The 121,216-nt window shown below is 44.3% G+C and overlaps 2 protein-coding genes across 3 annotated transcripts; both read right to left on the bottom strand.

Annotated features, from left to right (window-relative positions):
- Positions 1 to 16,456: 16,456 nt before the first annotated feature.
- On the bottom strand, positions 16,457 to 24,732 carry RPL14 (ribosomal protein L14). The gene is made up of 6 exons (XM_075921958.2): positions 24,599 to 24,732; positions 23,391 to 23,492; positions 20,455 to 20,549; positions 18,519 to 18,618; positions 17,669 to 17,722; positions 16,457 to 16,554 (listed from the first exon to the last, which is right to left on the bottom strand). Exons 1-6 carry the CDS (start codon positions 24,599 to 24,601, stop codon positions 16,492 to 16,494), a joined length of 417 nt encoding a protein of 138 aa, XP_075778073.1. The 5' UTR covers positions 24,602 to 24,732; the 3' UTR covers positions 16,457 to 16,491.
- Positions 24,733 to 30,153: 5,421 nt separating this feature from the next.
- Positions 30,154 to 102,168, bottom strand: ENTPD3 (ectonucleoside triphosphate diphosphohydrolase 3). 2 transcript variants are annotated; one of them, XM_089776607.1, is made up of 12 exons: positions 102,033 to 102,168; positions 79,531 to 79,664; positions 67,163 to 67,214; positions 62,034 to 62,161; positions 51,292 to 51,409; positions 47,823 to 47,973; positions 46,434 to 46,593; positions 43,232 to 43,462; positions 41,173 to 41,448; positions 40,959 to 41,069; positions 35,598 to 35,735; positions 30,154 to 31,079 (listed from the first exon to the last, which is right to left on the bottom strand). In XM_089776607.1, the coding sequence occupies exons 3-12, from the start codon at positions 67,200 to 67,202 to the stop codon at positions 30,846 to 30,848; spliced, it is 1,587 nt and encodes a 528-aa protein (XP_089632733.1). In that variant the 5' UTR covers positions 67,203 to 67,214; positions 79,531 to 79,664; positions 102,033 to 102,168; the 3' UTR covers positions 30,154 to 30,845. The 2 variants fall into 2 exon arrangements, with proteins under 2 accessions (XP_089632733.1, XP_006125635.2); XM_006125573.5 differs by lacking the exons at positions 79,531 to 79,664; positions 102,033 to 102,168 and adding an exon at positions 68,202 to 68,741.
- Positions 102,169 to 121,216: the final 19,048 nt, after the last annotated feature.

The raw sequence follows: 121,216 nt of genomic DNA, 5'->3' as shown, positions 1-121,216 counted from the left end.
TTTGGCTGAAAAATTTTGCCCAGCTCTACTCCTGAGTTCCAGCCCCAGCTTTTCCCAGGCTTTGTTTCTAGGCCATTTCAGCTACCTGGGCCTCGATGGCCTTCTCTGTGAAATACAGATTTCTCACCTTCACGTCACAGGTGTAATGTCACAAAAACACTGTCACAGCCTTGCCACAAGGCACTGCGCAAGTGCTGTGTTATTATTAGTGCTGTACTTGTCAGCAGCCCCTAACAAGCTGCTATTGCAGGGATGGTGAAATCGAGCAAACTCCGGTGCCGAGACCCCTTGTGATCACTCTGTCATTCCTATATTTGGATCTGGGTTCCCAAGGAATTGAGTTACAAACCATTAGTCCTCTGACAGGAAGCTGTAAAGAGCATGATTAGAAGGTAGCATTATCACCCAAGGCAGATGGGCTGACGGAGAAAGCTAACTGATGCTTTGTCAGAGTCTCCTGACAGTCAGGAGTTTCACAAGTTCTTTCATTAACATTTCACACAACTCACTCCCAACCTGATGTGTGGCCCAAATGCTTTCAGTTTGCTGGCTGCTTTCTCCAAGATGACATCTTCCTTGAGCTTTTGCTGAATAACTCCCACCTATGCTGGAGCTCTGAGAAGAGTGAGAGCGCTATCAGGGGGAAACTGAGGCAGTCCATAGTATCTTACTGAGAACTCAAATCCTAAATCATTAAGGCCAGGCCTGGGAAGCACACAGACAGTAGCTACCATGACCCTGGTCATCCTGGCATCCACATTCCAAAAGGGCCTCATTTTGATAAGGCCCTAGCTGTGCAGGGGTTGTTTTCACTGTCTGCTTTATTCCTAGAAAATAAGCTTGGATCCCAAAGACCATGCCAACCCAAGGCAATATCACCCTCACAGTAGTCGCATTATATTTCCGGCTGACAGAGTTACCATCAACACGTCCATTTTGTTTATGTTGGATCATTTTGCTTGTTAGGAATAGTTGTCTGTATTATTGATAATATGTTTAATTGGCAATGGGCTGAGATATTGTGTAACCTTGTAGCCCATTGGCTTATGTGCTCATAACGTTTCTGTCGCTAGATCTATCAAGTCACTTCCCCCCCTCTCCCCCGCCCATCTGCTGCCTATATAATCTGCTGCCTATATAATCACAGACATTTACCTCTCCCACCCATCCCCCTTCTGTTCTGAAATTTGATTTGTCCTTTTCATATGTGTTCATCTTTTTAATTGTATCCTTTGGTATATATGGTTGTGACAATTTTCTTCCACTATTTGATCTGAGGAAGTGGGTCTGGCCCACGAAAGCTCATCACCTATTAAACCATCTTGTTAGTCTTTAAAGTGCTACATAGTCCTGTTTTTTGTTTCAGCTACCCCAGACTAACACAGCTACATTTCTATCACTATTCTATATAATCTAAGGTATGTTTTGATTTAACTAGTGCTAACCAGGTTAACCCCTGGGTGGTACTCCACCAGCTGTGTGAACCAATAAATCTTCTGCTTGTTTTCACCTGCATCCAGTGTGTCCGGAATTATTCCCTACAGTCCAATCACCCAGTATTGTAACCACCATGTTGCCTAAATCTGGGCACCTTTAGATAACACAGATCAGTGTCAATGCCTGATCTACACAAGCACTCTCACCAATACAGGCGCCAGGGGAGAGTCCCCAGGTTGCAGTAATGGTGGGAGATTTCCATAAAAAAGCTCAGTTCAGAGAAGGTCCTGGGTCCAGAGCCTCAAAGATTTTTAGGCACCTAATTCCCTAGATGTTATTTAACAACACTGCTGATGTGGAATGGCTACTGCAGCTCCATCATGGAAGGGCTGTGGTGAGTGATTGCAGTACAGGCTGAACCTCTCTAGTTCATCACCCTCGGGACCTGACTGGTACCGAACCAGAGAATTTGCTGAATCACAGGAAATCAATACTGTCTAGCAGCATCACCAACACTTCCACTGCTTATTGGGCTCTTAGAAGACATTCAGGTTACGTCTAGACTGCAAGCTTCTTTCGAAACAGCTTCTTTCGAAAGAGCGCATCCACACCTCAAAACTCCATGGACGCTCTCTCGAAAGAAAGCCCTGATTGCTATTCACAGAATGGCCACCAGGGCACCTGCGCTTTTTTGATTGCCTCTTCTTTCAAAAAATTTCCCTGTTCTGCGTCCACACGTGCCTTTTTTCGAAAGAGCTCTTTTGAAAAAGGCGTTCTTTCTCATAATTTGAGGTTTACCAATGTAAAAAAGAAAAACTATGTTCTTTCGATTTAATTTAGAAAGAACGTGATTGAAGTGTGGACGCAGGTGAAGTTTTTCGAAAAAAGGGCAGTTTAAAAAAAAAAAAAAAAACAATGTAGTCTAGACATACCTTTAGGGGTAAATGACAGCACAGAACACTGAGAACCAGGACTGGTGGCTGCAAGCAAACTTTATGGGACCGTGAGAAACTTGACCACAACCATGATATGTGGACATCCAGATAACTTAAAATCATGCTGGACCAGAGAGTGCTGGACCAGAGAGGTTTAACATATGGTTCCCATAATCAAAGCATCTGTGAACCATGCTGTGGTCCCATACGAGAAACAGTGATTCCAGTCAATGTAACCTCCTTTAAGGCACATACATAGGAGAACAAATAAACACTAATAGTGATGGGGAATACAAGGCCTTGGGCCACATCTCCTTACCTCGGTGTTCCACACTTACAAGGTTGAGATGCACATTGCCCTGAAGGTATAGACCAGCAATGCACCAACACTACCAGATTGGCTAAATGAATTGGTGAGCGCCTAATTTGGCAATGACGGGGCTTAGCAGATACCATCGCAGGCTGCTTTGGGCTGGAAACTCTGTCAGCAACACTTATGTCATAGCCCAGCAGGCAGAGGACAGAGACTGTATAGAATCCAGGTTGGCAGATACAGTAATATCCAATGCCCGTGGAGGCCTAGACACCAGCCAAGCTAACTGATTAATCCTAAATAGTTTGAAGGATTTGTCCAGCTCTGTGTCCACTTCATTAGATATAACCAGATATTTGGACCAGAGATTAATTGGATTGCTATTTAACGGGACTAAATTAAAGGAATTAGAAGACCAGGGTTGGAGAATAGGGCAAGCTTTAGCCACTACCACCCAGAAAATCGTAACAATCCTTCTGGATGGTCAAGTCCATCCAGCCCTTATGGAGGTGATGAGTCCCCATGTGCTTCATGCCAAGAATCCATGAGAATCCAGAGACCTACCTGGACAGGCCATAGTATAACCGTTCAACTTCTAGCCCCTCTGGGCATTCTTCACAAGCCAGAATGGTAACTTCCCTGCCTGTATCGAAGCAGGGGCATATAGTTAAATGTTATGTACCTGCCCATTTAACATCATGACGAATCTGTCTAGATTTGAAGTGGTCGTCTCAGAGAAATAAATAAAAACCAAGCTGGTCCAAATAAACGGTACTCCCAAAGTAAATTAAAACCCCCTGAAATTGTTGTATTTAACCTGGCGGGTTAAAGAACCCTTAGGTCAAGAGGAGGGAACTGTAGGGGTAAACTGAGGCAGTCCATGGTATCTTGCTGAGAACTGAGAACTCAAATCCTAAATCATTAAGGCCAGGCCTGGGAAGCACACAGACAGTAGCTACCGTGACCCTGATCATCCTGGCAACCACATTCCAAAAGGGCCTCACTTCGAAAAGGCCCTTGCTGGTGCCTAAACAAGCCGCACAGGGGTTGTTTTCACTGTCTGCTTTATTCCTAGAAAATAAGCTTGGATCCCATAGTCAAAGTTAGAATGCCGTGTGGAGCCCAGGGCCAGCAGGAAGTCCCGGTGACTCCAGGCTCTTCTGCTTTGAAATGCACAAGAGCCCCAGCAGGGACTCTTGTGCATTTCAAAGCAGAAGCACCTGCATGAAGCCTGGGGTCTGCGGGGAACTCAGAGTCCTGCACTGGCCCCAGGCTCCAGGCTGCACTTCCTCTTTGAAACACACAAGATCCCCCACTGGAGCTCTTGTACATTTCAAAGCGGAAGTGCCCGTATGGAGCCTGGAGTCAGCTGGGGACTCCCCAGCTGATCCTGGGCTCCAAGCTGCTTTGAAATGCCGAGTGGAGCTCAAGATCAGCTGGGGTCTCAGGGCTCTGCATGGCATTTCAAAGTGGCTTGGAGCCCGGGATCAGTTGGAGAATCCCCAGCTGACCCCGGGCTCCACATGGTGCTGCCGATTAGAAATGCCACAGCGGCATTTCAAAGGGGCAGCATTGCATGAAGCCCAGGGCCAACTCCATGCGGCCCTGCTGCTTTGAAACACTGTGGCGGCGTTTCTAAGGAGTGACGCTGCACTGAGCCCGGGATCAGCTGTGCGGCGCTGCCCCTTTGAAACACCGCCACAGCGTTTCAAAACAGCAGCACCATCCCAGGCTCTGTGTGGTGCTGCTTTGAAATAACCCCTCTTCTCACCCTCTTTCTACCTCTATCTGATAGAGGCAGCAATGTGGGGGTGGGGAGAGGGAGAGACTCGTCAACTATCCAGTCGACTATCCAATAAGCATCTACTTATCGGATAGTCAACTAGTAGTCTAATCCTTAACATCCCATTGCAAACTAAGTTGCGTATTTTAGTAACTATGCAATCCTTTGACTGGAGTGCTCTGTAAATTGTTTGCTGTGAGAGAAGAATGTGTGTGAAAGTCATCAGGAAGGTCCAGATGGTCAAAAAGACTTGAGACACTTGGAGATGATGAAAAAACATCCATGGTGCCTGAGGCTGGATGAAGACTGATGAAATTAGCAGACTAGCCAAGCCCTGGAGACAGACAGACACTCCCAAAGGTGAGACCACAAACAAGAGATAACACAACCTGACCATAAACATCAAATGATAACTGTGGAGAAAACACCCCAAGATTAACATATCAAGGACTGCAGCATGACACTGCAAAACCCATAGACTCAAATGGGAACTTAAATGTATAAAAAGGGGTGCCTTTCCTCTGACTCTGGGTTGGGTCCTGCAAGCCTCAAATAGCAATTGATGAACCCCAACTCCTCACTCAGACAATCTCGCCTGGCCAGTAAGGCGGACTTGAGCCACAACAGACTATACACCCCATCTGCAGGACCTCTGTGTGTGTGTGTGTGTGTGTGTGTATGCGTATGAATACATATGCTGCTTTTCATGTTGTACTTTCCATAAACATGGTGTATTGCCTTTCCCCTTGAAAAAGACCTTGTGTCCTTCTTATAAGTATAATATGCTTGCTTCTTATTATGAATAAAGGAGGTCTACAAGAAGATATTGAGTTTTTCTTGGGTTGTTGCTGTTGTTATTTTAACCTTATAAATATAAGAAACATCAAATCTGGTCTGCCCTGATTTTTCCAGAGAATTTCTTAGAGGTCTCAGACAAGAACTATGAGCTTTTTCAGCCCTTAATTCATATTGACTCCCAACAGCTTCTCAGACATTTGAGTTACATTTTAAAGTGTTTTAAACATTGTTCTAGAAAGGATTTCCTCTTTTAACCCATCTAATTTTACTTACTTCATTTTGCTGATGTAACAAACCCACCAATTCTCCAGCCATTCACAGAGTTTTCCAACATAAGCTAATACTCTACCTGAATATGTAATGTATAAGAAAAGCAGGAAAAATACATAAAAACCTAAAAAATAATTTGACAGCTCCTTTATCTCCTCCCTCCCTCAGAAAAACATCCAGAATCTAGTTTTCCTTCCTTCCGAGATTTACCTTTGTTCACCACCTCATTGCAAAATGACCGGTTCCAACCTGTTCTATTATTCACTGTGCCTTATCAAACACTTCTTTAAAATGTCTTGGCTGACAATGTGCTATGAGAAGTAGTTTGTATTCAGATGTTGCAGTATCCCACTGGATGCCTTCAGGTAAGCCTCCTTCTGCAATCTCCGAGCTAATATCCTTTTATATTATTTAAAAATAAACAATATTGCTTTTCAAAGCATCTAACATTTTCATCAAAGATGAATTTCCCATTGAGACCCCCATCACCCATAGCTTTATCAGTACCATGGACCAGCGGAACTGCTCCTGGCTCTATCCAGCTCTCAGAGAGCACAGCCTGAAGCACATGTCTAGACAATCGCTTATCTCTGCTAGCTGTGATGGCAACAATCAATAGCTGAGCTCCTGCAGCTCCAGTAGTAAGCAATTAAAGCACAAAAATAGTAGCTAGATAAAAACACACACACACACACACACACACACACACAAACCTTTCATACCATGAGGCCACTGGGGAACTGTCTAATAGAATCCTCTCTATGAAAACTAGGTCAGTGCGTCCTATGAAGATGGAATTTACTCCATGTTGGGTTTAAAAGCATAACTCTGAAGTTGGTAATTAGCACAAAGAGCTAATTTCAGATAAAAGAGCTTTACAGAGCCACTCCCGCCTGCAAGCAGTGCTTTGAAAGCTTTGCTGGTTTTTTTTAAAAGAACAGTTACAAAGACTTGGCCAGGGGGACTGTGGCTTTTATTTGCATAACCAGACTCACACATGAATCCTGAAATTGACATGAAGCAAGTGACTTAATACAGGATAAGGTACTTAATACAGGGTAAGGTTTTTTTTTCATGTATTTACTAGGGCCTCTCCCTATCAATAGTTGAATTTTAGGGCTCAACCATGGGAAGGGCTTAGCTGGGCAAAGCACCCACTGATATCAATATGAAATTAGCATGCTCAAAGCCACAGCTTCCAAGGATTAACCTTTTGACATGTGCATAGGAGAGATAAGTGGTCTTACAGAAGGACTGCCCAATAATCAATGCACTTAGAATCTATCTACCCATATATTTGTTCTGGGATAAAATGCTGCAGTAAATGAAACTTGTCTGGGGTAGCCAGGAATGCAATACAGAATCAAGTAAAATCAATAGTTAAAGTTCAGAGGAATGGAGAACTCAAGACAAGCCCCAAATATCTGAGCACAAGATGTAGTGAATATAACTCTACCCACTGCCCAGAGCAGAAGAGCTGGTTGCGAATTTTTCAGCAAAATAGCTTTTAATCAAAATGAAACTTTTTGTAGGAAAGGATGGATTGCAATGAAACAGTCAGTGGGGCGGTTTCTTATGTTCAGGACAGAGGTTTTTATCCTTGACAGACAGCCTGACTCACCATAGACTATCCACTACCCCAGTGCTGAGGGCTCAGATGGGAGATCCAGATTATCAGTATCATAAGCACCATGATCCCATCACCACAAATGACCATGCACCTCTCAACGTGACCAGGAAATGCTGCTACCTGCGTAGCATACATTCCAGCAATGCTATGTTGGATGATGAGATTATTCAGAGCATGGCAAAGGTCAGTTTGGCACTTTGGCAGGCTCACCCACCAGCGCTGGAGGGAGCGTGGAGTCTGCCTCAGAACCAAGATTATTTCCCACACTGTGGCATTCACCTCATTTCTCTACAGATGTAAGACCTGGATGCTCTACCGATGTCACATCAAACAGCTGGAGAGCTTCCACTTGTATGTTGTGGAATCGCTAATGGCAGGATGGGATCGCTAATACTGAAGTCCCTGCGAGGTGCCAAATTTCTTGCATGAAGAGTATGCTCATCTGGGCCCAACTTGGCTGGGTCAACCCATGCGCTCTGCATGGAGGTTTCCTGCATGGCGAAAACAGTGCTCTACTGCTAACTGAGCATGAGCACATGCAGAGGCAAGATTAGAAAGACAAAGGCACAGAATGAGCTCAAACTAGCTACCGGAATAAAGGGAAACAAGAAGACTTTTTATAAATACATTAGAAGCAAGAGGAAGTCTGTAGGAATGCCTAACTTAGTGAATGCTAGTGGGAAGGGGGTAGTTTTAGAAGGTAAAAAAAAAAAGAACAAGTTAAAAATCACCTAGAAAAGTTAGATGCCTGCAAGTCACCAGGGCCTGATGAAATGTATCCTAAAATACTCAAGGAGCTGATAGAGGAGGTATCTGAGCCTCTAGCTATTATCTTTGGAAAATCATGGGAGACAGGAGAGATTCCAGAGGACTGAAAAAGGGCAAATATAGAGCCCATCTATAAAAAGGGAAATAAGAACAATCCAGGAAACTACAGACCAGTTAGTTTAACTTCTGTGCCAGGGAAGATAATGGAGCAAGTAATTAAGGAAATCGTCTGTAAACACTTGCAAAGTGGCAAGGTGATAGGGAACAGCCAGCATGGATTTGTAAAGAACAAATCATGTCAAACTAATCTGATAGCTTTCTTTAATAGGATAACGAGACTTGTGGATAAGGGAGAAGCGGTGATTGTGGTATACCTAGACTTTAGTAAGGCATTTGATACGGTCTCGTATGATATTCTTATCAATAAACTAGGCAAATACAACTGAGATGGGGCTACTATAAGGTGGATGCATGACTGGCTGGATAACCATACTCAGAGAGTAGTTATTAATGGTTCACAATCCTGCTGGAAAGGCATAATAAGCGGGGTTTCGCAGGGGTCTGTTTTGGAACCGGCTCTCTTCAATATCTTCATCAACGATTTAGATATTGGCATAGAAAGTACGCTTATTAAGTTTGCAGATGATACCAAGCTGGGAGGGGTTGCGACTAATCTGGAGGATAGGGTCATAATTCAAAATGACCTGGACAAATTGGAGAAATGGTCTGAGGTAAATAGGATGAAGTTTAATAAAGACAAATGCAAAGTGCTCCACTTAGGAAGGAACAATCAGTTTCAAACATACAGAATGGGAAGCGACTGTCTAGGAAGGAGTATGGCAGAAAGGGATCTAGGGGCTATAGTGGACCACAAGCTGAATATAAGTCAGCAGTGTGATGCTGTTGCAAAGAAAGCAAACATGATTCTGGGATGCATTAACAGGTGTGTTGTGAGCAAGACATGAGAAGTCATTCTGCCGCTCTACTCTGCGCTGATTAGGCCTCAACTGGAGTACTGTGTTCAGTTCTGGGCACCGCATTTCAAGAAAGATGTGGAGAAATTGGAGAGGCTCCAGAGAAGAGCAACAAGAATGATCTAGAGAACATTACCTATGAGTGAAGGCTGACGGAATTAGGTTTGTTTAGTTTAGAAAACAGAAGATTGAGGGAGGACATGATAGCCGTTTTCAGGTACCTAAAAGGGTGTCATAAGGAGGAGGGAGAAAACGTGTTCATCTTGGCCTCTGAGGATAGAACAAGAAGCAATGGGCTTAAACTGCAGCAAGGGAGGTTTAGGTTGGACATTAGGATAAAGTTCCTAACTGTCAGGGTAGTCAAACACTGGAATAAATTGCCCAGGGAGGTTGTGGAATCTCCATCTCTGGAGATATTTAAGAGTAGGTTAGATAAATGTCTATCAGGGATGGTATAGTCAGTATTTGGTCCTGCTATGAGGGCAGGGGACTGGACTCAATGACCTCTCGAGGTCCCTTCCAGTCCTAGTATTCTATGATTCTAAGGACTAAGCCCAAGTGGTGTTGGTGCTTTGAAGTACCCCCTCCTGTTCCGCACCCCTCTGGCTGCCTCTTTCTGATACAGACAGCAAGGGGGGGGGGGGAGAGCGACTAGTCAACTAGCCTGTCAACTATCCGATAAGCATTTGCTTATCGGATAGTTGATGAGTCCTTCACATCCCTAGGCCAGAGCTCCCCTTCTTATACATATAAGTTCCCATTTGAGTCTATGGGTATTGCAGTGTCATGCTGCAATTATCCATCCTTAAATGGTGTTAATTTCAGTTTTCCAGTTATCATCAATGTCTGTGGTCAGGCTTCCTTATCTTTTGTTTGTGTCTCACTCTTGGGGGAGTCTCCAGGGCTCGGCTATTCTGCCAATTTCTTCAGTCTTAATCCAGCCCTCAGGCACCATGGATGTTCTCTCATCATTTCCAAGTGTCTTAAGTCTTTCTGACCATCTGGACTAATGATGTTAAATATGGAGTAATTTACTAGTCGAGTAGTTGATGGAATTTGCATCAACGACTCAATTAGTTGATTAGGCACTTCTCCCCCAGCAGGGGCTCTTATGCATTTCAAAGCAGAAGCGCCCACATGGAGCCTGGGGTCAGTGAGGGAATCAGAGTACCCCACTGATCCTAGGCTCCATGCGGTGCTGCCACTTTGAAATGCCACACAGAACTGGGGTCAGCTGATTTCACATACATTCTTCACTCATAGCAAACAATTAGCAGAGCACTCCAGACAAAGGATTGCATAGCTACTAGAAGACACAACTTAGTTTATGAGGCAGACATTGTCTAATCACGAGAAACAAGGTGAAATAGAAGCATATAGCTCTCATAAGCAAATCCTTATACATCACACACACACACACACACACACACACACGATACTAAAATATTACATTTTTGCTACAACTAACGTGGGCCCGGACTGAGAAAGACACTCCCCATGTTCCCTTCACACAGCAGAGAGTGGTCCAGGCTAGTAGATTTTGTGTGCTCCAGCCCTGTGGGGGGATGTGGGTTGAGGGGTGGAGCACCAGCAAGGGCTCTCCAATGTTGAGGGAAAAGCCCCAAGTCTCAGGGGCTGGATCCAGGCAAGCCGGGGGTCATGTGTGGCCTCCAGGCCTTAGGTTCCCCACCCCCGCACCAGAGCAAGCTTTTAGTTCACCAGGTGACTGGATTTTTCAAACCCTGAACACACCACCAGTCTTTTCATACACAGAAAAGGGTTGTTAAATACATGGGTAATCATGGAACTAAAGGATTCTTTTTTACAACATTTTGGCAACCATGGGAGTGAAGCTGGACTCCGTTGTGATGTTATTAGACCCTGAGATGTATGTGTATGCTTTTAGTGTGCACACATTGTATTTTATGTATTTTAGAAACAAGATTTTAACGAGGAAAATGTTATCAGTCCCCCCTCCTCTCTAAGCAAAGACCGCCTGCCGGTTTGTGTCATTTTAAAGGAAAATCCATTTTTTCCTGTGTAAATGTATTTTTGTTAAGTTTCATTTAAATACAGTAGTCTGACAGCCTTACAAGATAATTTCAAGTCATCGGCTTCTGAGTTTATTTCAACCCATTGCTCTGTACTAGACAAGAAAGTGCTTCCACATTTGCTTAAGCAAACTATCTTCTATTCCAGATCAGTACAATATACATCATTTGCGAGTATGCTTGCAAATTAGTTTTTTTCATGGAAACAAAAGATTGTTTTTCAGACATTTTTGCAAATTGCAAATTGAATTCAACATATTTGCTTACATCAGATGTTGAAGAAAGACTAGATGTGATCAGACGGCAATAGTTAAACAGAGCCATCTTGTGGCAGCTTTGGAGAACTAAATTCTCTTTATATTTCAAGATTACTGCTTATATGTTGAATTTTTGTAGCTGCATCTATCACACAGTAGAAATAAGCAGATTAAAAGAAAAGTTCAGAACAGCTTTAGCTGTCATATTCATGCATGAGCAGTGCTTTGAAATCGAAAGCATTTAGCATTTATACATAGTTTTTATATCCTGTCATTTTGCTTTAAACGCACAGTAGAAATTTAACAAGCTACAAAGCATTACTTTCAATCCCTCCAAATATTCAATAGTGCAGCTGACACATCAGCATGGCAGAATTTGCATTTTACAGAAAAGCAGTGTATTGGTACAAAAGAGGCAGTAACTACTGAAAGCTTCAAAACGGGCAAAACATTAGTATTTCTAAGTGACAAACTCTTGCTCCAAGTGCAAATGCTAGTTCTCGGCACTGAAAAAAGGCAGGTACAACTACTGCACAAAAACGGATATGGTAAGAGCAAAGTGTCTGACTTCTGCTTATTTTCTTTTAGCTATGAATGAAAATGAAAGCTGGATTCTTCATTCCAACACTGACAGCTCTGGCTATGTCTAGACTATGTGGTTTTTACGGGATAAACTCCACCATGTCCAAGGAATACATCTGCTCTTCTGCTTCCCTCCCACACACAAAAGAGCAGATGCGCTGTTTCGGAAGCCCTGTCTTCCTCCCCCCATGAGGAAGAAGGGCTCTTCCGAAAGAGGTTTTTTTTCCAAAATTTGGCCCAGTGTAAACAGGCCAAATTTTGGAAAAGCCTCTTCCAAAAGTGTGCATACCTTTTTCCAATAAAGCCCCATAGTCTAGACATTGCCTCAATGAAGACACTGTCAACAACAAAAGTATTACATGATCAATCTCCCGGGGGTTCAATTTAGCAGATCTAGTAAGGGTCCACTAAATCAATCGCTGATTGTGCCATCAATTCTGGTATTCCACCAGGTCATGAGGAGTAAGGGAAGTTGGCAGGAGAGTTTCTCCCATCAATTGCCCACAGTGGGAACGCCATGAACATCTGAACTAAGGTATGTTGACTCAAGCTACACTATTCATGTAGCTGGAGTTGTGTGTCTTAGTCTGACTTTGTCGCCTACTGTAGATCTAGGTTGAGTGACCTAACAAATTTTTTAAGTGAAGACCATGACTGAGTTTCCAAGCCTGTTCTCTGTAAAACAGTAATACTGCATTTTTCCTACCTTTCAGGAATGTGGTGAGGGTAGATATATTAAAGATTGAGAGGCACTATGGTAATGGGGGTCATAAAGTACCTTAGATAAGGTACTTAGGGTACACCTAAAAAACCAACTCCCTTTCCTTCCTCCCTCTTCCCCCCCTCCCAAAAAGAAAAGAAACCTGCAGCATTGAGTTTCAGTGCCCTGGTGAATTGACCTAAGACTGGGCTATGGGGTTATAAATAGCATATGGGCTCATGCTGGAGTCCCAAGTTCTGAGACCCTCCCCACAGGCCAGGTTTCAGAACCCAGGCTGCAGCCTGAGCCCAAATAGCTATGCTATAACTTTTAGCTCTATACTGCAATTCTCACAAGCCTGGGCTCTGAAGCTCTCTGCCATGGGGCTTTTGGCCATTTGGACATTCTCTTAGGCTAGGTCTACAGACTATGGGGCTTTATCGGAAAAAGCTACGCAAATTGAGCTCTGCAATTTGCGTAGCTTTTTCCGATCACTTTTGCAGATGATGCTTTTCTGCCATTTGGCCTGGTCTAGATGGGGCCAAGTGGTGGAAAAGCCTCCTCTTTTGGCGGAGGCCTTATGCCTCGTGAAATGAGGCGTACAGGGCTCCCTGAAAGAGCACATTTGCTCTTTCGTGAAAAAAAGCGGAAGAGGAAATGCATTCCTTGGATGCGGCATGATTTTTGCGGGATACCTTCCATACCCTGCAAAAACCCCATAGTCTAGATGTAGCCTCAGAGATGTGAAAAATTTCACATCCTATGCAACGTAGTTAGGTTGACCCAACATCTAACGTTGAGGAGAGTAGCTAACCAAAGAATTATTCTGTCCATCTAGCTACTGCCTCTCCAAGTGGATGAAACTACACAGACAGGAATAAACCCTCCTATGGAAATAGAAAGAATTGACATTATGCCACTACAGTGCCATAGCTTTGCTGCCATAGGGGACCTTCTTGAAGATCACACAGGAAGTCCGATGGAACAAGAAATTGAACCTGTTCCAAGCTAGTACCCTGCCCACTGGACCATTCTTCCTCCCACTGTCACAACATCTTTGCCACAGTAGAGTAACAGCAGCCATTTCTAGCAGGTCCCCGACTTACCGACCAAACACTTGGTCGTAATTCGAAGTGTTCGTAAGTCAGATCCCATTCATTTACATGCAACCGTGCTGTTCGTAAGCGCGGATCGCGTTCGTAACTTGGGGACCGCCTTTCTGAACGCTTAATGGGAGGTTTGGTCGTTAAGTACGAACGGTTGTAAATTGACCATTCGTAACTTGGGGACCGGCTGTACCAGTGAATAGGTAATGGGAAAAAGTTAAGCCAATGTTGTGAACTGAAGACATGCAAATCACAGCCCTATCTTCCAGGATAACTACTAGCAATGTTACACATCATATAATTGAATAGTTGTGTAACCGCATAAATTATTATCAGTTACATGATTATTGGATAGTCCCTGAAGGCAGGCCAGCAGGCAGTGTGCTCCAGCCCCACTCCTGGGGAACCCCCTGCCACCTTGTGCTGCTGCCTCTCTATCAAAAGCAACAGAGCAGGGTGGCAGGCGGGAGCTGGTCCGCAAGGGGAGGATTTAAAAACAAGCTCCCATTACGGACCAACTGCCTGCCGCCCTGCGCTGCTGCCTCTAATATAGAGGCAGCAGGCCCAGACTCACTGCAGAGAGGCTGCTCCGTGGGATGCGATGCAGCCTGTCCACGGGGAGCTTGGCTTCACTGCAGCCTCTCCACACCGCTGCCTCTGCAGGAGGCAACAAGGCGGGGGGCAGGCAGGTCTGAGAGAGCCAATAAGTGTGGGAAGTGTAGTTAGGAAGATTTACTGCTGTAGTGTCCTCACAGGTCGCTGGCTCCGACAATAATAACCAGAAGGCTGCTTGCTTGCATGTGTACTCAATGATATGGACCCAATGACCACAGCAGACCCCGAAAAGGCCTCCAAAGACCACAAACCAGATAAGGCTCCAAGGTGCCAGGCCAGGTTTATTAAGTACAGTAACAGTTGTCAGTAAACTCTACTGAACTACTACACATATGTACTTGCCACAATGGAATTACTCAGTGTGAAATTTCCACTGCCCCCTAAGACACCACTTTATATACCAGTACAAACAAATCACACCTCACGGCTGACGTATCAGGTTGCCACCCTCTGACGCTACTTAGATACCACCCATAACCCTGTACCTCATGGTTTGATTACATTATCTCTATCCATCATGCTGTCATTTCAGACCCTGTCCTGAACTTGGGTCTGTATCTGTAAGGAGTGGGTACCAAGGTCTTTAATGAACTGGTGGTACCATGTGATTTCAACTTAAGACCAGTACCAATTATTGTTCTGTACCTGGGCCTACTACCAATTAGTGATTTGCACTCTCAGCCCTGTTTGTGCAAAGTTCTGTTTGCAGAGGTCTGCCTCTTGCTCACAGCTTAGTTTTATTAAGCCATGTTTTGTCCATTGTTAGCTAGGCTTCAAACCAGGCCTGTGTTATATTGGCTTATGTTTTAGGCCTTCATCTTACTACTGGAAGTTGGTTTGAAAGCTGGCTCCCTGCACTTATTTGATCCCGCTTATTCCCCTATCCCTTCCACTGCTGCCTTTCAGTGGGGTGGTGGAGATGGGAGTTCAGGTGCTTGTGGGGAATCTGCTTAAAGCCAGCTCCTCACAAGCACTGGCTGCTGCTCCCTCTCACTTAAGGTGCAGGGGGAGTGTGTGTGTAGTCAACAGGATTAACCGATAGGCCTAGGCTTATCAGTTAAACGTTTATTCGACTATGTGCTGATATCCCTAATAACCACTGAACAAATTCCAAAAGTTGTGACTTGGGTACATGCTAATTGTTACATACATCCTGGATGGTTATAGAATAGCTAATAAACTGGAAGAAATATTTCTTTCAATTGTGTCTTACCACCTGTCAATCTTTCCCACTGATGACCTAGTAGAGCACTAATTATACAAACTGCTACTGTTGCTGTAAACCAGATAACTAAAATGCGTCCTGAAGGTATCATTAAACAGGACCAAAAACATTTACTTTTTAACAATTAAAACATTCCAGGGAAAAAAGTCAATTCTTCAATATAGGCAATTTCACCCTCCCCCACCCCCGCAGTTTTTCTTGTTTGCACATGCTTTGTCGACATCAATAGGAGAGAAAAATTAAGAAAATGGTCCAGTTACAAAAATGGTCCAGTTACAAAAATGGTCTAATAGACAATTGCAGTAACAGAAAATATACTCAAGTGACTAGATTTTTCAGTTAGTCTCCCTTTAAAGTTTCTAGAAGTGTAACAATTTTATTCAGTAAAACACTTGTCCTATGTGGGCAGAATTTTAATCTTGCCACCAGATATTCCTAGAATTCTGAAATATTTGAGGCCAGAGCTACACCTCTTTGGAGCAGTGGAAGTAAATTTTGAAGTTTGATGTGTTTTAGAATAGAATTTAATTATGAGCAGTCATTTGTGTTAGCATTTAAAAAGAATGCAAAATATTAACACGTACACAGTTTTTAAATTCCACTGTCCCTGAGACAATTATTCACACTTTAGCATTCTGGATAATATACAGGAAAAAAAATAGTTCTCTTTCAGTAATCTTGTGTTTCAGACATGATTTTGTGTAAAATAGCTTCATGAATTCCACATTATTTTCCATCACAAGTTAGTATAAAATGTATTTGAGGATTTTAACAGCTATTTATTATTAACTGGGGCATTCAACATTATAGGTACTGAAATTGAGAAGCACATAAAAAGCGAGCAGTAACTAACTCACTTCTCATTACTGGTTTAGGGCCTGCTTTTACCATGTGTGGAGTACCACCAACTCACAAGGACATAAATTGCTCAGGCAGTTACTAACTGCTGTATAAGATAGTAAGTGATCTATTACCTTAATATTACAACACAGAAAAAACAGACACCAACTACATATTAAACTTGAACTTTATTTGATTACTGACAGTTTATGCTTTTTTGGAAGTTTGCTTCTGGAGCTTCTTCACTTCATGCTTGATGATCCTGTTCCTCTGTAAATTAAAGAAATAATTTTATATCATTAAGTATAAGAAGAACAGCAAATAAATACAATACAATCTATATATCAGTGCTACTCACAACTTTCTGAGTTTTCAAATTCTCCCCATTTTTTGTATAATTATCCTTTGTTAGGCAGATGTAACTGCAGAAAGTTCCCTTGCACTATATATTGGACATATTTCAGGGTACGTCTAGACTACATGCCTCTGTCGCCAGAGGCATGTAGATTAGGCTACCAGACATAGGAAAATGAAGCGGCAATTTAAATAATCGCCGCTTCATTTAAATGTACATGGCTGCCGCGCTGAGCCGACCAACAGCTTATCAGCTGTTGGTCGGCTCAGCGCGGTAGTCTGGACGCATGGGTGTCGACATCAAAGGTATTTGTCGACCACCCAGGTATGCCTCCTGGGATGAGGTATACCTGGGTGGTCGACAAATACCTTTGATGTCGACACCCGCGTGTCCAGACTATCGCGCTGAGCCGACAAACAGCTGATCAGCTGTTTGTCGGCTCAGCGTGGCAGCCATGTAAATTTAAATGAAGCGGCAATTATTTAAATTGCCGCTTCATTTTCCTATGTCTGGTAGCCTAATCTACATGCCTCTGGAGACAGAGGCATGTAGTCTAGACGTACCCCCAGACACTGATGGTTTACCAAGTGGCAATGGACTCCTGTAAGTCTGGTAGCCTAGTCATTGTGCCCTGCTACAAGTCTGGGTGAGATTCCTAGTCAGTTTTTTGTTTCACAGATTGGCAGCATTGCTATTAAAGCAATGTGTGGCTCTGAAAAGAGGAGGGAAACTAGTGCTTCATATTGTCAACAGCAATCCCTCACAAAGAATCGATGAACTCTGGGACAACTTCAGTTCTCAGAGATGTCTGGTGCACAACTTTGAAGACTAACATGAAGTTAAACAAGAGAAATATAGATTGAATTGTTTAAAAAGAAAAACAGTGATGTACAAGCATCAGCAAACTCAAAGAACAAAATATGAGTATAAGGAATTATATATTTTAATCTGATTCAAAATAAAGTTAGATTTGTTTTAAAAACACTTCAACTCAACCATCTAAAGACAGCTGCACATTTAACCACTCACCATTTTCTTTGCCTTCATGACCTTGTAGCGATCAAAGTCTGACATCTTGGCTTTCTGTTGAAAAAAATTTGCACTTTAGTTAAGTTAAATCTCCAGTTTGATTCTTTGAACATTAGAATGTAACTTTGCAAAATATGTTGTGCTTTTCAATCAGACAACTCAAAGAACTTTACAAACTACCACTAAAATGAATTTAAAAGCAATTTATCTTCCTAGCTGGAAGTTGATGCAGAGGACAGACAAAACAGTTTGTAGAGATGGCAAAGTAGAAAAATAAATGATTAAATTCAGTGGTAAAACCTTTTGGTTTTCAATAGGGACATTAGTGTGTAGTCATTTACACAATTAACCAATAAGCCTGGTCTTATCAGTTAATGCCAACAACTACATGCACTGCCCCCTGCTGCCTCTGATAGAGAGGCAGCAGCAGTGAAAAGCAGGGGAGGGTCAGCCAGTACACGTAGGAAGCAGCTTCCAAACCAGCTCCCCGCGCATATAGGTTCCAGTGAAACTGCCTGCCCCACATGCTGCTGCCTCTACCCCAGGTGGGGGGAGGGGCACAGGCAGGAGCCAGTGCTTGCAGGGTTGTCTGCCCCCTCCCCCCCATGTAAACATGTAACCGCTAAAAATTCCAGCGGTTACACATTTATACAAATACTTGTTAGTTAACATCCCTAGTTTTTAATAAAAGAACTTGCATTACAATGTGACAAACCATGTTTTTTCTGCCTTTAATCTTACTTTGCAATATTAATGTCGAGAAACTTTTCCATTGGATTGTATCTGACACTTTAGTAACATGCTAGGTGCAGCGATTAGTATTTTATATCACACTGCAGATCAAACATACCTTTTCTCTAGCTTCAATCTTCTTTGCCCACCTCGTAGCTGTCCACTTTTCATTAATATTTTCTTTCTCCCAGGCAACTCGCACATGCTTCTGACGAGCACTGCATTTAAACAATCAACATCTGCATTATTATAATACACAAATGAACTTCAGCACTCTTTCAATTTTAAATAAGTGAAGTCAAACAACAGACAGGTTACAATGTGAGTATACATCTTTAGTCCTTGTTAAAGGTGTTAAACACAGCAAATTTAATTGAAGTCCTGAAAAAAAATTGTACTGTGACCTTCACTTTATCCTAAAAACTTCTTTCTTGTGTTAGCAGTTAGGATTGAAGGGATGGGCAATCTAAAAAGATACAATGGAATACTACTCTCCTGGCATTAATCTAAAAAGGTTAGAAAAAGGCAGAAGTTAAGCTTTATCTGCACAGTACATCTCATAATAGTACTCAGTAGAGATTGTGGCTTAGTTATTTTATATATCACACAAATAAGGTATGGATTTCTTTCAATAAAGAAGATCTTGAATACAGGCAGTCCCCGAGTTACGCGGATCCGACTTATGTCGGATCCGTAGTTACGAACGGGGATTTCTCGCCCCGGAGAACTAGAGCAGCGGGACGCCTGGTCCTGCCGCCCACCTTCTCCGGGGCAAGAAAAGCTGCTCCCCGTCTCCCTGGTCTGCTGGCTGAGCCAGCAGACCAGGGAGACGGGAGCAAAGCGGCGGGGCACCGGGGGCCGGACCCGCGGCCGCTTCCAGATCAGCTGGAAGCGGCGCAGGTCCAGCCGGGTGCTCCGCCGCTCTGTTCAGCGTCTCCCTGGTCTGCAGACCAGGGAGACACTGAGCAGAGCGGCGGAGGACCCGGGCTGATCTGGAAGCGCCACGGTTCGGCCCGGGTCCTCCGCAGCTTTGCTCCACGTCTCCCTGGTCTGCTGGGGGGGCACTAGCTGCGTCCCCCCCCCAGCAGACCAGGGAGACGTGGAGCAAAGCCGGTTGGTCCCGCAGCACCGCTTCTTGGCGCTACTGGACCAACCCGGCAGCACCCCAGCTGCTCTGCCCCAGGCGTCCTGATTCAGCTGCTGATCAGTTTCAGCAGTGGCTGAATCAGGATGCCTGGGGCAGAGCAGCTGGGGTGCTGCTGGGTTGGTCCAGTAGCTCCGAGGAGCAGCCGCGCTACTGGACCAAGCCAGCAGCACCCGAGCTGCTCTGCCCCAGGCGTCCCAAAGTCAGCCGCTGCTGAAACTGACCAGCGGCTGACTACAGGAAGCCCGAGGCAGAGTTGCTCTGCCCTGGGCTTCCTGGAATCAGCTGCTGATCAGTTTCAGCAGCAGCTGACTTGGGGACGCCTGATGTTCTTATCTTGAATCTGTATGTAAGTGGAACTGGTGTCCAGATTCAGCGGCTGTTGAAACTGATCAGTTTCAGCAGCGGCTGATGCCAGTTCTGACTTACATACAGATTCAACTTAAGAACAAACCTACAGTCCCTATCTAGTACGTAACCCGGGGACTGCCTGTAGTTCACTTTGAATATGCAGCCATAGACTACTGGGTAGGAGCCAACTCATGAAGTTATGCATTACTGTGATTCATTTATCACTGTTCCTTCTAAGTAATATAGGACAGCAGCTGCCTCAGTCAAATCTGCTATGTATCAAAATACTCATAGGAAAGAAACCAGTACTTTTAATCATTATCATATGGTTTGCCAGGTCTTAACGGCATACACATCATTAAATTACTAGTACATTAGAGTTGATTAATCTTGGATTTAAATTATCCAAAGGTTTTAAAAAAAACCATATCCATACGATCTTTTCAAAGTTTTAGACACAAAATTCCATTAGATCACAAACAATGTGAAGCTAGTTTATATTAAGTCAGATTTAAACAGTCAGTACCTTTTGCACAGCCCAGAGGGAAAGACAACTTACCTGTGTGGAAATTTAAGTACAAAATCAGTCAGCTGCATGCATTTGAAGGGCATAGCCTGCCTTCTTACACCACTGCAAGGACCATCAACTAGTGCCTGGAACAAGAGTTTAAGTGAATTCACTAACATTTTTCCAATATACCATGATAGACTAGAGAAAGTTACTTCTAAACAAATTATGGCCCATCAACATGAAGAAAGTGTTACAAACTTGGGAGAGCACTATGCATTTAGAAAACTGGAAAGCAGAAAAAGAGTGGAGTACACTACCCAAATTCCATGGCAGGATCAACTAGTGTTTATTTAATACGCAGTTTCCACAACGCCAAAGGCCAAGGGAGACAAAAGAGAGGAGCTGAGACTGGGAAACTTTCATGATCTCACATGCATTGCTTTTCCCTCATTCACACATGTTCTATCACAGCTGTAACTAAAGGAGCAGAAAACATCTGTGCATCTTTCCCCTCCCTAATGCAAGTAGTAATAGAAACAGTTCACATATATCGAACTACAGGCTCAATCATGTGAGCAAGAAGACTGAAGAAGCAAAAAGTTAAACTTTTAAAAGTGCAGAAATTGTGGTGAGTTTGGAGATAGTGTTCCTCTTTCCCAGTTTACAAGTTACAAGTATTGGATTCTTGTAACTACAAGTTACAGTATTCAACTCCTTTTAGCAAGATATTAACATAAGAATACCCATACTAGGCCAGACCAATAGTCCATCTAGCTCAGTATCCTGTCTGCTAACAATGGCAGTTGCTTCAGAAGGAGACACAAGAACAGGGCAATTTATCAAATAATAAATCCAGTTTCTGACAGTCAGAAGCTAGGGATACCCAGAACATGAAGTTGCATCCCTGAATATCTTGGTTAAAAGGAATTGTCTAGAGTTCTTTTTATAACCTAATTATACTTTTGACGGCTAAATGTAGTGCCTTGCATGTAGAATCTCTATACTTTTGACCTGTATTAACCTGTGGGAATGAGTCCCACAGGCTGACTGAAGCAGGTGCTAAGTACTTTGTTTTGTTTTAAACCTGCTGTCTATTAATTTCATTATGACAGTGTTTCCCAATTGGTGCTCCGTGGAACCCCAGGGTTCCGCAAAGTGAAAGTAAGGGTTCCGCGAGAATGCGGCATTCCTCCGCCCCCTCTTAAAGAGACAGAGTATTTTGCAGAGTTTTTTTGCTCAAACAATTCTGGCGGGGCTTTTTTTTTTTTTTTTTAAACCAAATTTTACTCTGGGAACCCTAGGGGTTCCTTGAAATTATTTTAAGCTGAAAAGGGTTCCGTGGCCAAATAAAATCAGGAAACACTGCATTAGGAGATCCCTGGTTCTCATGTGATGTGAAGGGGTAAATAACATTTTCCTATTCCCATTCTCCATTGCAGTCATGATTTTATCAGCTTCCATCACAACTCCTTTTAGTCAACTCTTTTCCAAGCTGAATATCCCCAGTTTTAACCTCCTCAGATGGAAATTGTTCCATAACATTAATCATTTTTGTTGACCTCCTCTTTCCTTTTCCAATTCTAATGTATCTATTTTTGATGCGCAAAAACCAGAACTGCATAATGTATTCAAGGTGTGGATGTATCATGGATTTATATAATGACATATTTACTGTCGTCTTATCTATCTTTTTCCTTATGGTTTCTAACAGTATTCACTTGACTATGACTTCACACTGAGTAGATGTTTTCAGAGAGCTATCGACAATGACTCCAATATCTCTTTTATGATATTTACAGCTAATTAGACCCCATTATTTTATATGTACAGTAAGGATGTTAAGAGACGGGTAACTAATCATGTAGTCCATACAATTTATATCAACTACACAATTAGTCAATAAGGGATGGCACTCTGTCCTGGATCGCACTGGTCCAGGAGGTCTCTCAGCTGCAACTGCAGTTTAACTATAGTAGGAGCTGGCACACGGGTACTCAGCTCCTACTACACTTACACTGCAGAGCACCAGCAGGTGTAGGCTCCAGACTGGCGTGAGCTGGAACCGCTGCAGATCTGCAATTTAAAATTTAGTGAGAGCTGGGCAGCTGGGCTTGGCTGCAACCAGGGGCTGCTGCCAGAGCAGCCTGGGCCCACTGCAAATAGGGGCTGCTTTGTAGCAGCCTCTCTTCCAACCCGTTGCTGCCTCAGATAAGCAGCAGCCGGAGGGGGGGGGGGCACAGTGGAGACAGTGATGGGGTGGGGAACCTGCATATAAGCTCCTGGCCATCCCCCCCACTGCCTCAGATACAAGGGGGGTGGGGGGAAATGAATAGCCAAGTTGACTACTTGCTTACTGCCCTAATGTATAATTGGGAGCATGTTTTCTAATGTGCATTACTTTGTATTTATCAACAATGAATTTCATCTGCTATTTTGTTGCCCACTCACCATATTTTTTGTGAGACCTCTTTGTAACTCCCCGCAGTCTGCTTTGAATTTAAATATCGTTAATAATTTTACATCATCTGCAAATTTTGGCACCTCGCTCTTTACCTCTTTCTCCCAATCATTTATGGATAGGTTGAACACCACTGGTCCCACTACAGGATCTTGGAGGGGACACCGCTATTTACCCCTCTCCAGTCTGAAAACTGTCCATTTGTTCCCTACCCTTGGTTTCCTGTCTCACTGATTCATAAAAGGACCTTCCCTCTTACCCTTATTATTGATCCTGAGAGGGAAAACATAACTGTTTGAAAAATCACCTTATTTGGAATCTCTTAAGTCTCCATACAAAGATTAATTTTTGAAGTCTGCCATGCACATTTGTATTGCATTTTCCTTAACACTGTTAGCCCCGGGAGGGGGGGGGGGGGGAATGATGTACAGAAAACTGTTTTAAAATCAGTATTGTATGAAAAAGTATCTTTAAAATAGAGAACGAAAGAACAGGGGAGAAGAGGGCTACAGGTCTTTGAGCTTACCCTGTTCTGGTCAATAACATCCACTATTGCCACCAGCTTGCCAGCATGTGGCCCAAAGGAGATATAGGCAACTCGGCCAATCTCAACGTAACGTTTGAACACCTGGAAAAAGATTTACTTAAATTCAGAGCACGTCTACAAGTAGTATGACTAAACCCAGGAATTGCTATCTACAAAAGTCTCAGAGAGGTAACTGTGTTAGTCTGTAACTTTAAGAACAAGTAGTCCTGTGGCACCTTACAGAGCAACAAAAATATATAAATAGTACGAGCTTTAGTGGGCAAAACCCATTTCTCTGATCTGACGTGGGTTTTGCCCCCAAAAGCACATGATGCTATTGGGGATATTAGATATAACTGAATAGGCATGTAACCACATGAAATCTTAGCAGTTAAACAACTATTCGATAGTCCCCAGAGGTGGAGCTGGCAGCCAATGCACTGATATAGAGGTTGGGAGGGAGAGCAGGAGGGAAATGCATGTAGTTGATCGTGTAGTGGTCTACAGTACAAGATGACATCCCTATATACTGTATATGTGTGTGTTTGTCTCTACGGTGCCACAGGGCTACTCGTATCTACAAATGCATCAATTGCCTGGGACACAGAGCAAACTGCACCCCGCCTTTCCTTCCTAGCAGGGGGCGATATACAGGTTCCCCGCAGGGATGAGCAGCGGGCATGGTTGGCATCGGGCGCGGGAGGGGGTGCCTAGGTGGCAGACACCACGCGAGAAGTTGGGGGGGCTGGGAGGTACCACGCGAGAAGCGGGGGGGGGGGGGGGGCGGAGGGGGGGGGGAGATGGCAGGCACCACGCGAGAAGCGGGGGGGGGGGCTGGGAGGTACCACGCGAGAAGCGGGGGGGGGGACTGGGAGGTACCACGCGAGAAGCGGGGGGGGGGGTTAACAACATGGGCGCAGCTTATGGCCGGGCGGGGGAGGGGGCTGGCCACACGCTCGGTGCCGGTCCCAGGTGGCGCGCGCTGCCCAAAGCGTTACCGCTGAGGGGCCATTTCAGCCACTTGGGGCTTGTGCGCGGCCCGGCGCCCTCACCCGCCCAGCGGCCCCGCCAGCCCGGCCACGGGAGCCGCACGCGGCCCCGCTCCGGTCGCTGGGAGGAGGCGGCTCAGCGCCTTCCCGGGCCCCGCGCCGGGCGGGCAGGGGGGGATGCCGGGGCAGGTGGCGGAGGCCGCAGCCGCACACACTCACCATGATGGCCGCCCGCGAGCAGAAAAGAGCGAGCGGCTTCCGCTGCGCTCAGACGCCGCTTCCGATCCTCTAGTGCGCATGCGCCCCGCTGTGGGGAGACAAAAAGGAGGCGGGGAGGGAGCGCTGCTTTACTAAATGCGCGTGCGCGCTAGGCCCTCCTGGTGGGTGTCGAAGGCGAGCGTTTCCGCTCCTCCTCCAATACGCATGCGCGCCAAACGTTCGTGGTGGGAGGGGCGAGATGTTTAACGCATGCGTGACAAGCCTGCAGGGCATGGAAGGGGGCGTGTGGGTTCCCGAGACGCATGCGCAGTCAACTGCTTTCTTTTGCGGTTGGGAGAGTCTCGCTCCCGCCCCCTACTGTAGTGCGCATGCGTGCGCCCTGTGGCGCTCGCGTGGCAGGTGTATGTCGCAAGGGGAGCAGCCGGCGCGCGGGGCTCGCAGAGGGGATGCGCTGGGGTAGCGCACCGTGCCCGCCCTGCGCCCGTCGTTCCTTGCACGGGGACAGTGCGCCTTCCTCATGCCGTCTGCTTCTGGGGGGCCTTCCCCCTTCTCAGGGCCAGAGGCGAACAGAGCTTATTAGCCCTCCGCTAAACCAGCGTCTGTGTGAACTCTTGTCCGGTGCGCAAACGAGAAAAACAAATCCCAGCCAGGTCCAGAAGAAAAAGAGAGTCTGCCCAAAACCACACCCGCTTTTCTAAGCCAGTCAATGAGCACGTTTCATTTGGTTTGGGAGGTGGAGGTGCCAACAAAAACTCCTGTGGGTCTTGGCAACATCTAAGCTAGGGCAGTCTGCGGGCACAGCTATGTCAACATCGGCTCTGGAGTGCAGACACACCCTCAGCTTTCACGTAGAAAGTGTTTGAAGTCCCCAAGTTTGCAGAAAAAAAGGCTAAAAACACCGGTGTGTGTCCTCAAGGTTCAGAAGGCAGACACATAATGACCCGAAATGGATTGTTTATTTCTCTTTACTCTCATTATTTTAAGCCAGTCTCATGATTTTTTTTAATGTGGCTCCTGATGTTGATCTGCTAGAGGTTGGCCATGGTCCCTGAACGAATTTTGCATTGATGCTATATTTAATTTCTGCTATTCCAAGGAATTAAGGAGGAGGCATCATGTGACATGAGACTACAGAATTAGTAGAAGGTTGTATACATTCTGGCTGATAAAAGTGGCATGTGGACACAATTGTTTTGTCCCTGGATATGTTTGTACAAAAAATGTATATCTCTGTTTAATGCTGATGTTTGACAGGCATAACATACCTGGATTTTCCTGGAAATGACCTCCTTTTTGGTCCTCCAGTCTCCATCCAGACAGATATTTGAACTATGAAAAACTTCCCTAAGAATCTACAACCACTTCCATGAATGTTGTGGGAAATGGTCTGCCAAGAACCACTGGCTGTGTTGGACCTCAGGATTGTAGATGAATCCCCTAGTGAACTGTTTTTCATACTGGGGAACCCACCTTAAAAGGGGGTGACAAAGTGAGTACAGGATCGCTAGTAGGATCACCATACATTTAGGTTTTCCAACTATGGCCTCTTTAGTCCTCTATTCTTTGGGCAGGTGGACTTTGGAAATATGAAAAAATGTCCATGACTCTACCTTGCCTTCAGAGTTGGGTGGCTGCAGTGGCTGCTGTTCCCCGTCGCCTAGCCTGGAAAACACTGTCACTGGCAGTGACAGCAGCTCAGAAAGAAGAATGGCACACTACCATTGGTTTTGTGCTGCAGGGTAGCAGCAGTGATGCCATCTGAACTGGGCACTCCATCAGAGGCCATTGCTCTGCTGCCATCCAGCTCAGAAGACATCCCTACCATGAGCAGCAGTGCAGAGGGAAGAGAGGCAGTACCATATTCCAACTTTTCTTCTGTGCTCTTGCAAGTGGTGACACTTACTGCTGACCTGCTAGCGGACACTTGCTCTGCTGCTGCACAGATCCAAAGATAGTGCCACCAGCAGCAGAGAAAGAAGAGTGGCAATACTATACCATGCCACTCTGCATGGCAATGGTGCCACAAGCAGCAACACAGAAGGAAAACTAGGTGCCCAGACAGTGGCCACTGCTTTCCAGCCACACAGTTTGAAAGGCCAGGAAAAATCAGACTTTTTTAATGTTTCCAAAATCTGCTCTGAGGAAAATTTCAGGACCAAAAAAGAGGTTATGTCTGGGAAAACCTAGACAGCTAGTGACCATACTAACAACCCCCCAACAGTAGCCTTGAAACTTCTTTTTTTGGTTGGAAGCCCCAGTTAGAGAAAAGCTGTACATGGGGATTCCCCAATGACTCTGAGGTCCAATATGGCCAAAAGTTTCTGGCAGACTGTTTCTCACAACTTCCTCTGAATAGGTCATAATTAGGGCCCTACCAGAATCACTGGCTGTGTCTAGACTGGCCAGTTTTTCCGGAAAATCAGCCGCTTTTCCGGAAAAACTTGCCAGCTGTCTACACTGGCCTCTTGAATTTCCGCAAAAGCACTGACGATCTCATGTAAGATTGTCAGTGTTCTTGCGGAAATAGTATGCTGCTCCCGTTCAGGCAAAAGTCCTTTTGCGCAAAAGGGCCAGTGTAGACAGCTCAGATTTGTTTTCCGCAAAAAAGCCCTGATCGTGAAAATGGCGATCGGGGCTTTTTTGCGGAAAAGCGTGTCTACATTGGCACGGATGCTTTTCCGCAAAAAGTGCTTTTGCGGAAAAGCGTCCGTGCCAATCTAGACGCTCTGTTCCGAAAATGCTTTTAACGGAAAACTTTTCTGTTAAAAGCATTTCTGGAAAATCATGCCAGTCTAGACGTAGCCTAACTGTAAACATGCCTGAACCTTAAGGGGCTTGGGATCTGATTGAAAATATAACCACTCTATCCTTCTTAAAAATGAAAGTTGTATCCAAACCACTCCTCTGAATCCCTTTAGAATACATGAATTCAAAGTGGGTCTCTAATGCTGAATGTTGTGATGTGGGAGATGATTTTCAGACACTAACGGCAAGCCCCTCAATTGCACAGAAAGTCAATAGGAGTTAGGTGCTTAACAACCATTTGTGCCTTTGAAACTCACTGGGCTTGGTGAGTTTTTAACCACTGGAGAGATATATCCTGAAGACCTGGGCAGTGGGCACTGAGGAATCAATCTTTTGGGGGTACTGAGCCCCAACAATTCTTACTACTGCACAAGATAAGTTCTTCATCTTGCCCGTTTCCTTCTCTTTGGAAGAATAATTTCAAACCTCTTGCTGTTTGGCTACGTCTACACTGGCCCCTTTTCCGGAAGGGGTATGTAAATTTCATGAGTCGTCGTAGGGAAATCCGCGGGGGATTTAAATATCCCCCGCGGCATTTCAATAAAAATGTCCGCCGCTTTTTTCCGGCTTTTAAAAAAGCCGGAAAAGAGCGTCTAGACTGGCCCCGATCCTCCGGAAAAAGCGCTCTTTTCCGGAGGCTCTTATTCCTACTTCAAAGTAGGAATAAGAGCCTCCGGAAAAGGGCGCTTTTTCCGGAGGATCGGGGCCAGTCTAGACGCTCTTTTCCGGCTTTTTTAAAAGCCGGAAAAAAGCGGCGGACATTTTTATTTAAATGCCACGGGGGATATTTAAATCCCCCGCGGATTTCCCTACGACGACTCATGAAATTTACATACCCCTTCCGGAAAAGGGGCCAGTGTAGACGTAGCCTTTGTGTTCTGCTAACATTAGCTACCATGACCAAGAAATAGGCATTGGTCAAGGAACTAGAGAAAATGTGTTCTTAGTTTGTCTTTTTTAAATTAGGAAACTATTCTGACCCTTTTCTTTCAATGAAAAGATGGGAAGATCATTTTTAACTGATCAGACAGATATTAATAGGATTTAATTTGAAGTGTGTAAATACAAACTTAGAATTGGAGAAAATTGAAAATATGAGCAAAGAATAAGAAAGTTACCCACAGAGCGCCTCCTGTAGCACTCCCTGAAGTACTCATCACAGCTGGGAATATGGGCAGCAAACTGCAGGGAGGATGTGGTATCCTTTGGGGAGCAAGACCCAGGAAGGCACGGGACTACCGTGATTCATGTATGCATGGGAGGAGTTGCACCTTTCTCTTCTACAGCTCCCACTCAGTACAAACATGATTTCAATTGCATGCTCTGGCTGCTCACCACCCTTGCCTCTCTCTTTCCCCCTTCCTCCATGACTCCACGTGGTGGTAGTATATGGTGAGCACAGGGAACAGAAACAGAAAGGGAGTTAATTACGCTGATTATTTTCAGGAAGAAAGGCATTGCGCAAGAGGGTTTTTCTTGCGCAAGAAGGGGCAGTGTAGACAGCTCCTTCTTGCGCAAGAGCCTCTTCTGCAAAATAGCGGCTCATTACATATGCAAATGAGGCTCGGCGATATTCCACGCTTAGCCTCATTTGCATAGCTCTGGCCCAAGATCGCGCCAATGTAGACATAGCCTCTGTGTTGAGACACTAGCACTACTGCCTCAAGGTATGTCTACACTACCCCGCTAGTTCGAACTAGCGGGGTAATGTAGGCATACTGCACTTGCAAATGAAGCCCGAGATTTGAATTTCCCGGGCTTCATTTGCATAAGCGGGGCGCCACCATTTTTAAATCCCCGCTCGTTCGAACCTCGTGCTGCACGGCTACATGGGGCACGAACTGGGTAGTTCGAACTAGGCTTCCTAGTCCGAACTACCGTTACTCCTTGTGGAATGAGGAGTAACGGTAGTTTGAACTAGGAAGCCTAGTCTGAACTACCTAGCTCGTGCCACATGTAGCCGCGCGGCACAGGGTTCGAACGAGCGGGGATTTAAAAATGGCGGCGCCCCGCTTATGCAAATGAAGCCCGGGAAATTCAAATCCCGGGCTTCATTTGCAAGTGCGGTATGCCTACATTACCCCGCTAGTTCGAACTAGCGGGGTAGTGTAGACATACCCTCAGACAGTGAGCTCTATTCCAGTTGCCCCCCTTCCCCACCAGTCACACATTCCTGGTTCCTGTATTCACAAGCCTCTTCTCTTCCAGGCCTGTGCACCCCTGCAACTCCCTTGCCCCATTTCCCCAAGACTTGGTCAACCTGCTAGTCCCCAACATCTCTACCCATGCCCCTTCTCTTCCATAGAGTTTAACCTCATATGCAGGGGCAACAGGATAAGGGAAAACTTCTTGGTGTGTCAGTATTTCAGAAGAGTCCTATAGCTGAGATATTATTTGAATATGAAATCTGGACAAAGGTGTGGTTGTCTAGAACCCAAAGAAATGTGTGGACAACAGGTCAACATTTTGTTAAGGGAACCCTTTGATATGTTTCTTTTGTAAATGTTTATTAAAAAAGACTAAATTCAATTGCCCACCGAAGCACTGTTATTGTACATGTGGAGACTCCATTTAATATTAAAGTACAAAACAGGTGGATTTCAGGCTTACTTTCAGACTAAATCTTGATGCAACCTTTACTAGAGTTGCTGATAATGTCTCTGCATATAAATATAGCTATACATTTTGACATTTAGTATATCAATCATGGGTTTGGGTTTCTTAAATAAATGCGAAAAGCTGCTTAATAATTGAGTGATCCACTTTTACTTGGTGGCCTAAATCTTCTGTCACGGTCTACATGGTAATGAACAAAGTTTTTTTCCTGAGCACACCTTGCAGTTCCCTGTAAGCTGGGCACTTGTGGAGTCGCTCAGGACAGATTCAAATGCCACCCAACTAGACTTTTTGTTTCTACCAGTGGTACGCATTTATTCCACACATGGATGGAATAAATTAGTGAGAACACTGAGTACTCAATGTATGGGATGTAACTAATGTCCTTACCAGTTTCAGGAATGAGTTTTTCATTTAGCTTCAATATGACAGATGAGTATTACCACTATTTTCCTCTGTCCTATGGTTTTGTCCTTTTGCTTGTATCTTGAAACTACTGACCAATTATGTCTCTAGGAGACTATTATGCAAAAATAACGTATAGTGCATAGTACTTATTCTTCTTCCACAACTACTTAATAACAAAACAGAGTTTACAGAGTTCACTATAAACGCCATAAGTCTATAGCACTGAGTGCTGAGACCTCTCATGAGAGAGCCAATGCATTATAATACCATTTCCTTGATTTCTGTTCTCCACTTTGGTTTCTGATCTTTTCCCTTTCTTTCAGGATACATTTATTTCTTTCTCACTTGATTTTTCTAAAATGCAGGTCTCCAAAGAACATTTCAAGTTTATGTCTTTTGTTGTCACTGAGCCCTCTGTTCATTCTGTAGCAAGTACATGGTCCATGTGATTGATATTCTTTCGCATACGCGATACAACACACAAATAAACAACAAAGATGAGACATAGCAATGCCACAGCTGTGAAGAAAAAGAGGAGGCCAGCAAACAAAGAAGGGTTCACAGGTCGCTGGATCAGCTGGCTTTCTGCTGGGATCATATTGGTGAGGCTCATCATATAACCAAGAGACCATGCTATACTGCTGTTACCAACCTGAAAGGTGAAAAAGACAATTCATATAAACTTTTTTGCTAAAGGCCAGAGAATCCAAAAGCTGCAGCACAGCTGACACTGGTGACTTTTCTAAAAATATCAGAGGCAAAGCTTTAGCAAAGGCTCGCATTTGCAAGGATTTTTAGAGGCTATACACTTCCCTAATGCTTTTAGCATTACAAAGAAGGACCAAAGTGGAAACCTGTAAAGTAACACATAATGTTTTGCTTTCTAGATCACCTGGCTTAAACAAGTCAGATAAAGACATCAGATTGGTGCCAACACAGAGAATGACTAGGTATGGCTCCATCTACCTCATCTAAAATGTGTGTATGTGTGCGCACACGCATGTGTAAACAAATAACTATTAAATATCTTAGTGTGAAGTACAATTTAAGATATCAATAAGCAGTGCTCTCTGTAAACTGAGCAGTCGGACAGCCACTCAGATGATATCCAAATGCTGCCCAGCTGATCAGCAGAGTGCCCACAAGCTGGCAGCATGTGTTTCTACTTTCTATGCTTTGGTGCATATAACAAAATTTATTTCGCACATAGATGTTGAAAGTTACTGGGAATACTGCCTGTAAGCATAAACAAACATTGAATTGGACTCTCCTTTCACCATCCTAGTGTTTGGCTACTTACACTTGAATTAAAAAAAACCACATCCGCCCAAACGCACACTCACACACAATCCATTTTAGTCCTGAATGTTCAAGACCAAAATGGCACCTGCAAAAAGAAGTTAAGAGAAAGCCTGAAATCAGTCACTCTGCTTATTAATAAACTTGCATTCTAATGCAATATTTTTGTAGCTCATTGGTACTTAAAGCCATTGGCTCTCTTCTTTTTGCCCAACAGGAGAAAGAGGGATTGTTTGCAGGCAACTGATGAAATTAGGCAGATTGGTTGGAAACTGTTAAGAGCGAGCTGTCTGTCATACCTTTGCCTGTCAGGTTTCAGCCTTGGTGGCACTTCTAGAAATAACTGTTCTTTCCACTCAGAAACATGTCCACTTAAATAAGTACGTTCACTTTGATCAGTACTCTATGCTGCTGTTTGCAGGGAAACAATCATAAGTAAAATTTACTCTTGTGCTGAGGACCAATTCAAGGCTTATGCAACAAGTAGTTTTGGCTGAAGACCTCAAAATAACCTGTGTGCTGGCCTTTTGCCTAGGCGTTAACTTACCATCTGCTAACACTTCTCCAGATCTTCTGGTAGCTGGCCATTAGATGGTAAAGCAAGGCAGTGTAATTATTTCCTACCTTAAACTATAGATTTGTCCAAATGATGGAGCTCCATTATTTAGAAGAATCTTGCTCATAATTTCTTGATGCCATACTCTCAAGTGCAGTGAGTGGATTATTTTTATGTACAATACTCAGGGCTGGCCTTACCATGAGGCGAACTGAGGCGGCTGCCTCAGACTGTGGGGGGAGGAGTGGGCGCCATTAGGACCGAGAGTGCAGAAAATTGTGTGTGCTGCTGGTGTATATGAATTCTCTCTGCTCTAGATGCACAGAGATGGTGGAGTGCTGTGCTAGAGGAAGGAGGGCACAAGAGACATAACAGGCAGGCAGGAGAAAAGGTGAGAGGGAATAAGAAAGCAGCAGGAGCTGCAGGGAGAGAGAGGAGGAGCCTCTTATGTACCTCTGTAGCACCCCGAGGAGCCCGGACTGATTAATACCAGCACGGAAAGCACCACTTTGATTATTCAAACAGATAAAAATGCCAGTGTTTACTATGCATACAAGAAAAGTTACATTTGCTGTTCAAGGCGTTTGAAAGTTAAGTGTTACTTAAAATTTTTGAACAAGGCGTTTTAAGTTGTTAGTTCTCCTTTATTGGGGTAGGTAGCAGAGCAGTATCATGAGAGGAGTAGAACAGGAAGAAGGCAGAATTGAGACCTTTCAAAGTTTTGGCCCAAGTGAGGGGGTATGAGGGCGTCATTTGAGCTCCCTGCCTCAGGTGCCAAAATGTTGTGGGCCAGCCCTGACGATACTTACACCTACACTTTGTATTACCTCATGTTGTAACAGGCCAGGGCTAGCCTCCATGAAGAGTTAAAAAATCTGATTGGAACAAGCTGCAGAAATAAGACTTGAGGGTGGAGAGGAAGGAAGTGATCACAGTATAGCAGAGTCTGATTACTCTGAAGAAACAGCTGTATAACTGTCTCAGAATCTAAATGGCACTCAGAATAGTGACAGAAATGTAGCCGTGTTAGTCTGGCGTAGCTAAAACAAAATACAGGACTATGTAGCACTTTAAAGACTAACAAGATGGTTTATTAGATGATGAGCTTTCGTGGGCCAGACCCACTTCCTCAGATCAAATAGTGGAAGAAAATAGTCACAGCCATATATACCAAAGGATACAATTAAAAAAAAGTGAACACATATGAAAAGGACAAATCACATTTCAGAACAGAAGGGGGATGCAGGGGGGGAGGGGAGGACCTTCCCCCCCCCCCCCCCGCATCCCCCTTCTGTTCTGAAATGTGATTTGTCCTTTTCATATGTGTTCACTTTTTTTAAAATTGTATCCTTTGGTATATATGGCTGTGACTATTTTCTTCCACTATTTGATCTGAGGAAGTGGGTCTGGCCCACGAAAGCTCATCATCTAATAAACCATCTTGTTAGTCCTGTATTTTGTAAATGGCACTCATCACAGTAAGTTTGTTTATAGTCTTTCGCTCTGTACTTTGGCTAGTGGGTTTTATTACTTCTGCTAATCATTTCATCAACTCTAAGAAGCAAGACTACTTAAAGGTCTTTTTTTCCCCGGGGTCCTCATCCAATCCTGCCATTTGATTTTTATGGCCAGACCCTGGTGCCTGTACAGAGCCCTGTTGACTTTAGTGGGATCCCATATGGGTAGATCATAACACCATACTACAGGAGTGGGCAAGATCTCCCTCGTGGGCTGGATGGGACCCACCAAGCCACAGGATCCAGCCTGCAGACACCCTGCTGGGACCCTCAAGAATGCAGCAGCAGCTGTTTTAAGTGCAGGGCTGTTCCACGTGGCCCTCTGCTCTAAATGGAGGGGGAAGCTTCCGTGTGATCTCCCCAGCCCAATCCTCAGCTCCTATTGGCAGGAAACAACCAAAAAGTATTGCCCACCTGTGCCACACTAGCAGACGTCTTTCCCTAACTGCTGTATAGACACAGTATCTGAACTCTAAACTCTTGCCCATCACCCTAGAGCAGGATGGGCAATAATTTTTGGTGGGGGGCCACTCCAAGATGTTGGTAAGTGGTCAAAGTCAGCACTTTTATGTGGAGAGGGTGCAGGGTCTAGGATGGAGGTTGGGTGCAGAAGGGTGCACAGGGTAAGGGACTGGGGTGCAGGAGATGCTGTGAAGTCTAAGAGGGAGTTTGGGAGAAGAAGGGGGTTGTGACCTGGGTCAGGGGATTGGGGTGTAGGATCAGGGAGGGAGTGTAGGTGCAGTAGAGGATTCTGGCCTGGGGGAGGGGCTTTAAGAGGGAGTGCAAAGTGCTGGGAGGGAGTTGTGACCTGGGGCAAGGGGGTGCAGAGGGTTTGGATGGTGACCTGGGGGAAGGGGGCAGGAGGGGCTGAGGTGCCAGAGGCAGGCTGTGGCTGGGAGGCGCTTACCTAAGTGTCTCCTGGCCAGCAGCTATGCAGCACCACCAACGCAGGATGGACTCCCTGCCCGCTGCAGCCCCAGACCACTTTAAACTGCAGGCTGTTCCTGCCAGGTGGCGCTCAGTTCCAGGAAGGGGAGAGGCTTGCACTGCCCCCATGCTCCAGGCCAATCTATCAGCTCCTATTGGCTGGTTGTTTCCAGGGTGATTACACAAAGCCTCACCCTCCCTGTAGAGCAGAGAGCCCCACGGATTGCATTTTAAAACCAAGGCAACTCTGTGCCTGAGGGTCCTAGCAGGGTGGTCCGTGTGCCAGATCTGGTGGCTTGGTGGGCCACATCTGGCCCCCAGGCCATATTTTGCCCAGCTCTGCCCTAGAGTTTGGCTGTTAATGAAGAAGAGTAATAAGATTAAACAAAAAAATTGGCTGAAACCATCTCTCCAGCAGGCTTAGCTATTTAGGTGGTCCCTCCTTTCAGATCTGCTGCTGTCATGCCAGGTAGCAAGTCCCACCTTGCTTATATCCAGGTGGTAACAAATTAATCACTAACAAAGTGAGTCAACAGAACTCACTTAGTCATGGCAAGGTGTTTCAGGCAAATATGGTCATCCCATTCCACACCACTAGATAGCCCAAGTGACGTCAGTGGATTTGCAGAGGCATAATGGAGAGTAGCATTTCTCACACTCTTTAAAACTCTAAAGAATCTAAGATCACTGAATCATATTGTCACCACTAGAATCATTAGGAGTTAGCATTGGAGCAAAAGTCACAGCTCTTACTTAGCTCTTAATATCTAAAAATCTTCTGCAGAAGCTGTCCACAATCAGTATGAATTTGCAAGGTAAAATGTCCTTCTGCTGCCCTTCTCCAAATACTTCTTCATGTTTTAATACTCACTTCTTTTCGGAAATGTATCTGGGGCCAAGTCTCAGCGTTAAATTTATATCCATATACGAGCAGGTAATAGAGGTAGTTTGCTGAAAAGCAGTAGGATCTAGCATATATTTCTTCAAATTTAGGCAGTATAGATGGAAGCTGAAAAATAAAAATAAGATCAACACAATTAAGAAGGATGTGCATAAAGTACACTTCCCATCTAATTAGCACCTTCCAGAAGTTTTCACAAACATCCTAAGAAAATTATAGGCATGTAGACAGTGATTTACAGGGGAAGTGACTGTGCAGGTGATATATTTTGTACTGTTAATTATATAGTAATTAAAAATAAAAGTTGCATGAAAGATAGAAATTGTGGTGACTAACCATTTCAATCTGACTCTTTAGATATGCTACAAGTGTTGGTAGTAAATTTCAGAGGCAAACCTCTTCAAGGAGATGGCACAGTCATTCTAAGTGTGTCAACAAGCATTCAGATCAAAAGGGCATACAATCATAGACTGGAGAGAGAACTGGGAACACAGGGTGAATTTGTGGCCTCAGCTATCTCAATGTATATCTGAAATTATTCCAGTGAGGTCACTTAGGATTTACTGGTGTAACTAAGATCGGAATGTGGTCTGCAGCTGATATTGCTGTAATACAGAGTTGACAAGAGGATCTGAGAAAGTATGGCAACTGGACACAAAAAATCCTTAGGTCAGATACTATCTGTGCATATTTCTGGGGTATTTTTTGGAGATAATTTTGGAGGATAATGCAGTGTTTGGGTATCCAGTCTGGTAGGAGCTTGAGTACAAAATGATGCATGAAGAATTATGATCCCCCATTCCACTTAATACTGAAAGGGGTGCTGGTGAGGGACAGATTGTTAGTGATGACAGCGAGATGACATGAAGGGTACAAGCACAGCAATCCATAAACAACTTAAAATAAGCAGAGCATCAAGCACTGCTGTCTGAAAGAGCAATATGACAGGTGTCAGCATGCCCCTTTGGGGCCCAGCATGGCTTCACTGCAGCTTTTAATTTTAAGGACTGCTCTAAACTATACTCATTCTCTTGGTGACCTTGACGAAGAATAAATCTGCCTCCAGGCCCAATCTTGCTCCTATCTAAGTTAATGGAAATGTTGCCATTGATTTGATCTGGAGTAGGATGAAGTACAAAGAGTACATAGTACACTTAGTACAAAAGACAAGTCTAGTTGTTTCTGGATTTATTGTACTGAACCCTTACATCGTAACTTAAGACAATGGCTCTTATTATCCTAACTCTCTTCTCTCCTCAAAACAAACAAAAAACCTTGGAATCCTGAGTCTCTCCCTTGATATTACGTACCTCTTGCAATGGAATCATTAGAAATGACTTATGTCCTTCAGGGTAGGTACAGCACAGTATAATTTTTCCTTCCCTGCAACTACCAGCAACACAGAGCAGACACCTACATGACATTTTGGGGGCCACTCAGACCAGCAAAAGGAATCTGTCATTGCCTTCCCTGTAACTTTTGGTACCCTCATGCAGCTTTGAGTCACACCCCTGACACCAGTAGCTTACCCACAAACTTCCACCAATCTAGTTACCCCTCGCAGGGTGATAGCAAGAGCCCTGCCAATCTCAAGTCTCCCCACATCCATCCTTCCCAGCGTCTTAATTACCATGCACTCAGGACTTTTGCCCTCTGGTTCATCTCCCAAAAAGTGTGAAGCCAGTCTCTCCTCCCCCTCTCCCTGCCCTAAGCACCAGCTTACTTTGGCACAAATACTCTGCGCACCAGAGACCAGCCTGTGGTAAAAATTAATGAAAGGAGTATTTACTAGAAAAGCCACAAATTCAAAGGTGGAATAGCAAGGGAGAGCAAATATACACAAGTTACACAAAGACAGAACCCGATAAAATCCCATTTCTAATACAAGTTACTATTGCGTTTGTGGGATACCCCAACACGACTTCTACCCATAGGGCAGATCCCAGCATTTCACACAGAACCTGAACCAAGTGACTATCCCTCTGTTTCTGGATGTTTTTCACTTCAACTCCCTTCCATTTTAGCAGGGTTTTTTTTGTTTCATCCTTTAGTTACTACAGACATTTGTGCTAATCTGAAGAAGCGGTTTTTGTCCACGAAAGCTCACAATACCATCTATAGTTTTTGTTAGTCTCTAAGGTGCTGCAAGACTATTTGTTGTTTTAAAAGTTATTTTGAAATAGTTATTTTCAAATAGCGTTAGGATGGAGGCTCCACTGCTGCTATTTCAAAATAACTACTTCGCAATCATTCAAAGTAATTACTCCCCAGTGCTTCCTGGGGCTCTAAGTCGAGGTGGCACATCCACATTAAGGAAGCCTGCCTCAGACTAATTTCGAGGCTTCCCTGTAGTGTTGAGATACTATTTTGAAATGAGTTATTTTAAAATAACTCCCAAAATAACTATTTTGAAATAATTTCCTAGGATAGACAAGGGTATGTCTACACTACCCCGCTAGTTCGAACTAGCGGGGTAATGTAGGCATACCGCAATTGCAAATGAAGCCCGGGATTTGAATTTCCCGGGCTTCATTTGCATAAGCGGGGCGCCGCCATTTTTAAATCCCCGCTCGTTCGAACCCCGTGCCGCGCGGCTACACGCGGCACGAACTAGGTAGTTCGAACTAGGCTTCCTAGTTCGAACTACCGTTACTCCTCGTGGAATGAGGAGTAACGATAGTTCGAACTAGGAAGCCTAGTTCGAACTACCTAGTTCGTGCCGCATGTAGCCGCGCGGCACGGGGTTCGAACGAGTGGGGATTTAAAATGGCGGCGCCCCGCTTATTCAAATGAAGCCCGGGAAATTCAAATCCCGGGCTTCATTTGCAATTGTGGTATGCCTACATTACCCCGCTAGTTCGAACTAGCGGGGTAGTGTAGACATACCCCATGGCCTAAGGTGCCACGGGACTACTTGCTTTTAAAGTTACAGACTAACACGGCCACCCCTCTGAGACTATAGATATTTGGTTTCCCCACTTTAACTTTCCATTAACTCCAAAGGCATGTCCACAACAGGAAACAATAACTCCTGAAATAACTATTTCAAAATAAGTTTATTCCCCAAGGAAAGCAGGAGTTGTTATTTTGAAATAACCAGCCCCTTATTTGAAATAACAGGCTTGGTAGTGTGGCTACTCTGCTTGTTATTTCAGAATAAGGGAGGTTATTTCAAAATAACTCCCTAGTGCAGACCAGAGCTAAGAGTGAGGTAAGGCTGCAGTTGTACCACAGTTACAGTGATAACTGTCTACATGTACATGTGCATATATTTATAATAATCACAGTTGCCATGCATAGCTCACAGTAGTCATCAACTGCAGAGCACTACAAGTCTTCATAGAAGACCTTACTCAAAATATTTGTGTAGTACAACATTATTGATTTAACTGCTTATTTTTTGTGGTTTAAATCTTCTGTTTGTTGTTCCCTTGGGATGAATGATTGTGATTATTGCAACCAAATTAAAGAGCAAATACTGAAACATAGTCTAGTTAGTGTATAAGTGATACTGCATTTTTTTTAAATCCCTTCTGCTTGCCAGTAAATACTGTTCAAGAGATAGTACTGATTTTAGACAGTGCCAGGGAGGGAGGCTTCAATTAGGCTACATCTGCACTTAGAACTGGGAGGTGGAATTCCTAGTTATGTCCAGCCTAATTTTTTGAGGTTTACAGGATCTTTCAAAAAAGCGCCCCGTTTTTTAAAGAACCGTGTCTAGACTGCGGTTTTAATTTCAAAATAGCGCTTTCGAAAGAGCGCCATTACGTGATTACGCAAATGAAGCATGGGATATTTAAATCCTGGCTTCATTTGCACTTTTGAAGTGTTTCATTTACAACCCTCTGCCGACAGAGGGATGTAGTCTAGACATAGCCTAAGGGTCCTATATCAGGGATCAGGAAACTTTCCAAAGTGGTGTGGCAAGATTTAACCCCCCTACCCTGGGCTATGATGCTCTCTCAGGGTGGGAGGGGCTCTCTTCACTGTGTGCCTGTGGAACACCTGGGTCAATGCAAACCATCCCATGGACCACCAGTTGCTAATGGAAACTCATCGTTAATCACATAATTATGCCCAAGCCATTTTGCTAGTGCAGCAGCTGGGGAGAATGGTTTAATTTAAATTATTAAACAGGTTAAGCATTTTAACTTTCTCGTGTTAGTTTATCAAACTTCATTTTAAATAAAGTAAAATATGATGTCCAACTCAAAAGCTTTCAATGTTTTCTTTATTTATGGCAGGTGTGGGGAACCTTTTTTGGGTACAGGGTCACTGACCCATAGAAAAATCAGTTGGGGGCCACACAAGTGAGAAGCAAAAAAACTCCTCCCAAAACCCCCAACCCTCACTGATATGGCCCTGACTGAGTCACCTCAGTCTTCTGGCGCTGCAGCCCCCATGGGGTGAGGGGAAGGGACAGGGAGGAATGAGGTTCAGGGCTTCCCATAGGCCAGATTTACTTCTCTGGGGTTCCAGAGTTAGTGGATTTTGTGGACCCCTTAGGCTCTGGAGTGTGAACAAAAATGAGGGGCTCACTCTGCGGTACAGCACTGCCATCAAGTGGGATAGAGATGCAGGATTTGGGTGGGAGGTAGGGTGCAGGATGGGGTGAGGAGGGCGGAGTCTGTCAGGGTATGTCTACACTACCCCGCTAGTTCGAACTAGCGGGGTAATGTAGGCATACCGCACTTGCAAATAAAGCCTGGGATTTGAATTTCCCAGGCTTCATTTGTATAAGCAGGGAGCCACCATTTTTAAAACCCCGCTGGTTCGAACCCCATGCAGCGCCCATGAAAGCTCATGATACCATCTACATGTTTGTTAGTCTATAAAGTGCTACCAGACCATTTGCTTGCTGTTTTTTTCCTGCAGAATCTGGCAACCCTGAATGTGGGAAACAGCAAACAAAATGTCTCATGAGCTACACATAGAACCCTGATGGAAAAGAGGTTGCCTACCACTGGTAGAAAGGATCCTGAGTACAGATGGCTGTCAAGCCCTTTGGGGTTTTTTTCTGGCAAAAAATATGATCCATTTGCTATGGTGTGACATGACAGGTGCACAAGACTCACAGAATGAAACAGAAAACATATGCATTTTGTCTTGTTCCTTGTTTCATGAACTTGGGCCACAGTTTAAGCACTCTATAATATTTTAGAGTTTGAAGTGCATTTGAAACTCATAGAAAAGGAAGGCAAGAATTCACATGAACCTTTCAAAAAATTATTCATATGAATCCCTGTGAATTGATGTGACCCAATTACCCATAGTTCTGCGTGACTGCTCCTTGATCTCTCCCCTTTCCAAATGCAGAAAATTCATACTGACCTGATTCCAGCTCCGTGAGCAGAAAAACCACATGCTTGAATTAAAATCAGCTAGGGGAAAGTGTCCAGTTAAATTCAAAGCATTGGCTGTATAGTAGAATCCTGAAAATGCCTATAAATAAAACCAGATGAAAGGCACTTTATTCTCAGGATCTATGTAAATCAGAGATAGGTAAGAAATGCTGCAAAAAGGAACATTGTGCTTTTAGACTTACCACAAAGTTCCCTTTAAGTTTTGGCTGTTGGACTCCATTGAATGAACAATCTTCCCCCTTGTCGTTGCAAGCAGTGAAGTTAAACAATAAGGACACCTGCTCCCGGCACAGAGCTGGATTTCCAGTTCCCCTGAAATTTATGAGCTGTCCTGGGTTGTAATTTGTGGGTCTTACAGGTTCTGTGCAAAAGCTTCCATACAAGTGTTTCATTGTTATGACAGTTTCATAATCCTGAGGATAGCATGGATTATCAACTTTGGCCTTGTCTCTTGAATTCTGAGGGAGACAGTAAAGTTTGTCTTAACAGGAAAGCTTTTAATTTCACATTAATAGTATTTTAACCTTGTAAGTTTATATTCTCCCTATTTGCTTCACTGTCATAACATGTATAGTATGATTTAATGACCATTATTAAACAAATCCTAGCTCACAGAATGCACTTGTGCAGTAAAGCAAAGATTCATAAATCTAGTTTAATCTCTTAGCCGAATATATTTTGTGAAACTCTACAAAAAACACAAGACATTCATCATTAATACTCCATCATATATTAAAATGAGGCCATAGGTTTGTAACAAGGATTTCTCTCTTCCCTCACCATTTTTCCCTCCATTTTCACCAATCTCTTTCATCTCCTTTGGAGAATGTCCAAGTGGCTTGATTTATATATTCTTCACAGTGTTGCTCCTAAGATGGAATGGTCTGGATTCCCAAGTGAATGGGCTCCAGAAAAGCTGACAAGCAAAATAAAATATCCATTTTCCTACTGGTGCTGCCTTGCGGGGTTCACCTCACCCTGCTCAAACAGAGTAATAGGGATTGCAGGGCATCCTCACCAGGAAAAAGGCTGTGGTGAATTGACATACTCTGACCTAACCTCAACCCATTTTTCTTAGTGTAGACATAACCCAGGAGGGTCTTGTTGGGTTTCTGACATGCTCTTCTATCCGGAAGTTTGTTCCCCAAAGTTAGCAGAATCCTCAAGATCTCTAGGTCATGTACCCAGGATCTTTGCAGGTCAGGGCCATTTCAGCAGAGGAACTAGTTTCTTGATCACTCCTTTTCCATCCTGTATGCTGAACAGTACAGCTTTCCACTACGCCTAGGAGGACCCATGATGGGGCTAGCACAGGAGGGGAGAAAGGTGGAGTGATGAAAGTGTGTATCCTCCTTTGAGCGGTGCCTCCTGCCCATGTATTACCAATTTAGATGTTAAATTTAGATGAATTAACTAATCAAGTATCGACTATTTGATTTGTCTATAAGGGGCACTTCTGCTTTTGAGCCCTAACGGGCTCTTGCTACAGTTCAAAAGCAGAAGCCCCACAGGGAGCATGGGGCCAGCGGGGGACTGGCTCTGTGCTTCCTGCAGCGCCTCAGCCTTTGAAATGTACAAGAGTCCCTCTGGGAGCACGGGTCCAATGGGGGAGTGCCACGATCCCTGCGGAGTTTCTGCTTTAGAAGCTCCACAGGGGCTCTTGTACATTTCAAAAGCAGAATTGCAGCAGAAGCAGCACAAGCGGAGATTGCTTTGGTCCCCGCTCATGCCTTTTCTCACTGTGCCTCAACCTCCTCTGTCCCCCACAGGGATAGTGCTTGGAGAACCGGCTTTCAAGCCAGCTCCCCGCGGCACTGGCTCATGCTCCCCACCCTTGCTGCCTCTCTCTGATAGAGGCAGCAAGGGTGGGAGTGGGGGAGGAAGCTTATGCTTATCGGATAGTCGACTAATCGCTTACATCCCTATTGCCAACCACAAAGAGGAGCTTCTGCATGCTCCAGGGTAAAGGAACTAGGAGCCTGGAGAGGCAGTGCTCCATTTTCCCTAAACCTCAGACAGAGATCTTTGATGGGGAGGACAAGAAATAAAAAGGGGGTGGGGAACAATATTCAATTTAGGTACATGTATAAAATGAGTCCAATGTGTTTTGCATCACATTTAACATAATGGGGCCCAAACTCAGGTCTCTAGGCTCTACTGCAAGAAGAACTTAAGGCAGAAGAGAGAACACGTTCAGAGAGTTACTGAATACAATCCAAACAACAGAGTCCCTGAATGTACCTGCACTAGTGAGGCTAAGAACCTTTTCTCTGCTTCGTCTCTTCCATAACACGGGAAGCTGTGAGTGTACACATTGTATTCATAGCCATACAGCTGCACTTGTAACGTGCTGCTGGAGTTCTGCGAACACTCCTCTGGGACAAAGGATATTTGAGTGGAGGCTCCTCCTAGATCAAGTGCACCCGTGGTCTCTGCTCCATGAGGACGGACCCATGTCCTCCAAAGGGTTTTCTAAAAATTAAACAGGTAGGTATGAAATACCATCTACTTCTCTATGTTCTTTCAAGCTTTTTCATTCATTTGCTTTTAAGCCAACAATAGTGTAAAACAAACCACTCAAGAAAAGCTCTCTTGTGTGTAAGCATTGTCTGCTTAGGTTTTGTAGATTAGGGTGATTTTTTTTACAAAGGGAAATGAAGAGGAAGAATGAAGGAAAGGGTCAACACTACTAAAACTCAGAGGTATGATTTAGCATTCATAGCTCCGGCCTGGCAGCCTTTAATCCTAGTTCTGATACTGCCTTTGTACATGAGCTTGGGCAGATCACTTAGTCCTTCTGCATATGTAAAAGAGATAATATTCACTTATCTTCCTAACAAAGGTATATAAAGGTAGTAAGTGTTATAAAGATAACACTTTAATAAAGGATAAATTAAACATTAAAAGGTCTGAAATGGTTAAGAACAAAGTTGGTTAAGCTGTCAGGAAATTTTCCATCAAAACACTTTTTTTCAAAATGAAAAATGACATTTTCCTCAAAATTAGAACATTTTTGAGAAAAAAAAATCTTTTCACCAAATTTAGTTTAGAAAAAACCCCAAAATGTATCAATATTGTCAAAATCTATCCAGTTTTGATGTTTCAGAATGAACTGTTTTGCTTTTTTTATTTTGAAAAAAAACCTTTCAAAATAAAATTCATGATTTTTTACATGAAAAAACACTAAAAGTTGAAAAGGGTAGAAAATGGAAACTCATGTTTAAATTTTATCAAAGGGTTCTTATAAACCCAAACACATTTATTACATTGCCATTATTTTTTAAAAATATTTTTTTGTTCAGTTTCTGAATAGAAATTTTGAAACCATGCAATTCCCTGGGACACAGAAAATCAGATTTCTGCCCAGTAGCTAGAGAGAGCCAGCTCCTCAGTTAAATGCTTGGCTGAAGTCAATGGAGCGATTGCAATTTACACCAGCTGAGGATCTGTCCAAGAGCTTCTCTGAAGGTTTTTATATTTTAAAAACCATTCCTATTATCTTAGGCCTATAAGCAAGGTCCATTTATCTAGAGGTTTTCAGTTTGAAAAGTTATCCGGATTTTTCTAGATACCTATCTGCCAGTCGTTTTATACAAACAAAGGAAAACGGCTGTAGGATTTGCATGTCATCAAAAGCAAAGTATGCACCATCCAATGATTTCTTTTAATACTGTCATTTATTGAAGGAGTTTTCATTCTGTGCAGGTATGTGTTGTGATGTGATGGGAGATGTGAGAGAGGACTGAATGCTCTAGCAAACATCTGTAGACAATCCCTATGCAGAAGTGGGCAATAAATGTTTTTGGAGGGCAGGGGGACACTGCAAGATTTTGGAAAGTGGTCAAGGGCCTCACTTTTCTATGGAGGTGGTGCAGGCTCTGGGATGGAGATTGGGTGCGGAAGGGAGTTCACGGTATGAATTGGGCTACAAGCTTTACTAGGATAATTTCAAATATTTTGGAGAGTAAACATCTGTAATTAATACAACTGTGCACTGAAGATCACTGTGGTAAAGCTAATTCCACGCACACAATTGAGTTAGGCCTGATCTATACACAAATTTCATACCAGTATAACTATGTCAGTTAAGGATGGGATTTTTTACCAAGATAGTTATACTGATATAACCCCTAGTATGAATGCAACTATGCTGTTACAAAGAAGCCAGATATTAGTTTAATTTTATCTCCTTTCCTACACAGGAGTAGCTCTACTGCTATAATAATCTATTAGGAATGTAAAGGGTAACCAGTTACACGGTAAGTATCACTCAGTAAGCTCCAGCACAGCCGTGCCATGGGAAGGGTCTGTACCATGGTTAACCAGTTAAACATAATGGCTGTGTCTACACTGGGCCACTTATTCCGGAAAATCAGCTGCTTTTCCGGAATAAGCTGCAAGCTGTCTACACTGGCCCTTGAATATCCGGAAAAGCAACGATGCTCTACTGTACAAAATCAGCTGCTATTCCGGAAAAACTATTCTGCTTCCGCTCGGGCATAAGTCCTTATTCTGGAACACTGTTCCAGAAAAGGGCCAGTGTAGACAGCCCAGTAGTCTTTTCTGGAAAAAAGCCCCGATCGCGAAAATGGCGATCGGGGCTCTTTTCCGGAAAAGCACATCTACATTGGCCACAGACGCTTTTCCGGGAAAAGGGCTTTTCCGGAAAAGCAGCCTGCCAATGTAGACGCTCCTTTTCCGGAACTGAAAATGGAATAGTATTCCGTTCCAAGCATTTCTGGAAATTTATGTCAGTGTAGACACAGCCATAGTATTTAACTGGTTAACTTTTTTAAAGACCATTTACATCCCTATCATACACAGTGGCATAGCTGCAATCACATACTACCATAGCTGTACCGACATAGATAAAATGGTTCAAATAAAAGCATTAGGATGAAAGATAAAGTCCGAGATGTGACTGACAAAATCCAGGAAGCATGACTTTTCTAGTTCAGACACACAGAGAGGATGAAAAAGGAGGACCCAGTGAAGAGCACATGGCAGGAAAGAGATCGTGAGGAAAGCTGAGGATGTGATTAATTGAACTTAAGAAGACGATAAACAGGTGGACCTTAGGGCTGCCTGAAACTGACGAAGCTGGAGAATGTTTGCACAATGATCCAGACCCTGATGATGGGATATGGGGAAGAAGAAGCAGCAATACACATTGTGCTTAGGACTAAGCATTAGATTTGCCATTTAGACAAGAATCTTATTTTTGTTTCTTGTTAAGAGTTCTACCTCGGCCATTAATATGCCTTTTAAATATTTCCAGTGTTCCTAGTTAAGATAAACACTCTATTCATTTTATTCTCTATGGACCAAAAGCTTGTCTGTGATCTACTTTTGGCTCCACATTTCTTAACATGCATCTCCTCCAAAACTTGGGATTCATAAGCAACAGTATAAAATAAAAAAACATGCAGTTTTTTCCACACACCTCCAAGAAATTGCCCATTAAATAGTTGGCTGTAATCCATCCATACACCCCTTCCTCTTGCCCAGTTATGATTTGAGCACCCCTAAAATCAAAGGGCTGGGAGCTGAAGTAGTTTTGAATGCTCTCAAGGACTTCATTGGCTGTCGTTTCATTTTGTGACCTAAGCAATTCACAAAACACAAAATGCTGAGCATCTGGAAAAACAAGTTTACCTTTATTATTTTATCAACCTAGTGACTTAAAGGAATGCCCATGATTTCCTACTGACAATCTGAGTCCGTTTTGATTGGAGGGACAGCCTTTAATAAGGAACATCCAAATTAAATGTACAGCCAGTTTTAGCAAGCACAACTGGCTTAAAACAACTCTGACGGTGGTAGAACATCAAACTGTGGGCATGTCTACTCTGCAGCTGGAAGGTATAATTTTCAGCTCAAGCAGACACAACTTCAGTAGCTCCAGTCAAGCTAGTGTGCTAAAAATAGGAGTGCAGACTTGTACAATCCCATCTGAGACCCTGAGGTACTTACTGGGATGGTTAACTTTTCTCACCCCTGTGGCCACACTTCTATTTTTAGCACGTTAGCTCAGTCAGAGCTGGTGCAGGTTGTGTCTACTTAAGCAGGAAATTACATTTTCCGGCTGCAGGGTAGACGGGCCTATGTCCAATGCTTGCCATGTTTACACAATGAGCACCTGAGTATTTTGTTCCTTATATAAGATTGTACTTAGTGAACTGAGTGTCTATGTGAAAGATGCTGGTTTAACTGTTAGAGACTTGAGCCTTTTCTTTAGCCATAGAGCCAGATACAGCACAGGAAACAGCAATGCAAATTTCCCCACATTAATGTGCCCCAAACCTGTTCTGGACGAATCATCTCCAATGATGACACGGTAGAGTTTTCAGGCCCATTCAAGCTATAACTAAAATGGAGAACAAAAAATCCAGCTGGTGCCAGTCTCAAAAGCGCCATGAATGGATATAGTGCATTTAGTACCCTCTCACCTCGTACAACTTTGGTTTCCAGATGAATTACACCATCTATGAATTTGGGTTTCCTAACCTCAAATATTTTTTATTTACTCGGCAGCAGTTGACCCCACATGCTGAGGACAGAAATTTAGACCTCACACTGCTGTAGTGCAAACAAAGCAAATATTTCTTTTATAATACAGTAAAACAATACGGTAAAAGAAAAGCAGAGCTGCTTAAAAATTAGACCAAAAGTTCCAAACCTTTAATTTTACTTGCTGGATTGGATTTTCTTTTGAGACAGATCAAAATTCCTGGCAAACACAGAACTGTCTAATACATTTTTCCAGATTAGTTTCATATGCTGCTGTTCTATTTACATATATTACATGTACTGAGGAGTTTTTGGTTCATACCTCAGTAATCGCATTCCAGCTGTAGCTCCCAGATATGTTGGGGTATTTTTATGCAAGTGAGATGGAATTTTCTCCTTTACTTTATTCATGCAGTTGTCAATGGGTTTGACCATTTCTTGAGGGTTATTCCCATAGCTGGATATACCCGGGCCTTAAAAGGGAAAAAAAAAAAAAAAAAAAAGTGGCTGATTTCATTTGCCTTGTCACCTAGTGACAGAAATCAGAAGAAACAGTTCCCCTTTTTTAATATTCCATTTAAAAAAGATGTTTTACCTTTAAACCAGAACTTAATTTACAAATCTTAATTATTAAAAGAATATTCATGAACATGCTTTGGAGTCTTATACAGGGCATTTGATGACTCTCTTCCCCCCCTCCTTCCACTGCCATCCTTCCAAATGTACATAAGCACAAATTGACAGAAGTGCCACATTAATGGGAAAAATATATTATATGTGGCAGGAACTGCAGAAAAATCCACATACTGGATGGAAAATAACTCTTGAATTACAAAAATTATAGAAAACTCCATCCCTGTGTGACCTACATCATGTGGACTACATCTAACAAACTGGCATATGTCAGTCCAAATCTGGAAGTAGCATCCTATTGATAGCTAACTAGTGACTTGTGAGCTTCAATTTGACCTTTATTTGGACTTAGTGGCAGTATGGTCCACTGGACAGAGACCTAGACTAGGAATCAAGCAACCAGGCAGACACAGGAATAGACCCCCAACAACCTCCTAAATTACTTTTGCCAAGTCATTTCCCTTTTTTTTCGTCTCGGTCTCCCTCTCTGTATAATAGGGATGTTAAATTTTGATTAATCAGCTAATTGAGTAGTTGATGGAATTTCCATTGACTACTCGATTAGTTGGTAAGGGGGGTGCTCGCTATCCCACTGTGTCTCTCCCTTTGGAATGTACAAGAGTCGCCCACAGCTCTTATATATTTCCAAGGGAGAGAGGCAGAGGGAACCCGTGTCAGCAGGGAGCAAAGCAGTCCCCACTAGTAGGGGTTCCCCTCTGTGCCTCTTCCTTTGAAATGTACAAGAGGCACAGGCTGCTCTTGTACATTCCAAAGGGAGAGGAGTAGCAGTGGGACCGGCACAAGCAGGACTGTTTCAAGCCCCACTCCTGCCATTTCCCCGCTGCCCCCTGCTTTCCCTGCCCCCCGCGGAGATATTGCTGGGGGAGGAAGGCTTTTAAGCCAGCTCCCCCCAGCACCAGCTCATGCTCCCCCCACGCCTTGCTGCCTCTCTCTGATAGAGACAGAAAGGCAGGGGGAAGCGACTAATCAAGTTCCTACCCAGCTACCTGATACGTATTTGCTTATCAGGTAGTCGACTAGTTGCTTACATCCCTACTCTTTACCTAAGAGGCTCGTGATCAAATCCAGACTCCAAAGTAGGCATGCTAGCTCAGAAACCATCTGGAATAAGGATGTAACCCTACAGCTGTGGTCCTTAGAAGCAATGGAACTGTCAATTACAAATATGAGACTAGTGGAAGCAAATGACAGCCTTCTAAGCGCTGGCCCCCAGCTAAAAACACACAAGAATAAAGACAGACCACAGACCAGACTGCATCTAGAATGAAATGCAAGCTTCTTCACTGTAGCTTTCCAATAGCACCACTACATTAATCAGAATAATAAAAAGGAAAACAAAAATGCCCATAAAGCAAATAACCAATCTCAACCACAAGGTTGCGGGTAGGACAAGGGAGGAGATGAACAGGGGAATGAGAAGAGAGATGATCTACTATTAAAGGATAGCCCTGAGTCTCCAACACCTTGTTGTTATCTGAACCTCTGCATTATCCAAGTTTCATCCTTGTCATTGCAGGGGCACAAGAGCAAAGAGACCCTCTGCTGCGGGGTGGGCCATCTTGCTGCTGAATAGCTCCTGTGGCAGTGCAGGAAGACCTGTGCCACTCCACTGTTTGGGTCAGATTGTGACTGTGAAGCTCCAGAGGGTCAGCCAATTCCTGCGGGTGTTAGGTGCAGGGGAGGCTGCAGTCTTGTTGGGGCAGATCCCAGTCCTGGCGTGGGGTCTCTGCCTTTCTCCACAGCTTTGCACCTGCAACATTTGAAAGGGCAGGTATATTGGCACAGCTCCCTTGGGCTGGAAACGCCAAACTGGAGCCAATGGGAGCTGTGAGGTTCCGTGGCTATGGACCCTTTAGGTAAACAAAGTGATGCAGGCCCACTAATGGCTTTCCCAAAGTGGGCCTGTGGCTCACTTTGAGAAACACTGGACTAGATGGTCATAAAAGTCTCTCTTGCCTTCTAATTTAGGGCTCTCCCCCATGTATCTCTGCAAACACACTAACGCGCTAAACTGCAACAGCTGTTATTCCACTCCTTGTCCTCTCCTGAACACATTGTGCTAGGTGCATGCCTAACCTGATGGCTCTGTGAGATACAGACATGTCCATTAGGTGAAACACTTAGCCAAATTTGAACTTAGAAAAATGTAAAGGGAATGTGTGACTGGTGAAGAAGAATAGAGCTTTTTCCTTCAAGATCACATGTCAAACTGACCCAGATTAGCAATGTTCAAAAGTTACTATCTGCTGGCTGTTCAATGCCCTATGTGAAATTAATCCAATCCTGTTCTTAGAGGATCAATATTCTCCGTCTCCAAACCATAATCCCAACTAGAACCCTTCCTGGCAGTTTCAGAAGCAAGACCCAGGAATCAATGACCATAAAAAATAAATTCTCCTCTCACCACTAGTGGCTTTCTCTTCAGTTAAGAGATTGATAGGGAAAGGGGAGGGGGAGAAAGCTTGTACTAATGCTTCCCATGCGCTTGTATCTGTTCTTTAGCTAGAGAACTTGGGTCTTCAGGATCCTCAGTCTAGCATCACTCACAAAGCACTAGAGTTACTTATAACAAAAATGTAAAAAAACCATTAAAGTACTCGAGATTTCCAGAAAGGCAAAGCAAATAACATGCCAACCTGCTAGCACAACTATTTTGCTTCCACTGAAATCAACTACAAAACTCCAACAGAAGTTGAGCCCCTAGTACTTTCGAAGAGTTTTTATTTTAAATTATTTTTACATGAAACAGCCTTTTCAAAGATACTAGAAGCACTAGATGTTGAAGGGTCAGATTGACCGGTACAATCTGGCCCCTTTGTGTCATTCAGGCAGTAGAGAGAGACTAGATTCTGCCCATAAATGGTCTCCAGAGCATTTCTTTCACAAGAACTCTGCGGATGTCAGCCCAGTGGAAGTTCCCACTCCAGTTGTCCCACTCCACTAGAGTGGAAGAGTCATGCTGGGGAAATAGGAAGCATGCGAGGGGAAAATCCCTGAAGAAGCATTGCTCCACTAGCATAAGTAAAAGTATCCCACAGATAACACAAACTACCACTAGCACTGGCTGGCCCAGAATAAGGGATTAATAACTTTTTTGGCATTGTACTACTGTTTCCAAATCCTCATTTGATTCTTACCTTTCACACTGCACTTGAAGGTCTGGCTTACTATTCCCGTATCATTTTCTTTTTCTGCTGGCCATTCATACACATAGACTGTAGTCCGAGATGATCCGGCATCAAGCACTATCCCATACTGGAAAAGAAGAGTTGCAATTGAAAAATCTAAAATTGGTCATCTTTTTGTTTTTTTAAAAAAGAAACACAAAGTTTTCAGTACCTGTCATTATGCTGCACATGTACTTAAACGCCAAAGGAATGCTTTGACGTATACTGGAGTCATTAACTAAAGACATCAGGTACTTGGACAATCTGCATGAATCAGGTCACAAGTCTAGGAAGGATTGCTAATGAAAGGATTCCTAATGAAAAACTGGTTCGTAGTCTATCTTAGCATCTCTGCATCTGGCGCTGTGGAAATTGAGAGTGATCAACACTTTCAGACATATTTAACATGGGCTATGTCTAGACTGTAGGCTTATTTCGGAAGAAGCTTTTCCAGAAGAGATCTTCCGGAAAAGCTTATTTTGAAAGAGAGTGTCCATATTGCCAAAGCACATAAAAAAAGCGATCTACTTTTTCAAAAGATAGCGTCCACATTGATTGGATGATAGCTCGCATTTAAGTTGTGATTACTATGGATGGAGTGGCCACCAGTGCACCTGTGCTTTTTCCTGGAGGCCTCTTCTTTCAAAAGAAATCCCCTCTTCCCTGTCCAGACATGCCTTTTTTTTTTTGAAAGAGCTCTTTTGGAAAAAGGCTTCTTCCTCATAGAAAGAGGTTTACTACTGTAAGAAAAACTCTGCGTTCTCTCAACTTTCTGTCAAAAGAATGCAATTGCAGTGTGAACGTCAGTAGTTTTTCCGGAAAAATGGTCGTTTTTCTGGAAAAACCCTGCAGTGTAGACATACCCATGCTTAGTAAAAGGCCTGAGCTTGCGAAGTGTTGATTACCTTCAGCTCTTTCTGAAGTCAATGGACACTGGAGGCATTCAGCATCTTCCAAGGGCAGGTTTTTGTGTTCCCTGTTGTGTTCTCCATAGGAAACAAACACACTACAACTTGGAAATTGTAGTTCAGATCAAAATAGCTAGGTGAATCAGAATGCTACAGAGGCTGAAAAGCGAAATGCCATATCAGGAAGGCTTCTGCTTTTTCCCGCAGCCCTCATAGCTGCAAATCACTTCTTTTGATTAACCAAATATTGTCAACTTCAAACTTACTAGCAAACAAAGTCATTCTTGCTGGTTTTGAAGCATTTATAGGAAATGAGTAGTTAACTTTAATGTAGCACAGTACCCTGGCATTTCTTTAGCTCTATTGTTTAGCACAGCATTATTTTAATGTGGAGCACTGTCTGACTGCTCCAGTTTATCCAAAGGTTGTATAAGGAACGTGCTTCCTCTGTGCTCATATAAGCAGATAACAGAATTGGGGAAATATATATTTATATATATTTGTGCTCAATCTAAATTGCTCTAAAAATGGGAGGTAATGCAATAGTGCACTTTGGTGTGTGGGTCACTTTAAGGAGACTTAGATGCTTCAGGTAAAATGTATGTTACTGCCTTAGCCATCAGCACTAGCATTGTCTGACTTGAAGTGTTAATGTATAAAATTTTGCAATGTAACTAGAAGCCTGAAGAAGCCTTGTCTGCCATCATCGTGACCATTTATTGTTGCTGTTTTTTTCAAAATACAATCCAAATATACACAGGATAACAATTAACTCCTTTTGGATACAGATTCATACCTGCTGCAAAGCCACTAACATCAACAGCATCACACTGAGGATGAATGCATCATTGCATATTTAAATAGTTACACAACATGTACATTTTAATATCTCTCTCATCACAATGATATCTAAGTAAACAGGATTTCCCTCCCCTTGGGCTTACTCTTTGCCATATATATACACATATAAAGTCTAACTATACAAGACAGATGGGAGAGAGAATGTCACTGAGCTACAGAGAAATTAAGTAGCTTGCCCAAGGTCAAACATGAAATCTATGGCAGATCTGGGAATTAAATCCAGATTTCACCTGTCCTAGTCTGCTGCCTTAACTACCAGATCATTTTTTGCCTCCATTTCTGCTGTTTTGTGTCAAGTGAATGTTTAAGCAGCTGAAAAGATTATTTGTCTGAAGAAAAGAGGATCAGAATTCATGTATCCTCTTTGTGTTAATTCAAAGAAATTTAATTAAAAAACCGCTCTATTCCCTTGCACACCAAAAAACTCTTCTTTTGTTGATATGAAACTCACAATTCACCTGCTCTACTTTTCCCATCTTTGAAAAAGCAAATTAATGCATGGGAAAGGTACCAGCCTGAGAGGTATGGAGAAACAAAGCCTCCATCAGGCCATTTCAGTGCTGAAATCAGAACTTTGAGGACACGAAGGATGTAAAATTTAGATCAATCAACTAATTGAATAGTCAATGTAATTTGCATAGACTATTCAATTAGTTGATAAGGAAGCCTCCACCTTCGAAATGTAGCAAAAATGTGCCGTCTCTTTCTACATTTCAAAGGCAGAAGCACCGCAGGAAGCATGGCCAATGGGGGACAAAAAGTTCCCTGCTAGCCCTGCGCTTTGCTTCTGAAATGTACAAGAGCCTTCCCGGGACTTTTGTACATTTCAAAAGCAGAGAGTTTGAGTCCCGCACTGGCCCTGTGGTCCCAGCGGTGTTTTCGCCTTTGAAATGTACCAAGAACCCTGCTCTTGCTACATTTACCAAGAACTCTGCTCTTGCTACATTTCAAAGGTGGAAGCACTGCCAGTTCCCCACTGCACCCTGCCCCTTACAGAGATGGTGCTGGGGGGAACTGGCTTTTAAGTAGGCTCCCCTCAGCACCAGATCCTGCTCCCCCACTTGCTGCCTCATTCTGATAGAGGCAAAAAGGGGTGGGGAAGCGACTAGTCAAGTCACTAGTGGACTATCCGATAAGCATTTGCTTATCGGATAGTCAACTAGTTGCTTTCATCCCTAGAGGACTTCTCCTCCTCCCTCCCCTTCCCACCACATCTCTTGCCTCTGAGAACTGGAGAGTACTACACAGCTCAGAAGACAGAACAGGGCTTCCTGAAGCTCAGATGCATTATAGGAATGCAGAAAAAATAAGTAAGGAAGTGTTGCTTACTCCTTCCCATAACACAAGAATTAGGGGTCTCCCAATGAAATTAATAGGCAGCAGGTTTGGAACAAACAAGAGGAAGTATTTCTTCACAAAACACAGTAAACCAGTGGAACTCTTTGCTGGAGGATGTTGGAGGCCAAGACTACAAAAGAGTTTTAAAAAATCCAAAACTTTGGCTAGGTCCATCAAAGTCTATCAGCCAGAATGAGTAGGAATGGTGTCCCTAGCCTCTGTTTGCCAGAGCCTGGGACTGGGCAACAGGGAATGCATCACCTATTCTGTTCATTCCTTCTGTCGCACCTGGCATAGACCACTATCAGAAGACAGGATACTGGGATGGGTATGGCTGTTCTTGTAGAAAAAAATTGCCTAGAGCTAGAATGTAATTTGAGTCAAAGGTTAAAAAAAAAAAAAAAAACAGAGCAGCCTCCCAAAAAAATAACCCCCACAAGGCTTTCTCCCTCTTTTTATTGGGATTTTAACCTATCATTTTCCATCAATATTCAACAATATTCAGTAGACTACAGTATATTGTAAGATTAATAAGAGTATCTCTACACTTGCACTCTCTTTCGAAAGAGGGATGCAAATGAAGACATTCGAAATTGCAAATGAAGCTGGGATTTAAATATCGTGCACTTCATTTGCATAATCACGGACCAGTGCTATTTCGAAATAGAACTATTTCAAAATAACAAACGCGGTGTAGATGTGTTATTTCAAGAGAAAACCCTTCTCTCGAAATAACCCTTATTCCTTATAAAATGAGGTTTAACAATTATTTCTATAGAAGGGTTTTCTCTCGAAATAACGCGTCTCCACAGTGTGTTTTATTTCAAAATAGCGCTATAACACAATTATTCAAATGAAGCACGGGATATTTAAATCCCGGCTTCATTTGCAATTTCGAATGTCTTCATTTGCATCCCTCTATTGAAAGAGGGTGCAAGTGTAGACATACCCTAAGAGAGGATAGACAGGCAAAAAAAAAAAATCAGTTCTGCTGCTGTCTCGTGGAAATGTGAAAGAAGAAAGTGATGGTTTGAAGGGGAAAAAAATAGAGTCACAGAAGTGTAGAACTGGAATAGGCCTTGAGAGTTCATCTACTCCAGCCCCCTGTATTCAAGGCAAAAATATGTGATAAATAGACCATTCCTGAAAAGTGTTTGTCTAATCTGTTCTTTAAAATGAGAGATTCCCCAGCCTCCATAGGCGATTTGTTCCAGTGCTTAACGACCCTAACAATTAGAAAGTTTCTCCTAATGTCCAACCTAATCCAGCCATGATGCAATTTAAGTCCATTGTTTCTTGTCCTAGCCTCAGTAGTTAATAAGAATATTTTCCCCTCTTCTTTGTAACATGCTTTTATGTACTTGAAAACTGTTACGTCCCTTCCCCCCAGTCTTCTCCAGACTAAACCCCTTTTTTTTAACCAATCTTTTCTTGTAAGTTATATTTTCTAGACCTAGTTATTAAATAATTTTTGTTTCTCTTCTGGACTTTCTCCAATTTTTTTTTAATCTTCCCTGAAATGTGGCCCACCAAAGTGTACACAATACTCCAGTTGAGGCCTAATCAGTAAAGAGTAGACTGGAATAATTATTTGTCAGTGTTTTACAACACTCCAGCTGACACATCACAGAATGTTTGCCTTTTTTGCAACAGTGTTAGCAACGCTGATTCCTATTTAGTTTGTGATCCATTGTGACCCACATTTCCCATTTTGTATGTGGGAAATTCATTGTTCTTTCCCTAAGTGGAATACTTTGCATTTGTCCTTATTAAATTTCATTTGATTTACTACTGACCATTTCTCCAGTTCATTTTGAATTTTAATCCTATCCTCCAAAGCGCTTGCAATCTCTCCCAACATGGTATCATCCACAAACTTTATTTCCCTAGTTTGTTTATGAAAAGGTCATGCAAGTCAATATCAAAAGCCTTAGTAAAGTCAAAATATATCACATCTACCACTTCCCCCATGGATAAACCTTTTTACCCTGTCAAAGTTAGTTATCTGGCTGGTTGGACATGATTTGTTCTTAACAATCTATGCTGACTAATGTATCACCTTGTCTTCTAGATGTTTGCAAACTGATTGCTTGATTATTTGCTCCATTATCTTTCCAGGCACTGAAGTTAAACTGAGGTTGTCTCCCTGTTGCTACATTTGTAATTCCTCCATCATGCACCTTTTACTATTAGTAGGGGCACCCTCTCATTCATCACTCTGGTTTTACTTTACTAATGCTTGTAACTGATTCTATGGAACTGACCTCACTGTCTGATCTCTTGGGTAATTATTTACTCCTGTGCAAAGTGTGTGTAAAACTACCATTTGGATCTGGTGCCATTTTATACCCACTGTCTGTGAATACAAAAAAAATAACCAAAGTTCAAGGAAATAGTGAACCAGGTCCTCTGTCCCTAACACAGCTGAATGACCTGTTTATTTAGGCCCGTGGTCACCAACCAGTAGATCGTGAGCTACCGGTAGATCTCAGGGGCTCTAAGAGTAGCTCTTGAGCCCTCTCTGAACTGCGCACCTGCGCAGTACATTTACATTAGATTTCCTCATTTGAGGAGCAGCTACTCACTGAGCAACAACACAGGTGAGTAGCTGTGAGGAATGGTGGGAGCTGGGAGGTCGGGAGGGCTGAAACACCCCAGCCAGCTGACTGTGGCTTTCACAGCTGGAGCTAGGCGCAACCTCCCTGGGCTGAGCATAGGGCAGCCGGGCTGGAGGGAAGAGAAGCAGCTGCCTGGCCAGCTGGCCATGGCGCTCAGCCAGGGTGCACCACACTCTACGTGGGCTGGCTCAGAGGAGAAGCTGCCTGGCCAGTTGGCTGTGGCGTTCAGCCCAGAGGAGGCTGAACTGTGCTCCAGCTGATTGGGCGGCTTCTCCTCTGCGCCTGCCCACGTGGAGCTTGGTGGCACCCTGGCTGAGCACCATGGCCAGCTGGCCGGGCAGCTGCTTTTCTTTGCTCTAGCCCGGCTGCCCTGCGGTCAGTCCGGAGGGAGCGCGGGTCGGAGGCTTCCCTCCGTGGCTGGTGTAGGGAACTCCCTGCCCCCAACCTTGTTCCCTCTCCTCTGCCCCAAACTTGTCCCCAGCCCTCCTGGCCCCCCGTTCCCTCTCCCTTGCCCCCCCGACCCCGCTGCAGAAACCTGCCCCCCCCCTACAGAAACTTGTCCCCTGGCACCCTGCCGCCCCTGCAGAAACCAGTTCCTTCTGGCACCCTGTCTCCTACTACAGAAACCTGTCCCCCTGCTCCCCTCTGCAGAAACCTGTCCCCCCCAGCACCCTGTCCCCTGCTGCAGAAACCTGTCCTGGCACCCTGCCCCCTCTCGCCTGCCCCCACTGGCACCCTCTTCCCTGCTCCAGAACCCACTAGCACTCCTCCCCAGTACTGTGTTCCCTGCGCCCAAATGACTTTTCTATGGGTCAGTGACCCCTGACTCAAGGCAGGTTCCCTGCCATGCTCATAAATAAAGACAATGAAGACACTTTTTGTGTTTGACATAGTATTCTATTTAAAAATGAAGCCTGGCCAACAAACCCCCAATTGGGGCCAAGCCCCCATCTGGCCACAACCACTCCTGCACTCCCCCTTCCCCAGACCCTAGATCTGAGCCTATCAAACACTGGAACCTCCTGCCCTCAGCCCCTCACATATCCCAACCCAAATTCCTGCACCCTCACATCTGCAAGCCTGTGGCTTGCTTAGTATCCCAGCACTGCCCAGCCTGGAGCCCCCTCCCCAAGCCAGTGTCCCCTTCTCCACCTCCTCCTGCATCCAGATTTCCTCCCAGAGCTTGCACCTCTCACCCCTTCCCACACCCAAATCCCTCATTCCCACCCCCATCCTGTCTCAACACAGCAAGGGTCCAGCTAGACTGCAGGAGTTTTTCAGGATTCTGGAGATATCCCAGAAAAACTCTTCTGCATCCAGGGTTGCGTTTGTTCTTCCGCTTTTTTAGTGGAAGAGCAAACAGGCTCTTTTGGTCACCCCTATATTCCTCTTTCCACAAGGAATAAGGTGGTTTCCAAAAGAAGGGTTTTTTTCTGACATTTGGTCCAGTGTCGATAGGCCAAATGTTGGAAAAACCTCTTCCTACAGAATAATAATAATAATAAAAAAGCAGCAGTATAAGGATTGGGGATAGCAAGTGATGGAGAGGAGGAGAATAGAGAGGGCGGGGCTTCAAGGAAGGGGCGGGGCGGTAGATCTTGGCTTGTTCTGTCATTTAAAAAGTGATCTTGGGTGTAAAAAGGTTGGAGACCACTGATTTAGGCTATGTCTAGACTACAACTCTTACAATGGCACAGCTGTGCTACAGTAAGGTTGCTTGTGTATCCACTCTTTGCCAGCAGGAGAGAGCTCTCCTGCCCACAAAATTAAGCCAACCCCGCAATAAGCGGTGTTAGCTATCTTGGCAGGAGAACCTTTCTTGCCAATGTAGTACTGTCCACACCAGCACTTTTGCTAGTGAAACTTATGTTCATTGGGGTTGTTTTTTCACATCCCTGGCTGAGTAAATCTTTACCAACAAAAGTAGTTGGGTAGACAAAGTCAAAGACCTGGTCAAATTGGAAAAAGTTGCACTAGTTTAACTCAATTTGAAGTCCATCTAGTTAAACAGATGCAAATCCCTGCAGAAAACATACTTAAGATGGTCAACCCTTGCTTAAATTGGATTAGTTTAAGTTTGGTAATTTTCCAACAAAAGCTAAACTGGTAACAGTTTTAAATACATCCACATTAGGGCCCAGCTCCACTTTAACTGTATGGATTTAGTTAAATCACAGGAACTATAGACAAGGTTTTCTGGAACTAATCAGTCTGAATCCATACAAATATACTCTGCTTACATTTATATATATGCCATTTTCAAAATACATTAAGGACACAAAGAAAATCATGTGCTAAATGGAAAAAAAAAAGATAGTGTGATACCAGAGACAGAACAATAGAAAACATTAGCGTGGAGCAAAATACTTCCTATAGGTACATAGAAACTTTTCCATAAGTACCAAAGTTCGCTATGTGTCAAACATAAGAACAGCCATACTGGGTCAGACCAAAGGTCCATCTAGCCCAGTATCCTGTCTGCCGACAGTGGTCAATACCAGATGCCACAGAGGGAATGAACAGAACAGGTAATCATCAAATGATCCCTCTCCTGTCATCCATTTCCAGCCTCTGACAAACAGGCGAGGCATACCATTCCTACCCATCCTGGCTAATAAGTATTGATGTACCTAACCTCCATGAATGTATCTATTTCTTTTTTGAACACTGTTAAAGCCCTGGTCTTCACAACATCCTCTGGCAAGGAGTTCCACAGGTTGACTGTGCGCTGCATGAAGAAAAACTTCTTTTTGTTTGTTTTAAACCTGCTACCTATTAAAAGCTAGGGTTGTTTACAACACTGAACTTATTTCCATGTAATTTAACTGCAGGATAAATTACTTGATCACTACTCTCATTTCACAATGTTTGAATGAGTCACAAGCCCTTTCAGTGCCTCAATCTATGTGAATAGACTAGTTCGTCCTTCATGAACTACTGAGATGGAAAGAGGATCTGAGGCATCAGTTGACAGGCATGAAATAAGTACTTAATTGGGCAAAAAAATTCACAACAGGACACAGATTGCATAAGACAACAACTTGTGTCTATGTATTATAAAAGTAGGTCTCTGAAGGCGGAGTGCTGTCAATGCTCTATGGAAGAACTACTGTGTAATCACACTGGCTTTAGAGGGTCACATTCTGATGCTTGTTTTAGTTTAATGGACAGTAGTTTAAGATAAAGATGCTTCTGAGGAGGAAACACTTTCTCTAACAATTTCCGTATTTAGTTAAACTAAGTCTAAACTTTAGGATACTCTATGTCCATACTTTCCAATTGTGAATACTACCGGCTTCTCTGTTCACACTGCACCTTCTCCACCACAGAGCCCAATTCTGCAAGGTCGAGTACCTCTCAAGAGACACTGAATCTCCTCCAAACTAAATACAAAGCCCATACCTGTCCTGATTAGGGTGCCCAACTTTCTGATTGCAGAATACTGAACATGCAGCCAATGGGAGCTGCGGCTCCAGCATTTGGGGCGGGGGGCAGAATGCAGAACTTCCCTGGCTATCCCTGTGTTAGTGGCTGCAGGGACATGCCAGCCATTTACAGAAGCCATGTAGAGCTAGCACAGGTAGGGAGTTTGCCTTAGTCCTTCTGTGCTGACAATTGCACTTTTAAAGGCCTAGTCAGCGTCCCTTTTCGACTGGGTGTTCTGGTTGAAAACCAGATGCCGGCAACCCTAGTACTGATGTGCAGACTTGTGGCTGGAACTCCTGAACTCCTAGTATTCAGGCCCTACAAGAAATCCAAGGCCATAGCAGTTGTCTTAGAAACAGCCACTGCTACTCCAATGACACACCCAGCAGGTTCACGGAGGCTGTTAGAACTCAGGAAGCAAATTGGTCATTTCAAAAATGACTTGTGAGGGTCATCACTGAATTCTGAAGTGGTGCAAAGAGAGGAGGGCGGGACAGGGCATCTGCCCCTCCAAGTCGGTTCAGCAAGTTCCCCGAGGACATTATTTCCATGAGGCCAACTGCTTTCAGAGAAGTAGCCGTGTTGTCTATTTGTTTGGCCTTATAGCAGTCACCCTGGGCAAAGCCCTCAGAAAAGGAATCATGATGGGCAACCATGGAAATAGCACTGTAGCCTTAAAGGCACTTTTTAAGCAATAAAGTGGATTGCAACATTTGCTTGAACTAGCACCCTGTAGTACCCATTATCAAAGGGAGCAGCTGGGCAGGACTCTAAAGCACCTCAGGGGCCGTTTCCCATAAACCAGGTAGTAGCTTTAGGAGAGGAAACAGAACACCCCTGGGACCTGATTTCAGGACTTGTCTGGGAGGTAGATTTCCATTGTTTTAGAGATGTATGAATCTGACTGAAGTCTGCACATACCTTCTTTTAATGATCTGGAACCTGCAAACACTGAGCTGATTTTGCAGAGCGTTGCCATTCCCCATTTCAGATTTTCCCCACTCTTTCGTGGAAGGATAATAGAGCTAACAAGTTCTAACCAGTGCGATGGGTATGCCATTATACAGTTATGACCCAAACATGGGCGCCTCACAGGGATTGTATCATGGAGGGCAGAATTCAACCCCTAGGTATGTGATTCACACGCAGATCATTTCTTGAATGAAAGCCATTTTATAATTATTGCCAATAAAACCTCAATCTGGACTGACAAAGAGAAATTTCTCTTATTGCAATTCGGGCTTAAAAGAAGCATTGTCTAGAGCACAAGCTTGGGCATGAAGATTTTTTATGGCAGCTTTGTCACTGGTTTGTTGTGTAACCTTGAGCCATTTACTTATTCTTTCAGCTTCAGTTTTCCCCCCTCTCGTCTATAAAATAAAGACTCTAATGCTTATCTCAAAGGGGCACTGCGAGACTTGAATTAGCTAGCACTTCCCTGTAAAGCATTTTGAGATTGCCATGGGGATGCATAGAAACACACAGCATTATTTTTTCAAAGAACATTTTAGTTTATTTTTTCTGTTTCCCTTAAAAACACACACACACACACACCCCTTACCTTCAGTCCTGGAGAAAGGACCTCTTTGTGCTTGATCTGAACAAGGGTAACAGCAATCACAACAACTATGCTTAAAAGCAGAAATACCAAAGCAATTATGGTTGGAGTTTTGGAGAGCACCTTGAAACCTAAATAGAAAAGAGAAAATTCATGTAAAGGAGTGCAGGGATCATCACTAAGTCAAAGGGTTACACCCTGCAGCCCCTTCTTCGGCAAAAATTCCAGTAATATCAGTTTTGCCTAAGTATGAGCTGCAGGATTTGCCACTAGAAGAGTCTCTATTCCTCTCAGGGCCTTGCTGAAAGATGAATTTTGCCACCATTAATCTAGCCCTGTAACAAACTCTAACTGCAGTTGGTGAGTATCACATACTGCACTATCTAAAACAATTCAGAGACAAGTTAAGCATTGTATAGCAGACATTTTCTAACTAGGTGCTGATGTGTCAGCGAAACACAAGGTAGGTTATATACATGTAATACAGAAAGTATTATTGTGTGGTGCCCAAAGTATGCTGGATACTAACACATGAGTAAGACAAGGTCTCTGCCCTGAACAGTTTATGAACCAAACCTAAGTGTATATGTACAAACTAAGCTTAAAGTTAAGTGTAGCTGTTTTGTGCATGAAAGGCAATGCTCTCTCCAGGCTCCACTGGAAATGTTCACTAGGGAGTTCAAGGAGAAGGATTTGTACTGGTTTTTCATTTTAATTTCTACTAACCCTTTAACTCTGCATGCAGAGGTGGCCCTTGCTGGGCAGATCTCACCTCACTGCCCTCACGCATTTCAGTGCCATGAGACAGCAACCTCACCCTTCCCCTGTGAAAGACTATAGGATGAGGTGTGGAGAAAGTAGGCTGGAATGGAGTGGGCAGGCTGTGAACAGGGCTAAGGGTGGTAAGAAAGCTGCGCTGTGATCTAGGGAGGAAAGCTGGAAGGGTTAACTTCTCCCAGGATCCCACAGTGCAAGCTTCCCACACTGCCTAAGCTTCACACTGACCCCCCAAAATCAATCATTCCCGAGACTATATCCTCCCACTGCATTCATTACAAAATAAATACACACTTGTCTTAACAATGAAGACCAAGAATTAAAACTTTGGGAAATGTGTGTGATAGTTTTCTTTTTCCCCCTTGAAAACACTTTGACATAAGCAGCAGGTGCAGCCCATCATGTATGTTACATCATGCAAGCCGAAAGGGGCTCTGCTCAAAAGAAAGAGCTTAGAAGTTTATTATAGTACAAATGTCAGAAGCACTGTGCACCGATACCATCCAGGCCCTGCTCTTTGAATTAAGTGGGACCGCTCACACGAGTAAAACAACCAGGATTTTGGCTGCAAAGGCTACACAAGGACATCGGCCTGGCTACAGAAGTGTTAGCAGGGCCAGACTGGTGATTCTGAAGGTGCAGTAGCTCTAAAATCTTCTGGTGTGACATGATAAATGGGGAAATGGCAGAGATAGAGCCCTACAACTGTGTGGATATCCACTTTATATTCACAAGTATCTGCATACTAATTTTGCATCTGTGCACGGCTCTAGGCAGAGGGTTAAAGGATACTTAGAGGTCAAAGGGGTCCATGGAAGACAAGAATGTAGGGGAATATTGCAGCTGTGGGAAATTGAAATGGAATGTGAGAAGGGCATATTATAACTCTGAATTTCCAATATTTGTACGTTTTCCTATGTCCATGTTCTGACTGCCAGTGATTTCGCAATAGAAACTTCTTTAGGACTCTGTTGTGCCCTGTAGGCCCAGCCAGGCACTGGGAGCAGCACCATCCCAGGGAGGGCACACCTGTCATTTCAAGTCTTCAGAAAATACAGTCAACTCCTGTATTATGCAGGGTTAACTGCCACACCACAGTGTGGAGCGTGGCCAAGAGCACAGTACTGTCTCTTCACACCCCCTTGGGGACAATATGCACAGTGGCGGTACCTACGTGGTAGCCTCATCTCAAAAAAGATATAGTGGCATTGGAGTAGGCTCAGAAAAGGGCAAAAAAATTATTAGGGGTTTAGGTCCCATATGAAGGAGAAATTAAGAAGACTTGGACTTTTCAGCTTAGATAAAAGGAGACTAAGGGGGGATATAATAGAGGTCTATAAAATCATGACTGGCGTGGAAAATGTAAATAAAGAAAAGTTATTTACTTATTCCCACAATATAAAAACTAGGGGTCACCAAATTAAATTAATAGGCGGCAGGTTTAAACCAAACAAAGGGAAGTTTTTCTTCACTCAGTGCACAGTCAACCCGTGGAACTCCTTGCCAGAGGATGTGATGAAGACTAGGACTTCAACAGGGTTCAAAAAAGAGCTAGATAGATTCATGGAGGTTAGGTCCATCAATGGCTATTAGCCAGGATGGGTAGGAATGGTGTTCCTGGCCTCTGTCTGGAAATGGGTGACAGGAGTGGAATCATATGATGATTACCTGTTGTGTTTCCCTCTGGGGCATCTCGTATTGGCCACTATTGGCAGACAGGGTTCTGGGTTAGATGGACGTATGGTCTGACCCAGTCTGGCTGTTCTTATGTTCTATGGGGAACAGTCCCTGTAAGCCCCCTGAGTGCAGGGACAGCATTGTTACAAGCCCCACACAGTACATGCAAATGATGGAAAAGTTTCCTTACTCACTATACCCAAACCAAGCACTCACTCAGAGGCATGTCAATGAATTGAGACTAACATTTTCAATATCTTGTGCACTCATAAGTTCTCAAGTTTCTTTATACTGAAACTCTTAACGACCTTAATATGTTAAAGGTCAGCCTCTCACTTCAGTTAATTTTCATTACCACTAATCATAATGAGATTTCTGCATGAAAATCATTAAGCTACTACTAATCACAATAATAGTGGATTTCCTGACTGTACCATATGTTGCTTTATTGTCTTGAGGGAAATTGTGAAATTCAGGAAAATGAGTATTGTATGGGAAACGTGAGCGTGATAGGACAAAACTCTAGTTTTATATCAGAAATATCTGTAGTTACCTAGAGGTCAGTCCCTTTTTAGAACCTATGCTTAATGGTCATTAACGTTATGGAAATTATTCACATACATTGGTTTGAAAACAGACTTCATGCAAGATTGAAAAGCCAGTTCTAACAATCCATCTGGGAACAATAGCTATTGGGGGATAAGACATAACACATTCTTCTCCATGCAGAATTTATAATTTTGTAGCTTTCTGTGATCATAGGATAGCGTACAACTGACAGTTATACAGAGCTAGATTTCTAATACATATCTTTTCCACGAGGAGTAACAGTAGTTCAGAATAGGAAGCCTAATCCGAACTACCTAGTTCGTGCCACGTGTAGCCGCGGGCACGGAGTCCAAACTAGCGGACATTTAAAAATGGCGGCGCCCGGCAATATGCAAATGAAGCCCGGGAATTTCAAATCCAGGGCTTCATTTGCAACTCTGGTTGCCTACATTAACCACCCTAGTTCGAACTAGGGTGCTAGTGTAGACATACCCTTATAGAATGGAAGGGACTAAGTCATTATGAAAGAGTAAATGATCAAGACAAATTAATCAATATTTGTACAGAACTTTGAAGGTGTCAAGCCCTATTAAAGTGCAAATCAGTATTATTATTATTACTTCAGAGCACCTACTAAAATTATGAAATATTGTTGTTCTGCTATAGCCTTTTCAGCAGGGAGCAATGCACTCTAATGCCTATATATTTCAGGAAACCATACATTTCTATGTGCCAAACCCTGGTTCTTTTGAAGTCAATTGTAAAAATGTCATTGACTTTACCGCAAGGTTCCCTCTACGCTGCGTGGCAGCACAGCCCCGCAGCTGCTTCACGAATCTCGCCCAGGGTTTAAGGGATGCCCTGCACAGAGTTGCTGGGCTGGGGGTGGGGCATTTCTCCCTCACTTACAGCGGCAGCTCCCTGCTGAGGACAGAGCATTGAGCCAGTTGGTTCATTAAGCAGCTGTGGGGTCATGCCGTTGTGCAGCTTAGAGGGAACCTTGCTTTACTGGTACCAGGATTTGACCCTATCTAAAAGGACTTCACTTTTCTCCTTGAAGAGATTTGTGAAGAGTATTATGCAAATTAACATCATCTGTCACATTCCTCTTTTAATCTAGTGTCACTCCCAGGTAAGACAATTTCCTTAGAACGTAATTTATAAATCTAGGCCTTTTGCCTTCCTGTTTTTCCCTTTGATTTTTTCATAACCTCTGTTCCTTGTTTCCTGCTCCCCCTCCTTTTTTTTCTTCCCCCTTCTCCCCTATTTATTTTGGGTCTGCACATCCTAACTCAACACTCCGGTCATCTGAAGAAGTGGGCTGTGCCCACGAAAGCTCATGATACCATCTATGTGTTTTGTTAGTCTATAAAGTGCTACCAGACCAGTTTTTGTTTTTTAAGTTTATCCTGTACAGACTAACTCGGTTACCCCCTGGATGCCCTCATGAAGTTAGCTACATCTTTTTTAATTACATTAGCTGAACTGTGCAAGAGCCTAGAAGACTTCATGTCAGTGGAACAGAAGCACAAGGACATACTTTTCTCACAGTTACACTCAGGCAACCCCCGATCCCAATTAGTCAGACACACACAGTGAGAGAACAAAATTCATCCCAGTATTTAAGTTGCAGGAGGGGTTAACTTGGCCTGTTGACTTCCACAACACTGCATAAATGTAAGTGAGAGCAGATTTTGGCTCATTCTAGCTAACTTGGTGGATTTTAGGCAAAGAGCCAACAACATTATTTAAAAAGATGTTGATGGAATATTAAAGTGCCGTTGCTCTTCATTACTAAAAACAACAACATTCTGGCACAAGTTATAAAATAAATACAGGCGACTTTCAGTCCCTATTAAATTAAATTAAATTAAATTAAATACAATGGACCACACAGGAATACATTGGAAGGAAAGAACATTTTCCCCTTTCATATAGCTTATTGTACATAAAAAGAATCACTTTCTGCAAAGGAAAAATGACTCTAACCTCTCCATGACACTGAAATATAAAAGTTAAATATACATCTATATGTGTGTGTATGTGTGTATGTGTACACATATTATGAAATGAATCTCATCTTAATAACTGACTTGAAACAGCTATGCCAACCTATTTTAAGTACTAACCTGTTTGCTGACAGGGCTGGCGGGAAAGTACTGTAAACATCTTTTTTCCAATCTGTACAATGGGAGAAATAGACATATTTTTAACATTAAAAAAATAATAACTTGTGGTCTCAACTTGAAAGTGTTGCCACAAAATGCAGGGATGGGACTACCTATAACCTTACAATATAGAATTTTTAAATTCCTTAGCTTTTGTTTGCAAAACCATGTATAGGCCCCTGTATTCCAATTGGGGGGGAGGGGAGGGACAGCAGGCAGAAAGAAAATAGTTTCAAGGGTGGGGAGTCCATCCACAATGTACTAAAATTTGTGGCTGAATCTCAAGACCTTCTCCTGACCCACCCATCCCTAATACACAGCTTTACTAGCTAGAACCTTATTAGGAAAGGTTCAAGTGTATAGGCCATGTAAAACAAACAGCAAAAAAGTGTGCAGGTGTCATTCCACAAAAAGAGAAGAAGCTGCAAAAACGTCCAAACATATGAGCACCCTCACACACACACACACACCCTCACACACACACACACACACACATACACACACACACACACCCTTGATTCTGCAAGCATATCGCCAGCTGTGATCACAGAACACAATAAGGAGCTTTCCTAACTATGTGCCTGTGTCTGAAAGGATACTCATAGCATCATTCCCCAAGATCTTAAATGGAGCTTTTAAAAAATAACCTACCTAGCAGAAGCTTTCTGACATGGTTCCCCTCTCCTTGGCCTTTGCTCTGCCTCAATCCCCGTTCTCCAGCTCCTGTCTACACATATGTCACCTGACACATCCTACCACTAGCTTGTGTGTGTACACACAGGTGCGCGCTACCTCTAGCTGTGTGTACACACACACACGCAGGCTACCACTACCGTATGTGTGTACACACCAATACACACACACTCTACCTTATGTGTGTACACACACAAACACTACCGCTAGCTTATGAGTGTACACACACACACACACACACACACACACACACACACACACACACACACACTCTACCACTATCTTATGTGAGTACACACACACTTACCGCTGGCGATGTGGCACGGGCGGGCTGCTGCACAGCTCCGGCTGGCTCCTTGCTGACCGTGCCCGGGAGGGACGGGACCCAGCCCGACTCGCAGCGCGGGGCAGAGGCTGGCAGGGGGGGGAGGCGCGCAAGCAGCTCGGCGCGGCTGGGAGGCGGCCGGCTGCGCTATAAAGCCCGGGGCACCGGCTGGCCCCTCCCCTGCCTCCTGCGGAGCTGCCGCCGCCGGGAGCCTCGCGCGCTCCCCTCCCTGGCGCAGGGCAGAGCAGGGAGCGGGGCCGGTGCCCGGCTCCCACCCGCCCCGCTCGGCTCACCTGAGCCCGGCCCCGTGGAGGCGGGAAGCTCCCGCCCGCCGCAGCATCCCGCGCCGGGGCTGGGCGCGCAGCGAGCCGGGCTAATTGAAACTCGGGGCAAACCCGCGTCACCCGGCCGGCCGGGGAACCCTCTCCCGCCCTCTGCGGGCTGGCTCCCACCGCCGCCTGGCAATCCCGCCCTGGCAGCGCGCGGCGGGGCGGCGCCCGGCTCCTCATGCCCGCGGAACAAGGGGCTCTCTTCAGCCACCCCCCGAGCCCCCTGTCAGCCCCAACCCCGCTCCCCTCCAGAGCCCAGCCACAGAGGGACTGGGAGGCTCCCACGCCCTGGGATGTGATTGCTAGTTGCTAAAACTGGTTTGAGGGATGCCAGTCCTGTTGTGCCAGTCCAACCGCACCGAGAGCGAAGCGCTCCAGGCCCGCCAGTGACTCGGCAAGTCCTGCAGCCCGGCCAAAACAGGATGGGAGGGAGAAAACAACCCCTCCTGCCCAGCCACTGGGGCAGTGGTAGGGAGAGGAGGGGTTTCTCCTGTCTGACGGCTCCACGGGTTCGCTCATGCCACTTTTCAAGCCCTGCACAGGAAATAGGGTCCTAACTTCTTTGCTTCTTCCCCAAGCCTGCTCAGGCCCCTTCAGCACCATGCCCTGCTTTCTCAGGGATCCTTCACTTTCCCACCTCTCAGCTCCTCAGCCCATTTTGGCCTTCCTCAGCCTATAGCCCTTCTGCTCCTCTTCAGTTCCTCCCTCAGCTGCTCTCTCCCTGGGGCTTTTCTTCCACTTGACCATCCTAGCCATCTTCCACCTGTAGAGTGTAGCTTCATCTGGCACTTTCCATCCATTCTGCCCTTCCTCCAATCTTCCCGTCACCACCTGACTACCGGACCACCTCCCACTATAACCAGCCAGGCCCATTGACCTAGGAGGGGGAAGGAGGCAACTGTCCCAATGCCCAAAGGGGTCTTGGGGCCCCGTCCCTTTAATTTGCTGTCGGAGCCCAGCATGGCACACTGAAGACCCCTAGGTGGTCTGTCCAGACAGTGCTGAGGGAGAGGGAATGGTGTGGTCTGGGTGGCACTGTGGACCAGCTGTCCCCCCTTCCTCCCAAAACCCCACCCCTTCCAGAAGCATTGAGCCACCGTCCTCCCACCTTGCCCAATGGAACAACACATCTGTTGGCTCACATGTACCCAACCCTTCTGTCATCTCCTGGCTGCTGCTCCACTCTTATTCACTTCCCTCTATCCCTCTTTCTAGTTGCCACTTCGGCACCCCTTTCTCCTGGTCCAATTGCCCTCTGTTTAATGCATCCAATCCCATTGGCTTCATAGAGTTTGTTCCTGTGAAGAAGAATTTTACCCATACACTTATTTAAAGCTACAGATTAACTGATTTTGCTGACGACTAAGGAAAAGTGAACGTGCTTGGGCTGTAGTTATCTCGTGTAAACATTTGCAATGAAAAACCAGTGCACTGTCTTTGCAGCTTCACAGGCACAAAGTGCTATGATCAGTTGCTAAACTATAGATATGAAAACGACATAAGCAAAATAATTATTGTGTGCAAATTAACTCAATGTGGTTATTACAACACAGGTACACCAGGTAATTGTATTATACTCCCTCACACATACAGGACAGGATCATCATTAAGGCTTTGATTATGTCATGAAGTCATGGAATCTGTGACTTCTTGACCTCCATGGCATTTTTTGACCCTCGGCTGGGGCTGTCAGCAGGCAGCCCTGTGCTGCATTTCTCTGCCCCTGCTGGCAGCAGGCCCTCAGCAGCTCCTTAATTCTGGGCACCCCACAGGTGGCAGCTCTGAGCCACCACAGGTGGCGGAGGACGCCTAACAACTCCAGCCACTGTAGGTGAGAAGGGGACTCTCTATGGACTGCGGGGCTCCCTGCAGCTGCTCAGCAATGGCGGGTAAGGAGGGAACCCCACAGTCAGAGCTGTCCTGTCCATAGGCTGGTTCGGAGCGGCCACCCTGGCCCCGTGATGTGAGGAGGCCTCGCAGTGGCCACTTCAACCATCCTATGGATGGGTATGGCATGGGGAAATAGCAGGGCTCACCTACCTTCCTGTATTCAGTGGGGTGGCAGGAGCTGGCTTGGCCCAGCAGCCTGCTCTGCTCTGCCCCACCACTGTCTCACAGCCAGCTGCACTCAGTTTCTCCATGGCAGCAGGAAGCAGAAAGCATCTCCGCCAGGGCACTCTGCTTCCCACCACCGCAGAGAGGTGAAGCACAGCAGGCCGTGAGGGCGGCGGGGCACAGTGGAACTCAGCAGGCAGCCAGGCCGCTCTGGCTCTCACGGCCTGGGGAATGTAGAGGGGAGGGAGGTGACCCCTGCTGTCACCCCGCACCTGGCCTCTAGTAATCTCCAGGCTTGGGGGAGGGCCAAGGAGGTGGAGCAAGGGTGGAAAGGGGAATGTCAGGGACAGAGCAGGGGCTTAAGGGAAGGAGTAAAGCAGGAGTGGGGAGAGGTGGAGCAGAAGCAGGGCCAACAGGGGGGTTTCCCTATGTCTGGAGCACTGGGGGGATTGCCTATGCCTCCCTCGGGACAGCCCTCCTGTGGTAAGGAGTTCCACAGGTTGACTATGTGCTGTATGAAGAAGAACTTTCGCTTATTAGTATTAAACCTGCTGCCCATCAATTTCATTTGGTGTCCTCTAGTCCTTCTGTTATGGGAACTAATGAAGAACTTTTCTTTATTCACCCTCTCCACACCACTCATGATTTTATAGACCTCTATCATATCCCCCTCAGCCTCCTCTTTTCTAAGCTGAAAAGTCCCAGTCTCTTTAGCCTCTCTTCATATGGGACCTGTTCCAAACCCCTAATCATTTTAGTTGCCCTTTTCTGCACCCTTTTCAAGGCCAAAATATTTTTTTTGAGGTGAGGAGACCACATCTGTACACTGTACTGAAGATATGGCTTACCATAGTCTTATACTTCCCTTCCTCCTCCTTCCCCTGGCTTCCCCCTTCCAGCTCCCTCCTCCCAGGTTTCCCCCTCCCCTCTCCCACCCTCTCTCTTCCCCTTTCCCACCTCCTTTTCCCAGTCTCCCTAGAGGTTAATCAACCCCCCTCCCCTCGGTTTTGTTAAATAAAGAGAGTTTCTATTTTTGAACACACGTGTCCTTTATTTTTTACATCAGGAAGGGGGGCTAGGGAAGGGTAAGTGGAAGGAGGTGAGGGAGGAATGGGGCACGAGCCCCCAATGGGGAGTACTGGGGTGGCTCTGCGGGCTCCTCGGGGTGGAAGCCCTCCTGCAGGGCCTCCTGGATCCTGACAGCCCCCTAATTGATCCCCCCGGATGGCAGCCTGCGGCAAGTGCAGCCAGGCTGATGGCCGAGTGCTGTGATGTGCCGAGTGTGGGCACTCAGGGCACTCCAAGACAGGACTGCTTTGCTGTCCCTCATCGAGGTAGACAAGCAAGTGGGGAACCCTAAGAACTGTCTGTCCAGGGTGGGGGTAGGGTCCCTTTAAGCACAGCCTTCAGCTAGCCTGAGGCAGCAGCTCCACACTCTAAGTCCTAACCTGATGCCCTGCCAGCACTGGTTCTGGCCAGCCTTAACTTCAGTTCAGGTCCACTCAATGTGGACATGCTATTTCGAATTAGCAAAACGCTAATTTGAATTAGTTTTTAGGTCTGGATGCACTAATTCGAAATAGCTTAGTTCGAATTAACTAAATCGAATTAAGTTAGTTTGAATTAGTGCTGTAGTGTAGACATACCCTAAGCTAGTAAAGAAGAGAGGATAGACAGTCAGGCTATGTCTAGACTGCAGGCTTCTTTCGAAAGAGGCTTTCGAAAGATACTTTCGAAAGAGCCTCTTTCGAAAGAGAGCGTCTAGACTGCACGGAGAAATTTCAAAAAAGCGGCTTGCTTTTTCGAAAGAAAGCATCCAGTGAGTCTGGATGCTCTCTTTTGAAGAAGCCCTATTTACATTGAAAAACGCCTTCTTTCGAAAGAGGAACTTTCGAAAGAAGGCGTTCTTCCTCGTGAAATGAGGTTTACCGCCATCGAAAGAAAAGCCGCGTTCTTTCGAATTAATTTCGAAAGAACGCGGCTTGAGTCTGGACGCAGGGGAAGTTTTTTCGAAAAAAGGCTACTTTTTTCGAAAAAAACCCCTGAGTCTGGACACAGCCTCATAGAGTACAGGTAGGAACTGAAACAATCAAACTTTCACTTGCTTGAGCATCTGAGGAAGTGCGCTGTAGCTCACGAAAGCTTATGCGCCAATACCCGGCCTAATCAATGTTTTTGTCTTTAAAGTGCCACCAGACTCCTTGTTGTTTTTATGTATATGTATGAAATCTAATGCCTGAGGTTAAATGAAGATATTAGTAAAACAGGCATCACTGAAAGTTGGTGGAATAACGATAATCAATGGAACATGGTCAGGGCTGCTGACAGGGCAGGCAAAGGAGTCAGCTACCCTGGGGCCTCGGGTTCCCAGACACCGCTGCTACTGCTGCAATAGCAGCTGGAGCTCTGGGGTCTTTAAATTGCTGATGAAGCCCCAGACATTGTGGTCCAAGCAGCACAGAAGGGCTGGTTTAGACAAGCTAGCCCCCAGCTCCACCCTCCCCCTTCTGCCCACGGTCCTGGCCCTTCCAAGAGGGCCCAGATTCAGTCCCCCCTCTTTCCCAGGGGCCCAGCATTTCTGTTCTTGGCTCTGGACATGGCAAATACATGGGTACAAAATATATGGGAATGACAGAGTAGGTCATGTTGGTGAGGGAATAGCACTATATGTAAAAGAAATGAGAATCCATGATAGTAAAAATCTTAAATGAATCAAACAGAACCATAAAATTGCTATGGATAGAAATTCCATACTTGAATAATAAGAGTTCAGTTGTAGGAATATACTACTGACCACCTGGTCAGGATGGTGACAATGACTGTGAAATGCTCAGGGAGATGAGAGAGGCTACAAAAGCAACAACAAAATCAATAATAATGGGGATGTTAACTATCACCAAGTTGTCTGGTCACTTCAGAACACAACACTGAGATAAAATTTCTAGACACCATAGAAAAATGGAACTAGCTTGGGAAAAGCTAGTCCTGGAACCCACAACAGAATAGGCAATTCTTAATTTAGCACTTATTTAGGGAAAAGAGGAATGACTTTTTTCTTGTGGATATAAGTGTCTCCATGATGGTTTTTCCTGCTAGGAGCATTTTGAATGAAACAGTGTAGAGTAGAGTGGGATTTTAAAAGTCCTTTAAAGAATGCACCACTTTCCTTCCTTACCCTTGGAAAAAGCCTTTAAAAATGACTTTAAATAACCCAAAGAACAACTCTTCAAAGGAGACTTGACTGGCTTATGGCTACTGCTCCATTTCTGAAGTATTGTTGAAACTAAGTTATATGGAGTAGCAATCAACTGGACCAAGTGTAGCAACCAAGTGTGTAAATCAGGATAGAAAAAAAAGACTGGTGCCCAAATATAATTCTCGTCCTTATCAAGCTGCGCATCCTAAGCACCTATTTACTTTTCAGTCTGAGAGGAAAATTCTCTCTTTCAGAGCAAATTATATAGGCCATTTGGGAGGTGATGACCCAGAGCCCTGGCAGGCAAGAGCCACTAGGATCAGCTATTTCTTTATCATTCAAATGGATTTGGGGTCATGGCTGATACCCCAGCTACCATGTAAAATGCTTCCCCGTGACCATTTGCAGAATTTTGCAAAATTTTTAAATATTGTGTACAGAATTTTAATTTTTGGTTTTGAATGCCCTCAGGAATATGGGGTGCTGGGTAGTTGTGTGTTGGGGGGGGTATAAGAGAGGCACTGGGCAGTGGGTGGGAGGTCTCGAGGCATCGGAATTTGTGGTGGAGATCCCTGGGTGCGGGGCCAGTGGGCATGAGGGATGCTGGGTATAAGGGGGTGGAGGGTACTGGTCAAGCAGGTGGTGTGACAGGCATGCTGACAGCACAGCACTGGGAAGTGCAGGAGTTAGAGGTGAAGGTAACAAAATACAGGTATTGGGGCTCAAGCGTCATAGTGTAGGGTTAGGGTGCAGGGGTTAGTGCCAAAAGGGGTGTCAGATTGCGATACAGAGGTTGGGGAGCCCATAGGAGCCAAGGGAAATGGAGGGACATGATGCTCAAGCGGTGCAGGGGTGCAAAAATACAAGTTCGCCTAAGCCAGCCCTGCAGTCAATGACTTTTTATATTACTTTGTATATTATGTACACTGAAATGTAGTACAATATTTATATTCCAACAGGTTTATTTTATAATTATATGCTAAAAATGAGAAACCTGCAGGTACACAAGATAAATCAGACTTCTGCAAGGGGTGCAATAATCTGGAAAGGTTGAGAACTATTGTGTAAGTGGGCAAAAAAGAAAGTCACCATGTCTAAATGACAAAGTTAAAGAGATAGAGAGACAACTCCCTGGTCTACACTAGGAAGTTATTTTGAAATAAGGAGTGTTATTTCAAAATCCTCCTTATTTTAAAACAACAAGGGGAGCATCTACACTACCAAGACCATTATTTCAAAATAATGGGCTGATTATTTCAAAACAAAAACTCCTGCTTTCCATGAGGAATAATGCTTATTTTGAAATAGTTATTTCAAAATAGCGTTAGTGTGGATGCTCCACTGCTGCTACTCTGAAATAACTGCTCCCCAGAGTCAAAGTAATTAATTACTCTCCAGTGCTTCCTGGGGCTCTAAATTGAGGCGGCACATCCACATTAAGGGTGCATCTATACTGCACCATAACTCAAAATAAGATACATAATTTGAACGATGCAAATTACTTATTTTGATGTTATTTTGAAATTGCTTATTTTGTCATTTGGTGCTGCCTACTCAGCACCAAATTTCAAAATAAAACACTATTCTGAAATGTCCCTTATTCCTCATAGAATGAGGTTTACAGGGACATTGGAATAGCAATCTCTAAATAACGGGCTTGCTGTGAAGACATGGGCAATGCTATTTGAAATAGCATTGCAGTGTAGATGTACCCAAAGGGAGCTTGCCTCAGACTAATTTCGAGGCTTTCCTGTAATATGGACATGCTATTTCAAAATAGTTATTTCGGGAGTTTTCAAAATAAGTTATTTAGAAATAATTTCCTAGCGTAGACATGCTCAAAAAGGCATCTTTTAAAAACTGGAAGTCAAACCACACTGAGGACAAGAAAGGAGCATAAACTCTGGCAAGTGAATTTTAAATGTATAATTAGGTTGACCAAAGAATTTGAAGAGCAACTTGCAAAAGACACAAAAACGAACAGCAAAATATGTGTGAAGTACAGCAGAAGCAGGAAACCTGTCAGTCACTGCAGCCACTGAGACTATGTCTACACTACAGAGATTTTTCGGAAAAATAGCCATTTTTCCGAAAAAACTCATGAGCTACATCTACATTGGCACCCCTTTCCAGAAAAGGGATGCTAATAAGACAAGTCAGAATTGCAAATCCGCGGGGGATTTAAATATCCCCTGTGGCATTTGCATTTACATGGCTGCTGCTTTTTTCCGGCTTGGGGATAAGCCGGAGAAAAGCGCCAGTCTAGATGCGATTCTCCGGAAAATAAGCCCTTTTCCGGAGGGTTTCTTATTCAAGTAGGAATAAGAAATCCTCCGGAAAAGGGCTTATTTTCCAGAGAATCACGTCTAGACTGGCGCTTTTCTCCGGCTTATCCCCAAGCCGGAAAAAAGCGGCAGCCATGTAAGTGCAAATGCCGCGGGGGATATTTAAATCCCCCGCGGATTTGCAATTCCGACTCGTCTCATTAGCATCCCTTTTCCGGAAAGGGGTGCCAATGTAGACGTAGCCATGGAGCATCCACATCAAAAGAACAGAGGGTTTTTTCTGGCATAGGTATTCCTCATTCTAGGAGGAAGAACGCTTTTTTGCGAAAGATCTCTTTTGCAAAAAGGCGTGTGGGGAGAGGGAAGAAGGGTTTTTTGCGTGGAAAGAGGAAAAAGCATAGGTGCCCTGGTGGCCATTCTGTCCATAGCAATCAAAGCTTATTTTCGAGAGAACATCCATGCAGTCTGGATGCTTTCACAAAAGCGCACCACTTTTTCAATGCACTTTTGCAGTGTGGACACGCTCTTGTGCAAGACGTTTTTGCGGAAGATCTCTTCTGATAAAAGCTTCTTGCGTAAGAAGCCTGCGGTCTAGACGTAGCCTGAATGATCCAGCTGCTAAAGGAGCAGGCAAGGAAAACAAGGCCTTTGTGGAGAAGCTACATTAATTCTTTGCATTGGTGTACAGAGGATGTGAGGGTGATTTTCACCTCTGAGCCCTCCTTTTTAGATGACCAGTCTGAGGAACGGTCCCAGATTGAAGTATCAGTAGAGAAGTGTTTGGAACGTATTGATAGGTTAAACAGTAATAAATCACCAGGACCACATGGTTTTCACCCTCCACCCCTAGTTCTGAAGGAATTCAGATATGAAATTGCACAGCTACTAACTTGGTACATAACTTACAATTTAAATCAACATTTGCACCAGATGTGTGGATGATAGCTAAAGTAATGTCAATTTTTTAAAAAGGCTCCAGAGGCAATCCTTCTAATTACTGGCTGGTAAATCTAATTTCAGTAACAGGAAAATTGGTTGAAACCATAGCCAAGCACAGAATGATCAGACACATAGATCAACATATGTTGGGTAGGAGTCAATGCAGATTTTGTAGAGGGCAATCATGCCTCACAAGTCTCTTAGGGTATGTCTACACTACCCCGCTAGTTCGAACTAGCGGGGTAATGTAGGCATACCGCAGTTGCAAATGAAGCCAGGGATTTGAATTTCCCGGGCTTCATTTGCATAAGCCGGGCGCCGCCATTTTTAAATCCCGGCTGGTTCGAACCCCGTGCCGCGCGGCACGAACTAGGTAGTTCGGACTAGGCTTCCTAGTCCGAACTACCATTACTCCTCGTGGAATGAGGAGTAATGGTAGTTCGACTAGGAAGCCTAGTCCGAACTACCTAGTTCGTGCCGCGTGTAGCCGCGCGGCACGGGGTTCGAACCAGCCGGGATTTAAAAATGGCGGCGCCCGGCTTATGCAAATGAAGCCCGGGAAATTCAAATCCCGGGCTTCATTTGCAAGTGCGGTATGCCTACATTACCCTCCTAGTTCGAATTAGGAGGGTAGTGTAGACCTACCCTTAGAATTCCTTGAGAGTGTCAACAAGCATATTCACAAGGATGATCCAGTGGATATTATGTACTTGGACATCAGAAAGTATTTGACAAGGTCCCACACAAAAGGCCCTTAAGCAAAAAGCCAATCATGAGATAAGGTCCTCTCATGAATCAGTAACTCGTTAAAAGATTGGAAACAAGGGGTAGGAGTAAATGGTCCATTTTCACAAGGTCATCGGGTAAATATTGACAAACAGTAAGGTCTCCCTAGGATATGTACTAAGAGTAATGCTGTTCAACTTGTTCACAAACAATTTGAAAAAAGGGGGTAAACTGTGAAGTGCAGTGGGGCCACTGGGAAACATGGGGGGGCTGTCTCCACAGACAGAAGGGGTAGGGATGGGGCTAGTCTCCCCCCAGTCAGGAGTCCCAGGTCCCTTGGAATAAATCACCACAACCCAAGGCAGTCGCATGAAGTGAGGGCTTCAGCTGGTAGGGATTTAAACATACAAAAGCTGACCTCAAAGAATTACAAAGGGATCTCATAAAACTGGGTGACTGGGCACCACAGTGGAAGATGAATTCAATAGTGGTAAATGCAAAATAAGGCCTAATGGAAAAAACCCAAAACATCTATAAAAAATAGGTTCTAAATTAACTTTTATCACTCAAGAAAGCCACTGTTGATCATTCTGTGAAAACTTCTGCTCAGCATGAATCAGCTACAACCGTCCTGGGGTCCAGCAACACGAAAAGGTCCAGAACTCCCACCCCATCATCGGTGTGCCTGGTTCTGTGCATATGTAACCTCTTTCTCCGTGATTCTCTCTTTTGGGGCAATACAGGTGTGCAATTCTACTATGCATGTCTAAGCAGAGAGCTGAGGGGGTATTTTCTAAATATGCAGGATGACAACACCACACATTTTAACATTCTGTATAACAGTGGAAGAACTGGGATGCTGCATTTAAATGGCATAGTATTGTACTATATTAGCATTCTGGAGACTTGGTATTCGGCAAATTGTAGACACAGGGATCTACAAAGCTGCTCACGGCACCAGGTCATAAGGATCATTGTTCCAATAATATAATTCTGAAAAATGAGAATTATAGTTTTAAAAATAGGAATAGTCATAGCACATGATATATTAATTCATTCTAAGTTGTTTGTCATGGGAAATTATGAGAAGTCATATCCATATCCTTTATTTTACAAGCAAAGAGGTCTGAAACCATTTTATATTATCTAATAGTTTAAAACTACTTTAAAGTCCATATTTTGCTACAGTGAGAATGTACAGAGCTCAGTTTTAAGAAATTCCTAGCAGACTGCTCAGTAGCAGGCTGCCCCCAAGACAGAGACCACAAATGAAACTTACAGGTCACAGGTTTTGTCCTGGGCACCATGGCCATGTAAGACACAGCTTTGGGCAGCACAGTCCAATGGATAGAACTTTGTACACCAGGAATCTATTCCTGACACTGACTTACTATATGTTATTGGTCAAGTCACTTCTCTGCTTTGTGCCTTTCCCTCAAACCCTTGATCCATTTAGACCAGCAGTTCTCAAACTGTCCTTTTTTCACTTAAGAGCTCCAGTTGGGCAGCTGGGGCTGTACAGAAGGGCTGTGCACTCCCAGGAGATGGGGTGGGGTGGGGGTAGGATAAAGGAGACAACCAGAGACCCGCTGCCCCAGGGCTGACAGCCAGAGCTCCCACCCAGACTTCTCTCCACCCCAATCCCTCACCCAGAGGCAGCAGCAGGACTCTAGCTGTCAGCCCAGGGTCAAGAGCAGCAGTTCAGAAATAGCACTTGCAATAGGGTGCTAAGTCTGCTGTGAAAAGTGATATTGGAAAATATAATTTTTTACATTACGTACCTCCTTTACTTCTGTGCTGCTGCTGGCACAGCACTGCCTTCACAGCTGCATGCCTGGTTAGCACCAGCTGCTGCTCTCTCATCTGCCTTCAGAGCTGGGCAGTGGTATATGTACTTGGGGTAGGGCATAAGCAACTATCAACACAAAGAAGAGAAACACTGTCAAATACATTGAGAACCACTGCTTCAGACCGTAAGCTCTTTGAGGAAAGAGTTATCTCTTAGGCTGTGTCTAGACTACATGCCTCTGTTGTCAGAGGCATGTAGATTAGACACATAGGCAAAGGCAAATGAAGCCGCGATTTAAATGATCGCGGCTTCATTTACATTTACATGGCTGCCACGCTGAGCCGACAAACAGCTGATCAGCTAGTCTGGACGCGGGACGAGGTTTACCGGGGCTGCCAACAAAGGGCTTTGATGTCAGCAGGGGAGTGTCCAGACTAGTGCGCTGAGCGGACAAACAGCTGATCAGCTGTTTGTCGGCTCAGCGCGGCAGCCATGTAAATGTAAATGAAGCTGCGATCATTTAAATCGCGGCTTCATTTGCCAAAACAACAAATCTACATGGCTCCGTCGACGGAGCCATGTAGTTTAGACATACCCTTATTGTGCATATGCAAGGTACCTGGTCTTGGTTGGGGCCACAATTTAGCACTGCGAACAAAAATCCATTAATAAAATGAATAATAAATAATAATCCCAAAAGTGGATTCCATGTAAGCCAACCTTTGTGCATGTGAAAAGCGTAGCTGACTTCAGGAAGGTTGTGTGAGAACAAGCAAAAGATTATCAATATAGAAACATTGATCAAATGTCAATGTCTTCTGAGCTATTTCACTTGCCAATAACATCGCTGACTATAGTGGTTTATATTTAGCTTTAGGTTTTTAAACTTTAGCTAACGCTGGATAGAAAATCCTGGACCAAAACACTGTACTTGCGGAGTAGCCAGAGCGAGTTGCTTGTACATTTTCCTGAAATGTACAAGCAACTCACTCTGGCTACTCCGCAAATAGTACATGTTCTAACATTTTACTGTTCGTTTCTCTGCCCCTGCCTCAGGCTCTTTCTTCACCACCTCATCGGGCTGCACTGTAATGCCACCCAGTTTTCTGTTGATTAAAAAAGCATTTCCAGCTACCAAATCTACAAGGGATTAATCTTTTGCTTAACTAGTTCAACAGTGGTCCATTTGTTAGAACATTTTTAAACAGTTTTGTTTAATCAGCTTTATTGTCCAAATAAATTCTAGACTTGCACACAGTAACTCTGTGTTCAAAAATAGAGGGGGGTTTTCTGAATGCACTGCATAATTCCTTTATAAACTCCTAGTACATTTATCTGAAATCATAATTATAGCTACTTTACAGCATGTTAACACTTGCCTTTCTTAGGTTTAGAACATTAATTTCTCTATTATAATGCCGAAAACATTGTTGCTGTTGGTCCTTAGTAAGTCCCAAATCTACACGTATACCTGTAAGCAAGATTATTAATTATTATTCTTATCCTTTATATAGTGCCTTCCCTTCATGACTATATACCTACAACATTGAGACACGGGCAACTCTGACATGAAAAACAGCATCCATGTGGTACAAAGCACAACAGTAGCAAAGAAAGAATATTTGGCCAAAGAAATCAGGACAAACTCTCCTATTCTTGCAAATAATGCCACTGGGTTTTTGTTTTTTTCCCTGCTGATGCAGCATAACTGGTATCTTGATTTAGAACAGGGGTGGGTAAGAGGCAGCCTGTGGGCTGGATTTGGCCCACCAAGCCTTTTGATCTGGCCTGCAGCCTGCCCCACCAGGAGCCTGAAGCAGGCTCTCTGCTTGTAGCAGCCCCAGGCTGCTCAAAACGGCTGGCTGTTCCTTCTAGGTGCTGTATATCCTGAATGTGTGCTGCCCCCTCCCCCAGATCAATCATTGCAGCTCCCATTGGCCAGAAACTGGCCAATTGAAGTTGTGATGATTGGGCTGGGGGTGTGAACAGTGAGCAAGGTCCCCCCTTCACCAGTGCAGTGTAGAAAGTTGACTGCCATTTTGAACAGCCTGGCGCTGCGACAGGCAGAGCCTGCCTGAGAGTCCAGTTGGGCTGGTAGCCAGGTGCTGCCTAGGTAAGCACCTCCTGGCTAGAGCCTGCAGCTGGCACCCCAGCCCCTTGTGCTCCCCAACTCCCTGCCCCAGGTCACTACCCCCTACTGCTCCACCTCCCAAACACTCTGCATCCTTTTAACCCAGGTCACAGCTCCCTCCCAGACTCTGCACCCCTTCCAAAAGCCCCTCCCCCTGGCCAGAATCTGCTCCTGCACCCTTACTCCCTCCTGGACCCTGCATCCTAAGCCCCTGCCTCAGACCACAACTCCCCCACCCCCTCACCCAAACTCCCTCTCAGACCACACGCCCCCTCCTATACCCTAAGTTCCCTTCTGCACCCAACTTCCGTCCCAGACCCCGCATCCCTCCATAGAAGTCCAGCCCTTAACTACTTGCCAAAATCTTGGAGTGGCCCCCATTACAATTATTGCATTCGATCTATTACCTTTATGTCCTCCACAGTGGTTGCACAGACAGACCTTCTAGTACCATCATAAAGTCATAGAACTGGAAAGTCAGTAACCACATGAATGCACTTCCATTTTTACTTTTGCAAAAGTAAGCACTCTCTGAACTCAGAATGAACTAAAAAGTACTGAGATAGTGCCAAGAAATTCTTAGCATGAATTTGAATGGGATGAAATAAGAAATATGAGAAGCGACAACATGAGAGAGCTTTGCTTAGAAAAAAACTGTCTCTTTTGAAAGAGTCTGAAGTATCTGAATATAAATCTGAATTATGAGAGTAGTCATGGAAATGTTGAAACATTGTAGCACTAGGGTTGTTTCTTACCAAATATACTGATTTCATATGAAATCCAGTGTGCTGATTCTTGAATCCAGAATCAGAAAAGTAATCCATAAATTGTTTGAGTATCACTGTAAATACACAGAAAATGACAAAAACATTCATCCACATAGAGGAAAGAGGAGAGTTGGTAGGTCTCTGGACAATGTGCTAGGTCCTGTTTTCACTACCAGCCAGATCGATGGGGGCAGCAATCAATCCACTGCGGGGGGGGGGGTCACTTTAGCATGTGGAACATAGATGTGATAAGTCAACCACCAATCACCTTTCCGCACCTCAATGAGAAGTGCAAGGAGAGTCGAGGGGAGAGAATCTCCCGTTGATACACCACAGTGAAAAGACACCATGTTAAGTAGATCTAAGTACATCAACTCCAGCTATGCTACTCAAATAGCTCAAGTTGTAGATCAATCTCCCCCTGTAGTGTGGACCTGCCCCTAGGTAGGCAGGAGGAGGCTGCAAGAGGGCTGGATGGGCCCCGTAGATCCTAATAAATCAAATCTTCCATAATGAGTTCCATACAAGAAGTGCAAAAACCCCCTATATTAATGAATTTAACCTAAACACCATTCTCTGAAGTCAATATTATCCAGAGCTGGGTGGAAAACTTAGGTATGTTTTACAAAAAGATAAAAACAAAATGAACGATTTTTGAATTTTCTCTTTTTTAATCTCTCCTTTTAAATTCAACTCTCTCATTTAAAAAATAATCCCCCTCATTTATGGTTTTAAAATAAGGGGGAGGGAATACAAAATTGAAAGGAAATGGTTTTTTCCCTCACTCTCTCACTGTACTTTTTCCACCTTTCCTCTTTTTCTGTAAAAAAGACGGTAGGGGAAAAAGAAGAAAATGTGCTATTTCCCACAATTTTGAAATGAAAACTTATACGTCTATTAATTATTTTTGTAGACATGTTTCATTTTGAAATTGTAGCAACAATGAAACCTTTGAATCAAAATGAATTTTTTCCATCTAAGTGTCATTGGTCTCAAGCTTCTATTTTTCACTGAAAAAAATGTCAGCCAATTCTAGTCTTATTCCCACTTTACAGATGGGGAACAGACACAAAAGTTAACTCAACTGAGCAGGTGTGTGATCTGCCTCAGGTCACAGGAAATCAGTGGCAAAACAAAATTCAGAGACGGGATTCTCTTGATTGCACTGGCCCCTTTACAGATCATTCACTGCAGAACGTGTATGCTCCATAACTCACATCTTTTATGAAAATGACTTCCATGATCTCTGTCTAATATACAGAGAGGAGTCCACATTCTAGGAGAAACCACATTGTGCATCTAGGTTTCATCAGGACATGTATCTCTGACAATCAGGGTCGAGATACCCTCTGGGGAGATGGAAGATGAGACCTCCAAAATAAGTAGTTAAACCAGCTGATGGTACACTGTTATTTCACTGTAAGAGTATATCAAGTAAGGTCCTTTATGAAAGCTTATAATGCACTGAAACTTAATAATCCTGATGTGTCTATATAGAAAATTGTAGCTAACTCTGGTGTGACTTCAGCAGCATCTCAAAACAGGGTGGTGAAGCTATCAGACAGGGAAGAGCTACCAACAACAAACTTGGGAACAGCTTAAAACTGAAAAAGAAAATGCCAGTCTTGGGAAACTAAGGCTACATCTATACAACAACAGAAAGTTGACTTACGCTACACAACTCCAGCTATGTGAATAATGTAGCTGGAGTCGATGTACTCAAATCGAGTTACTGCAGACTATACTGCAGGTGGTCAATGGGAGAAACTTTCCCATTGATTTCCCTTATTCTTCTCATCTGGCATAGAGTAATAGGGTCAATGGGAGAGTGATCTGCTGTTGATTTGGTGGCTCTTAACTAGATCCGCTAAATTGACCACCAATTGATTGATCACAGAGTGTCAATCTGAGCTGTAGCGTAGCGGTAGCCTAAGCAAGGAGGGTGTTGCCCCCACTTGCACATCTATAGTGAGTAAAGAAAAAAACTGCAAAATTATGTTAGCCAACTTAGATCATCATAAAGCCTTGCAGTTATTAAATCGCTTGTGCGTGCATGCTTGGCTTGTTATGGCAGCACTCTGTGCCCTCACCAGAAGTGCTTATCTCAACTGCATTGTCCGGGTGGAGCATTGTGGGATGGCTCCTCCTGAAAGGCAGTAACAGTTGATGAAAGCACAGAGCAACACTGACACTGCATCAACCTAATTACATTATGCACGACTGCAGCACTCGGGGAGGTGGCATTATTAAATAAGTGCAGTGAGGCACTTACATTGGCAGGAACCACATTTCAGTGTTGACACTTGTACAGCTTACATTCACCTAATCCTACAGTGTAGACCAGGCGTGGAAATGGACAGGATCTGAAGTCAAGATTCTGACTGAGGTCCCAAGGGAGCCAGCTGAGGTCATTCAATTAGGGTGAACGGCAAAGAATGGGTCTGCCAAGAACAGGGAGTTTTACTCCAAAAGGAGCTGTCTACAAAGCACTTTTTTGTGCAAAAACCTCTTGTGCAAAAGGGAAAGGAAGAAGAAATGCAAATGAGAGTGTGACATACAAATCAGCGTTCCATTTGCATTTCCTCTTGCGGAAGAGGATCGTAGTTTAGACATAGCCAGGGAGAGTATGTGTGGCACAAGAGATGAGAGAAAGTGTATGACAGTGACTGTGTGCATGTGTGGCACAGAGGCAGTGTGGCACAAACTGGATGTGAGCGGCAGTGACACAAAATGTGTGCACACTGGCTGCTGCTGGGTAAATTTCTGAGAAACCACACACTGTCTCTTTAAGACGGGGAAAGCTGTCCTGCTTTGTCATCTCCAGTTTCCCCCCTTCCCTGCTCTGCAGAGATGGGCTATGGGGGGAGATGTGTGTGTGTGAGAGAGAGTACGCACATGAGCAGGAGCACTGAAATCTTAAAAACAGTGCACTGCCTCTTAAGACAGGCACTCCTGAGTCACTTACCATCTATGATTCAGATTGGAGCAGCTCCACTGTTCAGCTCCACTGTGCGTCTCCCTGATTTTGCCCATCCCTGTACTAAACAGTTTGTCACAAATATTAAAGAGATATACAGGCAGTCCCCGGGTTACGTACAAGATAGGGACTGTAGGTTTGTTCTTACGTTGAATCTGTATGTAAGTCGGAACTGGCTCCAGATTCAGCCGCTGCTGAAACTGATCAGTTTCAACAGTGGCTGAATATGGACGCCAGTTCTGACTTACATACAGATTCAACTTAAGAACCCCAGGCATCCCCAAGTCAGCTGCTGCTGAAACTGATCAGCGGCTGATTCCAGGAAGCCCCGTGCAGGGGCTTCCTGTAGTCAGCCACTGGTCAGTTTCAGCAGCGGCTGACTTGGGGACGCCTGGGGCACAGCAGCTGGGGTGCTGCCGGGTTGGTCCCATAGCGCCCAGAGTGACGCTATGGGACCAACCGGCAGCGCCCCGGCTGCTGTACCACCGCCGTGGCTGTCCTGCTGCCCTCGGGCTCCGCGGCTTTGCTCTGCTTTGCTCCCCGTCCCCCTGGTCTGCAGACCAGGGGGACGGGGAGCAAAGCGGCGGAACATGCGGGCAGCCCAGATGCGTCTGGGCTGTCCGCCGCCCGCGTGCTCCGGGGCTTTGCTCTGCTTTGCTCCCCGTCTGGGCTGCCCGCTGCCCGTGTGTTCCGTCGCTTTGCTTCCTCTCCCTAGTCTGCTGGAGACCAGGGAGAGGGCCCCGTTCGTAAGTGCGGATCCGACATAAGTGCGGATCCGACATAAGTTCGTAAGTGTGGATCCGACTCGGGGACTGCCTGTATAGACAATTAAATTGTTTTACCTAAGATTTAAATAGTAATGGGCCCTTTGATTTCCTAATCAATAGCTATAGGACAGGAACTGTCTGTTTGCGTGGCTAATATCTAACAAGGTATATAAATAAACCCACATAATTAGGTTTCCACTTCAACATTTTATCCTAATTACTATTTACATACTTTTCTAACATGTCTCCACAAGCTGACTCTGGGTCAGTTAGCTTTCAGGATGCTTAACCGTTTCTTCCTCATGTGTCATACTTGGCATAAGATTGTGATATAGCAATTGTTTTATGGTCATATTATAATCAACTAATGTCACAAAGATCAGCCAGAACTCCAGCGAAAATCTCAAGTCAGAAGGCTTTCTATGAATGCTGGACCCCCTCTATAGCTTGTGATATAATGAGAAACAGTTTTAAGGCAATACATAATCCTTATGGCTGCATCTAGAACTGGCAAGTTTTTCTGCAAAAGCAGCTGCTTTTGTGGAAAAACTTGCCAGCTGTCTACACTGGCCGCTTGAATTTCCACAAGAACACTGACTTCCTACTGTCTGAAATCAGTGCTTCTTGCAGAAATACTATGCTGCTCCCGTTCGGGTAAAAGTCCTTTTGCGCAAAGATTTTGCGCAAAAGGGCCAGTGTAGACAGCTCAGATTTGTTTTGCGCAAAAAAGCCCCAATCGCGAAAATGGCGATTGGGGCTTTTTTGTGGAAAAGCGCGTCTAGATTGCACAGACGTTTTTCCGCAAAAAGTGCTTTTGCGGAAAAGCGTCCATGCCAATCTAGACGCTCTTTTCCGCAAATGCTTTTAACGGAAAACTTTTTAATGGAAGGGTTGTTCATTTTACCCTGCAAAGAGTAACTAGGCTGCTGAGACTTGAGGCTTGTGTATAGGCTACTGGTGTCAGGGAACTATACCATATGACACTCCCACAGTTACAAGGCAGGCAATGACAGAACCTCTTACTGTCTTAGTGGGCCCATATATCATCATAGTATGTTAGTGTCACATTTGACAGGCCACATGTGATCATGTAGTTAAAATCTACATTGAAATGTGTACATGTGGAGGTGGCAGAGTGAAGATAGTGCGCAAAGCTTCCAGCCTGGCATGTCCAGCTTTGTGATCAGTTAACTGTGCAGCCTGAGTGTTCTCTGAGGGTTGGTATTCTATGGAGTTAGCTGGGGTTTTTATCTATTTTTTCTAGTTGCTTCCTTAATACTCTGAAGTCTGTCTTTGGTATTATTTCTGATCTTTCATCTTGGTTCTTCATGCTGTATTGTGGGAGCAATAGCTAGATCATGAATTGCATTTCCAGGTTGTAAAGCTGAAAGGGGCCAATAAAATGAGCTATTTGTACGCTAAATAGCATGCATAGCAAGGCGACTTGATTTATACTTTATTAATAGGTAGCAAGTCTCATAGGCTGGGAGAAGCTGCGCCTCCCCCAGTCAGGTGTGGCCCTGCGCATGCTCTGCCCTGCCCAATCTGCCCCACTTCTGTGGCTCCTCTCAGTCCCCCTATGCTCTATCCAGGACTGGGGAAACTGGAGCCACCCATGCCTGCCTTTCCCATGCTCCAGAGGGAAGGTAGCTGAGGCTGCCTGCCTTCCTTGTGCTCTAGCGTTGGGTAGGTTGCAGTCTCATGCCATCTGCTCTCCCCACGCTCCTCGGGGGCTTGGGAGTGCTTCGGATGGGGCTCGGGGCTGATGGCCATGTTGGGGAGCGGGGCTCTGGGCTCCAGTGGGGAATGGAAGGGGTAGGGCTTCAGATGGAAGGGTCAGGCCAGGGGACTAGCCTCCCCCAGCCAGGGGTTCACCTGCCACCCATGACTATTACAACTATTCTCATCTACAGCTTTTCCTCCTCTCTCAGCTCATGAACCAACATATTAAAAGTTCTGAGCTTGGTGTTTTTAACTTATCAGTATCACATAGAAAATAGTGTGACTGTGTTAAATGTACAGCTTGTATGCAAAGAGCTGAACTAAACTAATAGCTAGCAGATGTATTTCAAAGTGCATTTAAAAGGCAGGGTTTTATGCACCTCATGCTGTGGCCACGTATGCTGCTATAATCATATAAAGGAGCCTTAAAGTAATCTACTCTATCTTTCAGGCCCTCCTCTGTGTTTTTCCCTTTTAATACAAATAAGGCTTGAGCCCCAGACATTTTACATTTGCAGAGCACCTCTCATCTCAGATGGTTTTACATCCCTGCAACGCAGTCATCCAGAGGGCAAGGCAACTGATGCGCAGCACACGGCACTACAGGGCAGCAATGGGAAGTTCTGGCTAGTGATGCCAAGGTAAGTTCCCTTACAAAGAGCAGCCTTGGGATCTCATCCATGCAGAGAGACAGAAGCTTGGGTTTTAAACTAAATTGCACGGAATTCGATTTAGCTACATTCCCAGAGAGAGGAGCTGGTTGGACTCTGCCAAGAATTGAACCAAGAATTGTAGTTCCACAGAGCCTAGTTAGTTCAAATCTGCAGCTTCCGGCCCTGATTCAACAAAGCACTTAGGCATGTGATTAGCTTTCCGCACAAGTCCCATTAGGATTTACAGTTAAGTACATACTCAAGTGCTTTGCTGAACTGTCCCCTCCAGGTGGCAAGGGGGTAGGGTCGGGGGACAAAGATATAGCAAAGGGGAAGGAAATCGCCCCATCCCTTCACTTTACTATTTGCTTGCATCAGAACAGCACAAATTGTTCATCATGCTGTACAGCACACACAGCCTATGGCACAAATGCAGCCTCGATAATGGATTCCTATGAAAACTGACCATGAACGAGCCTCACAGTTCCAGATATCCCTGCTAGCAATGCTCTTGAAATCCTCTGGGCCTGCTGCCACAAACAACAACTTGTTGGGGCAAGAGACAAGGGTTTATGGTGCCTCTATAGCTAACAGAGGAAAATCAACATGTGCCCATTCCAGGGGCGATTCCATAGAAACAAAATCACTGCACTAAATCATAAGGAATTATTATATCATTTGTGGGGATTAAAAAAAGAAACATGCTCTGAGGTGCTTAAGATTGTAAGAGAAGACCTATAAAATGAGAGGTGGGTACAGTGAGAAATAATTCCTTGATGAGACACTGGAGACAGAGAGGGACTTTAGAATTCAGGCCAATGGCTATTCTTGGAAGCGGACACAAATACATTGTTGATGAAACAAATTAAGTGGGAAGCAAAGAAATGCTGTGTGCCTGATGGGAAAAAAGCGTGTTTGTGCACAGCACACAGGAGAAGTCATTCAAGAATAGCTCATCTCTGAGAATGCAACCTTGTACTGCAGCCAAGAACAGTGAAACAGGGTGATTTATGGATCCGCTTTTATTTAGGCACCTAATATTTCCAAGATAAAAACAACAGAATTTGGATCAGTAACTTTGTTGCTTTCTTCTCTTCTGAGAAATACATGTCTCCATCCTTTGCTTTACACCTGGAAGCAATCCAGTATGCTCACCACATTAACATAAAGAATAGCAATTTTGTCTAATTTGAAGAAGGCAGCCACATACTGTCACTTCTTCCATTTAAACAGCATGCAAAGTCTAAATCTGCCCAGCATAAAGAAGAGAACCCTCAAAAATCATTTTACTAGTCTTTATCTAGAGTCATTTCTTGATTGTTTTCTGAAGTAAATTTACTTCTTGACTTCCTATGAATATAGCATTCATTTGCAAATGAAGTCCATCAAAACACCAACATATTAAAAATGTCCCTAGATAAATTTGGGGAGGAAGGCAAATTCTCCATAGAAATAATTCCACTGATTTTAATGGAGTTATGCCAATGGAAGATTTTATAAAATGAAATGTTCATACGACTCACAGCCATCTATTCCTTTTGAAGCAGCCTCAAAATTAAAATTAGAAAGCTCAGGTAATTAGCTCATAAAAAACATTAACTCAACACATGCAGCAAAAGTTAAGTTTTCATCAAGACATGCCCATCTACTCAACACCTTAAAAACAATGGAAATCAGAAGCCAATGGGAAAAGTATTTTGTATTTTTTGCCACCTGTAAGTTGCTCATCACAACACTTGGTAACATTCCCACACATAAGAATGGCTATACCGGGGCAGACCAAAGGTCCAATCTAGCCCATTATCCTGACTTCTGCCAGTGGCCAGTGCCAGATGTCTGAGAGGGAATGAAAAGAAAAGGTAATCAAAGTGATCCATTCCCTGTCTTTCATTCTCAGCTGCTTGCAAACAGAGGCTAGGGACTAGCATTCCCTGTAAGCTGTGCTCCGCTGGCCACCCAGGAGAGATTCAAAGGCTGCCAAGCTGATTAGCAGGGCACTCACAGCCATGAGCAAGTGTTTCTATTGGTGGTGCACATTCACACATGCCGTGGTGCACATAAACTGTATTCTGAAAATGGATGCAAAAAATTAGCAGGAACATTGCTAGGACGCCTGTCTCCCCACTTCCCTGCTCTGCAGGGCCAAGTACTATCTAGATCATCCCTGATGTCTATCTAACCTGCTCTTAAATATCTCCAGTGAGATTCCACAACCTCCCTAGGCAATTTATTCCAGTGTTTTACGAACCTGACAGGAATTTTTTCCTAATATCCAACCTAAACTTCCCTTGCTATCACAAGATGTTAAGGAGAATAATTTTTCTCCACCCTCCTTGTTATCATGTTTCCTCTCAGTCTTCTCTTTTTCCAAACTAAACAAACCCAGTTCTTTCAGTCTACCCTCAGATCATATTTTCTAGATCTTTAATCATTTTTGTTGCTCTTCTTTAGCCCCTCTCCAATTTTTCCACATCTTTCCTGAAATGTGGTGCCTGGAACTGGACCCAACACTCCAGAAGTGTGGCCTAATCACCACAGAGTAAAGCCAAAGAGTTACTTTTCATATCTTGCTCACAATATTCCTATTAATGCATCCCAGAATGATTTTGCTTTTTCTGCAACAGTGTCACACTGTTGACTCCTATTTAGCTTGTGGTCCACTATGACTCCTAAATCCCTTTTTGCAGTACTTTTGGGCAGTGCTATGCTCTGGGCAGTGCTGAGGACTGGCTGCCCTTGACCCTGCCCCTTCTAGAACTGCAGAGCCAGAACTTACCCCACTTTGCCCAGGGGCCTGTAGGGGCTGTCAGCTATTCTGCCCCCTCCCCTCAAAACTTCTGACCAGCCCTATCTACAAGCCTTTCACGTGCATCACCCAACCACCAAAAAGCAGCACATACCTGAGTTTTGTAAGTTTGCCCTCCGACACAATCTTAATGTCAACCTAAAATGGTCTTTCACCAACACATCTCTGACGGCCACACATTCCAAGGATTCGTGAAGTTAATCAGATTTAACATTGCTGAGATTGCTGTTAACCCATGATCCATCAAACCACCGTGAAAAATTCAAACATTCAAAGTTTACATCCCTGCTGCATCTAGACTGGCATGATTTTCCGGAAATACTTTTAACAGAAAAGTTTTTCCATTAAAAGTATTTCCGCAAAAGCACATCTAGATTGGCAAGTGCCTTTGTGCAAAATATTTGCTTTTGCGCAAAAGCATCTGTGGCCAGTCTAGACGCGATTTTGCACAAGAAAGCCCCAATCGCCATTTTAGCCATCGGGGCTTTTTTGCACAAAACAATTCTTCCTTGTCTACACTGGCCCTCGTGAGCAAGTATTCTTGTGCAAGAGGGCTTTTTCCCAAGTGGGAGCGGGAAAGCATTTGCGCAAGAAGCACTGATTTTGTACATTACAATGTCAGTTTTCTTGTGCAAATTCAAGCAGCCAATGTAGACAGCTGGCAAGTTTTTGCGCAAAAGCAGCTGCTTTTGCGCAAAATCTTGCCAGTCTAGATGCACCCCCATATTTTGGAGTTTGCCTTTTTTTTAAATGACATTTTTACAAAATAAATGCCTGTTACACTAGAAGCTCTAATTCTGCCTAAATGTGTCATGATTGTAGGAATAAGAAATCCTCCAGAAAAGGGCTTATTTTCCGGAGAATCGCGTCTAGACTGGTGCTTTTCTCCGGCTTATCCCCAAGCCGGAAAAAAGCGGCAGCCATGTAAATGCAAATGCTGCGGGGGATATTTAAATCCCCCGTGGATTTGCAATTGCGACTCGTCTCATTAGCATCCCTTTTCCGGAAAGGGATGCCAATGTAGACACAGCCTATATGCTTAGCATGTGCATTCTGCTGGCTTGGCAATTGTTAATAGAGAGGATGGCTACATCTACACTGGCAGCTTTTTGTGCAAGAACAGTTGTTCTTGCGCAAAAACTTGCTGGGTGTCTACACTGCACGCACGTTCTTGCGCAAGTAAATTTACAGTCTAGCTTTGGAAAACAGGGCTTCTTCTGGAAGAGTTATTCCTCTCCCCACGAGGAATAAGCCCTCTTGTGCAAGAGGGCAGTGTAGACAAGTAACATGAATTTCTTGCGCAAGAAACCTCTATGGCTAAAATGGCCATCAGAGCTTTCTTGTGCAAGAGAGCATCTACATTGCCATAGATACCTTGTGCAAAAGCACATCTCTTGCGCAAAAGCACATCCCAGTGTAGTCTTGTGGAAGATTTTTTGTGCAAGAACTCTTCCACAAAACAGTTCGGCTATGTCTACACTGGCACGATCTTGCACCAGAGATATGCAAATGAGGCTAAGTATGGAATATTGCCAAGCCTCATTTGCATACCTAATGAGCCACCATTTTTGCGGAAGAGGCTCTTGCTTTAGAAGAAGCTGTCTACACTGCCCCTTCTTGCGCAAGAAAAACCCTCTTGCGCAACGCCGTTCTTCCTGAAACTAATCAACGTAGCGGCATTGGCAAGAGGATTTTTCTTGTGCAAGAAGGGGCAGTGTAGACAACTCCTTCTAGCGCAAGAGCCTCTTTCGCAAAAATGGTGGCTCATTAGGTATGCAAATGAGGCTTGGCAATATTCCACAGTTAGCCTCTTTTGCATACTTCTGAAGCAAGAAGCCCAAGTGTAGACATAGCCCAAGAGTATTATTGTGTAAGGCTCTTTCACTGGTAAGAGATCCTGCAAACCAACAGGAAGTTACACACTGAGCCCCCAGGAGTTGGGTAAGGCGAGGGGGTTAAATTAACGGGTTACACTTTGAGCCCTAGGAACCAGATAAAGGAGTGTGCTCCTAGGAGGTGGGAGCAACAAAGAATTTTGTGAGGGTAACAAGCTCATCCTGCCTTCCACAGCACTGCTCTGTCTCAGCACTGCTCTGTCCCACTAGCTTACTAGCAACCAGGTTCTCCCTTCTCCACAGCTGGAGCAAGAGTCTCCTGTGCCTCTTGAGGAGCCCCTATTTATACTACTCCAGCTGGGCCCTAATTGCCTCGGGTGCTTGCTCCACAGGCTCAGCCCTCTCCCAGAGCTGGGTTTAACCCTTGTTCCACCTGGAGCAGGGTGACAGATGCCCCACTATAGGTAGAGACAGTGGTCTTGCTCTGTGTTTGTACAGAGCGTAGCACAATGGGATCCTGGCCCATGACTTTCACAATGACATTAATAATAATGAATAATAATTGAGTGGTGACTCTACTGATACTGTATCAAAATAAATTAAATGAATTTTCCCCTTAAAGAATGACACTAAATCTTACTAGTGATTCTTTCTAGAGATGTCTTGTACATTTCATTCTTGTGTATCTGCACTTTTTTCAAAACAACAAGCAGTCTGAATACAATCATGTATTAAACACAAGGTCCCCCTGGTGGTGAATAATTTAAAATGCCCTCCCACAGATGCAACAAGAGTCTGTAAAACTGACACACCGGCCCCACCCACCCTGCTGCTGGAAAGGTACTGTGTCAACAACACTGCTTGCATGTCAATTTAAGTGTACTGAGGACAGCTGATGGAAGTGAAGAAAAGGGATGAACAGCGGATGGATTTGGGAATATGGGGCTCTAGAGAAAAGACAAAATGTAGAAAAGAAACTCTCCCTGGAAACCCATTTTCGTTGCTTTTTTGTTTAGCTGTAGTTTAATTTTTATAATGTAATTTATCTTAGCGCACCAGTCTGATCAATACCAGTTTGTTCAAATATCCATCTGAAATATTTCTAACATTTACCCCAGAGGTGAGCAAAATGGTATTAAACACACATGTAGCTACTGAAAGATTGTTATTCCACAAGCAAAATATTTGCTTTTCAGAAGTAATATAAACCAGAAGGGGAGATTCCTTCCATAACAGTATAGGAAATCATCCCCAACCTACCTTTCAGGTCTGTCGCAGAATTTTGGTAAGGATTTATTACTGGACTTCCAGCCTGTACCTCAAAATACAATCCACATTGGCCTTCATGAAGATTGTGCAAATAAGCATGTGGCTTTCTTTCACTTTGTTCCTATTCTATGAGACTTCTACTGAGGCTCTGTCCATAAATATATGCTCGACACGAGAGCTGGCCAGAAAAATGGAACTCCCCTTCCGTGAAAAAATTTGATTTCTCGGGGAAAATGTTCATCCCCCATGAGGATGAAAAGACAATCTATGGGGTCCATTTCTAGGTTTGCCTGATTCCTCAGGAGGCCTGCCTCAGGAGGCAACACAGAGTGGGAATGCAGCTCCCAGGCAGGCACCCATGGGCAGCAAGTAATACACACAAGGGAAAGCCTTCCCAGAGAGATGGGATGGCTCCATCCATGGTCTGGCTGGCTGGGAAGTATAGGGCTATAACCTGGCTGCCTGGCTGCTCCTGGGGCCAGGACCACACAGCTCCCCAGTTGCTCCAGGCTGGGAGCTGGGGCTTCCCAGTGCTCAGGAGGCCAGGAAAAAGCTGGAACCACTCTTCCCACCCACAATGAGAGTGACCAGATAGCCAACACAGGATAAGGAATCCTCTGAAGGTAGGTAGGTGGAGGAGCGGGGTTCTTGAGTGGACTAGGTGATAGGGCACTTGCCTGGGGAGGGCAGAGCTGCCCTGGGTGGAGGGGACTGGGGCTGTCCAGAGGTCCAGGGAGGGAAGATGGGACAGCACGGTTGCCTGGCTGCTCGGGTGAAGGGGCTCTGGGGCCGCCAGGCACTCAGGGCACTGGGGCAGAGGGGAGAAGAGATAGAGCTGTGCAGCTGCCCAGCAGTAGGTGGGAAGGTGCTAGCCTGGGAGACGGGCTAGCAGTCATAATGGGGGAGACTGGGGTGCAGGGCAAGGGCCAGCAGCCACAATAGGAGCCAGGCTCTGATGGGCACAGAAGGAGCCAGGCCTTGGACTGATGGGGCAGAGCTGGAGCTTGCCACCCCAAGTCAGCATTGTACCCACTGTCCAGCCTACGCTGGGAGCCCAGGCTGGCAGGAAGCGAGGCATGAAGGCTCTCTGGCCAGCACTGTTTTCCATTCAGAGTTTCAGAGGAATGGAGACATTCCCGCTGGATGTCTCAGTTCCACGGAATCACCCTCTTCTAACAGAAAAGTGTTCAGCCAGAAAATGTTTTGACCAGCTTTACTTGACACTACTTTGTGTAGCTGCTTTTTCTACCAGGCAAAAGGGTTCCTTGGAATTAAATTTGAGATCTCACTTTGCAAACAGGAAAAAGAATGAATGCTCTGGACTCATGCCGGCAGGCACCAAGCGGACTGGAAATGATAAGCATGGTAGCTAGTGAAATAAACAGGTCATACTCTGCAGCAGCTAATTATTCAAATAGAGGCACTCATGCTATTGCAAGATAGAACTCCTTCCTCCAACTCCCCGTAGGAAAAGTATTGGGGAGGACACAACACAGGGAAAAGGGGGAACATTACAAGACATAAAAGGAAGAGGTCAAGAACAAATTGGGATAAAAAAAATCTGCCTGAAGGGTTTTGCAATGAAAAGACAGAAACAAGGACTGCAACCATTAACTAACACAAAGCTCTTTACATTTCCCTCTGGAAATAAATCCGGTTTATTATGCAATATAGCTATGAGCAAGATTCCCAGATGCTCTCAATCGATGTAGTTCCAAGCCAATAAGATAAGTTGATTTACATTAGCTGAGAATCTGGCCTGATGTGTGGATGTGAGCTGTTTTAAGGGAATATGGCATATCCAGAAAAAGCACTAGTTTGTTTTTTCATGTGCTATTTATGTATCTTCAAGAATTCATCTGGAGCTTAATGTTCTCCGTATCTCCAGCAGGTTTGCATATTATCCCTGGAACAATAATAAGAAATGGAAAATGGCAGTTCACTGGATGAGAGGCAGGCTGATTTGCCTATTCTCTTTTGTTTCATTTTGCTGCAAATATCAGAGTTATGTGCCCATACTGATGCTGTGATTGCTTGTTAACACAATGCTATATTGAGAGAGGAAATTTCTGTCTCAAACTCTTGTGAACCTCTGCTAACCACATCAATGGCACTTTTAAGCTAACAAACCTCTACCTTACACATACAAAGGTGGTTGACACCACATCTGGACCTGTGGGTGGACAAGGAAAGGTAAAGAGTTAGGATGCATTGAGATAAATCTTTAGGGTTGGCCCAATATGACTAATTCAAGGCCTGATCCACAGCCATTCTCCCATTAACTTCAATAGGCTTTGGATGAGATAGACACTGTACTTGCTAGATATAGCTCCTTTCATACTAGAATCTCAGAATGTTGAGCATACATGAATGAATCCAATTTAAAAGAAAAAAAAAGAAATAAGGGCCAAACCTGAATTCTTTGTTCCCAAAAGTTTCAGGTGCATAAAGAATGCAAGATTGGGGCTTTAACATGTTTGTTTTTAATTTGAGGAAACTTTAATGCTATATATATATATATATATATATTGCATTTACTGTATTGCATTTACTGTATTGCACATACAATACTTGTTCCAGTACTCATTAGTCCAAAGTTCAAACCAACAGCTAGATTTCCTTTGATCAAACTCTAAACTATTACAGCAGTGATTCAAAAAAAAAAAACACCCCAAACACTATGAAATTTCCCTTTCCAGGCACTGGTTCAAGGATAATAGAATTGAGCTATATGCACCACAGGAAAAGATAAAAAAGAATCAATAGCTAAGCAACTTCAACATTATCTTTTGACTCTAATATCTAGTTAATTAGTTTATATCATGATGGATCTGTAGTCCTATTTTAAAACATTCTAAGTGAAGTACATCCTCTCCCTGATTGAAATGCTTCCTAATTGGAAAGAAACCAATACCAAGAAAAGCACAGTTTACCTTTCCAAAACTGAGTTATGCTCAACATGTGGATTCCTAAAATATCACCGTTAGCCTGAGGGAAATCTTCTACAGAATGAAATATTTTAAAAAGCCCAGGGCAACTTAGGGACAGAGGAAAGTATGAGATAGAGGTCCTGCACCATTGGAGTGCCACGTGGTCCAAGCGGTTCTGAGTGCTATGTGTGGGGCTGGCACAGAGGGCTGGCTGCTCCACTCCTACCCCTTCTGCTTAAGGCCCCACCCTTTACAGGAGAATGCTGTTGGCTCCCCTGCCTCCAACCACTTTGTAACCCCCTTTCAGATAGTTAAAGGCTACTATCAAATCCCCCTCCCTCCAGTTCCCTCAGCCTCTCCTCATAAGTCATGTGCTCCAGATCCCTAATCATTTTCACTGCTCTCTGCTGGACTTTCTACAATTTGTCCGCATCCTTTCTGTAGCCGGAGCCCCAAAACTGGACTCAGTACTCCAGATGTGGCCTCACCAGAGCCGAACAAAGGGGAAAATCGCTTTTCTCGATCTGCTGGCAATGTTCCTTCTAATGCAGCCCAATATGACGTTAGCCTTCCTGGTAACAAGGGCACACTATTAACTCATATCTAGCTTCTTGTCCACTGTAATCCCTAGGTCTGTTTCTGTAGATTTGCCACTTAGCCAATTGGTCCCCAGCCTGTAGCACTGCTTGGGATTCTTCCATCCTTCTTCCATCCATTCTTCCAGACTCTGCACTTGTCCTTGTTCAACCTCATCAGATTTATTTTAGCTGAATTCTTCAATTTTTCTAGGTCACTCTGGACCCTGTCCCTACCCTTCAACATATCTACATCTCCCCCTATCTTAGTGTCAGTTGCAAACTTGCCAAGGGTACAATCCATCCCCTCATCCAGATCATTAATGAAGATGTTGAACAAACAGACCCAAGAACCAACTCCACTTGATACCGACTGCCAACTAGACTTTGAGCAGTTGATCACTACCCATTGAGCCCAACGATCTAGCCAGATTGCTATCCACCTAATAGTCCATTCATCCAAGCAATACTTCTTTAATTTGCTGGCAAGAATACTGTGAGGGTTCATATCAAAAGCTTTGCTAAAGTCAATATATCATGTGCACTGCTTTCCCCATATCCACAGAGTCAGTTATCTCATCATAAAAGGCAATTAAGTTAGTCAGACATGACTTGCCTTTGGTGAACCCACGTTGACTGTTCCTGATCACCTTCCTCTCTGCTAAGTGTTACAAAATGAATTCACTGAGGAACTGTTCCATGATTTTTCCAGGGACTGAGGTGAGGCTGACTGGTCTGTAGCTTACCAGATTCTCCTTTTCTAAAGATGGGCACTACATTTGCCTTTTTCCACTCATCTGGGACCTCCCCCGATGTCCATGAATTTTGGTAAAGATAATGGCCAATGGTTCTCCAATCACATCACCTAACTCTCTCAGAACCCTCTGGTGCCTTAGACTTGACCCCATGGACTTGTGTATGTCCAGCTTTTGTAAATAGTTCTTAATCTGTTCTTTCATTACTGAGGGCTGCTCACCTCCTCCCCATATTGTGTTGGCCAGTGCAGCAGTCTGGGAGCTGACCTACGTGAAAATCGAGACCAAAAAAAGCATTGAATACTTCAGCTTTTTCCACATCATCTGCCACTTGGTTGCCTTCCCCACTCTGTGAGGTTCCCACACTTCCCCTTACCTTCTTGCTGCTAACATACTAGTAGAAACATTTCTTCTTACCTTTCACATTCCTTACTAGCTGCAATTCCATTTGCACTTTGGCCTTCCTGATTACACCACTGCACATTCAAGCAATATTTTTATACTCTTCCCTAGTCATCTGTCCAAATTTCTACTTCTTGTAAGCTTACTTTTGGTGTTTAAACTCACTGAATATTTCTCTGTTAAGCCAGGCTGGTCACCTGCCATATTTGCTATTATTTCTGCATCCTGGAATGGTTTATTACTGCACTCTTGGAAAGACTCCTTTCCCCCTCATTTTAGCCTCTAAGGGTATGTCTATACTTGCGCCGTCTTTCGAAAGAGGGATGCAAATGAAGACATTCAAAATTGCAAATGAAGCCGGGATTTAAATATCCGGCACTTCATTTGCATAATCACGTTATGGCACTATTTCATAATAGCGCTATTTCGAAATACAAAATGCATTGTAGATGTGGCTATTTTTTAACTAAATATGACTCAACAGTGTGACACTGTTGCAAAAAAAGCAAACATGATTCTGGGATGCATGAACACGAGTGTTGTGAGCAAGACATGAGAAGTCATTCTTCCACTCTACTTTGCGCTGATTAGGTCTCAAGTGGAGTATTGTGTTCAGTTCTGGGCACCACACTCCAGGAAAGATGCGGAGAAATTAGAGAAGGTCCAGAGAAGAGCAACAAAAATTATTAAAGGACTAGAAAACATGAGCTATGAGGGAAGACTGAAAGAACTGGGTGTGTTTAGTTTGGAAAGGAGAAGACTGAGAGGGAACATGATAGCAACTTTCAAGTACCTAAAAGGGTGTTACAAGGAGGCAGGAGAAAAATTATTTTCTTTAACCTCTGATGATAGGACAAGAAGCAATGAGCTTAAGTTACAACAAGGGACATTTAGATTGGACATTAGGAAAAACTTCCTAATGGTTAGAGTTGTTAAGCACCGGAATAAATTGCCTAGGAAGGTTGTGGAATCTCCATCTTTGGGGATATTTAAGAGTAGGTTAGACCAGGGGTGGGGAACCTCATCCCCAACATTGGGGAGCCTGCACTGATTCTTTAGCCCTCCCACTGCCCCACCATGGGGCTGGAGCACACAAAATCTATTAGCTGGGCCTCCCTAGCCTCTGGTGTGGGAGGGGAAAGTGGGGAGTGTCTTTCTTCTTCTCAGTCAGGGGCCACGTCTCACTTGTGTGCAGCCCCAACTGATTTTTCTGTGAGTCAGTGGCCCCCCAACCCAAAAAAGGTTCCCCACCCCTGGATTAGACAGACATTTATCAGGGATGATCAAGATGGCATGTGGTCCTGCTGTGAGGGCAGGGAACTAGATTTGATGACCTCTTGAGGTCCCTTCCAGTTCTAGTGTTCCATTATTCTATTAGCCCCCCGTGAGGGGGTTCACTCACGAACCGTAGCACACTCAGCAGTCTGTCCACAGAATTAGCTCCTTCCGGTGTCAGGGGACCTTCCCTCTGGCAGTGTTTCCCCCTTATCTTTCAGGCCGCGGCGTCCTCTTCAGGACACCGCCCTCCGGCAGTGCCTACAGCAGTCTCTGAGCCCCCCTTCCGGGGGTAGCTGTTGTTTCCTCAGCGGGCCTTACTCCAGGCCCTGCAGTCTGGGGGTTTGCTTGGCCAGGGCTCCCCTTGCCTTGCCTTGCCTTGCCTTGCCTTGCCTTGCCTTGCCTTGCCTTGCCTTGCCTTAGCTCTAGGGAGTTTCCTCCTCCCCTAGCCAGGCTCTCACTACCTCCTTCCACAGGAGCAGCAGCCCATCATTTTATATGGCTCCCAGCTGGGCCCCAATCATCTAACATGGCCTCAGCTGGGGCCAAATTCCCAGACCCTGCTTCGGGCCGGGGTTTGCTCTTAAAGGGCTAGTGCAGGGCAAACGCCCTGTCACACCCCCTTATCCCCATTTAAAATATACACTCACTTCCTGAGGAATGATGGTGAGTTGCTACCACTCTGAAAACAGCCATTTTCTACCCGGATATTTAAATACAAATTTGGTTTAATCTGTTTTCTGATCTAATTTGCATTTTCTGCTTTAAAGCTGACACTTGCTACTCTGGGAATGCCAATGAGTACACGTGGAAGGCTATTTGAGCAAAGAATCACAGTGGATGACACTAAAATAGGGCTCGTTGGGTGTTAGGAGATGGGTTTATGAGGTTTACAGGAAGCTCAAGCCTCTGGATCTATTTTGAATAACTTCCCTGAAGCAATCCAGTAAGTGAAACATAATCACATAATGGAATTGTTCTTGGAAAAACTACTGGCTCCAGAGCCTTGGAACACATAGGGCCAGACCTATGATCTCATTTTTAACATCTTTATTAGTTATCTGGGAAAAATGTAAACAGCACACTCATTGTAATGGCTGATAGTGGTGTTAGGGTGTAAGACGGCAATTGCATAGGTGGGATTATTTAGCAACATTTCTCAACCCCTGGACCGTGACCTAAAAGGGGATCACAACAAAGTATGGAAGGATTGAGAACAAACTTTAAAAACAGATCATATTTTGAATACATTTTTTAAACAGATGCCAAGTAAGCTTCCTAACCTGTTAACACTCCATATACCAATAAAGTTATTTGGCTAAACCGTGGCACCTGCATATTCAATCAAATGTGGCATGTGAAGGGTTGGGGAAAGACTGTGCTGGAGATCAAGGATCTCGTGTCCCAGCCCCTGAGCTGATTACCATGGGAAGGGATACGGTGGGGATTATTGGCATGCTTGCCTATGTCTGGCATGTGCATGGTGGCCTCGGCTGGCACTCACCTGCCTCACAAGGGACCCACCCTTTGCTTGGAGGACATGTAGCAGCTCCAGGGAGGCAGGTGAGAGAGCAGGGGATGGAGCCCTGTAAGTGAGGAAAGCAAGTGCAGCGCAGCAGGAGGGAGTTACCTTGTCTTCTGCCCAGCCACCACACCACCTCTGGATGCCACTGGGTAGTTTTCAGTACCCTGGATTCATCACCAGGGCTTGGGTTGCACCCTTGAGCATCACTTTCCTGACCCAGGCAATTGGAAGCCCTGGGGGGATAAGAAGGGGAATTATTCCTGCCTCACAAAGCACTGGCAGATGCTGGAGTCCCAGGGGGATGGAGTCCTGAAGAGCTGCAGGAAGTCAGGGTGTCTTTGCAGCTGGTCTCCACAAACAGCTGGTCCCCATGGTGCCCCATATGCCTGTGCACATTTCTCCTGGTGTGTTGGTTGGTTGCAGTGGGGCTGGGACTGGCTGTGCATATTGCGGACACACAGGCCCTACTGGTAGCAGTGAGGGGCTAGCCTGGAGGCCAGGAGCTGAGCACACCACTCTGCCTTTCCTGAGAAGCTGGCAGACTCGGACAGCTGAGGGGCACCCAGGCAAGCACCCCACAGAGACCCTACCCCACAGCACTTCCATCCCCTCATGCCCGCCGCCTTGCACAAGAAGCTTTAGCACTGTCATGGACCCAGCAGTCATGGAAACTTTACCCCCTGCTTGGTGTTTCATCAGCCTTCCCCTGAACAGGGGCCCAGCCCACATCAGAGTGCTATTCTGGAGCCTCCACATCATCCCTTTACCACTCCTGGCAGAAGTAGAGAATTAAAGAAATCCTTTTGATAACCCAACTCCTGCTTCTCTACCCCTGCCCCCCAGAGCAGGGGTGGGCAATAAGCAGCCCATGGGCTGGATGAGGTTCATCAGGATAAGCCACTGGCCAGCTACTGGACGTTTTGTTTACCTGAGTGTTCACAGGTACGGCTGCTCACAGCTCCTGTTGGCCATGATTCACCCTTCCCGGCCAATGGGAGCTGCACAAAGTGGTAAGGACCAAGCCACTACTTCTTGCAGCGTCCATTGGCCAGGAATGGCGAACTGCAGCCAGTGGGAGCTGGGAGCAGACATGCCTGCAGACATTAAGGTAAACAACACATCGGCAGCCAGCCTGGGGCTACCTCTGGCAACCTGTGTCCAGCCCACGGACCACTTATTGCCCACCTCTGCCCCAGAGCCTAGCCTTGATTCCTCCCCTGCCCAGACACTCACAGCCCTCCCACCCCCAAAGGCCAGCTGTGTGGTCCTTCAGCGCAGATATCCACAGACCCAAACCTCCTAGAACCCAGAGATCCATAGGGAGAAACATCATGATGCTGGGTCCTAGGTGTGCACAGAGTTTCCTGCTGTTTGGTGCCTCCTCTTTCAGGGCATGCTGTAAACTACAGCTGCTGGAAACCCTCCACTTTCCATCCCCTTCTCCTGGCCTTGTCTGATATTTAAGAGCTGGCTCTGCTGGGTCCAGTGGCTCCTAGTGGCAGCCAACATCTTTACAGCCCATTTTTGTGGGGGGAAACAGAAAATTCTCTGTGCTCAACATTAATTTCTGCAAAATTCTGCATTTTTGTGCAGCGGTACAGAATTCCTTCAGGAATAAAACTTAATCTGGCCCATACAAGTTTGAGAACTTCTGGTCTAGAAAGAAGTCTGTTAGGTACCCTGATAGGAGAATTCAGACTATATGAATTATTATAAAACTTCGCATGATAGCCTATTTGAGTTAATTGAACAGACAAGAACTAAGTGTCATAGGTTTAAATTACGTGAAAACATATACACAAAGACTTTAAGGGAATACTGGAGTTTTCTTAGTATTATTAGGTCTGTATGAAAAGTTCTCAAAACCCCATATGAAATCAGGAAGGTTGGATGTCCTCCATTACAAGATCAAACATCAGCCCCGCTCAAAGTTTGGCAAGCTTGGGCACAGGCTATTTATACTGCCCTCACTTCCTCCATCTAGGGAGAGTGCCATGCTCCACCCTGTCCTTGCTAGGGCCCAGTGGGAACACCAACCAGTCTTCATATGACAATTCTGCCTATAGCAGGATCTTTGGGTGGCAGATGAGCAAATGCTGCTCTCCCATTGCTAATCCAAAGGGGTTTGGTGGGCTAGAAAGTGCCTGGCTCTGCAAAATGGCCAGAGGATGTGGGAGACTGCCTTCCCAGATTGGTCCTAGTGGACCAAGTAATTTGAGAGAGGTCCCATAGGACATAACAAAGGCTAGGAGATCCAAGGGAGCTGTGCCTCAGCTCTCTTGCTTTCACAGTCTGGAGCAGGCAGAGATATATGTCCTTGTGTCAGGGAAACTCGGGGAAGCTATGCCCCAGAACACTAAGGATAGATTTGGGCCAAGATCTAAGAAGTAAGTATTTGTTAACAGTAACTACAATGATGGTATTTAATAACATATTATGATGTTTATCCCTCTGAACCAAGGAAGAGCATGAGTTAGCATGTGTGAACCTTGCCCCAACATGATATGGCCAGGGGAAGGTTTTGAAGGGACTATAGTCCTTCAAATCTAGCACATTTCTAGCTAGATGCCTCCTAAACTGATGGAAAAATCTCCCCCAGAATGGAAATGTATTTAGGATTTAGCAGTAATACACAGTTGTATAGAGTCGGGGAGATGCAATACTGGAAAAGGGGGAGCAATCAGAAGCCCCAACTACAGAAAGTTCTGCCCAGAAAAATAATAAATTCAGGACAAAAGAAACAGAGGGCTCTTCAGAAGAAGACGCTCAAAGACCATTCTAAAAAGTGCAGTATAAACCATAGGTAGATTAGAGATACAGAAACTCATTTTTACCATTAACACATTCAGAATGTGCTGTCATATTGGCTTTTCTTTAAAATTCAGCTTGGGAGCTACAGCTCGGCATCACATGTAATATGATGAGAAGTGCGGATGGGAAAGCAATTAAAATATTTTCCTGATGGACTCTATCCTTTAAAGGACACTCTATCCTAAATTCTTAACTACTAAGGGTCAGTCTTCACTCCTCCATATATTTTCTTTCCACAACCAACTTTCTGTATAACTTTTCATGAGTAATGAACCCAAGTAATTGGATGAAAACATCTAAACTATTCTGTTAAATTTATTCACCTAAATTTGGGTTATTGCTGACATGCATTATGCATCTTTGACTTTTAACGAAATTCATATTTGTGAATAATCTTAGTATTGTACCCAGATGTACAGATGCTCTTTTCTTAGCCCATGAATTATGTACATTTTTAGCATTAGCTTTAATAAAAAAAATTTTATTCTTGATGGCGTAAGAGTGTCACCCAGTGGCCACAGGGCTTCAGCAGCAGCCATTGTGTTCCTTTTGCACATGCAATGCATCAAAAGTGACAGTCTGAGGCCACATCTGTACTTATGCAGAAGTTTGAATTAAGATACACAACTCCAGCTATGTTAATTGCGTATCTGGAGTTCATGTACCTTCATTCAAAAATCAGCAGGAGGTCAACGGGAACAAATGCTGCTGTTGACTTCCCTTATTCCTTGCGATTCCGAGAGTACAGGCCACCGATGGAGATGCCCTCAGCATTCAATTTAGTGGGTCTTTACTAGACCCACTAAATCAAACTCCAGAAGATTGACCACCGCAGAGTCAATTTTTCGGGAAGCGAAGACATAGACCGAGTGGCACTTCTTACTGCAGTACTGAGATAACCTTCTTGGCTAGATCAAAAAAGCTGGGCATAATTATTAGTGGAAATTACACCTTCTTTTGACCCCCTCATCATTAGAGCCATGCAAATCTGCGATATCCACTTTATATATGAATCTGCAGATGTGGAAGCGTAGGGCTCGACAAAATATTGAATCTACTCGCCAATGGCGAGTAGATTTCAGCCGACCTCCCCATTCATTTGCGGTGTGCGCATACTCAATGCCTGTCTTGCACATGTGCAGTGCGGGGCTGGCGAGCGGCTTTCTCCGCCGTTTGTCAAGCCCTGTGGATGCAGATATCCGTGGATCATTTTTGTGGATATGAATGTGGATACAAATTTTGTATCAAGACTATTGCAAATTTGTGGATATCCATTTTATATTGACAGGTATCAACATCTGCAGATATCAATGTGGATATCCTTGGTGCATTTTTGCAGATACAGATACAGATGTAGAGATAAATTTTGTATCTGCACAGGGCTCTACTCATTATGCTAACTATTCCCAATTTAGATTTCCATTTACCATCAACTTGGAATTTGACTATGCCACTTACTCACAGTGTTTTCTATCTAGACATGTACAGGGGAATTCCTGTTTCATCCTATTGAAAATATTATTTTATCTTTTTTTCCCAACAAAGTTAAATCTATTATCAAAGTTTGCCATTATACCAGGGATAGCATGGACTTATTAAAAGCAAATCTCCATAAATGATCAAAGCCACATCTGTCTTGGAAGAAAAAGATATTATTCTCCCTTTGTACTTTTAGGAGACCTCCTCTCGTCAGGCAGGGAATGAATTTTGAATTTCTCTGAACCTTGTGTGCCCCATTCATAATAAAATATTCTCCAAGGCAAAATTTTGTCCATCAATATTCCCCAGATCACTGACAGTCAGGGAGAAGGAATTTTTGGTGTAAAAGGTCTCTGTGTAATAGAAAGAGAGAAAATAATAGCTGGTGATGCATGAAAACACACCCAGCTCCAGCTAGCAGTGTGTTCCATTATGAACGCAGTATAAAGATAATATATGATACAGTATAATACACTTGAACCTCCGTACTGGAGGTTCCTGGATTAGGTGCCCCTAATCCAGGAACACCCATGGCTCTGAGGAGGAAGCAGCCCACACCCAGACCCCGCAGTGACCTCCCTGAGTTGGCAAATTCTTTACTCTGGCAGACCCTGTTTCCCAGGGTTGTTGGATTAAAGAGGGTCAAGAGTAAATATCTGTAAAACAAACAACTGAAATATATTAATCAACAAGTGCCAAGAGAGATCCCACAGCATGGTCACTGGGTTAAAGAGACCTTAAAAGAATCATCATGGCAAGAATGAGCAAGATATTGCTAGAAACCAACTTGCTACCACAAACATTCTCCCTGGGTTTAAAGTAGCCTGGCCCATTGGCGTCCGCTGAAATGAACAGAAAGCTAAGATAAATGGATGCTATTTTGTGTGAACAACAGGGGATCAGGTGGCTGTTGGGATCTGCAGGAATCGCTCATGCAGGAAAGGGAAAGCAAAATACTGTTTCCTTGCCTTTTCCACTTGACGTCTCCTATGGCTTAGGATCCTGAGTCCTTACACCAGTGGTCCCCAACCATTTGAGGTTGCCGGGCGCCAGGGGCCGTGGCCATTCACCCGCCGGGCGCCAGGGGGCGGGGACACTTGCGTGCCCGGGGGCTGCCCCCCCATAGCTGCATGCCTGGGGGCGGCCCCCCTCCATAGCCACATGCCCGGGGGCAGGGCCCCCCATAGCCGCATGCCTGGGGGCGGGGCCCCCTCCAAGCGCCACGCGCCTGGGGCCGGCGCTCCCCCCGCCAAGTGCCGCGCGCCCGAGGCCGGCGCTCCCCCTGTCAAGTGCCGCGCGTCCGAGGCCGGGACTCTCCCCCCCCCCAAGCGCCGCGCGCCCAGGGCCGGCGCCCCATGCAAGCGCCCCATGCCCAGAGCGTGGGCGGCCAATCCGCGGCGCTCCTGGGGCCGGTGCTCACCATGCGCCATGTGCCCGGGGCCAGGCCAGCCCCGAGCACTTGGTGGGCGCATACAAATGCCCCCACAGGCGCCATGGCGCCCGCGGGCACTGTGTTGGGGACCACGGCCTTACACCTACCAGAGGGAATCACTGAATTCCCCCTGTAAAGCCTTCAGCATTGTCTATGAAGAGTGGGGTGCTCATGGTTAAACCTTTGCATCCATGGTTCCTGTTTGCTATTCAGATGTGGATGCAAATTTTCTGTCCACACAGGGCTCTACTCGTAGTGCTTGGCAGTACCAGGCCCCTAATGAAGAGTGGCGCACAATGCATTCAGTGAGCTAGTTGTCATGGGATTGTTTGCTAAGGATTGGCATGAGCTTGTTCTCCTTTGCCTGTGGGGTCACACCCTGCCCTGTCACGTGGTGGTGTCAGGGCAGCAGAGATCCCAATGTGGGAGACATGGCTGAGTCCCATAGGGGTCTCCCTTTTGGTGGCTTACAAAAATCCAAGAAAAGGGGGGCCACCCAAAACAATTAATTGAACAAGCCAGCAACAGGTCTCCCTCCCTTCCTTTAGGGACCCTCCAGCAGGCCCTAGTCCAGTCCAGTGTCCCCTGGCAGCTCACTCACCAGTTCTAAAGTCACCACATGAGGTTTGGCCCCCTTCCTCTCAGGCAGTTTACATAGGCAGTAGTCATGTGAACCATTCTCGGGGGAGGTATAATTACATCATAGAGAAGCTCCACAGGGGACCTTACAGCAGCCCGGCAGCAGCGGTACACCTGTACAGATAGCCATCAAAATAGTGATGATTCTAGGATTCAGAATGCTACTTATCACACCACCCTAGTGTGACACAGTCCAGTCCAGATGTAAGAGCACGGTGATATTGCAGGACTGGAGAACACAGACCATCTATAACTAACCTTATCTGATAATTTTTCTGTAATGAAAGATGACAGAGGGAAGCAAAAGCATAGCAACCGACCTCACACTGACCTACAGTCGCTAAGAGGATGACGAGCAGACAAACCTACACTAAACAGAAATGGCAGAACTGCTTGGAGACAGTGGGATACAGTAGTTTAATCTGTCCCCATGGATTCATTTGTAATTGTATTTACTCAGAAAATGCTAACGTGTATTACAATACTAACAGACAAACTGTTTGATCCACCATGACACAGCGGAAATGTCAAAGCTAGACAAAAGGCCACATTGGTCCCAGAATATTAGAGAAACAAAGTAGGTGAGGTTGTATATTTTATTGGATTAACTTTGTAAGTAAGCCAGAGAAGACAACCAAAACTGATGATCTGAAAGGAACAGAAGTGTTCTGTGTCAGGATATGCTAATGAGGAGAGGTTCTATGACAATTCATGCTAAATGTTGTCCCAATAAAATATCTTGACACTCACCAAACTAAAGTATATCAGTAACTATGGAAGTTAACTTCACAAAATCTTTAGTAACCATTTGCTTCTCACCATTAAGGAAATAGTAGCATTCAAAAAGGTCAAAAAACCCAGCGCCACCCACCAACACCTTGCCCAGGGCCCGACAAGGTTTGTCGGCCACACTGCATAGGGGAATGCTTTCAAAACTAGCCATGAAAGTCAGGCTTTCAAGGAATGAGTGCCCCTGTTCAAATGAGTACTTTCAAGTGTAAAATATTCACTTATGTACCATCACTGAGAATGTCTTATAGAATACATTTGTAGACTTGGCAGAATTCTGTTTTTAAAATGTTGACAAATAATATGTCTGTATCTATTTTTAATCTGTTTAAATGTTCATAGTTGCATGAAATTATGGGATTTAAGCATTTTTTCTATTGTTATCCATTCAAAGATAATGATCACTGACGTGGTTTTGAAAAACTAAAAATATAAAATCCAATAATACTATATGAATGTTCATACTTGTGGGAAATTATGTAAGGCTACTTCTAGACTGCAGGCTTTTTGCGCAAGAAGCTTTTGCGATGCGCTTTTGCGAAAGAGAGCGTCCAGACTGCCTGGAATCTCACTCGCAAGTAAGCAGTGATTGCTATGGACAGAATGGCCACCAGGACACCTGTGCTTTTTCCTCTTCCCTCTTCTTGCGCAAAAAATCCCTATTCCCTCTCCACACACGCCTTTTTGCGCAAGACCTCTTGTGCAAAAAGGCATTCTTCCTCGCAGAATGAGGATTACCAATTGCACAAAAATCCCACTGATCTTTCAATTTGCTTGCACAAAAATGTGCTTGAGGTGTGGATGCTCGGCAAGTTTTTGTAGAAAACGGCTGTTTTCTTGCAGAAACTCTGTAGTGTAGACATAGCCTAAGTGTCAGACACAGTGGGGCTCAGACAAAAATTATTTAATGGCAGGAGTTAGAATCATAGAATAATAGGACTGGAAGGGACCTCAAGAGGTCATCGAGTCCAGCCCCCCGCCCTCAAGGCAGGACCAAGCTCTGTCTACACCATCCCTGACAGATGTCTATCTAACCTGTTCTTAAATATCTCCAGAGAGGGAGATTCCACCACCTCCTTTGGCAATTTATTCCAATATTTGACCACCCTGACAGTTAGGAATTTTTTCCTAATGTCCAATCTAAACCTCCCCTGCTGCACTTTAAGTCCATTACTCCTTGTCCTGTCCTCAGAAACCAAGAGGAACAAATTTTCTCCTTCCTCCTTGTGACACCCTTTTAGATATTTGAAAACCGCTATCATGTCCCCCCTTAATCTTCTTTTTTCCAAACTAAACAAGCCCAGTTCATGAAGCCTGGCTTCATAGGTCATGTTCTCTAGACCTTTAATCATTCTTGTCGCTCTTCTCTGTACCCTTTCCAATTTCTCCACATCTTTCTTGAAATGTGGCGCCCAGAACTGGACACAGTACTCCAGCTGAGGCCTAACTAGTGCAGAGTAGAGCGGCAGAATGACTTCACGAGTTTTGCTTACAACACACCTGTTGATACAACCTAGAATCATATTTGCTTTTTTTGCATCAGCATCACACTGTTGACTCATATTCAACTTGTGGTCCACTATGACCCCTAGATCCCTTTCCGCCATGCTCCTTCCTAGACAGTCGCTTCCCATCTTGTATGTATGGAACTGATTGTTCCTTCCTAAGTGGAGCACTTTGCATTTCTCTTTATTAAACCTCATCCTGTTTACCTCTGACCATTTCTCTAACTTGCTAAGGTCATTTTGAATTATGTCCCTATCCTCCAAAGAAGTTGCAACCCCACCCAGTTTGGTATCATCTGCAAACTTAATAAGCGTACTCTCTATCCCAATATCTACATTATTGATGAAGATATTGAACAGTACGGGTCCCAAAACAGACCCTTGAGGAACTCCACTTGTTATCCCTTCCTAGCAGGATTTAGAACCATTAACAACAACTCTCTGACTAAGATTATCCAGCCAATTATGCACCCACCTTATCGTGGCCCTATCTAAGTTATATTTGCCTAGTTTATCAATAAGAATATCATGCGAGACTGTATCAAATGCCTTACTAAAGTCTAGGTATATGACATCCACCGCTTCTTCCTTATCCACAAGGCTCGTTATCCTATCAAAGAAAGCTATCAGATTAGTTTGGCATGACTTGTTCTTCACAAACCCAAGTTGTTAAGAAGAGTTAAAGCTTTGTAGCAATTAAAACACAAATTGTCAACATCACATGACAAAATGTACAAAGTAGAGATCTTTAAATCAGACTCTAAGTTCTCACACAAGGTTTTGCCTACTTTGCCTATCTGTACATTTCTATTATTGTCAGTGGAAGTATTTTTGGTTTGTGTGTGTGTGTTGTGAAATCATAGAACACTAGACCTGGAAGGGACCTCGAGAGATCAAGTTCAGTCCCCTGCCCTCATGGCAGGACCATCAGTGTTCCAAGCCCTACATATATGTGTAGTTTTCTTTAAAGAAAAATGGCAGAGCACATCCTGATAGGAATCCCTAGAGAGGAGTGATATATGGCAATACTTAATTTAATTAGTTGCCCTTATTCATCTGAGTATTATTTTTTAAAATTAACTGGCTCCTCTTTGCCTCAGTCCTGGATTTGGGAATTTTTAACCACTAGATGGCAGCCTTTAGCTGATCTAGCTGATCCCACTGACAGATTTTTTTACCTAACACAAAGCAGAAGAGAGCACAAACATATAATGCATGAAAGCAACAGGGAGTGGCCGAATTAGTCTGTACAGGATAAACTTAAAAAACAACAAATAGTCTGGTAGCACCATCTACATATTTTGTTAGTCTTTAAAGTGCTACCAGACTGTTTGTTGTTATATAATGCTTGGCGCATCTAGATTTATTCTTCTAATTGAGATTAATTTCTAATTTGTTTACATAAAAATACTATTTAGTTTCTCTATTAATTATTATTTATAGCCATGATGAATTGTGTATATCCAAGTCCTTTTTGGTATGTATAGTCAGCCAATAAGATCTCAGCTGAGACAATAAGCATAACAGATTGTCTTTGTATTATTGAAATGTTTTGTGCGTACAAAGAGGACAAAACTGATTACTAATTGTTTTGTGTCAGCTGATTTGGAGACATTTTGAAACATCTATAATTGATTTGCTTCTAAAAGCAAGTTTCATTTAACAGCCTAACCTCTTAGAGAAGATAATGGTCACTGACATGGTTTTGAATAAACTAAAAATATAAAATCCAATAATATCATCAAAGCAGAGGTTGCTTAAACTCAGATAACTGTAGGAAAGGTTACTTTCATCATTCAGAAACTCCATTTCAAAGTAGGCTGCAGTCTAGAATGCTCAGTCACCTTTTGCACTCTCAGATAATGCTTGGCAATTGCATGTTGTTTGTACCTACTGAGTTTAACTCTAGTTCTTGCATTTCTTACTCAAAGAATGGTTTCATCAGATAAAATATTCACTGTCATTCTGACATCGGCTACACAGAAATGAATCTTTCTGAATACCAACATATCTCAGGATACATGGTAAATAGGATTAGATACTTAACCATGTTGATTTGTTGCTCAGTGTTTGGGTTTAAATAGATGGCCAGATTTAGGGATACTATTATTTATTTGTATTACAGCAGTACTTAGAGACCCCAGAAAATATTTTGTCCCAGGTTTTGTACCTACACCTTGTAAGAGACCTGAACAGGTTACAACCTAAATAGACAAAACACACCTCGGAGGGGGGAGGGGGGGCTAAGGAGGGGAGAGGGAACCAAATTGTTTTCTACTTCACATTAGCATGGGGTGCAAGATGTTTTCATCTTCCTATGGAAGGGTGTCTGTCAGCAGGTGATTGAGTAGTGGCTTGGATATGTTTCCTTCTTTTAAATCTAGGTCAAAGATATTTTTGGTTCAATTCAAGTCAAACTGTTAAAAAACAAACAAACAAAATGATACTTTGCTCCCTGGATCCATCCAAACTGCATTCCCTAATGATATAAGTCATGCTACCTTCTCAGAGTAGATTGTCACGTTCTTCAAACTACTAGCAGCACTTTTTTATGAGTTTAGTCAGTCACAAAATCGTTTAAAAAGCTAACATGTAAATTACCATCAGGAGGCTGCTGAGCTACCATGTCACTAAAATGACTTGGCTATAGAGATGTTACAGTGCTCTAAGGTGGGACTATGCTCAGTAGCCTAATTGCTACCTCAGTCCCTGTTGCTTTGTTTAATAATGTGCAGTTTATGCATAGATCTATTGCTTTTAATCTTTCTCTGTGGAACATTGTTGAATGTTTCCACTGTGTAAAAACAAATGTATTGTTGCTGTATGCATTTTATCAGGCACAAATACTAAATCTGGGAGCTGCTCAAGAAACTATTAGATAGTCTGGAGCCTTTCAAAATAAGCATCTCTAAAGTTCTGATGGAATTGTTGGTTGCATGTTAGGATTATTTGGATCAGGGATGTTTATTTAGAACAGAGGAGATATAGAAAATGTAAGAATACACATTGCCTATTTCAAGCACCAGGCAGTGGTAAGAGTTTCTAAACCAATAATATGGCATTAATAGCCTAGCTACTGAGGAAAGATGTAATGTCACTAATGTGTATAATAAGCATGACATTGCTAAACTGTTCAAAGATTACTTAATAAGAAAAAGAGCATGGTATTGGTAAGGAGACTATTTGCTATGTGTTAACTGCCATAACCAGTTTCTCAAGTGATCTTGAAATGGATACATTTTCTGATTTTTATCAATGACAAACAATTAACTAAATGAAACCAAAACCAGGACTATGTAACACTTTAAAGACTAACAAGATGGTTTATTAGGTGATGACTTTTCGTGGGCCAGACCCACTTCCTCAGACCAAATAGTGAAAGAAAATTGTCACAACCATATATACCAAAGGATACAATTTAAAAAATGAACACATATGATACAATTAAAAAAAATTGATTTGTCCTTTTCATGTGTGTTCATTTTTTTAATTGTATCCTTTGGTATATATGGTTGTGACAATTTTCTTTCACTATTTGATCTGAGGAAGTGGGTCTGGCCCACGAAAAGTCATCACCTAATAAACCATCTTGTTAGTCTTTAAAGTGCTACATAGTCCTGTATTTTGTTTCAGATACACCAGACTAACACGGTTACATTTCTATCACAATTAACTAAATGGTCTTTCTTTCAGTATATCTCAAAGGCTCTTGTAAACCAGCAGTGGCTCAAATCCTGTGAACCGATTCCTTGAGCACCGGTTGTAATTTGGGGGCAGAGACACCATCATAAGAGGTACTTCTTGATCTAAACAGTCTTGTTCTGTGTTGGCCTCTGTGGACCGCACCTTTTTGCTGCCATGGTTAATAAACATTCATCCAGTCACTTGATTATCTAGAAGAAGACATCTACAAAGAGTGGATACCAGCTACTGGTATTTCATTCAGGAGTACAAACCTGGGGCTGACCACACGAAGCCTGTTACCATGTATCAGTGGGTCTGTGTAAAGTCTTTGACATCACAGCTCTTGTTAGAGATGTAGATGATTAACCTTACTGGTTGAGGCTTGCCGATTCTGGTTAACCAGTAGAGGCTGGAGCAGCTCCCTAGGCAGGGGGCTGCTCCAGTACTGCAGGGCCCTTTGCAGCAGCCCCTGTCCATGATAGGCCCAACCAGGCCACCACAGTGCAGGTTACAAGCCGGCTGTCGGCCTCACTCCTGGGCAGTGAGTCTTCAGAGTCTACAGCAAAGCTTCCCCGGGAGTGGGACCAGCAGGCCTTGCTGACTCCACTCCTGGGGAGGTGGCTTAACTGCAGGCTTTGCAGTAAGCAGCTTGTATGTGGCCATGCCAGCCTGACACCCCAATGAGACAGATGAACAAGGTGCAAGTGACTCTTCTCTTGCCAAGCTTGCCAAGTGGTGATGTCATATGTTCTTATGGGCTAGTTTTCTGACAGACTTTCTGCAGAGTCAGATCCCCATGTTTCCATTACTGTTTGCTGCGAGCTTTGAAGCGTCCTTTGTGAGGTGCTGTTACTCTCACCTCCTCCTGGCTCAGAGTCTCTACCATGCATGTGAGCGTTGTTTGAAGAATATCCATAATAAATAGAAGTATTGCACTGTGTCACATTTTAAGAGTTTCTCTGCACGTAGGCTAGATTTTTTTTAAACAAGAGCTTAGATTTTGGGGATTATAAAATTGCACTCACCAAGACACTGCAAGCCAGCCTGACTCGGCCTTTGCTGCTATCACACTCACAAATATTTGAGATGCTAAATCACTGTTTGTAAATTTCCACAGGCTATTCCTGGTACTTTGGATCAACTCATTATGTAACATTGTGCTAGATCCAGAATAGGTAATGCCAGTTAATATCACATACTAGCACATGTACCCAGTGTTGCTTGGGTCTTTAACTGAATAAATTTTTTTCTTAAAAAAAAAAAATGAAAAATGTACATGCATTAGGTCAATGATCGTATTTTTTAAAAATGAAGGAAAATGAAGGCTGGAGTGAGAATTGCAGACGCAGTGAGTGGGAGGTTGGGTGGGGTAAGGCAGAGGATTGGGAGATGTGGGGGAGGTCAAAGCAGGGGGTGGTGGGCCTCAGAGCAGGAAGTGGAGCTGCATAAGTCAAGGCAGGTGGGAGGAGCAGGACTCAGGGTAGGGGAACTCAAGGCAAGGGGCTGGGAGTGGGGGGGACTCGCCGGGGCCACCTGCAGTGGTGAGGGTTTGCACTGCTCCAATAGAGGCTTCTCCAAAACAGGTGTGGCAATGCTCCCTGGCCAGCAGCTCCTCCAGAGGGGCCAGGGCTGCGCTCCCAGGAGGGCAGATCCTCCCAGGAGGGGGATTCAGGTCTGAGCACTTGTTGGGTGGAGGTTGGGAATCTGCAGGCTGACCCTGTCCTCCAGATGTCCCCCACACTAACCTGCAGCTTATTGGGGAGGGCAGCCTGCAGCCTGCTGCTGCCCCTCCATCCTCCAGGCTGTCGGGGGTGGGGGTGAGAAGACCCTGGCCTGTTGCTGCTCCCTGGCCTCCAGCTGCTCCGGTGGAGGGCTTTCTTGAGGCAGTTGTCCTGTCCTGCAGCCTGTTGAAGGGGAGGGCAGGATTCTGTAGGCTGGCCTCAGCCTCCAGCTGCCCCCCTGCTCTGCAGCTGGTCGGAGGGGGTGGTAACACTTCAGGGGTTATCCCCAGCCTCCAGTGGCTCCCTCCATCCTGCAGCCTGTTTGGGGGAGCACTGGCCCAGCTCTGTGGGCTTCTGGGGGCTGGCCCAGCTCTGTGGGCTTCTCTTGGCCTTCAGGGCACTTCCTCTTAGCAGGGAGGAGCAGCTAACAAGGGGGTTTGGTGAGAGACTTTGACAGGTCAAGGCTGGTCAATTACATGACCATTAGGGGAAGTGGCTGTCTATAGTGTATGTGTTTGTGTTTGAAAGACACTGTGTGCTGGGCTTGTTTGTGTAGAGGTTCATATGCTGAGATTGTTCATTTGGAAGTCTGTGTATTTACCTTATTTGTTTGGAGGACCATGTGCTGAACTTGTTTGTTTGGAAGTCTGTGTACTTATCTTATTTGTTTGGAGGACCATGTGCTGAGCTTGTTTGTTTGGAGGACCATGTGCTGAGGTTAGCAGCCTGCTAAACCAGGCTGACAGCTTCTTAACAAGACTTTGAGACCTAATCCTTTTCACACCCATCAAGACTTTACCAGAAAGCAGGACAACTGAGGAAGGCTAGGACTATAAAACGCCTACTTCAAAGTGACCTGGAAGCTCAGTGAACAGCAACAGTTAAAAGGGGAGTTTGGCAAGGGAGTTTAGAAGGGGAGTTTGTAGGGGGCTAGATACACTTGGCATTCTTTAAAACATCTTTCAATTAAACTAAAACCAAAACCACTTGATTTTTTTGGGAAAACTTATCAAGAAACTAATCAGCTGTAGGAGTAAAAAGAAAGGCAGGCAGAATCCTGGCAGCAGAGTGGGGCCGATCCAGATTATTGCTGCCAATGTAGCATGTATAATTAATTACCCTACTGTAGCATATGTGTGCATTCAGTGCAAGGAGTGCTTGGCCCTCAGAGACCACATACAGGCTTTGGAGACCAGGGTGGCTGAATTGGAGGAGCTAAGGGAGGCAGAGAGATACATATATGAGATTTTCTGGGACATAATGGAACAGTCCCACCCCCAGCCAGACAGCCTCAGTATTGTTGAGGATGGTGAAAGGCTCTGGGAAAGGGAATATCCAACTGGAGCAGAGGGAACTGATCCCATAGTTGGGATCTTTCTTCCACATGAGGCTGTGGTATCTTATCACACTGAGGATACCTCTCCAGGGGCGGGAACTCCAGTTATTAGGAAAAGGCAGGTATTAGTAATGGGGGATTAGACCTTCAAAAACATAGACAGCTGGGTTCATGATCACTGGGAGAACCATATGGTGACTTGCCTACCTGATGCCAAGGTGGCAGATCTCTTGAGACATCTAAAAGAGAGGTTTTAGAGGCCAAATTTGGGCTGCTAGGAAAGAGATTAAAATCCAGGACCTCAACGGTAGCGTTCTCTGAAATGCTTCCAGTTCCACACACAGGGACAGGTAGACAGGTAGAACTGTAGGGTCTCAATGTGTGGATGAGACAATGGTGTAGAGAGGTGGGGTTTAGATTTATTAGAAACTGGTTAAACTTTTGGGAAAGGGGGAGATTTTGGGAAATGAAGAATGGGCTCCACCTAAACCAAAATGGAACCAGATTGCTGGCACTTAAAATCATAAACGTTGTAGAGAAGTTTTTAAACTAAGGGCTGGGGGAAAGCCGACAGGTGTGCAGAAGCACATGGAATTGGACAGTGACATCCTTGAGGGGAGATTCTCTATGTACTAGTACAGAGGAGAGAATGGAAGCTGATAAGATATGGGTAAGATCTGATGAGAAACAATCAAATGAAAAAGAGTCCCATTCAATCACATCAGGTAATGGCAGACAGCTAAATGGTGACACGTTTTTAAAGTGCTTGTATACAAATGCTAGAAGTCTAAGTAACAAGTTGGGGGAACTAGAGTCTCTCATATTGAACAAGGATATTCATGTAATAAGCATCACAGAAACTTGGTGGAATGAGGATAATCAGTGGGACACAATAATACCAGAGTACAAATATATCAAAGGACAGAACACATCGTGCTGGTGGGGGAGTGGAATTATATGTGAAAGAAAACGTAGATTCAATTGAAGTAAAAATCTTAAATGAACCTAACTGTTCCATAGAATCCTTACAGATAGTAATTCCATGTTCTAATAATATGAATATAGCAGTAGAGATATATTATCGCCCATCTGACCAGTATAGTAATGGTGGCTATGACATGCTGTCAGCCGACGGTCAGGGCAGTGAGTCCCTTATGACCAGCTGAAGTTCTTTTAAAATTGTGCTTGGTTCTGTTACAGCAACTGAAGGAATCAGGTTAAAGCTTAAACAGTTACTATTTTATTGTTAGAGGGTAAACTTAGTTGTTAAATGCTACTGCTGTGTTACAGATAACACAGCCACTACAAAGGACAGGACAGAAATTACACTAATAAGTCACTTACAGGTACCATGAAACCCTTTTGGTTCTCTGAGCTCTTATTAAATGCATGCAAAATAGACACATAGCAGGTATATATTCTCACCCCTGCGTTCCAGACTTGGCGTGGCCAGCGTCATTCTCTCAATCCCTCGGGAAGAAGTAGGGCGAGGTTGGGCATCCCACAGACCTCGGGAGACAATCAATAACTGCCAGCAGGTATAGATGATTGGAGCTCAAATGGGGTGGGCTACTGAACCCCTCTTTATACCCCTTGGGTCATGTAGGCTTCTTCCTGGTCTCAAGTGGCCAATTAGGAAAAATGGCTTTGAATGCCAAGTTTCCCACAAAGGGTGCAAAGCATAATTCACACCTGGGAAAATGCAGACAATGGGCACCTCTGGTATGTGATGGGCGAAGATTCCTCTCCTGGGACAGTGCAGGCATGTCAATTACTAGTACTAGCCATCAGGGTGACGGGAGGCCCCGGGTCGTCAGCTAACCCATTTACTGTCTGGTTTCTGTTTATGGTAGAGTCAGGGACAGGCAGCACACCTGCGTTCCCAGGGCATCAAAGGCTGACTGCTCTCTGGGGGGGGGGGGGGGGGAGGGGGGAACAAGATGGGGTTCGTGTCTGGCTACACATGCTAAGAGAGATTATAAAAATAAAAACCTCAGTAATATTGGGGGATTTCAATTATTCCTATATTGACTGGACACACATCACTTCAGGACAGGCTGCAGACAGAAAGTTTTTTGGCAACTTAAATGACTGCTTCTTGGAGCAGCTGGTTCTGGAACCCACAAGAAGAGAGCCAATTCTTGATTTAGTCCTAAGTGGAGCACAGGATCTGGTCCAAGAGGTAGATATAGCTAGACTCCTTGGAAATAGTGACCATAGTGTAATAAAATGTAACATCCCTCTGGTAGGAAAAACACCACAGCAGCCCAATACTGTAGTATTTAATTTCAGAAAGGGGAACTACACAAAAATGAAGAAGTTAGTTAAACAGAAATTAAAAGGTACAATGCCAAAAGTAAAATCCCTATAAGCTCATGGAAACTTTTCAGAGACACCATAATAGAGCTTCAACTTAATTGTATACCAGAAATTTAAAAAATAAAACCTCAATAAGAGCACCAAAAAAGTGCCACCATGACTAAACAACCAAGTAAAAGAAGCAGCGAGAGATAAGGCATCATTGAAAAAGTGGAAGTTAAATCCTAGTGAGGAAAACAGAAAGGAGAATAAAGTCTTTCAAATGCAGTGTAAAAATATAATTAGGAAGGACAAAAATGAATTTGAAGAACAGCTAGGCAAAATTTAAAAAAGTAATAAAACTTTTTTTAAGTACATCAGAAGCCGGAAGCCTGCTAAATAACCATTGGGGCCATTGGACAATTGAGATGCTAAAGGAGCATTCAAGGATGATAAAGTAATTTAGGAGAAACTAAGTGAATTCTTTGCATTGGTCTTCACAACTGAGGATGTGAGGGAGATTCCCAAACCTGAGCCATTCTTTTTAGGTGACAGATCTGAGGAATTGTCCCGGACTGAGGTGTCATTAGAGGAGGTTTTGGAACAAATTGATAAACTAAACAGTAACAAGTCACCAGGACCAGATAGCATTCACCCAAGAGTTCTGAAAGAATTCAAATGTGAAATCTATCTTCTGCACCAGAGTGAGGTAGAATCCATGAATTTTGCTGCAGATTAGAAATCCAGTTTCCTGCATTGTATGTTGCTGCTATTTTTCATGAAGCCACTTGTGGAAGGAGATAGTCATAGAAAATGGAACTCCGTTAGTTAATATTTTTGTTAATATCTATTGTAAATATATTTTATATGCTTAACAGCATTCTCCATTAGGGTGTATCTAGACAGCACCTTTCTGTCAGAATAAGCTGTTCAATTTGCACTATGCAAATTGCGTAGCTTATTCTAAGTCTAGGTTGAAAGAGCTTATTTTGAAATTTTGCACGGTGTACACAGCACATTTCAAAATAAGGCAGAATTCTGACAAATCCCCTAACCCTCGTCTGAGGGTTACAGGGATGCTGGAATAGCACACCCACTATTTTGGAAAATAGCAGGAGCATTTAAAGATGCGGTGCTGCTATTTTAGGGTACTTCCAGTATCCTGAAATAGCAACGCAGTCTAGACATACCCTTATAGTCCTCAGTGGTACTTGGCAGACATACCATTTAACAAAATCTATTAATGTGTTATCTTATGAAAAATTAATTCTGTTGAAGGAATAAAAAGCTTTGCTTAGTAATCGAATATTGACAAATAATGAACTAGGTTATGATCTGTCATTAATATGCTCCTACAGTCAGCTTTCTGCTTACACTCAAGAATATTAATACCCTAAATAAAACATGCCCTAGAGTGCCTTTATACAAAAACAAATCCTTTCTTAATGGATCACCTCAGGGACCATCAAAAATTGATTGTTTAATTGTGCTTAATAGAGGCCGATCAAAAGTTTACTGAAAACCTTGGAAATGGTCTAAAGCAGTGTCATCGAAAGTAGAGCTGCCCACTGGACATCTTATTCCCTCAAGCAGGT

The sequence above is a fragment of the Pelodiscus sinensis genome, chromosome 2 (assembly GCF_052426305.1).
Source record: "Pelodiscus sinensis isolate ZL-2025 chromosome 2, ASM5242630v1, whole genome shotgun sequence".
Classification (NCBI taxonomy): Eukaryota; Metazoa; Chordata; order Testudines; family Trionychidae; genus Pelodiscus; species Pelodiscus sinensis.
This window is presented reverse-complemented; position numbering and strand designations above follow the sequence as displayed.

Coding starts and splice junctions, on each gene's coding strand:
- RPL14 (XM_075921958.2), bottom strand. Junction 20,550..23,390: donor ATGTTATTGACCAGAACAGG/GTAAGCTCAAAG, acceptor CTCTTGTTCCAG/GCACTAGTTGATGGTCCTTG. Junction 17,723..18,518: donor AGATTGAAGCTAGAGAAAAG/GTATGTTTGATC, acceptor TTTTTTCAACAG/AAAGCCAAGATGTCAGACTT.
- ENTPD3 (XM_089776607.1), bottom strand. CDS start 67,202: ATGTTTACAGTACTTTCCCGCCAGCCCTGTCAGCAAACAG. Junction 46,594..47,822: donor GCTGGAATGCGATTACTGAG/GTATGAACCAAA, acceptor TGAATTGCTTAG/GTCACAAAATGAAACGACAG. Junction 31,080..35,597: donor AGATACATTTCCGAAAAGAA/GTGAGTATTAAA, acceptor TTCACCTTTCAG/GTTGGTAACAGCAGTATAGC.